The sequence below is a fragment of the Atractosteus spatula genome (assembly GCF_055471065.1).
Source record: "Atractosteus spatula isolate fAtrSpa1 chromosome 10 unlocalized genomic scaffold, fAtrSpa1.hap1 SUPER_10_unloc_1, whole genome shotgun sequence".
In the NCBI taxonomy this organism is placed as follows: domain Eukaryota; kingdom Metazoa; phylum Chordata; class Actinopteri; order Semionotiformes; family Lepisosteidae; genus Atractosteus; species Atractosteus spatula.
Window position 1 is genome coordinate 6,021,334 of NW_028296612.1, and position 117,311 is coordinate 6,138,644.

The following is a 117,311-nucleotide window of genomic DNA, read 5'->3' on the forward strand; positions in this document are numbered from 1 at the left end:
CTCCAGCTCCCCTGGTGACCCTGAACTGGACAAAGCTGAGAAGTCAGACGGATGTTTGAAAACACCACATATTCTGTACCAGGCCCATGCGCACAGATAACTCTCTTACTCCCTCAGAAACTCCGCTTCTCTAAAATCACAAATAATGACTTCAGGACTTGAAATAAGGACATCTTACTGGGCCTCAGAAGGCGCAGTAAGAAGAGAGACAGGGGGGTCACTGGACACACTGAGAGACGGGGGTTCATCCAGACACACTGAGAGAGAGACTGGGGGTCGCTGGACACACTGAGAGACCACACAGACCGCAGGGTGAGCGCCCCCTGCTGGCCCCACTCACACCTCTCCCAGGAGTCTCCCCTCCAGGCACTGGCCAGGCTTCTCTCCAGACACAGCTGGGTGAGCTCCTCCAGTCAGGACAGGAGGCTCTACTGTACACAGAGGGGGGTGGGGGTGGGGAACAGGCTGCCCAGCCCTGTGGTTGAAGCCGATACCCTGGCTTCTCTCCAGACACAGCTGGGTGAGCTCCTGGAGTAAACCAGGCTGTCAGGGAGCCTCAGTAAGAACTACTTCCGGGGTTAAAGAAGATGGATCTTTAAAATTCCCACCAATAAGGCCCCACGCAGCCGTTAACGACACAGCTCGAACCGCGAGCTGTGAACCGATCTCTGGCGCCCCCGGTGGCGCACAAGCGCGCAACACGGCCAGCGGGACACGCCACGGAGCGGCTGTGTCGGAGCGCCACCGTGCGGACATCACACCGCGCTGCAGCGGCTGCAGGGTGTTCACAGCGCCGTGTCTGGAGTCTCGACTTTCTACAACATGGGAGCCGAGAGACCCGGCCGTCGGCCGAGTTTACGGTAGATGTCAACATGTTATGAGAGGTCTCGGTCGGAAATGCCTGTAATATGTCTGTAGATTTTATTTTACTTTTGGTTTCGTGTTTGTTTCATTATTGTTATTTGCTTTGGCAACACTGACTGTACTGATTTCACGCCAGTAAAGCACCTTGAACCGAACTGGACTGAGCCGAGCGTCAGTGTTTACAGCAGATGTACATATGTTATGATCCGTAAATGCCTGTAATGTGTCTGTAGATTTTATTTTGTTTTGTTTCCGGTTAATTTTATTATTGTTATGTGCCGTGGCAGCCCGGTCGTGCCGATACCGCGCCTGCGGTTGAGAAACACCGGGGAGCTGCAGCAGCAGCAGCAGCAGCAGCACAGAGGAGTGTCGCCCAGACACGGGTCCCAACGCACGGTGCTCGGGCGCCACCGTGTGGCCAGACGACCTCCCTGCCAGGGGAATGAAAAGAACCGGATCGGTGACCCATTTCAGGGGAGGAAACGCCCGGTGTTCGGCTCTCGGAAAATAATAATTTCAAAAAAGAGAGAGAGATGACCCGCAGAGTCAGAGCCAGAGAGCTTCACGGTGCAGCCCCGCCTGCCCGGGCTCACAGCCTGAGTACCAGCCCGAGCGTCGCAGCCACGTCACTGCGGCGCGCCGGAAACAGCTGGGGGTGACGCAGAGGAAAACGGACGGAGATCCGGTCCTGTGAGCGCAGGAGGTCCTGGGAGCCCGGGCTGTGTCTGGGGGAAAAACTCACCCTGAAGAGTCCTTCCCCTGAAACTCTGGTTTGCGCCCAGGCTGCGGTTTGAACATGATTAAAGGACAAATACTCCTCAGTCCCACGGCCGGCGCCCCAGTGAGACCCCAGCACGGCCGAGACTGGGGGGGCCGGCGCCCCAGTGAGACCCCAGCACAGCTGGGACTCGGGGGGGTCGGCCCGCAGCAGGTACACAGACACGACAGCGCGGTGGCGCCACCTTGTGGGCTTATCGGCAGAGACAGGAGCAGAGAAGCCGACATGCTCACCCACAGGTGCTGAAATCATACCTGTGCAATCCTGGGGTGTCCTGGGGTTCTGGGGAGCCCCACTCCAGGAGGTCTCGCAAGTATCCCTGAAATCATACCTGTGCAATCCTGAGGTTCTGGGGAGCCACAGTCCAGCAGGTGTCGCTGGTCACCCTGAAATCATACCTGTGCAATCCTGGGGTTCTGGGGAGCCCCAGTCCTGTATATTTTACTGACTCCACAGGGTTCTCCTCCCTTGAAGACTCTGCACCCCACAGTAGCCATATCATTATCATGAGTCATCAGGCATGCAGGCACCAGTCAGCCCCTCCCCCTTAGCCACACCCACCCACTCAGCCACACCCCCAACCCCACCTACCTGACCAACCACGCCCACCCCTTCCCACCAGTCAGCCCCTCCCCCTTAACCACACCCACCCTCTCCTCCCCACACAATCAGCTCTGTCCCACCCCCCAGCCAACCACACCCAATCATCATCCGCCCCACCAGTCAGCCCCACCCCCATTAACCACACCCACCCACTCAACTCCACCACACCCCTAACCCCACCTACCTGACCAACCCCACCCTCCCAGCCCCTTAACCACACCCACCCACCAACCACCCCACCCAATCACCATACGCCCTCAGCCCCGCCCCCCCCTCAGCCCCGCCCCCCAGTGAAAGAAGACCACAGACGCCGTCTCTACAGAACAAGTCTCTTTATTTACAGGGGTCCCCCCGCCCCACACACACACACACACACACACACACACACGGGGCACGGCGCTGCAACACGGGCCTGACCCCCGACCCGACCTGCCCCCCCCCCCGCACGTGCACCCCGCCCTCTCCTCCCGAGGGGAATAGAAAAACACGCAGAGGACAGCGCAGGACAGGAAAGGAGAGCCGCGAGTGTAAAAAAACAAGGACATGGACAAGAAGACGGACTGTGAAGGGGGTCAGAAACATGCTGCCGGACTATTTACACCGATAAAACCTCTGTCTTTAAACTGTACATCTCCTATAAACACCAGCCCCGCCTGCCCCGGTCTGTACACTATCCACACCGCCGCGCCGCGCCCCCCGCTGGGGGAATAAATAAACCCGCCCGCCCGCCCCCGCCACAGGCAGCCAGCCCAGTCCAGGGACCAGAGGTCGGAGGTCAGGGGTCAGGAGGTCCCGGGATGGAGGGGGGGGGTGACTGAGACGCACCAAAACGACGACACCATTCCTCTCGCTGGGCAAGTCTGCTCTCCCGGCCTCAGTATCTCCTCCCTCTCCTCCTCCTCCACTCTCCCCCAGTGTCTGTGCCTCCTCTTCTGGCTCCGGGCCTCAGTATCTCCTCCCTCTCCTCCTCCTCCTCTCTCCCCCAGTGTCTGTGCCTCCTCCTCTGGCTCCGGGCCTCAGTATCTCCTCCCTCTCCTCCTCCTCCTCTCTCCCCCAGTGTCTGTGCCTCCTCCTCTGGCTCCGGGCCTCAGTATCTCCTCCTCCACTCTCCCCCAGTCTCTGTGCCTCCTCTTCTGTCTCCGGGCCTCAGTATCTCCTCCCTCTCCTCCTCCACTCTCCACCAGTGTCTGTGCCTCCTCCTGTCTCCGGGCCTCTGTGCCTCCTCTCTCTCCAGCTGCAGAGACGTGGCGCCTGTCCGTTCGAACGCCTCCTGTATGAACCAGCAGGTCTGCAGAGGGGCCCAGGAGAACAGGAGAAGAGGGAGGTGTGGGCGCAGAGGTACCCTCCCTCCCTCCCTCCTGCACCCTCAGAGTCCACGCAAGGCCCAGGGCTCGGTCCAGTCCGGTCCGCTCCACTCTGGAGCCCGAATCTCTCTCCCGCCTTTCCACCGGGGGGCGGAGACACTGCCCTCTGTGGGAGGAGTCACACAAGGGCCCCGCCCCCTATCCCATCATGCACGGGGAGAAGGACTGACACACGCAAACACCGCCCCCCGCCCCCCCCTCACTGGCGCCACCAGTCCCGGCGCCGAAGGTCCGACCGAACCAGCAGTCCACCCGTCTGTCTCTCCTCGTTGGGGGGGTGTGGGGACGGCTCTCCAGCCCCCCCCCGTCTCTAGCCGGATCACCCCGAGTCGGAGTCGCTGGTGTCGGAGGAGGAGGACGAGGAGGAGGAGGAGGAGGAGTCCGAGCTGGAGCTGCTGGCGCTGAGCCGGGACACGGCAGCGTGGGGCTGGACCGGGCCGGGCTTCTCCGCTGCGAGAGAGAGAGAGACGGGTCAGCGCGGCGCTCGGGCCCGACGGCAGGGGGCGCGCGGCCGCCGCCCGGTCACCCCCCAGCTCACCCTTGGTCTTGGGGGGCTTCTTGGCGGAGTTGAGCTGGCCGCTGACGTCCTGCAGCCTCTTCTCCAGCTCCCTCTTCTTCTCCAGCGCCAGCTCCTCGCGGGACTTCCCCGAGCCGGACTTCTTCACCACTGCGGGAGGGACAGGGCTTCAGAAATCACCACCACCACCACCCCCGTCTCCCAGTGTCTCCCAGTGTGTCCCAGTTTGCTCCCAGTGTGTCTCCCAGTGTGTCTGTGAGAACTTCCCCGAGCCGGACTTCTTCACCACTGCGAGAGGGACAGGGCTTCAGCACCCACCACCACCACCACCCCCGTCTCCCAGTGTCTCCCAGTGTGTCCCAGTTTGCTCCCAGTGTGTGTCCCAGTGTGTCTGTGAGAACTTCCCCGAGCCGGACTTCTTCACCACTGCGAGAGGGACAGGGGCTTCAGCACCCACCACCACCACCACCACCACCCCCGCCTCCCAGTGTCTCCCAGTGTGTCCCAGTGTGTCTGTGAGAACTTCCCTGAGCTGGACTTCTTCACCACTGCGGGAGGGACAGGGGCTTCAGCACCCACCACCACCCCCGTCTCCCAGTGTCTCCCAGTGTGTCTCCCCGTCTCCCAGTGTCTCCCAGTGTGTCTGTACGAACCCCCCATCTCCCAGTGTCTCTCAATGTGTCTGTACGAACTCCCCAGTCTCTCTCCCAGTGTGTCCAGTGATCCCCCCAGTCTCTCCCAGTGTGTCCAGCGGCCCCAGTCTCTCCCCCAGTGTGTCTGGATGAGTGTGTCTCTCCCCCAGTGTGTCCAGCGGCCCCAGTCTCCCAGTGTGTCCAGCGGCCCCAGTCTCTCCCCCAGTGTGTCCAGCGGCCCCAGTCTCTCTCTCAGTGTGTCTGGATGAGTGTGTCTCTCTCCCAGTGTGTCCAGTGACCCCAGTCTCCCAGTGTGTCCAGCGGCCCCAGTCTCTCTCCCAGTGTGTCTGGATGAGTGTGTCTCTCTCTCAGTGTGTCCAGTGACCCCCCCTGTCTCTCCCCCAGTGTGTCCAGCGGCCCCGGTCTCTCTCTCAGTGTGTCTGGATGAGTGTGTCTCTCCCCCAGTGTGTCCAGCGGCCCCGGTCTCTCTCCCAGTGTGTCTGGATGAGTGTGTCTCTCCCCCAGTGTGTCCCGCGGCCCCGGTCTCCCAGTGTGTCCAGCGGCCCCGGTCTCTCTCTCAGTGTGTCTGGATGAGTGTGTCTCTCCCCCAGTGTGTCCAGCGGCCCCAGTCTCCCAGTGTGTCCCGCGGCCCCAGTCTCTCTCTCAGTGTGTCTGGATGAGTGTGTCTCTCCCCCAGTCTCCCAGCGACCCCAGCGGCCCCGGTCTCTCTCTCAGTGTGTCTGGATGAGTGTGTCTCTCCCCCAGTCTCCCAGCGACCCCAGCGGCCCCGGTCTCTCGCTCACCGCAGGGCCGGCGGGGCTTCCTGCGCAGGCAGCTCATGACGTAGCGCTCCAGCTCGCGCAGCGTGGAGGGCTTGAGCGTCTCGAAGTCGATCTCGATCTCCTCGGGGTTGGAGTCGCGCAGCGCCGGCTCGCGCGCCTGGATGATGTGCACCACGCGGCCCAGCTTCTCGCCCGGCAGCTTGTTGATGTCCAGGCTGAGCTGGCGCTTCTCGTCGTAGCTCATGGGCCGGCCGCCCTCCTCCTCCTCCTCCGAGTCGTAGTGCGGCGGGGCGGGCGGGGCCAGGGGCGGGGCGGGCGGGGCCGCGGGCTTCTTCGAGGACCTGGGGGCGCGGGCAGAGAGAGAGGGGGGTCACTGGGGCGCGGGCAGAGAGAGAGAGAGAGAGGGGGGTCACTGGGGCGCGCAGAGGGAGAGAGAGAGAGGGGGGGGTCACTGGGGCGCGCAGAGAGAGAGAGAGAGAGAGGGGTCACTGGGGCGCGCAGAGGGAGAGAGAGAGAGAGAGAGAGGGGGGTCACTGTGGCGCGCAGAGGGAGAGAGAGAGAGAGAGGGGTCACTGGGGCGCGCAGAGGGAGAGAGAGAGAGAGAGAGAGGGGGGTCACTGTGGCGCGCAGAGGGAGAGAGAGAGAGAGGGGTCACTGGGGCGCGCAGAGGGAGAGAGAGAGAGAGAGAGAGGGGTCACTGGGGCGCGCAGAGGGAGAGAGAGAGAGAGAGGGGGGTCACTGTGGCGCGCAGAGGGAGAGAGAGAGAGAGAGAGAGGGGTCACTGGGGCGCGCAGAGGGAGAGAGAGAGAGAGAGAGGGGGGTCACTGTGGCGCGCAGAGGGAGAGAGAGAGAGAGAGGGGTCACTGGGGCGCGCAGAGGGAGAGAGAGAGAGAGAGAGAGGGGTCACTGGGGCGCGCAGAGGGAGAGAGAGAGAGAGAGAGGGGGGGGTCACTGGGGCGCGCAGAGGGAGAGAGAGAGAGAGAGAGAGGGGGGTCACTGTGGCGCGCAGAGGGAGAGAGAGAGAGAGAGGGGTCACTGGGGCGCGCAGAGGGAGAGAGAGAGAGCAGGGAGGGGGGGGGGTCACTGGGGCGCGGGCAGAGACAGAGGGGTCACTGGGGCGCAGGCAGAGAGGGGGGTCACTGAGGTGCCACACTGAGACACAGGCAGTCTGAGAGCCCAGAGAGACAGACGGGCGGTCTGAGAGCCCAGAGAGACAGACGGGCGGTCTGAGAGCCCAGAGAGAGGGAGACGGGCGGTCTGAGAGCCCAGAGAGACAGACAGGCAGTCTGAGAGCCCAGAGAGAGGGAGACGGGCGGTCTGAGAGCCCAGAGAGACAGACAGGCAGTCTGAGAGCCCAGAGAGAGGGAGACGGGCGGTCTGAGAGCTCAGAGAGAGACAGACAGGCAGTCTGAGAGCCCAGAGAGACAGACGGGCGGTCTGAGAGCCCAGAGAGAGGGAGACGGGCGGTCTGAGAGCCCAGAGAGACAGACGGGCGGTCTGAGAGCCCAGAGAGAGGGAGACGGGCGGTCTGAGAGCCCAGAGAGACAGACGGGTAGTCTGAGAGCCCAGAGAGAGGGAGACGGGCGGTCTGAGAGCCCAGAGAGAGACAGACGGGTGGTCTGAGAGCCCAGAGAGATACAGACAGGCAGTCTGAGAGCCCAGAGAGAGACAGACAGGCAGTCTGAGAGCCCAGAGAGACAGACAGGCAGTCTGAGAGCCCAGAGAGAGGGAGACGGGCGGTCTGAGAGCTCAGAGAGAGACAGACAGGCAGTCTGAGAGCTCAGAGAGAGACAGACGGGCGATCTGAGAGCCCAGAGAGAGGGAGACGGGCGGTCTGAGAGCCCAGAGAGACAGACAGGACTCACTTGCTGCTCTTACTGCTCTTCTACAGACAGGACTCACTTGCTGCTCTTACTGCTCTTCTTGCCCGCGCTGCTCTTCTTGCCCTGCGTGGAGGAGGGCGCCGCCCTGCTGGCCTTGGAGGTCTTGGGGGTCTTGGGGGGCCTGTCCCCGTCGTCGTCACCCCCCCGGCCCCCGCGGTGCTTCTCCGGCTTCTTCCTCTTCCTCTTCTCCTTCCTCTCCCTCTTCTTCTTGGGCTTGGAGATCGGACCCTGGGACAGAGCGGCGAGCTGCTCGTGCACCGCCCTCAGCTGAGAGAGAGAGAGGGGTTAATACACTGAGAGAGAGAGAGAGAGAGAGAGAGGGGGGGTTAATACACACTGAGAGAGAGGGGGGTTAATACACTGAGAGAGAGAGGGGGGGGGTTAATACACACTGAGAGAGAGGGGGGTTAATACACTGAGAGAGAGAGAGAGAGGGGGGGGTTAATACACTGAGAGAGAGGGGTTAATACACATGGGGGGGGGGTTAATACACACTGAGAGAGAGAGACGGGTTAATACACAGAGAGAGAGAGAGAGGGGGGGTTAATACACACTGAGAGAGAGGGGGGTTAATTCACACTGAGAGAGAGAGACAGAGTGGTTAATTCACACAGAGAGAGAGGGGGGCTAATACACTGAGAGAGAGAGGGGTTAATACACACGGAGAGAGAGAGGGGTTAATACACACGGAGAGAGAGAGAGGGGGGTTAATACACGGAGAGAGAGAGAGGGGGGTTAATACACGGAGAGAGAGAGACAGAGTGGTTAATTCACACAGAGAGAGAGGGGGGTTAATACACTGAGAGAGAGAGGGGTTAATACACACACACTGAGAGAGAGAGACAAAGGGGTTAATACACACTGAGAGGATTTAATACACAGAGAGAGAGAGGGGTGTTAATACACACAGAGAGAGGGGGGTGTTAATACACACAGAGAGAGAGAGGGGTGTTAATTCACACAGAGAGAGAGAGGGGTGTTAATACACACTGAGAGAGAGAGGGGTGTTAATTCACAGAGAGAGAGAGGGGTGTTAATTCACAGAGAGAGAGAGGGGGGTGTTAATACACACAGAGAGAGAGGGGTGTTAATTCACAGAGAGAGAGAGGGGTTAATACACACACACTGAGAGAGAGGGGGGGTTAATACACACTGAGAGAGAGAGGGGGGTTAATTCACACAGAGAGAGAGGGGTGTTAATTCACACAGAGAGAGAGGGGTGTTAATTCACAGAGAGAGAGGGGTTAATACACACACACTGAGAGAGAGGGGGGGTTAATACACACTGAGAGAGAGGGGGGTTAATTCACACAGAGAGAGAGGGGTGTTAATACACACTGAGAGAGAGAGGGGTGTTAATACACACTGAGAGAGAGAGGGGTGTTAATTCACAGAGAGAGAGACGGGTGTTAATTCACACAGAGAGAGAGGGGTGTTAATTCACAGAGAGAGAGAGGGGTGTTAATTCACACAGAGAGAGAGGGGTGTTAATTCACACAGAGAGAGAGGGGGGTGTTAATACACACTGAGAGAGAGAGGGGTGTTAATTCACAGAGAGAGAGAGGGGTTAATACACACACACTGAGAGAGAGGGGAGGTTAATACACACTGAGAGAGAGAGAGGGGGGTTAATTCACACAGAGAGAGAGGGGTGTTAATTCACACAGAGAGAGAGGGGTGTTAACCCTCTCTGCCCCGGCGGAGAAGCAGCACCTGCTCCTGCAGCTCGGCCAGCCTGTGCGCCCGCTCCTCCTCGCTGTCCGAGCTGGGGCTGCTCCCGCTCTCCGTCTCGCTGCTCGGCTCGCTCTCCGAGGACGAGGACGACCCGCCGGTCCCCGCGGGCACGCCCAGCGGCGTCGGGGGCAGCGCCTCCAGGGGCTCGTCCGGCATCTTGGCGAACCGGAACTCGAACACGTCCTGGGGGGGGCGAGGGGGGGGGGTTAATACAGCCGCTGAGAGAGGCCGCCGGACACAACCGGACAGCACCACGCTGCGGTCTGCCTGACTGGACAACCGGACTGCTGCTCTACACACACCTGCAGCAAAGTGCATTACAGACTCACACACCTGCAGCAAAGTCAATTACAGCCACACACATCTACAGTAAAGTCCAATACAGACCCACACACCTGCACTAAAGTCCATTACAGACTCACACACCTGCACTAAAGTCCATTACAGACTCACACATCTACAGCAGTCAATTACAGACTCACACACCTGCAGCAAAGTCAATTACAGACTCACACACCTGCAGCAGTCCATTGCTGCCACACACCTGCAGCAAAGTCAATTACAGCCACACACACCTGCAGCAAAGTGCATTACAGACTCACACACCTGCAGTAAAGTCAATTACAGCCACACACACCTGCAGCAGTCAATTACAGACTCACACACCCGCAGCAAAGTCAATTACAGCCACACACACCTACAGCAAAGTCAATTACAGCCACACACACCTACAGCAGTCAATTACAGCCACACACACCTGCAGCAAAGTCAATTACAGCCACACACACCTGCAGCAGTCCATTACAGCCACACACACCTGCAGCAAAGTCAATTACAGCCACACACACCTGCAGCAGTCCATTACAGCCACACACACCTGCAGCAAAGTCCATTACAGACCCACACACCTGGAGCAAAGTCAATTACAGCCACACACATCTACAGCAGTCAATTACAGCCACACACACCTGCAGCAAAGTGCATTACAGACTCACACCTGGAGCAAAGTCCATTACAGACCCACACACCTGCAGTAAAGTCCATTACAGCCACACACACCTACAGTAAAGTCCATTACAGACCCACACACCTGCAGTAAAGTCCATTACACACACATCTACAGCAAAGTCCATTACAGACACACACACCTGCAGCAAAGTCAATTACAGACCCACACACCTAAAGTCCATTACAAACGCACACCTACAGCAAAGTCAATTATCCACACACACCTACAGCAAAGTCAATTACAGCCACACACACACACCTGAAGTCCATTACAAATGCACACCTACAGGAAAGTCAATTATCCACACACTTACCTACAGTAAAGTCCATTACAGACACACACACCGACAGAAAAGTCCATTACAGATGCCCACACCTGCAGTAAAGTGCATTACAGACGCACACACCTACAGCATAGTCCATTAGACGCACACACCTACAGCAGTCAATTACAGCCACACACACCTAAAGTCCATTACAAACGCACACCTACAGCAAAGTCAATTATCCACACACACCTACAGCAAAGTCAATTACAGCCACACACACACACACCTGAAGTCCATTACAAATGCACACCTACAGGAAAGTCAATTATCCACACACTCACCTACAGTAAAGTCCATTACAGACACACACACCTACAGGGAAGTCCATTACAGCCACACACACCTACAGCAAAGTCCATTACAGATGCCCACACCTGCAGTAAAGTGCATTACAGACGCACACACCTACAGCATAGTCCATTAGACTCACACACCTACAGCAGTCAATTACAGCCACACACACCTAAAGTCCATTACAAACGCACACCTACAGCAAAGTCAATTATCCACACACTCACCTAAACCAAAGTCCATTATAACCACACACACCTACAGCAGTCAATTACAGCCACACACACCTGAAGTCCATTACAAACGCACACCTACAGCAAAGTCAATTATCCGCACACTCACCTACAGGGAAGTCCATTACAGACACACACACACCTACAGCAAAAGTCTTCAACACAATCTGCCCTTCATATCCCCCCCGACCACCACCTCCTGTGGGAGCGACCCACGTCGTACCCCTGCCAGCCCCTCCCATGCCCCCCCGTCTCTGCACACACCTGCAGTTTCCTCGCCATGGCGACAACGTCGTGGTCGGGGGGGTTGTACTTGTAGCAGTTGGAGAACATGAGCCTGACGTCGGCCGCAAACTGCTGAGAGTCCCGGTACTCCCGGCTGTCCATCTTCCTCTGGGGGACACAGGGGACAATCGGTCAGTGCGGGACACTGCGACTGTGTCAGTGTGTGACAGTGCGACTGTGTCAGTGCGGGACAGTGTGTGTGACAGTGCGACTGTGTCAGTGTGTGTGTCAGTGGGGGCTCTCCTGTGCGTCAGTGTGTGACAGTATGTGTGACTGTGTCAGTGTGCGACAGTGTGTGTGACAGTGGGACTCTCCTGTGCGTCAGTGTGCGACAGAGTATTTCTGTGTGTGTCAGTGTGCGACAGTATGTGTGACAGTCAGTATGTGTAACTGTGTCAGTGTGCGACAGGATGTGTGTCAGTGTGCGACTGAGCAGACTCTCTGGTCAGTGTGTGTGTGTGTCAGTGTGTGCGTCACCTTGATGGTGCTGAGGTCCATGGGGTGCTTGATGATGTCGTGGTGTCAGTGTGTGTGTGAGTGTGTGTGTGTGTGCGTCACCTTGATGGTGCTCAGGTCCATGGGGTGCTTGATGATGTCGTGGTAGTCGTGCAGGCTGAGCGCCGAGGCGTGTGTGTGTGTGTGTGTGTGTGTGTGTGTCAGTGCGTCACCTTGATGGTGCTCAGGTCCATGGGGTGCTTGATGATGTCGTGGTAGTCGTGCAGGCTGAGCGCCGAGGCGAGTGTGTGTGTGTGTGTGTGTCAGTGCGTCACCTTGATGGTGCTCAGGTCCATGGGGTGCTTGATGATGTCGTGGTAGTCGTGCAGGCTGAGCGCCGAGGCGTGTGTGTGTGTGTGTCTCAGTGTGTGTGTGTGTGTGTGTGTGTGTCAGTGCGTCACCTTGATGGTGCTCAGGTCCATGGGGTGCTTGATGATGTCGTGGTAGTCGTGCAGGCTGAGCGCCGAGGTGTGTGTGTGTGTGTCAGTGTGTGTGTGTGTGTGTGTGCGTCACCTTGATGGTGCTCAGGTCCATGGGGTGCTTGATGATGTCGTGGTAGTCGTGCAGGCTGAGCGCCGAGGCGAGTGTGTGTGTGTGTGTGTCAGTGCGTCACCTTGATGGTGCTCAGGTCCATGGGGTGCTTGATGATGTCGTGGTAGTCGTGCAGGCTGAGCGCCGAGGCGAGTGTGTGTGTGTGTGTGTGTGTGTGTCAGTGCGTCACCTTGATGGTGCTCAGGTCCATGGGGTGCTTGATGATGTCGTGGTAGTCGTGCAGGCTGAGCGCCGAGGTGTGTGTGTGTGTGTCAGTGTGTGTGTGTGTGTGTGTGCGTCACCTTGATGGTGCTCAGGTCCATGGGGTGCTTGATGATGTCGTGGTAGTCGTGCAGGCTGAGCGCCGAGGCGAGTGTGTGTGTGTGTGTGTCAGTGCGTCACCTTGATGGTGCTCAGGTCCATGGGGTGCTTGATGATGTCGTGGTAGTCGTGCAGGCTGAGCGCCGAGGCGAGTGTGTGTGTGTGTGTGCGTCACCTTGATGGTGCTCAGGTCCATGGGGTGCTTGATGATGTCGTGGTAGTCGTGCAGGCTGAGCGCCGAGGTGTGTGTGTGTGTGTGTGTCACCTTGATGGTGCTCAGGTCCATGGGGTGCTTGATGATGTCGTGGTGTCAGTGTGTGTGTGTGTGTGTGTGTGTGTGCGTCACCTTGATGGTGCTCAGGTCCATGGGGTGCTTGATGATGTCGTGGTAGTCGTGCAGGCTGAGCGCCGAGGCGAGTGTGTGTGTCAGTGCGTCACCTTGATGGTGCTCAGGTCCATGGGGTGCTTGATGATGTCGTGGTAGTCGTGCAGGCTGAGCGCCGAGGCGAGTGTGTGTGTGTGTGCGTCACCTTGATGGTGCTCAGGTCCATGGGGTGCTTGATGATGTCGTGGTAGTCGTGCAGGCTGAGCGCCGAGGCGAGTGTGTGTGTGTGTGTGTGTGTCACCTTGATGGTGCTCAGGTCCATGGGGTGCTTGATGATGTCGTGGTAGTCGTGCAGGCTGAGCGCCGAGGCAAGTGTGTGTGTGTGTGCGTCACCTTGATGGTGCTGGGGTGCTTGATGATGTCGTGGTAGTCGTGCAGGCTGAGCGCCGAGGCAAGTGTGTGTGTGTGTGTGTGCGTCACCTTGATGGTGCTCAGGTCCATGGGGTGCTTGATGATGTCGTGGTAGTCGTGCAGGCTGAGCGCCGAGGCGTGTGTGTGTGTGTGTCTCAGTGTGTGTGTGTGTGTGTGTGTGTGTGCGTCACCTTGATGGTGCTCAGGTCCATGGGGTGCTTGATGATGTCGTGGTAGTCGTGCAGGCTGAGCGCCGAGGCGAGTGTGTGTGTGTGTGTGTGTCAGTGTGTCACCTTGATGGTGCTCAGGTCCATGGGGTGCTTGATGATGTCGTGGTAGTCGTGCAGGCTGAGCGCCGAGGCGAGTGTGTGTGTGTGTGTGTGCGTCACCTTGATGGTGCTCAGGTCCATGGGGTGCTTGATGATGTCGTGGTAGTCGTGCAGGCTGAGCGCCGAGGCGTGTGTGTGTGTGTGTGTGTGTGTGTCAGTGCGTCACCTTGATGGTGCTCAGGTCCATGGGGTGCTTGATGATGTCGTGGTAGTCGTGCAGGCTGAGCGCCGAGGCGAGTGTGTGTGTGTGCGTCACCTTGATGGTGCTCAGGTCCATGGGGTGCTTGATGATGTCGTGGTAGTCGTGCAGGCTGAGCGCCGAGGCGAGTGTGTGTGTGTGTGTGCGTCACCTTGATGGTGCTCAGGTCCATGGGGTGCTTGATGATGTCGTGGTAGTCGTGCAGGCTGAGCGCCGAGGTGTGTGTGTGTGTGTGTGTGTCACCTTGATGGTGCTCAGGTCCATGGGGTGCTTGATGATGTCGTGGTGTCAGTGTGTGTGTGTGTGTGTGTGTGTGTGCGTCACCTTGATGGTGCTCAGGTCCATGGGGTGCTTGATGATGTCGTGGTAGTCGTGCAGGCTGAGCGCCGAGGCAAGTGTGTGTGTGTGTGTGTGTGTGTGTGTGTGCGTCACCTTGATGGTGCTCAGGTCCATGGGGTGCTTGATGATGTCGTGGTAGTCGTGCAGGCTGAGCGCCGAGGCGAGTGTGTGTGTGTGTCAGTGTGTCACCTTGATGGTGCTCAGGTCCATGGGGTGCTTGATGATGTCGTGGTAGTCGTGCAGGCTGAGCGCCGAGGCGAGTGTGTGTGTGTGTGTGCGTCACCTTGATGGTGCTCAGGTCCATGGGGTGCTTGATGATGTCGTGGTAGTCGTGCAGGCTGAGCGCCGAGGCGTGTGTGTGTGTGTGTGTGTGTGTGTGTGTGTCAGTGCGTCACCTTGATGGTGCTCAGGTCCATGGGGTGCTTGATGATGTCGTGGTAGTCGTGCAGGCTGAGCGCCGAGGCGAGTGTGTGTGTGTGTGTGCGTCACCTTGATGGTGCTCAGGTCCATGGGGTGCTTGATGATGTCGTGGTAGTCGTGCAGGCTGAGCGCCGAGGCGAGTGTGTGTGTGTGTGTGCGTCACCTTGATGGTGCTCAGGTCCATGGGGTGCTTGATGATGTCGTGGTAGTCGTGCAGGCTGAGCGCCGAGTGTGTGTGTGTGTGTGTGTGTGTGTCACCTTGATGGTGCTCAGGTCCATGGGGTGCTTGATGATGTCGTGGTGTCAGTGTGTGTGTGTGTGTGTGTGTGTGTGCGTCACCTTGATGGTGCTCAGGTCCATGGGGTGCTTGATGATGTCGTGGTAGTCGTGCAGGCTGAGCGCCGAGGCGAGTGTGTGTGTCAGTGCGTCACCTTGATGGTGCTCAGGTCCATGGGGTGCTTGATGATGTCGTGGTAGTCGTGCAGGCTGAGCGCCGAGGCGAGTGTGTGTGTGTGTGTGTCAGTGCGTCACCTTGATGGTGCTCAGGTCCATGGGGTGCTTGATGATGTCGTGGTAGTCGTGCAGGCTGAGCGCCGAGGCGAGTGTGTGTGTGTGTGTGTGTGTGTGCGCGTCACCTTGATGGTGCTCAGGTCCATGGGGTGCTTGATGATGTCGTGGTAGTCGTGCAGGCTGAGCGCCGAGGTGTGTGTGTGTGTGTGTCACCTTGATGGTGCTCAGGTCCATGGGGTGCTTGATGATGTCGTGGTGTCAGTGTGTGTGTGTGTGTGTGTGTGTGCGTCACCTTGATGGTGCTCAGGTCCATGGGGTGCTTGATGATGTCGTGGTAGTCGTGCAGGCTGAGCGCCGAGGCGAGTGTGTGTGTCAGTGCGTCACCTTGATGGTGCTCAGGTCCATGGGGTGCTTGATGATGTCGTGGTAGTCGTGCAGGCTGAGCGCCGAGGCGAGTGTGTGTGTGTGTGTGTCACCTTGATGGTGCTCAGGTCCATGGGGTGCTTGATGATGTCGTGGTGTCAGTGTGTGTGTGTGTGTGTGTGTGTGTGCGTCACCTTGATGGTGCTCAGGTCCATGGGGTGCTTGATGATGTCGTGGTAGTCGTGCAGGCTGAGCGCCGAGGCGAGTGTGTGTGTGTGTGTGTGCGTCACCTTGATGGTGCTCAGGTCCATGGGGTGCTTGATGATGTCGTGGTAGTCGTGCAGGCTGAGCGCCGAGGCGAGTGTGTGTGTGTGTGTGTGTGTGCGTCACCTTGATGGTGCTCAGGTCCATGGGGTGCTTGATGATGTCGTGGTAGTCGTGCAGGCTGAGCGCCGAGGCGAGTGTGTGTGTGTGTGTGTGTGTGTGTGTCACCTTGATGGTGCTCAGGTCCATGGGGTGCTTGATGATGTCGTGGTAGTCGTGCAGGCTGAGCGCCGAGGCGAGTGTGTGTGTGTGTGCGTCACCTTGATGGTGCTCAGGTCCATGGGGTGCTTGATGATGTCGTGGTAGTCGTGCAGGCTGAGCGCCGAGGCAAGTGTGTGTGTGTGTGCGTCACCTTGATGGTGCTCAGGTCCATGGGGTGCTTGATGATGTCGTGGTAGTCGTGCAGGCTGAGCGCCGAGGCAAGTGTGTGTGTGTGTGTGTGTGTGTGCGTCACCTTGATGGTGCTCAGGTCCATGGGGTGCTTGATGATGTCGTGGTAGTCGTGCAGGCTGAGCGCCGAGGCGAGTGTGTGTGTGTGTGCGTCACCTTGATGGTGCTCAGGTCCATGGGGTGCTTGATGATGTCGTGGTAGTCGTGCAGGCTGAGCGCCGAGGCAAGTGTGTGTGTGTGTGTGTGTGCGTCACCTTGATGGTGCTCAGGTCCATGGGGTGCTTGATGATGTCGTGGTAGTCGTGCAGGCTGAGCGCCGAGGCGAGTGTGTGTGTGTGCGTCACCTTGATGGTGCTCAGGTCCATGGGGTGCTTGATGATGTCGTGGTAGTCGTGCAGGCTGAGCGCCGAGGCGTCCACGGGCTTGTAGAAGGGCCAGGCGTAGGCGGCGTGCTTCTTGGACAGCAGCTCCTTGAGCAGGCCGCTGCAGCAGCGCAGCTGGGCGCTGAGCCGGCCGCGCCGCGAGGGCTGGTGCTGCTGCGGCGAGTCCGGCAGGTCCTTCCGCGGCGGCTTGATGGGCCGGCCGCTCTCGCGCCGCCGGGCCGGCACCTTGGCCGGCCCCCCGCCGGGCCCCGAGGGGCAGGGCGGCAGGGGCGTGGCCGGCGGGGAGTCCCCCCCGCTCGCGCCCGCGCCGGCCAGCGGCATGGCCACGGTGGTGGGCGTGGTGGTGTCCGCCTTGCGCTTCACGCCCTTCTTCTGCGGAGGGAGAGGGACCGGTCAGGGCTCGCACCCGGGCACCGGGGCACCGGGACACCGGGACACCAGGACACCGGGGCACCGGGACACCGGGACACCCGGGCACCGGGGCACCGGGACACCGGGACACCCGGGCACCAGGGCACCGGGGCACTAGGACACCCGGGCACCAGGGCACCGGGGCACTAGGACACCCGGGCACCGGGGCACCGGGACACCGGGACACCCGGGCACCAGGGCACCGGGGCACTAGGACACCCGGGCACCAGGGCACCGGGGCACTAGGACACCGGGGCACCGGGGCACCGGGGCACTAGGACACCCGGGCACCAGGGCACCGGGGCACTAGGACACCCGGGCACCGGGGCACTAGGACACCCGGGCACCAGGGCACCGGGGCACTAGGACACCAGGGCACCGGGGCACTAGGACACCAGGGCACCGGGGCACCGGGACACCGGGACATCCGGGCACCAGGGCACTAGGACACCCGGGCACCAGGGCACCGGGGCACTAGGACACCCGGGCACCGGGGCACCGGGACACCGGGGCACCGGGGCACTAGGACACCCGGGCACCGGGGCACCGGGACACCCGGACACCGGGGCACCGGGGCACCAGGACACCCGGGCACCAGGGCACCGGGGCACTAGGACACCCGGACACCGGGCACCGGGACACTAGGACACCCGGGCACCGGGGCACCGGGACACCCGGACACCCGGGCACCGGGGCACCGGGGCACCGGGGCACCAGGACGGCACCATTCCACCACCTCCTAGCCCACGACACCCCCACCCTCCTGCCCCAGTCCTGTCACACCCCCCTCCCTCCCTCCTGCCCCGGGCCGGTCCTGTCACACACCCACCCTCCTGCCCCGGTCCTGTCACACACCCTCCCTCCCTCCTGCCCCGGGCCGGTCCTGTCCCTCCCTCCCTCCCTCCTGCCCCGGGCCGGTCCTGCCACACCCACCCTCCTGTCCCAGTCCTGTCACACCCCCCTCCTCCCTCCTGCCCCGGGCCGGGCCGGTCCTGTCCCTCCCTCCCTCCCTCCTGCCCCGGGCCGGTCCTGTCACACACCCACCCTCCTGCCCCGGTCCTGTCACACCCCCCTCCTCCCTCCTGCCCCGGGCCGGGCCGGTCCTGTCCCTCCCTCCCTCCCTCCTGCCCCGGGCCGGTCCTGTCACACACCCACCCTCCTGCCCCGGTCCTGTCACACCCCCCTCCTCCCTCCTGCCCCGGGCCGGGCCGGGCCGGTCCTGTCCCTCCCTCCCTCCTGCCCCGGGCCGGTCCTGTCACACACCCACCCTCCTGCCCCGGTCCTGTCACACCCCCCTCCTCCCTCCTGCCCCGGGCCGGGCCGGTCCTGTCCCTCCCTCCCTCCTGCCCCGGGCCGGTCCTGTCACACACCCACCCTCCTGCCCCGGTCCTGTCACACCCCCCTCCTCCCTCCTGCCCCGGGCCGGGCCGGGCCGGTCCTGTCCCTCCCTCCCTCCTGCCCCGGGCCGGTCCTGTCACACACCCACCCTCCTGCCCCGGTCCTGTCACACCCCCCTCCTCCCTCCTGCCCCGGGCCGGGCCGGTCCTGTCCCTCCCTCCCTCCCTCCTGCCCCGGGCCGGTCCTGTCACACACCCACCCTCCTGCCCCGGGCCGGGCCGGTCCTGTCCCTCCCTCCCTCCCTCCTGCCCCGGGCCGGTCCTGTCACACACCCACCCTCCTGCCCCGGTCCTGTCACACCCCCCTCCTCCCTCCTGCCCCACCCACCCAGCCTCGTCGCTCCGACAACCCGATCAGGCGGAGCAGCGGTCCCACCAACACCACCCGGCCATTCGAGACCCCCCCCCAACTCTCCCGAGTGCCGTGCACCCCCAACTCTCCTCTGTACTGCCTGGCCGATTCCCCCCCCCCCCAAAAAAAAACTCAGAACCCCCCCAGTTCCAGACCCCCTTCCTAAGCGGCGGTCCGTTACCTTGGCGGTGGGCTGCGTGGGCGGCAGTCCCATCAGGCCCGGCGCGTGCGGGGGCCCCAGGCTCTTGGCGATGAGGGTCTGCGGGGGGCAGGAGAGGCCGGAGTCGGGGGTGTCGGGGGTCAGGGGCGAGTACAGGGAGTGGGACACCGAGGAGACAGCGGGGACCTGGTGAGCTGTGGTCACTCCCCCCGGCACTGGGGTACAGAGAGAGAGGGGGGGGTAAGTACTGACACACTGCTGCAGATACCCCCTGAGACTGGGGTACAGAGAGAGAGGGGGGGGTAAGTACTGAAACACTGCTGCAGATACCCCCTGAGACTGGGGTACAGAGAGAGAGGGGGAGGTAAGTACTGACACACTGCTGCAGATACCCCCTGAGACTGGGGTACAGAGAGAGAGGGGGGGTATTACTGACACACTGCTGCAGATACCCCCTGAGATTGGGGCACAGAGAGAGAGAGGGGGGGTATTACTGACACACTGCTGCAGATACCCCTTGAGATTGGGGTACAGAGAGAGAGAGGAGGGGTATTACTGACACACTGCTGCAGATACCCCCCGAGACTGGGGCACAGAGAGAGAGAGGAGGGGTATTACTGACACACTGCTGCAGATACCCCCTGAGACTGGGGCACAGAGAGAGAGGGGGGGTATTACTGACACACTGCTGCAGATACCCCCCGAGACTGGGGCACAGAGAGAGAGAGGAGGGGTATTACTGACACACTGCTGCAGATACCCCCTGAGACTGGGGTACAGAGAGAGAGAGGAGGGGTATTACTGACACACTGCTGCAGATACCCCCTGAGACTGGGGTACAGAGAGAGAGAGGAGGGGTATTACTGACACACTGCTGCAGATACCCCCTGAGACTGGGGTACAGAGAGAGAGGGGGGGTATTACTGACACACTGCTGCAGATACCCCTTGACATTGGGGTACAGAGAGAGAGAGGAGGGGTATTACTGACACACTGCTGCAGATACCCCCTGAGACTGGGGTACAGAGAGAGAGAGGAGGGGTATTACTGACACACTGCTGCAGATACCCCCTGAGACTGGGGTACAGAGAGAGAGAGGAGGGGTATTACTGACACACTGCTGCAGATACCCCCCAAGACTGGGGTACAGAGAGAGAGAGGAGGGATATTAATGACACACTGCTGCAGATACCCCCTGAGACTGGGGTACAGAGAGAGAGGGGGGGGTTATTACTGACACACTGCTGCAGATACCCCCTGAGACTGGGGCACAGAGAGGGGGGGGGTTAGTACTGACACACTGCTGCACAACAGACATCTGCCCCACAGAATACCCCCCTGAATCATCTGCCCCACTGGCCAGCAATCTGCCCCAAGAAAGACCCCCTGTGCCATCTGCCCTACAGAGCAATCAGTCCCAAAGAAGACCCTCTTAATCATCTGCCCCACAGAAACCCCCCCTGAGCCATCTGCCCCTCTGCTGTCCCAGCTCACCAGAAGGCTTGCGCCCCTTGCCCGTCTTGCCCGGTTTGCCCCTGGGGGCTGGAGGGGGCAGCTCTATCTCCTCCTGGGGCATCTGGGCAATTTTCTGGAGGAAGACCTTCTCCAGGGACTGAGCCATCAGCACGATGTCATCTGTGGGCTGAGAGGAAGAGCATTATTACTACCGATAACCCAGAGTAACACCACTCTACTGAGTCAATACTACGACACCCCAGAGTAACGCCACTATACTGAGTCAATACTACCGATACCCCAGAGTAACGCCACTCTACTGAGTCAATACCACTGATACCCCAGAGTAAAGCCACTATACTGAATCAATACTACCGATACCCCAGAGTAACGCCACTATACTGAATCAATACTACCGATACCCCAGAGTAACGCCACTCTACCGAGTCAGTACCACCGATACCCCAGAGTAACGCCACTCTACTGAGTCAATACCACTGATACCCCAGAGTAGACACCATACCGAGTCGATACTACCGATACCCCAGAGTAACACCACTCTACTGAGTCGATACTAATACCCCAGAGTAACGCCACTCTACTGAGTCAATACTACTGATACCCCAGAGTAATGTCACTATACTTAGTCAATACTACCAATATCCCAGAGTAACGAAACTATACTGAATTAATACTACTGATACCCAAGAGTAATGTCACTAAACTGATTCAATACTACCAATGAGTAACAAAACTATACTGAGTCAATACTACCGATACCCCAGGGTAACGCCACTCTACTGAGTCAATACTGACACCCCAGAGTAATGTCACTATACTTAATCAATACTACCAATAACCCAGAGTAACGAAACTATACTGAGTCAATACTACTGATACCCAAGAGTAATGTCACTAGACTGAGTCAATACTACCGATATGAGTAACGAAACTATACTGAGTCAATACTACCAATACCCCAGGGTAACGCCACTCTACTGAGTCAATACTACTGATACCCCAGAGTAATGTCACTATACTGAGTCGATACTACTGATACTCCAGAATAATGTCACTATACTAAGCCAATACTACTGATACCCCAAAGTAATATCACTATGCTGAGTAAATACTTCCGATAACCCAGAGTAACTAAACTATACTGAGTAAATACTTCCGATAACCCAGAGTAATGTCACTATACTGAGTCAATACTACCGATAACCCAGAGTAACGAAACTATACTGAGTCAATACTACTGATATCCCTGAGTAACGATAATCTGACGAGAGTCAGAGAGTCAGGGTGTCGGGATAGTGTCAGTACTTACCTTGTTGTAGATGTAGCAGTTGGTAAACATGGTGTTGAAGTCCTGCATACACTCACTGGCGCTGCGATAGTAGTTGTTCTCCAGCCTCTTCTTGATAGTGCCCATGTCCATCGGCTGCTTGATGATCTTGTGGTAGTCCTACAAGACACAGGTACTGTACTGTCAGTGTGTGTCCTGAGAGAGAAACACAGGTACTGTACTGTCAGTGTGTGTCCTGAGACACTGAGACACAGGTACTGTACTGTCAGTGTGTGTCCTGAGAGAGAAACACAGGTACTGTACTGTCAGTGTGTGTCCTGAGACACTGAGACACAGGTACTGTACTGTCAGTGTGTGTGCTGAGAGAGAAACACAGGTACTGTACTGTCAGTGTGTGTCCTGAGACACTGAGACACAGGTACTGTACTGTCAGTGTGTGTCCTGAGAGAGAAACACAGGTACTGTACTGTCAGTGTGTGTCCTGAGACACTGAGACACAGGTACTGTACTGTCAGTGTGTGTGCTGAGAGAGAAACACAGGTACTGTACTGTCAGTGTGTGTCCTGAGACACTGAGACACAGGTACTGTACTGTCAGTGTGTGTCCTGAGAGAGAAACACAGGTACTGTACTGTCAGTGTGTGTCCTGAGACACTGAGACACAGGTACTGTACTGTCAGTGTGTGTCCTGAGAGAGAAACACAGGTACTGTACTGTCAGTGTGTGTCCTGAGACACTGAGACACAGGTACTGTACTGTCAGTGTGTGTCCTGAGAGAGAAACACAGGTACTGTACTGTCAGTGTGTGTCCTGAGACACTGAGACACAGGTACTGTACTGTCAGTGTGTGTCCTGAGGGGTACAGGGAGGAACAGTGGGGTACAGATGTGGACAGAGGGTGATGGGGAGGACAGAGGGGTACAGAGGGGTACAGGGGGTGACAGAGGGGGTACAGGGGAGGACAGAGGAGGACAGGGGGGTACGGGGGCGCACTCACGGGCAGGTTGAGCTTGGCGGCGTCCACGGGCTCGTGGAAGGGCCAGGCGAAGTGGGGTACAGGGGGTGACAGAGGGGTACAGGGGAGGTACAGAGGGGTACAGGGGGGTACGGGGGGTGACAGAGGGGTACAGGGGGGCACACTCACGGGCAGGTTGAGCTTGGCGGCGTCCACGGGCTCGTGGAAGGGACAGGCGAAGTGGGGTACAGGGGAGGACAGAGGGGTACAGGAGAGGTACAGAGGGGTACAGGGGGGTACACTCACGGGCAGGTTGAGCTTGGCGGCGTCCACGGGCTCGTGGAAGGGCCAGGCGAAGTGGGGTACAGGGGGTGACAGAGGGGTACAGGGGAGGACAGAGGGGTACAGGGGTGTACGGGGGGGGTACAGGGGGGTGACAGAGGGGTACAGGGGGGCACACTCACGGGCAGGTTGAGCTTGGCGGCGTCCACAGGCTCGTGGAAGGGACAGGCGAAGTGGGGTACAGGGGAGGACAGAGGGGTACAGGAGAGGTACAGAGGGGTACACTCACGGGCAGGTTGAGCTTGGCGGCGTCCACGGGCTCGTGGAAGGGCCAGGCGAAGTGGTGGCGCCACAGCGCCTTCATCATGGCCTTCTGCAGGAACTGCAGCTGGTTGGTGACGCGGCCCGGCCTTCCGGGGTCCCGCACGGGGGGCTGCGGGGGCTGGGGGGCCGCGGGGGGCCCCGGCGGCGGCAGCGCGGCGCTCTCGAACCCCTCGAACAGCAGCGAGGGCTTGCGCACGCGCTTGCCCGGGCCGGACGCCCCCGGGTCTGGGCCGGAGACGCCGCCCTGCAGCACCAGCCTGGGGACACAGAGAGAGAGGGGGGGCGTTGGAACAGAGGGTCCCCAGAGCGCCCCGCTCGCATCTGGGGGACACACACAGAGAGGGGGGGCGTTGGAACATCACGGCACTGGAACAGGGGTCCCCAGAGCGCCCCGCTCGCATCTGGGGGACACACACAGAGAGGGGGGGCGTTGGAACATCACGGCACTGGAACAGGGGGTCCCCTGAGCGCCCCTCTGAGTTCTTCTTGTGTTCAGGCACCTGGAGGGCTGTGAGTGTGCTCAGGGACTGGACTGGGGGGACAGTGAACACGGCTCACACTGAGCTGAGCTCTTCTTGTGTTCAGGCACCTGGAGGAGGGCTGTGAGTGTGCTCAGGGACTGGACTGGGTAGACAGTGAACACGGCTCACACTGAGCTCTTCTTGTGTTCAGGCACCTGGAGGAGGGCTGTGAGTGTGCTCAGGGACTGGACTGGGTAGACGGTGAACACGGCTCACACTGAGCTCTTCTTGTGTTCAGGCACCTGGAGGAGGGCTGTGAGTGTACTCAGGGACTGGACTGGGTAGACAGTGAACACAGCTCACACTGAGCTCTTCTTGTGTTCAGGCACCTGGAGGAGGACTGTGAGTGTGCTCAGGGACTGGACTGGGGGAACACCTCATACTGAACTCTGACCTCTGACCTCTGACCCTTCAAGGAGTGAGGTCCCCCTCTGCAGGTTCCTGCCAGCCGGTGTATCAGACCCAGGGGGTCGGTGTACCCCTGTACCGAAGGGAGGTCCGGAGGTCAGCTCCCAGCGGCAGCGGTCTGGGCTCCGGAGGGCCGGTCAGTGTGTCTGCAGGACGGGCCCGGAGCGGGTCATCGGCCGGTCTGCTCGTAACGGGCCAGCAACGAGCTCGGGCTGGCCTGAACCCTGCGGGGACACTTACCGGCCTCTCCGGGACCCCACAACCGGACAGGGGGCTCCCCCAAACCAATACCGGACACCCCTGTACTAACTGGACTGGGGCTCTCCAGGACCGGACACCCCTGCAGGCCTGGACCGGAGCTCTCCCAAACCAATACCGGACACCCCTGTACTAACTGGACTGGGGCTCTCCGGGACCAGACACCCCTGTACTAACTGGACTGGGGCTCTCTCGGCCCAGTACTGGATACCCCTGTACTAACTGGACTGGGGCTCTCTTGGCCCAGTACTGGACACCCCTGTACTAACTGGACTGGGGCTCTCCAGGACCAGACACCCCTGTACTAACTGGACTGGGGCTCTCTCGGCCCAGTACTGGATACCCCTGTACTAACTGGACTGGGGCTCTCCAGGACCGGACACCCCTGTACTAACTGGACTGGGGCTCTCTTGGCCCAGTACTGGACACCCCTGTACTAACTGGACTGGGGCTCTCCAGGACCAGACACCCCTGTACTAACTGGACTGGGGCTCTCTCGGCCCAGTACTGGATACCCCTGTACTAACTGGACTGGGGCTCCCCAGGACCGGACACCCCTGCAGGCCTGGACCGGGGCTCTCCCAAACCAATACCGGACACCCCTGTACTAACTGGACTGGGGCTCTCTCGGCCCAGTACTGGATACCCCTGTACTAACTGGACTGGGGCTCTCCAGGACCGGACACCCCTGTACTAACTGGACTGGGGCTCTCTTGGCTCAGTACTGGACACCCCTGTACTAACTGGACTGGGGCTCTCCAGGACCGGACACCCCTGTACTAACTGGACTGGGGCTCTGTGGGACCCGACACCCCTGTACTCACTGGACGTGGGCTCTTGGGACCAGACACCCCTGTACTAGCTGGACTGGGGCTCTCTTGGTCCAGTACTGGACACCCCTGTACTAACTGGAATGGGGCTCTGGGGACCGGACACCCCTGTACTAGCTGGACTGGGGCTCTCTTGGCCCAGTACTGGACACCCCTGTACTAGCTGGACTGGGGCTCTGGGGACCAGTGTAGCCAGTCTTCATTCTGAGCAGTAGGGGTGGCTCGTGTGCACGCAGTCAGTGCGCAGTGTTTATATACAATGGGTGTGTACAGCGAGGACACACTGTCAACACAGCAAGCACGTGCAGGTTCCAGGACTCAAACGGTGCGTGTATCTACAGTGAGTGTTCACACAGCGCATGTTTATACAGTGCATGTTCACACAGTGTTTATACAGTGCGTGTATCTACAGTGAGTGTTCACACAGTGCGTGTATCTACAGTGCGTGTATCCACAGTGGGCACTATCCAGTGTTCACACAGTGCGTGTATCCACAGGGGGCACTATCCAGTGTTCACACAGTGCGTGTATCCACAGTGTTCACACAGTGCGTGTATCCACAGGGGGCACTATCCAGTGTTCACACAGGAAGGGGGGAGTTTCCTCTCAGACAAACCCTGACCGCTCGGCGCCCTGCAGTCCGAGCACCCCGCCCCCCCAGGAGGACGTCGGGACACCCCACACCAGCCCACCCAGCGCGAGAGGTCCCTGGTGACCGGGGGTGGGGGGTGGGGGGGGGGAGAGCAGCACAAACAGACACTGTAACGTTCAGGTTCACACACGGAGTCTTTATTGAGAAACACTTCAGTACAGCAGCCCAGCCCAGCCCAGGGACTGGATGGGAATCTCTCCCTCACGACGGAGGAGACTTCTCTCCAGATATTTACTCACACAGCACCCTGGACCTCTTACTGACTCCACACTAGCAGCCCTGGGAGTCTGTCTGCGGGTACCGACACAGAACCCCGTAAAATAGACTCAGAACACCGCGGGCCCTGGGAGAGGACGAAGAACCCGTCACAACTTCATCACCCTGCTCGGACTCCGGGGACACGCACAAGCCCCCCGAGAGGGGATCCACACTACAGACCCCCCCCCCCCCCCCGCCTCACACACACGTCAGACAGACAGGCGCTCCTGGGAGTCACAGAACACAGACAAGCCCTGGGACAGGAGCACTGCAAGACAAAACGGAGAGGAGAGGAGACTTCATCTGCAGGCGCTGCCCCCCCGAGACGCGGACACACGGCCCCCTGCTGCGCCGGTCTAGACCACGAGCCACAGCCTTGAGATAACGAGATTCATCTACAGGTGAGGGAGCCCCAGATCCTCGACACCCCAGAGCGGGACACATCCACACCTGCAGCACAGCCCACAGGAGACCCTCGAACCCCAACTCACCCCTCCACCCACACAGACACAACAACGACACTGACCCTCAGCCTGGCCAGACACACTACTGTCAGCTCACCACAGTCACACAACAACGACACAGACCCTCAGCCTGGCCAGACACACTACTGTCAGCACACCACAGTCACACAACAATGACACTGACCCTCAGCTTGGCCGGACACACTACTGTCAGCACACCACAGTCACACAACAATGACACTGACCCTCAGCCTGGCCAGACACACTACTGTCAGCTCACCACAGTCACACAACAACGACACAGACCCTCAGCCTGGCCAGACACTACTGTCAGCACACCACAGTCACACAACAATGACACTGACCCTCAGCTTGGCCGGACACACTACTGTCAGCACACCACAGTCACACAACAATGACACTGACCCTCAGCTTGGCCGGACACACTACTGTCAGCTCACCACAGTCACACAACAATGACACTGACCCTCAGCTTGGCCAGACACACTACTGTCAGCTCACCACAGTCACACAACAACGACACTGACCCTCAGCCTGGCCAGACACACTACTGTCAGCTCACCACAGTCACACAACAACGACACAGACCCTCAGCCTGGCCGGACACACTACTGTCAGCACACAACAGTCACACAACAATGACACTGACCCTCAGCCTGGCCAGACACACTACTGTCAGCTCACCACAGTCACACAACAACGACACTGACCCTCAGCTTGGCCAGACACACTACTGTCGGCACACCACAGTCACACAACAGCAAACTCACAGTGCCACCCCATCCTGTCCACAGTCACACAACGGCAAACTCACAGTGCCACCCCATCCTGTCCACAGTCACACAACGGCAAACTCACAGTGCCACCCCAACCTGTCCACAGTCACACAACGGCAAACTCACAGTGCCACCCCATCCTGTCCACAGTCACACAACGGCAAACTCACAGTGCCACCCCATCCTGTCCACAGTCACACAACGGCAAACTCACAGTGCCACCCCATCCTGTCCCTGTCCAGCCCACAATCACACAACAACAAACTCACATCGCCACCCCATCCTGTCCCTGTCCAGCCTACAGTCACACAACAACAAAATCACAGTGCCACCCCATCCTGTCCCTGTCCTGACCCGGATGACACAGTAACCCCAGAACACACAGTACTGCCCCCAGACCTGCCACCGTGTGGACACCAGTCACACAACTCACTGGGAAATGACCCACAGCCTGGGTCAGCAGAGGTCAGCCCCGAGGTGCCCCCTCTGGAAACTGCCCAGCCCGCCTCTCCAGCTTCCCCGACCCACAACACCCGCGCTGGAAACACGGCATCCACAGCACGACCCTGTCACGCCGCCCTGGCCCACGGAGGCCCCGCACGGCCTGCTCCGGTCACGACAGCCCCGTGTTGACACGCCCGAGGCGACCCTCCTCCTCCCACCTCCTCCCCCGGCACTCGCCCGCCAGGCCGCTCAGGAAACGCCGAGGCTGCGGCCTGCGGCCTAGCGCTCGACCAGCAGAGCCCGACTGCGCCATCAACACGCACAGCGACCAAGCCCCCCCCCCCCTTCCTCTCCCGACCACCACCACCACCCCACGGACACACTCCCCCGCCGCGGCCTCCCGCCGCGGGACACGCCAGGGGTGGCATCCCCACCCGCTCGCGCCCCGGGCCCACGGGCGTGACGTCACCCCCCCCCCCACGCCCCGAGCGCGGGGACACGCGAGGAGGAGGAGGAGGAGGTCGCTTCAAATAAATTAAAACGCAAAGCACCATCAACACCGACGACGACCAGACCCCCGACCGGACCCGGCGGCCCAGCACACCGGAACACGCCCGCCCCGCCGCCTGCCGTTGCCATGGCCACCCGGACCCACAACCCCCCCCGCCGCCAGGGGGAAACAGACACGCGCGCAGCGCCGCCACGAGACACCCGGAACCACAACAACCGGCACAGCACAGTGGGGCTCCTGCTGCTGCTGCTGCACCCCGAAACACCCCGGGCCCTCGGCCTCCTCCTGCTGCTGCTGCACCCCGAAACACCCCGGGCCCTCGGCCTCCTCCTGCTGCTGCTGCACCCCGAAACACCCCGGGCCCTAGGCCTCCTCCTGCTGCTGCTGCACCCCGAAACACCCCGGGCCCTCGGCCTCCTCCTGCTGCTGCTGCACCCCGAAACACCCCGGGCCCTCGGCCTCCTCCTGCTGCTCCTGCACCCCGAAACACCCCGGAGCCTCCTCCTCCTGCTGCTCCTTCCCCCGAACTCCCTCACACACAGGGGGTCCCCGCCCCCCCCCAGTCCTGTCAGCCAGCGGCTCCGTGACAGCGGCGACACCAGTCAACACCAGTCACACCAGCGCCCCCCCACCAGTAACACCGCCGGGACCCCAACTCCCGGGGACAGGGCGCCGCGGGCCCCCCCAGACCCCGCGCGAACCGGACCCCCGGACCCGACCCGACCCCGCGGCGGCTCGGACCCCGATCGGTACCTGGTGTCGGGGGGCGGGTTGGCGGCCGCGTCCATGGGGATGGGTCCGGCTTGGGCGAGCGGCGGTTCCGATCCGCGCAGGGGCGCCTGTCTGCGAGCGAGCGAGCGAGCGAGGAGGAGTGTGGGCGCCTCTCTCTCTCTCTCTCGACTGAGGCTCGGTCTGCGGGGCTCCTCTCTCACTCTCTCCTCCCTCTCTCTCTCTCCCGATCCTCCTCTCTTCCTCCAGTTCACCGCTTCAGCGAAATGGCGCCGCTCCGCCTCCGCCCGGCTCTTTATAAACCCACCTACGGCGCCCATTGGCCGCGCTGCCCCCGCCCCTCGCCGCCGCATTCGCCGGGCGGGCCGTCACTCAAGCGGGCCCCGCCCGCCGCGGGGGCCAGCCCGCCCACCGAGGCTGCCCGGCACGCCATTGGCCGGCGCCGGCGGCCCCGCGGCGGGATCCGCCGGGGCGATTGGCCCGCCGCGCCGCCGCTCAAGCGCGGCCCCACCTGACTGGCTGCCCCCGACGTCCCTCCGCGAAAAAGCGCACGCCCCCCGCCGCTCCCCGCCCACCGCCGGCCAGAAACGGTCGAGTTACGTCAGCCGGGGCCCAGGAGCGGCGCCGATTGGTCGGCGGGTCCCCCGCGCGCAGGCTGGAGCCCGGCCATTGGCTGGCTGAGCTGGTCACGCGTCTCAGACGGACGCCTTTCCACGCAGCTCCCCGGGTCTCGAGAAGCGTTTTTTTGTTCTCCGCAGTTTTTCGTCCTTTTTTCCTCCGGCAGCCGGAGAGGCGCCATTTTAAAACACTCCCCGGCCCCGCGAAAAACGCCGCAAAAAGCCACCAAAACGCCGCTGAAACACCCGTTTCCCACGACACAGAGCGACAAACCAACCCCTGGGTGTCGGGAAACGTGGCCAAAATCGCCTCTCAGGCTCCACTTGGCAGCCAAATGACACCAATGGTCCCTCTCCCGCCCTGACAGACGTTACGATTCAAAATAACTCGACCCCCCCCCCACACACACACCAAACATCCAGAAACCGACGGAAACCTCAGATAATAAAAGACAGAATCTCGAAATAATAATAACCTGCGCACAGTAAGACCCCCCTCAAACCCGGATTCACACGTATAAACCGCCACAGCCCGAGCACAGCCACTTCGGCCTCAAATAACGACACGTTAGCGGGAAATTAATTCGAAATACAAACGTACACCGGTTACATCTCGGCTTTAAAACCCGCTGTAACCTATTTTACTGCCATTTAGAGGAAAGCGGAGTGTCAAAACTCCTGCTACTGGCTAGGGTCGGCACACACCGCCGTATAAATCAATAAAACACGACTTGCAACCTTCTCTAGAAGCAAACAGGACCCGATGCTGCGCCCGGGGGGACTTTTTTTCCCCCGCACAGTTTGTTAAATTTCACCAAAAACAGATCAATTTGGAGACCTGAGGCCCTGCCAACCCCACACACGCACACACACCAGTGACACAACGAGACCCTTTCAATCACAAACCAGCTCAACACGACACCGGTCTTCAATCAGCCAACCTCGTCCAATCTTTTTTTTTTTGGTCAAACGTGCTGTTGTTGTTTTTTTTTTAAGAAAAAAACAAACAAAACATATCTCCCTCCTGACCCCGAAAATAAACTCTTCACCTCACCAGCACAGACACTTGAGAAGGCAGGAGCCACCATGACACAGCGCTTCTCACTCGGGCGACCCCCCAAAACCGGGGAAATACCACCCAGAAACCACGACAAACAAGGCCGGGCAAGGTCCGAAACGAAAAGTGAGAGCAGCTTTCGAGAAGAAAACTCCGCCATTTCCACGGGTGAGTCCCGAAATCCGTCCAAAACCCACGCCTGGGGTGGGTGGGGGGGGGGGGCGAGTCTGTGGCGTGACTAGGCCCCACGCCCTCGGCCAGGCCTGTATCGTGTCGAGATAAAGCAGAATTAATCCAAACTGCGAGTAACTTCTCACACTGTTTCAAAAACGCACTTTAAAAAAAAAAACCAATTTCACTCCCAAAGCTTAGCAAGCTGTGCAGAAAAAGCCCTTCATTTTAACACCCTCGATATCAGTTCCTTATTTCTAATTCAATAATTCAATGCTGCAACTCCCAACTTGACGACATCAACGCTACTTCACATGCCAGTTTAAAAAAAAAATAAAACAAATGGAAAAACATGTTTTTTTTTAAGTCAAAGGGTGAAGTCGGGCCCAAATCCCTAATAACCCATCCCCCTCCCCTCCACAAGGTTACACGCCGAGCCTGCAATGTCACCGCCCGCAAAACGCACAGAAAAACATTAAAATATAAGCTGTCAGATAATCCATGCACGTAAAAAAACGGGGTCCCATCTCCCCCCCCCATCCCACCCCAAATAAAAAAAAAGGCTTTTACAAAAATCCCATCCACTTCCTTGAAAAGAACAAAACTTTTTTTTAATCTTCTTTTGTGCCGTGAATATTAAAAAGAAAAAAAAACACGACGGAGTCTCTCCTCTTCCCCCCCCCGCTGGCGGAGATCCATCCAGATCTTTGTTTTCCCCTTCTTCAAAAGAAAATTAAAAAGTGGGGAAAAAAATCCGAGGTGGCGCTTCTTCCTCGTCGCCACGTTTTTCCTCAGCCATTTTTTCAGCCAACATGTCCGACTGCACCCTCCCCTCGCCAGCTCCGCGGGCCGGCGTGGGTGGGGTGGGGTGGGGGGAGCAGACACGGGCATCACATGGTCACGGCCCACGGTGGGGGAGAAGGAGAGGAGGGAAAAAAAACCACACCGGCCAGGAAGCCCTCCGCTTTGACTGTCCCAGCAACTGTTGGCCGCTCGCCACACGCTGCCAAACGTGGCAGATCCACGCGAGAAGATTCGGGCCAGACACGCGGCCGCGCCTCTCTAGATCGAGAAATGCACCTCGCTGCCACTGTGGTTTATTATTATTATTATTATTATTGTTTTGTTTTGTAATCCTCCGCTCTCTCCGGACATCTTGAATCCCGAACACGTCACACGCCTCGTCGGCCCTCCCCACGCCACGTGACGTGACGCTGCCCGGATTTGGCGAGGCGAAGGGAAATGGAGGAAAAAAAAAACACAACAAAAAAGTGCGCCACAGATGGAAGAGGAAAAAAAAAAACATAGATGTTTGGTTGTTTTGTGTTTTTTTTTTGTCCTGCGACCCCGCGTGTTAATTCCACGGAGCGGCCGGCGATCTCTCAACCCCACCCGTGTTCTTCCCCCGTCGGCCGTGTGCGAAGCAGCATGGCGGCCGCCCCGGCGCGCACGGCGCAGGCTGGCTGACACGGGACGGCACCCGTACCCACACCCACTCACGGACCGACACCCCCCTCTCCGGCAATACGCGCCTGAGCTGCAGTCAGTGCGCAGACAGCGTGTAAGGCTCTGAGAACTCCTCGCCCGCAGGGCTGGAACAGTGTTTACAAAATGTGAGCAGCAGGCTGTACTGTACACAGAGAGGGGTGGGGGCGGGGAACAAGCTGGATGAGCTCCTCCAGTCAGGACAGGAGGCTCTACTGTACACAGAGGGGGGTGGGGGTGGGGAACAAGCTGCCCAGCCCTGTGGTTGAAGCCGATACCCTGGCTTCTCTCCAGACACAGCTGGGTGAGCTCCTCCAGTCAGGACAGGAGGCTCTTCTGTACACAGAGGGGGGTGGGGGTGGGGAACACAGTCTAACACCAGAGATCACCGGTCCAGTCTGTCACGCTGTACCCCTACAGTCCAGAGATCGCCGGTCCAGTATGGGTCACGCTGTACCCCCACAGTCCAGAGATCGACGGTCCAGTGTGGGTCACACTGTACCCCTACAGTCCAGAGATCACTGGTCCAGTCTGGGTCACACTGTACCCCTACAGTCCAGTCTGGGTCACACTGTACCCCTCCAGTCCAGAGATCGGTGGTCCAGTCTGGGTCACACTGTACCCCTCCAGTCCAGTCTGGGTCACACTGTACCCCTCCAGTCCAGAGATCACTGGTCCAGTCTGGGTCACGCTGTACCCCTACAGTCCAGAGATCGCTGGTCCAGTCTGGGTCACACTGTACCCCTACAGTCCAGAGATCGACAGTCCAGTGTGGGTCACACTGTACCCCTACAGTCCAGAGATCGCCGGTCCAGTCTGGGTCACACTGTACCCCTACAGTCCAGAGATCGACGGTCCAGTGTGGGTCACACTGTACCCCTACAGTCCAGAGATCACTGGTCCAGTCTGTCACACTGTACCCCTCCAGTCCAGTCTGGGTCACACTGTACCCCTACAGTCCAGAGATCACTGGTCCAGTCTGGGTCACACTGTACCCCTACAGTCCAGTCTGGGTCACACTGTACCCCTACAGTCCAGAGATCGGTGGTCCAGTCTGGGTCACACTGTACCCCTCCAGTCCAGAGATCACTGGTCCAGTCTGGGTCACACTGTACCCCCACAGTCCAGAGATCGCTGGTCCAGTCTGGGTCACACTGTACCCCTCCAGTCCAGAGATCACTGGTCCAATCTGGGTCACACTGCACCCCTCCAGTCCAGTCTGGGTCACACTGTACCCCTCCAGTCCAGAGATCACTGGTCCAGTCTGGGTCACACTGTACCCCTGCAGTCCAGTCTGGGTCACACTGTACCCCTCCAGTCCACAGATCACTGGTCCAGTCTGGGTCACACTGTACCCCTCCAGTCCAGTGATCACTGGTCCAGTCTGGGTCACACTGTACCCCTACAGTCCAGAGATCCCTGGTCCAGTCTGTCACACTGTACCCCCACAGTCCAGAGATCACTGGTCCAGTCTGGGTCACACTGTACCCCTACAGTCCAGAGATCGCTGGTCCAGTCTGTCACACTGTACCCTTACAGTCCAGTCTGGGTCACACTGTACCCCCACAGTCCAGAGATCACTGGTCCAGTCTGGGTCACACTGTACCCCTACAGTCCAGAGATCACTGGTCCAGTCTGGGTCACACTGTACCCCTCCAGTCCAGTCTGGGTCACACTGTACCCCTACAGTCCAGAGATCACTGGTCCAGTCTGTCACACTGCACCCCTACAGTCCAGAGATCACTGGTCCAGTCTGGGTCACACTGTACCCCTCCAGTCCAGTCTGGGTCACACTGTACCCCTACAGTCCAGAGATCACTGGTCCAGTCTGTCACACTGCACCCCTACAGTCCAGAGATCACTGGTCCAGTCTCGGTCATATTGTAACCCTAGTGTGTTAATGGATTGTTGTACTATTGTATTAATGTACTAATGGATTGCTGTGTTAATTCTGGATTATTGTGTTAATGATTGTTGTGCTGCGGGATTATTGTGTTAATGGTTGTTGTGCTGTGGGATTGTTGTGCTGTTGGATTATTGTGTTAATGGTTGTTGTGCTGTGGGATTGTTGTGTTAATGGTTGTTGTGCTGTGGGATTGTTGTGCTGTGGGATTATTGTGTTAATGGTTGTTGTGCTGTGGGATTGTTGTGTTAATGGTTGTTGTGCTGTGGGATCATTGTGTTAATGGATTATTGTACTAATGGGTTGTTGTGCTGTGGGATTATTGTGTTAATGGTTGTTGTGCTGTGGGATTGTTGTGTTAATGGTTGTTGTGCTGTGGGATTGTTGTGCTGTGGGATTATTGTGTTAATGGTTGTTGTGCTGTGGGATCATTGTGTTAATGGATTATTGTACTAATGGATTGTTGTGCTGTGGGATTGTTGTGCTGTGGGATTGTTGTGTTAATGGTTGTTGTGCTGTGGGATCGTTGTGTTAATGGATTGTTGTGCTGTGGGATTGTTGTGTTAATGGTTGTTGTGCTGTGGGATTGTTGTGCTGTGGGATTGTTGTGTTAATGGTTGTTGTGCTGTGGGATCGTTGTGTTAATGGTTGTCGTGCTGTGGGATTGTTGTGCTGTGGGATTGTTGTGTTAATGGTTGTTGTGCTGTGGGATTATTGTGTTAATGGTTGTTGTGCTGTGGGATTGTTGTGCTGTGGGATCGTTGTGTTAATGGTTGTTGTGCTGTGGGATTGTTGTGTTAATGGTTGTTGTGCTGTGGGATTGTTGTGCTGTGGGATCGTTGTGTTAATGGTTGTTGTGCTGTGGGATCGTTGTGTTAATGGATTATTGTACTAATGGATTGTTGTGCTGTGGGATTATTGTGTTAATGGTTGTTGTGCTGTGGGATCGTTGTGTTAATGGTTGTTGTGCTGTGGGATCATTGTGTTAATGGATTATTGTACTAATGGATTGTTGTGCTGTGGGATTATTGTGTTAATGGTTGTTGTGCTGTGGGATTGTTGTGCTGTGGGATCGTTGTGTTAATGGTTGTCGTGCTGTGGGATCGTTGTGTTAATGGATTATTGTACTAATGGATTGTTGTGCTGTGGGATTATTGTGTTAATGGTTGTTGTGCTGTGGGATCGTTGTGTTAATGGATTGTGCTGTTTGTAGGGGCCGCTTCACGGAGCTGATCTCTCGGCCGAGCGAGGGCGCCTGCAGGGCCGCCGCCGCGCCGCTAGATGTCGCCCTCGGCCCGGCCTCGGCGAGGGCGCGCTGTCGATCACAAGGCTGATCGACTGATCGATGACGGAGCGCCTGCTCGGGGCTCTCTGGACCCGCCCGGACCCGCCCGGACCCGCCCGGACCGGAGTCCTGGATTACAGGCGAGGACATCCAGAAGGAGCTACAGGTACAGGTACAGGTGCTGCAGGTACAAGTACAGGCGCTCCTGGTGTTGCAGGTTCGACAGCAGTCAGGAAGATGGGGTGCCCTTGTGCTCTAGAAGAGGGGGTGCCCTTGCACTCAGAAGAGGGGGTGCCCTTGCACTCAGAAGAAGGGGTGTTCTTGTGCTCAGAAGAGGGGGTGTTCTTGCACTCAGAAGAGGGGGTGCCCTTGCACTCAGAAGAGGGGTGTTCTTGTGCTCAGAAGAGGGGGTGTTCTTGCACTCAGAAGAGGGGGTGCCCTTGTGCTCAGAAGAGGGGGTGTTCTTGCACTCAGAAGAGGGGGTGCCCTTGTGCTCAGAAGAGGGGGTGTTCTTGCCTGCAGCCGGAGGGGGTGCAGGTCCCGCCGGGCGCCACCAGGGGGCAGCCGAGCCACGCGGCTCCCAGCGGCGCCGAGCAGCGCGGGGGGGTGGGGTGGTTATTCCACACAGAGACTCGACACACGCGTGGAGCGGCTCAGTCTGGGGGCGAGGCGGCGGCCCCGGATCCAGGTTCGGCGACCTTGAGTCTCCCCGAAAGCACCAGGTACCAGGCGTGCGTGTGTCAGTCAGGACAGGAGGCTCTTCTGTACACAGAGGGGGGCGGGGGTGGGGAACAAGCTGCCCAGCCCTGTGGTTGAAGCCGATACCCCGGCTTCTCTCCAGACACAGCTGGGTGAGCTCCTCCAGTCAGGACAGGAGGCTCTTCTGTACACAGAGGGGGGTGGGGGTGGGGAACAAGCTGCCCAGCCCTGTGGTTGAAGCCGATACCCTGGCTTCTCTCCAGACACAGCTGGGTGAGCTCCTCCAGTCAGGACAGGAGGCTCTGCTGTACACAGAGGGGGGTGGGGGTGGGGAACAGGCTGCCCAGCCCTGCTGTTGAAGCCGATACCCTGGCTTCTCTCCAGACACAGCTGGGTGAGCTCCTCCAGTCAGGACAGGAGGCTCTACTGTACACAGAGAGGGGTGGGGGTGGGGAACAGGCTGGATGAGCTGCTCCAGTCAGGACAGGAGGCTCTTCTGTACACAGAGGGGGGTGGGGGTGGGGAACAAGCTGGCTGAGCTGCTCCAGTCAGGACAGGGCGGTTCAGTCTGACAGTGGGGCTGATGGGTGTCCTGGCTCAGGCTCAGACAGACCCAGGAGTCAGCTGGTTTCTCAGAAGCCTGACTCAGCCACAGCAGAACAGGACTGAAAACCAAAAGTAAAAAACGTCAGGGACTTCCCAGCACTGAGGCACGCAACTGTACACACACGCACAATACACATACACAATACACACGCTTGTAAATACAGACAACACACACGCTCATACACACACACAATACACACACACAATACACACACGCTCGTAAATACAGACAACACACACGCTCAAACACACAATACACACACACACAATACACACACACTCGTACACACACACAATACTCACACACTCATAAACACACACAATACACAGGCTTGAACAGCTCAACCCCCCCACTGACGCAGAGTGAGCCTGGCACACTGGCATGCAAACACACTCTCATACACACACACACACTCGTACACACACACAGTGACACACAGACGCACAGAGGGACGCTCTCTCAGTGGGTGTGTCCTGTCTGTTGTTTTCATGCTGGGGACTTTCACACACACACACAGAGGGACGCTGTCTCAGCGGCTGTGTCCTGTCTGTTGTTTTCATGCTGGGGACTTTCACAGAGCCGTTGGCAATGAGAGATGGGGAATCTCTGTGCGGGCCAGTCTCTGATTGTCAAAACCCCCGAACTGTTGGTGTGCTCCCCTGTATCGAACTGAAACCTGAAGCTTTCTTCACAGGAGCGTCACACTGGGCCAGAACCCCACTCTCTGACCCAGTTTACCCATGTCTCTGACCCAGAACCCCAGTCTCTGACCCAGAACCCCAGTCTCTGATCCAGTTTACCCATGTCTCTGACCCAGGACCCCAGCCTCTGACCCAGAACCCCAGTCTGATCCAGTTTACCCATGTCTCTGACCCAGAACCCCACTCTCTGACCCAGAACCCCAGTCTGACCCAGATTACCTGTGTGTCTGACCCAGGACCCCACTCTCTGACCCAGAACCCCAGTCTCTGACCCATATTACCCATGTCTCTGACCCAGGACCCCAGCCTCTGACCCAGGACCCCACTCTCTGACCCAGAACCCCAGTCTCTGACCCAGATTACCCATGTCTCTGACCCAGGACCCCACTCTCTGACCCAGAACCCCAGTCTCTGACCCAGTTTACCTGTGTGTCTGACCCAGATCCCCAGTCTCTGACCCAGAACCCCACTACCTGACCCAGAACCCCACTCTCTGACCCGGTTTACATTCGTCTCTGACTCAGAACGTGTGACCTGGTTTACCTGAGTCTCTGACCCAGAACCTGTGACCCAGTTTACCTGAGTCTCTGACCTGGTACCTGTGACTCTGGACCTGTACCTGTGTGTCTGACCCGGTACTTGTGACTCTGGACCTGTACCTGTGTGTCTGACCCGGTACCTGTGACTCTGACCCGGTAGCTGTGACTCTGACCCAGTTTACCTGTGACTCTGACCCGGTACATGTGACTCTGACCCAGTTTACCTGTGACTCTGGACCTGTACCTGTGACTCTGGATCTGTACCTGTGACTCTGACCCGGTACCTGTGACACTGGACCTGTACCAGTGACTCTGACCCGGTACCTGTGACACTGGACCTGTACCAGTGACTCTCGTGCCCGGACAGCGAGCTGGTCTCTGGGCGGGCCGCCATCTTGTGTGAGTCGTGTGCGAGCTGTCTGTGCGCGAGATGGCAGCCCGGAGAGAGAGAGAGGGAGAGAGAGAGAGAGGGAGAGAGAGAGGGGGAGAGAGAGAGAGAGAGAGCCCCGCTCCTCCTGCAGGGGGTGTGAGCGAGGCACGGCGCCAGGGGCTTTCTGCTGGGGCGGCCGGTAAACACCAGACTCCCAGCGCGTCACCCTTTGGTGACGACACCACGCCAGGAGACTCACGCGCTCCGGGATCTGTGTCCAGAGCAGAGGAGCTGGTGATCTCTCACAGCACACGCAGCACAGCACACCTCTGTATGGTGTTCCTGTGCTGTACTGTGTTTCTACCCTCATCTCACTGGGCTGTACTGTGTTTCTACCCTCACCTCACTGGGCTATACTGTACCGTACTGTGTTTCTACCCTCATCTCACTGGGCTCTACTGTACTGTACTGTGTTTCTACCCTGATCTCACTGGGCTCTACTGTACTGTACTGTGTTTTTACCCTCATCTCACTGGGCTCTACTGTGTTTTTACCCTGATCTCACTGGGCTCTACTGTACCATACTGTTTTTACCCTGATCTCACCGGGCTCTACTGTGCTTTTGCCCTGATCTCACTGGGCTCTACTGTGTTTTTACCCTCACCTCACTGGGCTCTACTGTACTGTACTGTGTTTTTACCCTCATCTCACTGGGCTATACTGTGTTTCTACCCTCATCTCACTGGGCTGTGCTGCGCTGTACTGTGTTTTTACCCTGGTCTCACTGGGTTGTACTGTGTTTTTACCCTCATCTCACTGGGCTATACTGTGTTTCTACCCTCATCTCACTGGGCTGTACTGCGCTGTACTGTGTTTTTACCCTGGTCTCACTGGGTTGTACTGTGTTTTTACCCTCATCTCACTGGGCTATACTGTGTTTCTACCCTCATCTCACTGGGCTGTACTGCGCTGTACTGTGTTTTTACCCTGGTCTCACTGGGTTGTACTGTGTTTTTACCCTCATCTCACTGGGCTATACTGTGTTTCTACCCTCATCTCACTGGGCTGTACTGCGCTGTACTGTGTTTTTACCCTGGTCTCACTGGGTTGTACTGTGTTTTTACCCTCATCTCACTGGGCTGTACTGCAAATTTGAAAATGAAGACTATGTGGGGACCTGATTTGAAATTCTCAAACGAGTTGACTGACAGTCAACCCAGCCTCCTTCTTCAGAACTGACAGTGAAATCTGAACAGGGGAATAGGAGTGGAAACTACAAGGAAGGGCATTTCAAACCTAAAACAAGATGCTCTTCTGTACACAGAGGGGGGGGTGGGGGTGGGGAACAGGCTGCCCAGCCCTGTGGTTGAAGCCGATACCCTGGCTTCTCTCCACACACAGCTGGGTGAGCTCCTCCAGTCAGGACAGGAGGCTCTTCTGTACACAGAGGGGGGTGGGGGTGGGGAACAGGCTGCCCAGCCCTGTGATTGAAGCCGATTCCCTGCTGATACCAAACAGGCCTCATTCTTATGCTCTTAACGTGATGTCCCTGTGTGTCCGACGATACACACAGGGACACAGCAGGAAGAGTTCCAGGTCTGCAGGAATCAACAGAGCCGGTGAAACTCCTGCCCCGTCTCTGTGTGTGTGGTGTGACTGAACAGGGTAGAGGTGTTCAGGCTGCGCTCTCTCACAGCGCCGCTGTCTCCCTGCCGCGTCACGGACCGAGGGGCCGCACGCGGAGCACGGTCCGGTCAGGCCCTGACCCTTCATCCGCCTGGTGGGCACCTGTGGTCCAGCTCAGGCCCCAGCGAGGGAAACGGGCTCAGTACCGGTTGTGTTCCACTCTGGGGGTGCTGGAGCTTTGAACAGGGCCCGGAAATCCCCCTGGGAGCAGGCTGGACGCCCCTGGCCTGCGGACAGGCTGCTGGGTTAATGGGCTCCTGGGAAAACTGGCCCTGGTGTGTGAGTGTGTGTGTCTGTGTGTCTGTGTGTCAGTGTGTGAGTCTGTGTGTCCAGTGGGGGCTGGTGTCCAGTGGTGAACCGGTGTCCAGTGAGGGGCTGGTGTCCAGTAAGGGGCTGGTGTTCTGTGTTGGACTGGGGTCCAGTGGGGGCTGGTGTCCTGTGTTGGACTGGTGTCCTGTGAGGGGCTGGTGTCCAGTGAGAGGCTGGTGTCCTGTGTTGGATTGGTGTCCAGTGAGGGGGCTGGTGTCCAGTGTTGGGCTGGTGTCCTGTGGGGGCTGGTGTCCAGTGTTGGACTGGTGTCCAGTGGGGGCTGGTGTCCAGTGTTGAACTCGTGTCCAGTAGAGGGGCTGGTGTCCAGTGTTGGACTGGTGTCCAGTAGAGGGTCTGGTGTCCTGTGGGGGCTGGTGTCCTGTGTTGGACTGGTGTCCAGTTTCTTCCATTGTCCTTGATGGTTAAGCTATAGGCAGTGTACAGTTGGACCTCAGGTGAACGCGGTGTTCAGTGAGACTGCATCAGGACGGTGTTTCTGCTGTCCCGTCACTTTCGGTTTCCGTTCCTAACCTGGGTCTCCGCCGTCTGCCCGGAGTCGCGCTGCGCCGCTCTCGATTGGCTGGGCGGCACCAATCACAATATTCACTCGTGTCCGCGGCCGTGAAATCTCCGAGCCGCGCCGGCAGTCCTTCAGTTGAGAAGATCCGAGTGCGTGGTCTCTACCCCTGCGAGCTTCCCGAGGACAAATCCGCCGAGATGTGGAGATATCTCGCTCTGGCCGTGGCGCTCTGCGTGGGCCAGCCCGGCTCTGCGGGTGAGATGAACATCGATGAATTGATTACTCGTGTTTTCTCCGTTACTGGTTGTTAATCGGCTGACAAAACGGTAAAATGCGCGCTATTAGAGCCAAGCAGTCAGTCAATGCGTTTGTGGTGCCCAGCTAGAAATGCACTTTTACTGAAACCGGGTTTATAACCGGAACATAATGGGAAGGAGGGATTCGGTTTGTTAAAAGATGGAATTGGTTGTGTTGTTGTTTTTTTTAAAATGTATTTTGACCGAAGAACACCCCGAGTTGAGTGTCGTGTTTAATCCCGACGGCAGCTCCTCTGGTCTCACTGGCGCAGTTTGAAAACCTCGGATCACAGGTCTTTCGGCTTCGGGAACGTCTCTCCTCGGAGAAGTCGTTTGTTTGTTTTTTTAGAAAAAAAAAAGATTTTGATATTATTTTATATTTTCTTAGATCCGATTTGGATGAAGGATGCGGTTTTTATCGTTCATCTGTTAATTATTGTGGCGAAATACTTCATCCCCAGAAGTGAATGCTCCAATACCGCTCCCTCCATTCGCGCTTTTAAGGGCGAATTACTCTTTTATTTAAATTCTCCTAGAAATGTAAGGAATCAAAACGCAAAACCTACAATGGCGATATATAAAAAAGTACCATTTTCAGCTTTTAGAATTGTCCAGCTGTTATAATTTTCCTGGCTGTGAAGTGTCTATTTTAATATTCTGTCTCCTTTTTTGTACACGTCTGGTTTTTACATAAAACCTTTTTTTTTAAGTTATTTTCCACGCAGCCGCTCCCGGTTCCCTGCGTCCTCTGGGCCAGTTTACCTGAATCTCTGATCCAGTTTACCTGTGACTCTGGGCCAGTTTATCTGTGACTCTGATCCAGTTCACCTGAGTCTCTGATCCAGTTTACCTGTGACTCTGAGCCAGTTCACCTGATGTTTACATACCCACTGTACCTGTACTGCACTGTACAGACCTCGCTGGACACAGCTGAGGCTCGGCCCTGTCTCTATACCCGCTGTATAGAACGGACAGCTGGAGGGGCCGGGCAGAGACTGTGTGAGCCGAGCCCCGTCCTCTTGACTCTAGCGCCCAGGTTATTCAGGTGGGGCAGACGGAGAGACACGGCTGCTACAGTATTTAACACAATCAGTGTTTTTTTTTTTGGAAGATAGTATTTTTTATTGCTGTTATCTCATCGCACACCGTACACGCTGGGAGGTCTCTCTCTGAGATCCGCCGATCACGCCCGGGTCAGAAGCCGGCAAGACTTTCGGTTTCGGTCCGCAGACGTGCGGGACCCAGTTTCACCCGGAGCCCCGTGACGCCGCGCGGGCGATTGGCCGGTACGCTCGCGGAAGCCTATCAGCTCATTTTGCAGGATTTGTTGTTTTTTTTGGGGGGGGGGGGGGGCGTGTAGCACGCGGGTCACCCCCTCGTCCCGCACCGCGGTTCTCGCGCACAGTCAGACCCTGGGATCGTCTCGAGCGGACGGGCGCCGTGACTGAGCGAGACGATCATTAAATAAGTATTAGTTATCGATACTTCCCACCCGCGGACATGCTGCCGCTGTTGCTGCTCGCCCTGTGCTGTGCGCACTCGTCCTGGGCTGGTAAGGGTCTGTTTTTATCGGTGTTTTTGCTTTCGCGAGTGGAAACGTTTCTCTTCGTGCTGCTCTTCGCTTTAATGGTTTCAGCCAAGTTTAAGGAAGAAACATTTCTCGGCAACATTTTTTTTCGCGTTTTCATCTCTCGTTGTTTTACGTGTATTTTATATTGTATATATATTGTATAGATGCTCTAAACTCCTTCAGATCCAGACTCAGAACCCTCTTCTTCAGAAGAGCCTTTACTGAACTGGCTCTGTTCCTCACCCCTCTGCTCTTCTTAATACCGCCTTCCACGGCCTCCTCTGTTGGTATTGTTGATTATTGTTGATTAATTAGATCATCAAACACCCCACTGACTACGTATGAAATTGCCGTGAATTTCTATTTGGTTACATATGTAAATAAGCAGACAAGAGCCTAATGTTTCCAGGGCTGTAAGTCTCTTAAAGACTACCTTACAATTTATTCCTTCACACCACGTGAATTTCAGCCCCTTTTCACATCTACATATTCCGCATCAGCTCGATGAAGCCTGGAACCATGCAGTGGGAATTCTGTATCCCAGCGAAACACCTGTTTTATCCTTTTATACAACTGGAAAAAAATGCATGTACATCGTAATCATTTTCTAAATACCTCACGTAGAAAAGTACATGTTAAAGCACATAATTCACATGGTAAGTCATTGTATCATTATAAGGGCTACTTAAGGAAGAGGAGATACAAATCACACCATCTCTTTCAGCAAGTTTGACTATCCGAGTCAAAATACTTCTTAGGGATCCATCTTTAGTGACTGTAGTATGCTGTCTTCAAAAACAGTTTTTCTGAACACCGATTTTCCAATAAAATTCAAAGAAAGCACCTATGCAACTTAAGAGATAAACACTCCAAGACTGGTTACTGTTGCGGACCTGCGCGTTGTGCTGGATGGGTGTGTGGTGTAGTACTGTTTGTGTCCGCCAGGAGGCGGCGTGGAGTCCGCGCCGCTCGCCAGCCGGGAGCATACTCATACTGTAGGGGCGCTGAAAACTGACCCGAGTGCGCAGGGCCGCAGGGCCAGAGGGCCGATAAAAACCGCCACCTCTCAGATCGGCTCTAAAGAGAGGCGCAGAGACCACACCGATGTCGCAAGACGCGTCCCAAAGACATGGAATAAGACGGGAGTGCTGTGCAGCTTTGAGGAGAAACACGTTGTCTCTGCAGTCCATGTTTACCTGCAGTGGAACGGAGAGAGGTTGAGGGTCTGTGCGCAGCGGGGAGAAACGCGCAGACCCGGACTCGGGGTGCTCTTTGTGACTGCTGTCTCTCTGTCTGTGTGTTTCCAGTCACCCACTCCCTGCGCAACTTTTTCACCGGGGTCGGTGGGGTCAGGGGGTTCCCCGAGTTCACCGCTGTGGGCTTGGTGGACAGGCAGGAGTTTATCCGCTATGACAGCGACAGCCAGAAGGCGGTTCCCAAGACGGAGTGGATAGAGAAGAAAGTGGACAAGGACTACTGGGACAGAGAGACTCAGATTGCTGTTGGTACTCAGCCGGTTTTCAAAGTAGCTGTAGTTGACCTGCCACAGCGTTTCAACCAGTCTGCAGGTGAGTACAAACAGCCCTTTTCTTTTCAGTCTCACGCTGACGACGGCCTCTCGGGTGCTGTAGATCGATGTTTTCCAGCACCTCTCGGTGGGTGTTATTCGACGTCAGCTGGGGAGTTCATCACTGGGCTCTGACTGAGGTGTACTGAGGGTGTTCGGTGTCGGCTCACTGTCAGGGGTGAGGAATCACTACGTCACATTGGGGGCGTTATCACAATAACACATCTCCTCCCCCTCTCTGTGGAGTTGATGTTCAGCAAGGGCTCGCTGTATCAGGTCAGAGCCCTTAACCTGGCTGTCTGACTGGCTGCGATTCAGCCTCTCGGAGTCCCTGAGGAGAGGGATACTCTCTGTGGGTCCTGTAACAGAAGGTATCGGCGCTCTGGGGTCCCTCTCTGGCAGTCAGGAGTGTATCTCAGGGCCTCGGATCAGACTTGGCTCTCGTTCCTGGGGCAGGCCAGTCTGAGAGCAACACAGCGCCTGAGACCAGGGGTGTCAGGGCACAGTGTCAGGGCACAGTGCCATCCTGTGGCTCCAGAGGCGTGTGTGTCGGCTCTGTGCTCGACACAGAGTCAGATCTCCTGCTCTCTCTTACCGAAACTCCATTAAGAACTGATCCGGGTTCCTCTCCCAGTTTCAGGATGCTGGTGTCCTGATCTGTCACTCCTGCAGTCCGTGAGGCTGTGTGGGTGTCTGTGGGGTCCCGTAACCCCTTGATTTCGATCAGGGGTCCCCCACACTGGCCCCTCCCTTGTCCCATGTCTTGGGCGAGCCTCTCCCGGCTGCTGGGTGTCACACCTCGAGGGTCACTGTCCTGGGTTATTCACAGCAGGGAGAGGGATGACCACACCGCGCCCCTCTGTCTCGTGGATTAACACCGGGAGGGGTGTGCGTTAAATCACAGTCAGCCCAGAGCACTCTACTCACTGCGCTGCAGCACTATACACGTGCTTTCTGCAGCCCTAGACTTCTATCTTCACAACAGCCATGGGCACGGCCGATGAGAACTGTTTCTGTCAGAAATATACCAGCTCCTAATGCCACCCACGAGTGGAAGACATGCTGGATTTAATTGGCTCAACCATACAGAACTCCAGCAGCACCATGGAGTTGAACCCGTGTGGCGATGCCTCGAGAGCCGGGGTGCAGTCGCTCGAATAGGGAGAGGGAGCTGGGGCTCGAGACCGATGGTGGGAAGTGAGTGAGAGAGGGAGCTGATGTGTGCTCTAGGGCGAAGGAAGGGAAGGGGTGAGAGGTGATGAGAGACGCGCACGGAGGAGGAGGAGGAAGGAGAGGGGGCTGTCTTGGCAGTGTTAGGGCCCTCTCGTGGTGAACAGGGCGTCGCAGTTCTTGCCTTGTTTAATCTGTGTATTTTCACATTCCTGGGGGGACTTTACAGATGAAATCCCCTGTAGGAGGAGTCTTCCTGCCCAGTAAATTAAACAGGTTTGTAAATGCTGTGCAGTTCATGACCCCACACTGTGCTGTTCAGTCAGTGATGAGAGTGATCACATGAATACAGACCAGGAGACTCTGTTCTCAGTGATCTCTGTGTGTGTGTGTGAGCTGGAACTCTTCTGACCTGCTTTCACACAAACTAGATACAGATAACACAGCAGTCTGTTCTCTTGAGCAGGGGTGAGTGCTCAGATCTCTCAGGACAGGAGTAAGGGCTGTCCCAGGCTCTGGGCTGTGATATCAGAGTAGATAGAGACACACACACACAGCAGGACAGCAGTCTGTTCTCTTGAGCAGGACTGTGAGCTCAGATCTCTCAGGACAGGAGTAAGGGCTGTCCCAGGCTCTGGGCTGTGATATCAGAGTAGATAGAGACACACACACACACACACACACAGCAGGACAGCAGTCTGTTCTCTTGAGCAGGGCTCAGTGCTCAGATCTCTCAGGACAGGAGTAAGGGCTGTCCCAGGCTCTGGGCTGTGATATCAGAGTAGATAGAGACACACACACACAGCAGGACAGCAGTCTGTTCTCTTGAGCAGGACTGTGAGCTCAGATCTCTCAGGACAGGAGTAAGGGCTGTCCCAGGCTCTGGGCTGTGATATCAGAGTAGATAGAGACACACACACACAGCAGGACAGCAGTCTGTTCTCTTGAGCAGGACTGTGAGCTCAGATCTCTCAGGACAGGAGTAAGGGCTGTCCCAGGCTCTGGGCTGTGATATCAGAGTAGATAGAGACACACACACACACACACACAGCAGGACAGCAGTCTGTTCTCTTGAGCAGGGCTGAGTGCTCAGATCTCTCAGGAGACACACACACACACAGCAGGACAGCAGTCTGTTCTCTTGAGCAGGGCTCAGTGCTCAGATCTCTCAGGACAGGAGTAAGGGCTGTCCCAGGCTCTGGGCTGTGATATCAGAGTAGATAGAGACACACACACACAGCAGGACAGCAGTCTGTTCTCTTGAGCAGGACTGTGAGCTCAGATCTCTCAGGACAGGAGTAAGGGCTGTCCCAGGCTCTGGGCTGTGATATCAGAGTAGATAGAGACACACACACACACACACAGCAGGACAGCAGTCTGTTCTCTTGAGCAGGGCTGAGTGCTCAGATCTCTCAGGACAGGAGTAAGGGCTGTCCCAGGCTCTGGGCTGTGATATCAGAGTAGATAGAGACACACACACACACACACAGCAGGACAGCAGTCTGTTCTCTTGAGCAGGGCTGAGTGCTCAGATCTCTCAGGAGACACACACACACACAGCAGGACAGCAGTCTGTTCTCTTGAGCAGGGCTCAGTGCTCAGATCTCTCAGGACAGGAGTAAGGGCTGTCCCAGGCTCTGGGCTGTGATATCAGAGTAGATAGAGACACACACACACAGCAGGACAGCAGTCTGTTCTCTTGAGCAGGGCTCAGTGCTCAGATCTCTCAGGACAGGAGTAAGGGCTGTCCCAGGCTCTGGGCTGTGATATCAGAGTAGATAGAGACACACACACACAGCAGGACAGCAGTCTGTTCTCTTGAGCAGGACTGTGAGCTCAGATCTCTCAGGACAGGAGTAAGGGCTGTCCCAGGCTCTGGGCTGTGATATCAGAGTAGATAGAGACACACACACACAGCAGGACAGCAGTCTGTTCTCTTGAGCAGGGCTGAGTGCTCAGATCTCTCAGGACAGGAGTAAGGGCTGTCCCAGGCTCTGGGCTGTGATATCAGAGTAGATAGAGACACACACACACACACACACAGCAGGACAGCAGTCTGTTCTCTTGAGCAGGGCTGAGTGCTCAGATCTCTCAGGAGACACACACACACACACACAGCAGGACAGCAGTCTGTTCTCTTGAGCAGGGCTCAGTGCTCAGATCTCTCAGGACAGGAGTAAGGGCTGTCCCAGGCTCTGGGCTGTGATATCAGAGTAGATAGAGACACACACACACAGCAGGACAGCAGTCTGTTCTCTTGAGCAGGACTGTGAGCTCAGATCTCTCAGGACAGGAGTAAGGGCTGTCCCAGGCTCTGGGCTGTGATATCAGAGTAGATAGAGACACACACACACACACAGCAGGACAGCAGTCTGTTCTCTTGAGCAGGGCTGAGTGCTCAGATCTCTCAGGACAGGAGTAAGGGCTGTCCCAGGCTCTGGGCTGTGATATCAGAGTAGATAGAGACACACACACACACACAGCAGGACAGCAGTCTGTTCTCTTGAGCAGGGCTGAGTGCTCAGATCTCTCAGGAGACACACACACACACACACAGCAGGACAGCAGTCTGTTCTCTTGAGCAGGGCTCAGTGCTCAGATCTCTCAGGACAGGAGTAAGGGCTGTCCCAGGCTCTGGGCTGTGATATCAGAGTAGATAGAGACACACACACACACACACACACAGCAGGACAGCAGTCTGTTCTCTTGAGCAGGGCTGAGTGCTCAGATCTCTCAGGACAGGAGTAAGGGCTGTCCCAGGCTCTGGGCTGTGATATCAGAGTAGATAGAGACACACACACACACACACACAGCAGGACAGCAGTCTGTTCTCTTGAGCAGGGCTCAGTGCTCAGATCTCTCAGGACAGGAGTAAGGGCTGTCCCAGGCTCTGGGCTGTGATATCAGAGTAGATAGAGACACACACACACAGCAGGACAGCAGTCTGTTCTCTTGAGCAGGACTGTGAGCTCAGATCTCTCAGGACAGGAGTAAGGGCTGTCCCAGGCTCTGGGCTGTGATATCAGAGTAGATAGAGACACACACACACAGCAGGACAGCAGTCTGTTCTCTTGAGCAGGGCTGAGTGCTCAGATCTCTCAGGACAGGAGTAAGGGCTGTCCCAGGCTCTGGGCTGTGATATCAGAGTAGATAGAGACACACACACACACACACAGCAGGACAGCAGTCTGTTCTCTTGAGCAGGGCTGAGTGCTCAGATCTCTCAGGAGACACACACACACACACACAGCAGGACAGCAGTCTGTTCTCTTGAGCAGGGCTCAGTGCTCAGATCTCTCAGGACAGGAGTAAGGGCTGTCCCAGGCTCTGGGCTGTGATATCAGAGTAGATAGAGACACACACACACAGCAGGACAGCAGTCTGTTCTCTTGAGCAGGACTGTGAGCTCAGATCTCTCAGGACAGGAGTAAGGGCTGTCCCAGGCTCTGGGCTGTGATATCAGAGTAGATAGAGACACACACACACACACACACAGCAGGACAGCAGTCTGTTCTCTTGAGCAGGGCTGAGTGCTCAGATCTCTCAGGACAGGAGTAAGAGCTGTCCCAGGCTCTGGGCTGTGATATCAGCAGTAGATAGAGACACACACACAGCAGGACACAAGTCTAGTCTCTGTGTGCTCGGATCTCTCCAGTGTGGGTGAGACTCGGCCCTCTCAGTGATCTGGTGTCATGCAGCAGCAGTGTCAGGAGAAGAGAGGTCGTACTCTGACTCCAGAGAGAGCACACAGCTCCGTGTCTCTGTGAGGCTGTGACCAGCTCTAGGGGGATCAGGAAGGACAGAGATCTGCTCTTCCAGGTGACTCGCTGGGACAGAGACTGTGGCAGGGACAGGAGGGACCTGAGAGACGCGTCCAGGGCTGCTGAAGAGTTACAGAGCAGAGCTGCACTGATCCAACACTGGGAGAGAATAACAGGAGTCCCTCTACACCTCTAAACACACATTGTCATCAAGTACCGTACACCATTACACACATTAAAACAATCTGTGGACATTTATATACTTGGAAAATAAAATAACTGCATTGACAGTCATTTAAATTCACACATATAAAATATTGACAGTTAAACGTCTTGTTCTGGTGATATTAGACTGAGTGGTTTGGAGATGTAGGAGATGGGATGGTGTGGGCTGGCCTCAGTGTTAATTGACTGGGTGTTGAAGCAGTAGGAGCAGGGAGCTGGGTCGGCGCGCGCAGGCTGTGAAGGGACAGGGAGAGGTTGTCCCGCTGGAGAGAGACAGCGTGTGGACTGTGAGGGGACAGGGAGAGGTTGTCCCGCTGGAGAGAGACAGCGTGTGGACTGTGAAGGGACAGGGAGAGGTTGTCCCGCTGGAGAGAGACAGCGTGTGGACTGTGAAGGGAGAGGGAGAGGTTGTCCCGCTGGAGAGAGACCGCGTGTGGACTGTGAAGGGACAGGGAGAGGTTGTCCCGCTGGAGAGAGACAGCGTGTGGACTGTGAAGGGACAGGGAGAGGTTTTCCCGCTGGAGAGAGACAGCGTGTGGACTGTGAAGGGACAGGGAGAGGTTGTCCCGCTGGAGAGAGACAGCGTGTGGACTGTGAAGGGACAGGGAGAGGTTGTCCCGCTGGAGAGAGACAGCGTGTGGACTGTGAAGGGACAGGGAGAGGTTGTCCCGCTGGAGAGAGACAGCGTGTGGACTGTGAAGGGACAGGGAGAGGTTGTCCCGCTGGAGAGAGACAGCGTGTGGACTGTGAAGGGACAGGGAGAGGTTGTCCCGCTGGAGAGAGACCGCGTGTGGACTGTGAAGGGACAGGGAGAGGTTGTCCCGCTGGAGAGAGACAGCCTGTGGACTGTGAAGGGACAGGGAGAGGTTGTCCCGCTGGAGAGAGACAGCCTGTGGACTGTGAGGGACAGGGAGAGGTTGTCCCGCTGGAGAGAGACAGCGTGTGGACTGTGAGGGACAGGGAGAGGTTGTCCCGCTGGAGAGAGACAGCGTGTGGACTGTGAGGGACAGGGAGAGGTTGTCCCGCTGGAGAGAGACAGCGTGTGGACTGTGAGGGACAGGGAGAGGTTGTCCCGCTGGAGAGAGACAGCGTGTGGACTGTGTGCAGGGTGTTGTGATATTGTAGTCCGCAGCGCAGCCCTGCCTGATCTGATGAGAGTCCCGGGTCGCTCAGGGAAGCTGTAGTGAGTGTGTGCTGGCGGCCCCGGGTTCGAGCAGCAGAAGCAGGCGGAGCTGCAGTGTGTCCTGAGGGTGTGCCGCTGTGTCCTGCAGGAGTCCACACGTGGCAGAACATGTACGGCTGTGAGCTGGACGACGACGGCACCACTCGGGGGTTCTGGCAGTACGGCTACGATGGGGCAGATTACATCAGCCTGGACATGAGCACCCTGACCTGGACTGCGGCCAACCAGAGGGGCATGACCACTAAGCTGAAGTGGGACCCTCTCACAGCTGAAAATCAGAGGCTGAAGGCCTACCTGGAGAACACCTGTATCGAGTGGCTGAGGAAGTACGTGGACTACGGGCGGGAGACCCTGCTGAGGACAGGTACAGTGTCTGCTCTTCCTCTTCCTCAGTGCTGACTGTCAGGGTGGGGGTCAGTGTTGGAGAGCTGCCTGCAGTCTCTGACCCCCCCCCCCCCCCCTCTCTCTCTCTCTCTCTCCAGAGCGCCCCCAGGTGTCTGTGTCTCACAAGGACTCCAGATTGGGGGGTACTGAGCTCACCTGCCTGGCCACCGGCTTCTTCCCCAAAGACGTGACGGTGTCCTGGCGGAGAGACGGACAGGACCTGCAGGAGGATGTGGACAGTGGGGAGGTGGTTCCCAATGGAGACGGGAGCTTCCAGGTCAGGAAGAGCCTGAGAGTGAGAGCAGGAGAGGAGGAAAAGTACTCCTGCCATGTGGATCACAAGAGCCTGGAAAAGACTATCGTCCAGCACTGGGGTGAGAGAGAGGGGGTGTTCAGGGGCGTGGGGTACAGAGGGAGGGAGGCGTGTTCAGGGGCGTGGAGTACAGAGGGAGGGAGGCGTGTTCAGGGGCGTGGGGTACAGAGGGAGGGAGGCGTGTTCAGGGGTGTGGGGTACAGTCCAGAGACACTGGGGACAGTGGGCTGTGTGGGGTACAGTCCAGAGACACTGGGGACGGCGGGCCGTGTGGGGTACAGTCCAGAGACACTGGGGACAGCGGGCTGTGTGCGGTGGGGGGTTAGTGGAGACACTGGGGACAGCGGGCTGTGTGAGGTACAGAGACACTGGGGACAGCGGGCTGTGTGCGGTGGGAGTACTGGTTAGACTCCTGGTCACCAGCAGCTCGGGTGGCCTCAGCGTGTGTCCTACACCTGTCAGAGTGACTCAAGCTGGCTGTGTCTCCATGGCAGAGCCCCCCAGTTCCAGCCTGGTGCCGATCATTGCCGCTGTCTGTGCTGTTGTGGCCCTGGCTGTGATCGCTGCTGTGGCTGTGGTCCTGGTGCGCAGGAGGAAGAGCTCAGGTGAGGATAACAGGAGTCAGCGCTGTCACTGTGTGTGTGATCTGTACTGTACTGATCTCAGCGTTCATAGTGTGTGTGATCTGTACTGATCTCAGTGTTCATCATGTGTGTGATCTGTACTGTACTGATCTCAGTGTTCATCATGTGTGTGTGTGATCTGTACTGTACTGATCTCAGCGTTCATCATGTGTGATCTGTACTGTACTGATCTCAGTGCTCATCATGTGTGTGATCTGTACTGTACTGATCTCAGTGTTCATCATGTGTGTGATCTGTACTGTACTGATCTCAGCGTTCATCATGTGTGATCTGTACTGTACTGATCTCGACGTTCATCATGTGTGATCTGTACTGTACTGATCTCAGTGCTCATCATGTGTGTGATCTGTACTGTACTGATCTCAGCGTTCATCATGTGTGTGATCTGTACTGATCTCAGCGTTCATAGTGTGTGTGATCTGTACTGTACTGATCTCAGTGTTCATCATGTGTGTGATCTGTACTGATCTCAGCGTTCATAGTGTGTGTGATCTGTACTGTACTGATCTCAGTGCTCATCATGTGTGTGATCTGTACTGTACTGATCTCAGTGTTCATCATGTGTGTGATCTGTACTGTACTGATCTCAGCGTTCATCATGTGTGATCTGTACTGTACTGATCTCGACGTTCATCATGTGTGATCTGTACTGTACTGATCTCAGTGCTCATCATGTGTGTGATCTGTACTGTACTGATCTCAGCGTTCATCATGTGTGTGATCTGTACTGATCTCAGCGTTCATAGTGTGTGTGATCTGTACTGTACTGATCTCAGTGTTCATCATGTGTGTGATCTGTACTGATCTCAGCGTTCATCATGTGTGTGATCTGTACTGTACTGATCTCAGTGTTCATCATGTGTGTGATCTGTACTGTACTGATCTCAGTGTTCATGTGTGTGATCTGTACTGTACTGATCTCAGCGTTCATCGTGTGTGATCTGTACTCTACTGATCTCAGTATTCATCGTGTGTGATCTGTACTGATCTCAGTGTTCATCGTGTGTGATCTGTACTGTACTGATCTCAGTGTTCATTATATGTGTGATCTACTGTACTGATCTCAGTGTTCATGATCTGTACCGATCAGTGATCATCACCTGTATTGACCACAGTGCTCACGATCTGTATTGATCACAGTGTTCATGAACTGTACTGATCTCAGTGATCATCACCTGTATTGATCACAGTGTTCATGAAGTGTGGTACTGTGGTGCTCACTCTACAGAACTACGCCTCTGTACAGAGAGGAGTCTGGGTTACTGTGTGTGAGATCTGTATTGTTCCCTGTACAGACAGAGGTGAGAATGTACTGATTCTGTGTCTTATTCACCCACAGGAGGTCAGAAGCCCATCTACAGACAGGCAGCAGGTGAGACAGTTACAGTGTGTAGTTTCTGCGACAGTGACAGGTATCCAGTACCTGTCTGCGGTAGTGAGGCTGGTGTGTCAGTTCTCTGTCAATCTCTGTGAGAATATACTGACTCAGGGGCTTAGACTGCAAGCCCAGGTATCGATCAGACGTGTTCTTGTGCTTTTCCAGGAAAGGAACCAGGTGATTCTGCTTCGAACTCCAGCGCCTGAGGTAAGAGCTGTCACTGTCTCACCCTCTCCTGTCTGTGATCTCCACTTGTGTCCCTGTCTGACTGGCCCCTCTCCTGTCTGTCTGACTGGCCCCTCTCCTGTCTGTGATCTCCACTTGTGTCCCTGTCTGACTGGCCCCTCTCCTGTCTGTGATCTCCACTTGTGTCCCTGTCTGACTGGCCCCTCTCCTGTCTGTGATCTCCACTTGTCTCCCTGCCTGACTGGCCCCTCTCCTGTCTGTGATCTCCACTTGTCTCCCTGTCTGACTGGCCCCTCACCTGTCTGTCTGACTGGCCCTTCTCCTGTCTGTGATCTCCACTTGTCTCCCTGCCTGACTGGCCCCTCTCCTGTCTGTGTGCACAGTACAGTTAGTTGTTCCTCTAACCCTGTGTCACAGCTGTGTTTCTGTGTTCCCAGGAGAGACCTCATGAGCTGACGTCCGCCTGCGCAGAGGGGTGCAGCAGTTCTGTCTGTCTCACACACAATCACTCAATCCGATACTTCGCCTGACTCTCTACCTGTTATTACACAACTCACAGCAGCAGACGAGGGAGCTGTCTCTCACACCCTGTCCCAGGAGGTCTTCTCCCCTCGCCAGTTCAGTTCAGACCATCGTTACTATCGATCAATCCAGTGACCACTGGTCGAACCGCCTGGTGTCTCCGTTCCCTTGACTGTAGCTGCTCCTGTAAATATCTCTTCCGGTTTCGCTTGATGAGCTGCTGAGAATCCCTGAGGGTTTATCTGTCGTGAGAGACTCTGTCCCCTGGCGCAGTGTCCGGTGGTCAGTGGAAGGAATATTAACCCTTTCAGGTATCACTGCCTCCCACAGGGGGGAGGTGAACACCTCCTGCAGGCCCTGGTCTGCACAGGAGTGTCTCAGTGAAGACCAGACCGCAGGGTTTGATCTCCCAGTGCTGACCGGTCCGCTGGGGGTCTGTCGTCTCCAGGCCGAGCTGCCTGGGCTGTTCTGGGGGTCAGCAGAGGGGACAGGGTCTCAGCCCGTATTCCTGTCTGTTCACTCACACACACACGCAAACTTTACAGTCTTCATCACACATCAGCCCTGAGACCGCGGCTCAGACGCAGAGTTGAGCAGCGAACTGGAGTCAAACCGAATCCACTCCAGGTTGTGTTCACATGCGTCCCTGCAGTGCGCTTCACTGTGGACACCAGAGAGGAAGACTGTTGTGACCCCTGAGACACCTGGAGGTGTGTCCTGTGTGAGAGATTGGCAGATGTTTTTTTAATGATCTTTTTAATGTTATGAATTCTGCATTTTACATGATACATTTTTAAGAATTTGCACTATTTTGTTTTAAGAAGCAAGGCTGCACTGAGAGACTGAGGGTCTGTGGAGGTAATTAGGATTGTAATTATAATTCATGGCTTTTCTGTCTTTCCTGCTCTGGGTGATCTGTATGGGGAGGGTGGGCTTGTGAGTTAAATGCTTTTAACGTGGTGTGGTTTAGCTCTGGGAGGGGGTGAAGGTGAGGAGCATGAGCTCCTGATGTAAATATTCACACCAATAAAAGGAGTTTGTCCTGAGCCTGTCTTTGTCAACTGTGTGTGCTGTATGTTCTTCCGTGTGATCATTCTACAAACAGTAACCCCACCTGGGAGATGCATGGTGATCACACTACGTTTAAAAGTAAGAGTTTTTCCTGTGGACACTAATAGTGTTCCGTAGCCGAGAATATTCCCAGTCACTTCAGTACTGAGCCCTGGAATATATCTGGGACAACAGTGGCAGTATCTGTATCCCAAGACTTTCCATTGTGGCCTGAAAACAACAGCAATAATAATAATATAAACTGCAGTCATTAATAATAATAAAGTGCAATAATAAAACTTGTATTTTGTTTTATACCTGCCGCTTACTTGAAGTTTTACATTTGAAGTTGGCAGAAACACATTTTCACGTTTTTAGTAGCGGTGTCGGCCTCTCCAGGCGGGCGGCGGGTGATGACGTCATCAGGGCGCTGCGGACTGTCATGGCGGCGCCCTGCAGGCTTGTATCCGGACGGGCCGCGATCGGAGATCAGTCCGGTTACTCCTCACTTCACAGGTCTCCTCGTTTTACACTTCTCTTCTAGGCGCTGTGGGTTCAAGTCCAGCAGAACACGTAGCCTTTTTCCTTTTAACTGAAGTCTTACCAGCAGTGTCAGGTTGATAAAGATACTGGTGTTGGGTGTATCTTTGTGTGAGGTCTTGTGAGTTCAGGGTTATGTGCTCCTCCGTTGAGTGCTGTGGGTTTAAATCCTTCTGAGCCCCTAAGCCTAGTTTTCAGTTTAATTCTTGCCCACAGTAAGAGGTTGATAAGTACAGAGATGGAGGCTGAGGTGGGTGTCCCTGTGGTCTGGAGGTCAAGGCTGTGGATGAGCTGAGTGCTCTCTGCTTGTGGGCTCAGATCCTCTTGAGAGCAGCTTGCTTGTAGTTTAATTCTTGCCCACAGTAACAGGTTGATCAGGAAAGGTACTGGCGTTGTGGCTGAGAGGCTCTATAGAGTCGAGGACTCAGGCTCTGAGCTCCTATCCCTGTAGTTAAAGGATGAAATCCCAGTTAATGCGGGAAGTTTCTTTTCACTGGTATTCTTGCTAAAGCTAACATATTGATAAACACGTATACTGGTATTTGGGGAGTCTGGGTCTATAGAGCAGAGGTCTGAGCCTCTATTCTTGTCTAGAGAGTCCTGGGTTCAAATCCTAGCTGAGGCAGTTGTACTGTTTTCAGTTTAATTCTTCCCAACAGTTAGAGGCTGATCAGTGAACAGATTGGTACTGTGTCTGTGCAGCTCTGTAGAGCAGGGGGTTAAGTTTCTATGCTCATTGCTATAGGGTTGTGGGTTCAATTTCTGCCAAAGTGTTTTCAATTTCTTACACCCATTAACAGGTTGATAAGTACAGAGAGTGGGGCTGTGTCTGTGTGGATCTATAGAGCAGAGGGCTAAGGCTCTAGACTCATAGACACCTGGCTGTGGGTTCAAGTCTGAGAGAGACCTGTTGCTTATTTAAGTTTAATTCTTCCCCACAGTAAGAGGTTGATAAGTACAGAGAGTGGGGCTGTGTCTGTGTGGATCTATAGAGCAGAGGGCTAGGGCTCTAGTCTCATAGACACCTGGCTGTGGGTTCAAGTCTGAGAGAGACCTGTTGCTTATTTAAGTTTAATTCTTCCCCACAGTAAGAGGTTGATAAGTACAGAGACTGGGGCTGTGAGGTGTGTGTCCCTGTGGTCTGGAGGCTAAAGCTGAGGACTCACAGTTCTCTGGTTGTGGGTTCAAATCCCAACAAGACCTCAGGTTTGTTTTCAGTCTCTTACCAACAGAAACAGGTTGATAAGTGAAGAGATTGATCCTGCAGTGTGTGTGGCTCTGTGGAGTGGAGCCTAAGGCTGTGGACTTACAGCTCTGTGGTTGCAGGTTCAAGTCCTGCTGAGACCTATAGCTTGTTTTGGGTTTAATTCTTCCCCACAGTAAGAGGCTGAAAAGTACAGAGACTGGGGCTGTGCGGTGTGTGTCCCTGTGGTCTGGAGGCTAAAGCTGAGGACTCACAATTCTCTGGTTGTGGGTTCAAATCCCAGTAAGACCTCAGGTTTGTTTTCAGTTTCTTACCCACAGTAAGAGGTTGATAAGTACAGACACTGGCAGTGGGAGGTGTGTGTCCCTGTGGTCTGGAGGATAAAGCTGAGGACTCACAGCTCTGTGGTTGTGGGTTCATATCCCAGTAAGACCTCAGGTTTGTTTTCAGTCTCTTACCCACAGAAACAGGTTGATAAGTGAAGAGATTGAGCCTGCAGTGTGTGTGGCTCTGTGGAGTGGAGCCTAAGGCTGTGGACTCACAGCTCTGTGGTTGCAGGTTCAAGTCCTGCTGAGACTGGCCTGCTTTGTCTTTAATTATTCTCGACAGAAACGTGTTGATAAGCTGGGGGAGTTGTAAGGGTGGGTGGGAGGCCCAATAGAGGAGAGGGTAAGACACTGGCCTCCCGACTGCAAGGTCCTGGGTTCAAGCCCAGGCAGGAAGGATGCAGGGGGTCAGTGGCAGGGACAAGTAACTAGATGAGAAAGAGAGAGGGGTCTGGGATTTACCTTTTACTGAAACGTTTGACACTGTTGGAATTTTTCAGTAAAAGGTAAATCCCAGACCCCTCTCTCTCTTCATCTAGTTACTTGTCCCTGCCACTGACCCCCTGCATCTCTCTCTCTCACACCTTCCTGCCTGGGCTTGAACCCAGGACCTTGCAGTCAGGAAGCCAGTGTCTTACCCTCTCCTCTATTGGTCCCACCACCCACCTTTACAACTCCCCCAGCTTATCAACACGTTTCTGTCGAGAAGAATTAAAGACAAAGCAGGCCAGTCTCAGCAGGACTTGAACCTGCAACCACAGAGCTGTGAGTCCACAGCCAAGCTCCACTCCACAGAGCCACCCACACTGCAGGATCAATCTCTTCACTTATCAACCTGTTTCTGTGGGTAAGAGACTGAAAACAAACCTGAGGTCTTACTGGGATCTGAACCCACAACCAGAGAGCTGTGAGTCCTCAGCTTTATCCTCCAGACCACAGGGACACACACCTCACAGCCCCAGTCTCTGTACTTATCACCCTCTTACTGTGGGGAAGAATTAAACTTAAATAAGCAACAGGTCTCCCTCAGACTTGAACCCACAGCCAGGTGTCCATGAGTCTAGAGCCTTAGCCCTCTGCTCTATAGATCCACACAGACACAGCCCCACTCTCTGTACTTATCAACCTGTTTCTGTGGGGAAGAATTAAACCCAAAACAAGCTGTAGGTCTCAGCAGGACTTGAACCCACAACCACAGAGCTGTGAGTCCTCAGCTTTAGCCTCCAGACCACAGGGACACCCACCTCACACCCCCAGTCTCTGTACTTATCAGCTTCTTACTGTGGGTAAGAATTAAACTTAAATAAGCAACAGGTCTCTCTCAGACTTGAACCCACAACCAGGTGTCCATGAGTCTAGAGCCTTAGCCCTCTGCTCTATAGATCCACACAGACACAGCCCCAGTCTCTGTACTTATCAATCTCTTACTGTGGGGAAGAATTAAACCCAAAATACACTGTAGGTCTCTGCAGGACTTGAACCCACAACCACAGAGCTGTGAATCCACAGCCTTAGGCTCCACTCCACAGAGCCACACACACTGCAGTCTTAATCTCTTCACTTATCAACCTGTTTCTGTGGGTAAGAGACTGAAAACAAACCTGAGGTCTTACTGGGATTTGAACCCACAACCAGAGAGCTGTGAGTCCTCAGCTTTAACCTCCAGACCACAGGGACACACACCTCACAGCCCCAGTCTCTGTACTTATCACCCTCTTGCTGTGGGTAAGAGACTGAAAACAAACCTGAGGTCTTACTGGGATCTGAACCCACAACCACACAGCCCTGACTTCTTCACTACAGACCCACACAAACACAGACCCCACCTCTACACTTATCACCCTGTTACTGTGGATGAGTGAAGCCAAATACATCTCCCTCTCCCTGCCATTCAAGTACAGTAAAAGTCTTACTCTCAGTGGGAACTGAACCCACAGCCACACAACTCAGAGTCCACAACATTAACCTTCACACTACAGGACACACAGCAACCAGCTCCCAGTTCTTCACTGATCAATCTATCACTGATACTAACACTGTCTTCAAAAACAAAACTCCTGATTCATGCAGATTTGAACCCACACCCACAGACATACAAGCCTGTGGCCAGATCCTCTGATCTACAGGACCACACAGCCCACAGCCACAATCTGTATTTATCAACCTGTTACTGTGGTTAAGACTTCAACAGAGAACAGACCACCTGTCTCAGCCAGTGTCTGACCACACACCCATGTGGCCCCGACAACAGGAACTCATGTTATTTACTCTGTAGGTCAAGACACACAGAAGCCCCATATCCTTTATTTATCATCCTGCAGGTGAAATTAAATAGCACACCTTCTGCCCCAAGATCTGAACCCACAGCCCTTGAACAAGGGGGCAGAGCGCGTCCCCCGAGCCACAGTGTCTCTGTGGGAGTGGGAGTGGGGCTCCTGTGTTTGCTTGGTCTCCAGGAGTCCTAAACCCTCCAGCTGCCTGATTCTGCTCCAGGGTGAGAAGGAGGCCTCGCTGGGAATCAGCCAGGAGACCGAGGGGCTGGGCTCCCCTCCGGCTCAGGGTTCGGAACTGAATAGACGGTCGACCGGCTCCCCTCTCTCCTGGGGTGGGGGAGTGGGTCAGGTGCGGAGGTCACGAGTGCAGCCCTGACTGCCGATCTCAGAGTGAAAACAGAGGTGAGAGCATCCCGGATGGGGAACAGAGTTTTCAGAGGTGGGGGAGAAAAGACATTTGAGACACAGACTAGACTTTACTGACAAGTACAGGTTTATTCCTGCTGGAAAGAGACACCGTTTCAGCAGCACAGCTTTCTTCAGGAGCGTCTGTGTGTTTAACTGTGAACCAATCAGGAGCATCTGTGTGTTTAACTGTGAACCAATCAGGAGCGTCTGTGTTCCACAGCAGAAATGTTCTTTTTTGTTCTCGGCAAATAATGTTACTGGTCAGTGTCCCAAAGGTCAGGAACTAACACTGCCACCAAAGCAGACGTTCCTGCTGTCGGAGCTCAGCTTACCGGCGCCCTCTTGTGGCGACTCCTGGGTACTGCAGGCAACCAGCAGGACAGCCTGCTGCAGGACAGACAGACTGACTGGAAGACCGAAACCCCGGGCTCTGCTGATCTCCTTCCGACACCAGCTTCCCTCAACAGGCGAATTAGAAGACTCCCTCCATCAGGCACCAGGCAACAAACACACAGCAGGGGACTCCAGTTTAACAGATGTGTGTGGGGAGGCGCCCTCTTGTGGCGACACCTGGGTACTGCCGGCGACCAGCAGGACACCCTGCCGCAGTTCAGACAGACTGTCGGTGTCGGCAGCTCCCTCCTGGGTCCTGATCCAGTCACAGGAGACTGATGGGGAAATAATCTGTGAATGGGTAAACTTCACCCCCACATGAGTCACTGTGGTTCTAATATGAGAGATACCTGGGGCTCTATTGAGAAAACACAGACCCGCCTGACTGGTTCACAGCTAAACACACAGACGCTCCTGACTGGTTCACAGCTAAACACACAGACCCTCCTGACTGGTTCACAGTTAAACACACAGACGCTCCTGATTGGTTCACAGTTAAACACACAGACGCTCCTGATTGGCTCACAGCTAAACACACAGACGCTCCTGATTGGCTCACAGTCCTGATTGACAGCTGCTCCCACACTGGGTGTGCTCATATCCCAGGACGCTCAGAACTCCCCCCTGTTCCCAGTTTCTGCTGGTGTGGACTGAGCAGAACGCAGACCGATAAAAATACAGTCCTGCATGAGTGGAAGCAGTACATCCCACTTCCATAAGACCACAGTGCACGGTAGGAAAACCACACTGAAAAGGGACGAAGGAAAGCATCATATATGGATATGGGCATATTTTAGCGCTGTGCTAGTTTGAGAGTTTTTAGATTCTGCTTCTTGAAAAATGGAATTCAAAGAAAAGGACGGAGCAAAAGTCAATCACAGCCTGACAACTCTGGGAATAAGTTAAGCTTTATTAAAAAATCTGCAGAAACTGCAAACATCAAAGCAAGCTCACACATGGGCAGGACGGAAGTAACTGTAACTGTGAGGAGTTAATGATCCGACTCGGAAACAGTGTCTGATTACACAAAGAACACGCATGTGAGCTGGGGATAGAGACCAGCGCTGCAGTTTCTACACACACAGTAAAATAAGAAGTAAAAATGACTTTCTCTGCGAGGTGACAGATTCTGGGCCAGAGAGACTGTGCCCTGTGGTGCTGTGCTGTTTCTCAGTCTGTGGAAACTCAGATCAGACAGAGTCACGGACCGCGAGGGTCACTGGTCACTGGTCACCGTTCTCCTCGGTGAAGAGCCGCTCCCTCAGCCTGTAGTAGCTCCCCCTGCTGGCCATCAGCTCCTGGTGCGTGCCCTGCTCCAGCACCCTCCCCCCGTCAATCACAATGATCTGATCGGCCCTCTCCACTGTCTTCAGCCTGTGAGCCACAACCAGCACTGTCCGAGAGCAGCCAGAGAGAGCCTGCTGGATCTGAGACACACACACAGTATTACTACATACACACAGTATCACTGCACTGACACTGAGACACACACACACACAGTATTACTACACACACAGTATCACTGCACTGACACTGAGACACACACACACACACAGTATCACTGACACTGAGCCACAACCAGCACCGTCCGAGAGCAGCCAGAGAGAGCCTGCTGGATCTGAGACACACACACACACACAATATTACTACACACACACAGTATTACTACATACACACAGTATCACTGCACTGACACTGAGACACACACACAGGATCACTGCACTGACACTGAGCCACAACCAGCACCGTCCGAGAGCAGCCAGAGAGAGCCTGCTGGATCTGAGACACACACACAGTATTACTACACACACAGTATCACTGCACTGACACTGAGACACACACACAGTATTACTACACACACACAGTATTACTACACACACACAGTATCACTGCACTGACACTGAGACACACAGAGACACTCGCTGTCACACAGTGGGGTCAGGACAGTCACACTGACCGCGTGCTCACTGTCAGCGTCCAGACAGCTGGTGGCCTCGTCCAGGATGAGGATCTGGGGGTCTCTGATCAGAGCTCTGGCGATGGCGATGCGCTGCTTCTCTCCCCCAGAGAGCTGGGCGCCCCGCTCCCCCACATCTGAAACACAGCGCAGTGGAGGTGAGTGACTCTACATCACTGTGTCAGTGTGTTACTGTATCTATATCAGTACAGTGTCACCTGTGTCGTAGCCCTGCTCCAGCGCAGTGAGGAGTGACTCTACATCACTGTGTCAGTGTGTTACTGTATCTATATCAGTACAGTGTCACCTGTGTCGTAGCTCTGCTCCAGCGCAGTGAGGAGTGACTCTACATCACTGTGTCAGTGTTACTGTATCTATATCAGTACAGTGTCACCTGTGTCGTAGCCCTGCTCCAGCGCAGTGAGGAGTGACTCTACATCACTGTGTCAGTGTTACTGTATCTATATCAGTACAGTGTCACCTGTGTCGTAGCCCTGCTCCAGCGCAGAGAGGAGTGACTCTACATCACTGTGTCAGTGTGTTACTGCATCTATATCAGTACAGTGTCACCTGTGTCGTAGCCCTGCTCCAGCGCAGTGAGGAGTGACTCTACATCACTGTGTCAGTGTGTTACTGTATCTATATCAGTAGTGTCACCTGTGTCGTAGCCCTGCTCCAGCGCAGTGAGGAGTGACTCTACATCACTGTGTCAGTGTGTTACTGTATCTATATCAGTACAGTGTCACCTGTGTCGTAGCCCTGCTCCAGCGCAGAGAGGAGTGACTCTACATCACTGTGTCAGTGTGTTACTGCATCTATATCAGTACAGTGTCACCTGTGTCGTAGCCCTGCTCCAGCGCAGTGAGGAGTGACTCTACATCACTGTGTCAGTGTGTTACTGTATCTATATCAGTACAGTGTCACCTGTGTCGTAGCCCTGCTCCAGCGCAGTGAGGAGTGACTCTACATCACTGTGTCAGTGTGTTACTGTATCTATATCAGTACAGTGTCACCTGTGTCGTAGCTCTGCTCCAGCGCAGTGAGGAGTGACTCTACATCACTGTGTCAGTGTGTTACTGTATCTATATCAGTACAGTGTCACCTGTGTCGTAGCTCTGCTCCAGCGCAGTGAGGAGTGACTCTACATCACTGTGTCAGTGTTACTGTATCTATATCAGTACAGTGTCACCTGTGTCGTAGCCCTGCTCCAGCGCAGTGAGGAGTGACTCTACATCACTGTGTCAGTGTGTTACTGTATCTATATCAGTACAGTGTCACCTGTGTCGTAGCCCTGCTCCAGCACAGTGAGGAGTGACTCTACATCACTGTCGGTGTGTTACTGTATCTATATCAGTACAGTGTCACCTGTGTCGTAGCCCTGCTCCAGCGCAGTGAGGAGTGACTCTACATCACTGTGTCAGTGTGTTACTGTATCTATATCAGTACAGTGTCACCTGTGTCGTAGCCCTGCTCCAGCGCAGTGAGGAGTGACTCTACATCACTGTGTCAGTGTGTTACTGTATCTATATCAGTACAGTGTCACCTGTGTCGTAGCCCTGCTCCAGCGCAGTGAGGAGTGACTCTACATCACTGTGTCAGTGTGTTACTGTATCTATACCAGTACAGTGTCACCTGTGTCGTAGCTCTGCTCCAGCGCAGTGAGGAGTGACTCTACATCACTGTGTCAGTGTGTTACTGTATCTATATCAGTACAGTGTCACCTGTGTCGTAGCCCTGCTCCAGCGCAGTGAGGAGTGACTCTACATCACTGTGTCAGTGTGTTACTGTATCTATATCAGTACAGTGTCACCTGTGTCGTAGCCCTGCTCCAGCGCAGTGAGGAGTGACTCTACATCACTGTGTCAGTGTGTTACTGTATCTATATCAGTACAGTGTCACCTGTGTCCTAGCTCTGCTCCAGTGCAGTGAGGAGTGACTATACATCACTGTGTCAGTGTGTTACTGTATCTATATCAGTACAGTGTCACCTGTGTCGTAGCTCTGCTCCAGCGCAGTGAGGAGTGACTCTACATCACTGTGTCAGTGTGTTACTGTATCTATATCAGTACAGTGTCACCTGTGTCGTAGCCCTGCTCCAGCGTAGTGAGGAGTGACTCTACATCACTGTGTCAGTGTGTCACTGTATCTATATCAGTACAGTGTCACCTGTGTCGTAGCCCTGCTCCAGCGCAGTGAGGAGTGACTCTACATCACTGTGTCAGTGTGTCACTGTATCTATATCAGTACAGTGTCACCTGTGTCGTAGCCCTGCTCCAGCGCAGTGAGGAGTGACTCTACATCACTGTGTCAGTGTGTTACTGTATCTATATCAGTACAGTGTCACCTGTGTCGTAGCCCTGCTCCAGCGCAGTGAGGAGTGACTCTACATCACTGTGTCAGTGTGTTACTGTATCTATATCAGTACAGTGTCACCTGTGTCGTAGCCCTGCTCCAGCGCAGTGAGGAGTGACTCTACATCACTGTGTCAGTGTGTTACTGTATCTATATCAGTACAGTGTCACCTGTGTCGTAGCCCTGCTCCAGCGCAGTGAGGAGTGACTTTACATCACTGTGTCAGTGTGTTACTGTATCTATATCAGTACAGTGTCACCTGTGTCGTAGCCCTGCTCCAGCGCAGTGAGGAGTGACTCTACATCACTGTGTCAGTGTGTTACTGTATCTATATCAGTACAGTGTCACCTGTGTCGTAGCCCTGCTCCAGCGCAGTGAGGAGTGACTCTACATCACTGTGTCAGTGTGTTACTGTATCTATATCAGTACAGTGTCACCTGTGTCATAGCCCTGCTCCAGCGCAGTGAGGAGTGACTCTACATCACTGTGTCAGTGTGTTACTGTATCTATATCAGTACAGTGTCACCTGTGTCGTAGCCCTGCTCCAGCGCAGTGAGGAGTGACTTTACATCACTGTGTCAGTGTGTTACTGTATCTATATCAGTACAGTGTCACCTGTGTCGTAGCCCTGCTCCAGCGCAGTGAGGAGTGACTCTACATCACTGTGTCAGTGTGTTACTGTATCTATATCAGTACAGTGTCACCTGTGTCGTAGCCCTGCTCCAGCGCAGTGAGGAGTGACTCTACATCACTGTGTCAGTGTGTTACTGTATCTATATCGGTACAGTGTCACCTGTGTCGTAGCTCTGCTCCAGCGCAGTGAGGAGTGACTCTACATCACTGTGTCAGTGTTACTGTATCTATATCAGTACAGTGTCACCTGTGTCGTAGCTCTGCTCCAGCGCAGTGAGGAGTGACTCTACATCACTGTGTCAGTGTTACTGTAATTATATCAGTACAGTGTCACCTGTGTCGTAGCCCTGCTCCAGCGCAGTGAGGAGTGACTCTACATCACTGTGTCAGTGTGTTACTGCATCTATATCAGTACAGTGTCACCTGTGTCGTAGCTCTGCTCCAGCGCAGTGAGGAGTGACTCTACATCACTGTGTCAGTGTGTTACTGTATCTATATCAGTACAGTGTCACCTGTGTCATAGCCCTGCTCCAGCGCAGTGAGGAGTGACTCTACATCACTGTGTCAGTGTGTTACTGTATCTATATCAGTACAGTGTCACCTGTGTCGTAGCCCTGCTCCAGCGCAGTGAGGAGTGACTCTACATCACTGTGTCAGTGTTACTGTATCTATATCAGTACAGTGTCACCTGTGTCGTAGCCCTGCTCCAGCGCAGTGAGGAGTACCTCTACATCACTGTGTCAGTGTGTTACTGCATCTATATCAGTACAGTGTCACCTGTGTCGTAGCCCTGCTCCAGCGCAGTGAGGAGTGACTCTACATCACTGTGTCAGTGTTACTGTATCTATATCAGTACAGTGTCACCTGTGTCGTAGCCCTGCTCCAGCGCAGTGAGGAGTGACTCTACATCACTGTGTCAGTGTGTTACTGTATCTATATCAGTACAGTGTCACCTGTGTCGTAGCCCTGCTCCAGCGCAGTGAGGAGTGACTCTACATCACTGTGTCAGTGTTACTGTATCTATATCAGTACAGTGTCACCTGTGTCGTAGCCCTGCTCCAGCGCAGTGAGGAGTGACTCTACATCACTGTGTCAGTGTGTTACTGTATCTATATCAGTACAGTGTCACCTGTGTCGTAGCCCTGCTCCAGCGCAGTGAGGAGTACCTCTACATCACTGTGTCAGTGTGTTACTGCATCTATATCAGTACAGTGTCACCTGCGTCGTAGCCCTGCTCCAGCGCAGTGAGGAGTGACTCTACATCACTGTGTCAGTGTTACTGTATCTATATCAGTACAGTGTCACCTGTGTCGTAGCCCTGCTCCAGCGCAGTGAGGAGTGACTCTACATCACTGTGTCAGTGTGTTACTGTATCTATATCAGTACAGTGTCACCTGTGTCGTAGCCCTGCTCCAGCGCAGTGAGGAGTGAATCTACGTCACTGTGTCAGTGTGTTAGTGTATCTATATCAGTACAGTGTCACCTGTGTTGTAGCTCTGCTCCAGCGCAGTGAGGAGTGACTCTACATCACTGTGTCAGTGTGTTACTGTATCTATATCAGTACAGTGTCACCTGTGTCGTAGCTCTGCTCCAGCGCAGTGAGGAGTGACTCTAAATCACTGTGTCAGTGTGTTACTGTATCTATATCGGTACAGTGTCACCTGTGTCGTAGCTCTGCTCCAGCGCAGTGAGGAGTGACTCTACATCACTGTGTCAGTGTTACTGTATCTATATCAGTACAGTGTCACCTGTCATAGCCCTGCTCCAGCGCAGTGAGGAGTGACTCTACATCACTGTGTCAGTGTGTTACTGTATCTATATCAGTACAGTGTCACCTGTGTCGTAGCTCTGCTCCAGCGCAGTGAGGAGTGACTCTACATCACTGTGTCAGTGTGTTACTGTATCTATATCAGTACAGTGTCACCTGTGTCGTAGCCCTGCTCCAGCGCAGTGAGGAGTGACTCTACATCACTGTGTCAGTGTGTTACTGTATCTATATCAGTACAGTGTCACCTGTGTCGTAGCCCTGCTCCAGCGCAGTGAGGAGTGACTCTACATCACTGTGTCAGTGTGTTACTGTATCTATATCAGTAGTGTCACCTGTGTCGTAGCTCTGCTCCAGCGCAGTGAGGAGTGACTCTACATCACTGTGTCAGTGTGTTACTGTATCTATATCAGTACAGTGTCACCTGTGTCGTAGCTCTGCTCCAGCGCAGTGAGGAGTGACTCTACATCACTGTGTCAGTGTGTTACTGTATCTATATCAGTACAGTGTCACCTGTGTCATAGCCCTGCTCCAGCGCAGTGAGGAGTGACTCTACATCACTGTGTCAGTGTTACTGTATCTATATCAGTACAGTGTCACCTGTGTCGTAGCCCTGCTCCAGCGCAGTGAGGAGTGACTCTACATCACTGCGTCAGTGTGTTACTGTATCTATATCAGTACAGTGTCACCTGTGTCGTAGCTCTGCTCCAGCAGTGAGGAGTGACTCTACATCACTGTGTCAGTGTTACTGTATCTTTATCAGTACAGTGTCACCTGTGTCGTAGCCCTGCTCCAGCGCAGTGAGGAGTGACTCTACATCACTGTGTCAGTGTGTTACTGTATCTATATCAGTACAGTGTCACCTGTGTCGTAGCCCTGCTCCAGCGCAGTGGAGGTGAGTGACTCTACATCACTGTGTCAGTGTGTTACTGTATCTATATCAGTACAGTGTCACCTGTGTCGTAGCTCTGCTCCAGCGCAGTGAGGAGTGACTCTACATCACTGTGTCAGTGTGTTACTGTATCTATATCAGTACAGTGTCACCTGTGTCGTAGCCCTTCTCCAGCGCAGTGAGGAGTGACTCTACATCACTGTGTCAGTGTGTTACTGTATCTATATCAGTCCAGTGTCACCTGTGTCGTAGCTCTGCTCCAGCGCAGTGAGGAGTGACTCTACATCACTGTGTCAGTGTGTTACTGTATCTATATCAGTACAGTGTCACCTGTGTCGTAGCCCTGCTCCAGCGCAGTGAGGAGTGACTCTACATCACTGTGTCAGTGTGTTACTGCATCTATATCAGTACAGTGTCACCTGTGTCGTAGCTCTGCTCCAGCGCAGTGAGGAGTGACTCTACATCACTGTGTCAGTGTTACTGTATCTATATCAGTACAGTGTCACCTGTGTCGTAGGTCTGCTCCAGCACAGTGAGGAGTGACTCTACATCACTGTGTCAGTGTGTTACTGCATCTATATCAGTACAGTGTCACCTGTGTCGTAGCCCTGCTCCAGCGCAGTGAGGAGTGACTCTACATCACTGTGTCAGTGTTACTGTATCTATATCAGTACAGTGTCACCTGTGTCGTAGCCCTGCTCCAGCGCAGTGAGGAGTGACTCTACATCACTGTGTCAGTGTTACTGTATCTATATCAGTACAGTGTCACCTGTGTCGTAGCCCTGCTCCAGCACAGTGAGGAGTGACTCTACATCACTGTGTCAGTGTGTTACTGTATCTATATCAGTACAGTGTCACCTGTGTCGTAGCCCTGCTCCAGCGCAGTGAGGAGTGACTCTACATCACTGTGTCAGTGTGTTACTGTATCTATATCAGTACAGTGTCACCTGTGTCGTAGCTCTGCTCCAGCGCAGTGAGGAGTGACTCTACATCACTGTGTCAGTGTTACTGTATCTATATCAGTACAGTGTCACCTGTGTCGTAGCCCTGCTCCAGCGCAGTGAGGAGTGACTCTACATCACTGTGTCAGTGTGTTACTGTATCTATATCAGTACAGTGTCACCTGTGTCGTAGCTCTGCTCCAGCGCAGTGAGGAGTGACTCTACATCACTGTGTCAGTGTGTTACTGTATCTATATCAGTACAGTGTCACCTGTGTCGTAGCCCTGCTCCAGCGCAGTGAGGAGTGACTCTACATCACTGTGTCAGTGTGTTACTGTATCTATATCAGTACAGTGTCACTTGTGTCGTAGCCCTGCTCCAGCGCAGTGAGGAGTGACTCTACATCACTGTGTCAGTGTGTTACTGTATCTATATCAGTACAGTGTCACCTGTGTCGTAGCTCTGCTCCAGCGCAGTGAGGAGTGACTCTACATCACTGTGTCAGTGTGTTACTGTATCTATATCAGTACAGTGTCACCTGTGTCGTAGCCCTGCTCCAGCGCAGTGAGGAGTGACTCTACATCACTGTGTCAGTGTGTTACTGTATCTATATCAGTACAGTGTCACCTGTGTCGTAGCCCTGCTCCAGCGCAGAGATGAATTTGTGTGCGTTTGCACTCTCAGCTGCTCTCTGTACTCTCTCCAGCGGACAGTCTGGGAGTCCGTAGGCAATGTTGTCCCGGATGGATCCAGAGAACAGAACCGGCTCCTGACCGACCATGGACACCTGAGAGAGAGAGAGCAGCCCTGAGTCACACTGAGGCGCAAGTGTAGGACAGTGGAGTATCATTACTGTGGAATAGCACAGTACTACTACTGTCACACAGTACAGTGCAGTACAGTGTTACTACTGTAGTACAGTACCAGTACCTCGCTGTGATGTAGTACAGTGCAGTACAGTGTTATTACTGTAGTACAGTATCGGTACCTCGCTGTGCTGTAGTACAGTGCAGTACAGTGTTATTACTGTAGTACAGTATCGGTACCTCGCTGTGCTGTAGTACAGTGTTATTACTGTAGTACAGTACAGTATCGGTACCTCACTGTGCTGTAGTGCAGTGCAGTACAGTGTTATTACTGTAGTACAGTATCGGTGCCTCGCTGTGCTGTAGTACAGTGCAGTACAGTGTTATTACTGCAGTACAGTATCGGTGCCTCGCTGTGCTGTAGTACAGTGCAGTACAGTGTTATTACTGTAGTACAGTATCGGTACCTTGCTGTGCTGTAGTACAGTGCAGTACAGTGTTATTACTGTAGTACAGTGCAGTATCAGCACCTCGCTGTGCTGTAGTACAGTGCAGTACAGTGTTATTACTGTAGTGCAGTATCAGTACCTCACTGTGCTGTAGTACAGTGCAGTACAGTGTTATTACTGTAGTACAGTATCAGTACCTCGCTGTGCTGTAGTACAGTGCAGTACAGTGTTATTACTGTAGTACAGTATCGGTACCTCGCTGTGCTGTAGTACAGTGCAGTACAGTGTTATTACTGTAGTACAGTATCAGTACCTCGCTGTGCTGTAGTACAGTGCAGTACAGTGTTATTACTGTAGTACAGTATCGGTGCCTCGCTGTGCTGTAGTACAGTGCAGTACAGTGTTATTACTGTAGAACAGTGCAGTATCAGCACCTCGCTGTGCTGTAGTACAGTGCAGTACAGTGTTATTACTGTAGTACAGTATCGGTACCTCGCTGTGCTGTAGTACAGTGCAGTACAGTGTTATTACTGTAGTACAGTGCAGTATCGGTACCTTGCTGTGCTGTAGTACAGTGCAGTACAGTGTTATTACTGCAGTACAGTATCGGTACCTCGCTGTGCTGTAGTACAGTGCAGTACAGTGTTATTACTGTAGTACAGTATCGGTACCTCGTTGTGCTGTAGTACAGTGCAGTACAGTGTTATTACTGCAGTACAGTATCGGTACCTCGCTGTGCTGTAGTACAGTGCAGTACAGTGTTATTACTGTAGTACAGTATCGGTACCTCACTGTGCTGTAGTACAGTGCAGTACAGTGTTATTACTGCAGTACAGTGCAGTATCGGTACCTTGCTGTGCAGGTAGCTGTGCTCGTAGTCCTGCAGCGGGTGTCCGTCCAGCAGGATCTCTCCCTCCTGGGGCTCGTAGAATCTCTCCAGCAGACTCACACAGGTGGTCTTTCCTCCTCCGGAGGGTCCGACCAGAGCTGTGATCTGGCCAGCCTTCAGCTCCATAGACAAGCCCTGTGAGAGCACAGAGGTCAGCGTGTCCACAGGGTGTCTGACTAGCAATGGAGTAACACTTCAGCACTGTTACACTGTTATTACACTGTTATAGACAGTATATAAAGGGTTCAGGGTTACTGGACTGATACAGACAGGAAACACTGTTCAGACACAGTGCTATCTCTGCAGGGCTCAGCTCCTCAGTCACTGTATTGCTGTGACAGTTTGAGAAGGAAGGAGATGTTATTACACATGTATTACACTGTTATGACTGTGTTATAGAGAGTATATAAAGGGTTCAGGGTTACTGGACTGATACAGACAGGAAACACTGTTCAGACACAGTGCTCTCTCTGCAGGGCTCAGCTCCTCAGTCACTGTATTGCTGTGACAGTCTGAGCAGGAAGGATGTGTTATTACATGTGTATTACACTGTTATGACTGTGTTATAGACAGTATATAAAGGGTTCAGGGTTACTGGCCTGATACAGACAGGAAACACTGTTCAGACACAGTGCTGTCTCTGCAGGGCTCAGCTCCTCAGTCACTGTATTGCCAGTTTGACAGTCTGAGCAGGAAGGAGGTGTTATTACACGCGTATTACACTGTTATTACACTCTTACAGACAGTACCTGGAGGGCCGGCCGGTCGGGCCTGCTGGGGTAGCAGAAGGTGACGTTCCTGAACTGGACGTGCCCCCTCAGAGAGGGGGGCTGCAGGCTGCCCTCTGCACACACCTGGGGCCTCCTGTCCAGGTACTCGAACACCTTGCCGGCCGCGCCCACCGAGTTCAGCATGTCCCCGAAGACGTAAATCAGAGTCTGAGATGAAATCCATAAACACAGACCGGAAGCAAACGTTTTAGCAAGAAATCTTATCAGGATTGTTTGCTTTTAGTTTGTATTTTTAAATGGTTTGAAGGCCATATCATCCAGTTGAGTGAAAGGATTCATTACTACGGAACACGTAAAGGTTTATCCCAGGCTGAAAAGAGAAGGAAACACAAACCTGTCTTGAGCAGGAATAAACCTGTACCTGTTCCTTTGCAGCCTAGCCATGCTGACGCAGCTCCCTACTCAAACTGATCAATGACTATTACAGCAACAGAAGTGAACTTCTCAAGTAAAACATTCCAGCTCTCAAGAATATCATGAAAGTATAACAAAACTGAAGTGAATTTGGAATCTGATAGTGATGCTGTGATGTGAAGTGAGGATAATGTAACGTGATTATAGTGCTGTAAATTTAAAATGAGAAAAATGTACAAGTACTGAAAAGACAATAGTCACTACTTATAATTCTTCAAGAATTATATTCAATTTATAAAATGATATTCACTAGATTTAAGTGAGTAGTATTTCATTTTGATACATGTTCTGCTTAAAAATTTAAATACATTTGTCCTTAAATCTATGCTGTTGAATACAAACCAAGGCAACTAGGAACACAGACACACCCTAATACTTCTCCCCAGGTCCATCTGGTAGAGGAGGAAGGAGACCAGGTTCCCTGTGCTCATCTGTCCTGTCTGGATGAAGAGTCTCCCGTAGTAGAGCATGATGACCTGCATCCCCAGAGAGACGAGCTGCAGCAGAGACACAGGGCTTATACACACTGACTGGACACTCCAGTACATGAACACTGCACTGAGAGAGTGAGGGGTTCATACACACACACTGACTGGACACTCCAGTACATGAACACTGCACTGAGAGAGAGAGGGGTTCATACACACACACTGACTGGACACTCCAGTACATGAACACTGCACTGAGAGAGAGAGGGGTTCATACACACACACTGACTGGACACTCCAGTACATGAACACTGCACTGAGAGAGAGGGGTTCATACAGACACCCTGACTGGACACTCCAGTACATGAACACTGCACTGAGAGAGAGAGGGGTTCATACACACACACTGACTGGACACTCCAGTACATGAACACTGCACTGAGAGAGAGAGGGGTTCATACAGACACACTGACTGGACACTCCAGTACACTAACACTGCACTGAGAGAGAGGGGTTCAGACAGACACCCTGACTGGACAGGATGTGAGGAGGACAGCGGTCTGGACTCTACCCTGCGGAGGAGCAGGTACACAGCCCTGACGGTGTCTCTCCTGGTCTTCAGGAGGTGAGTGTCCTCCAGCCTGCTGTCGTATCTCCTGGCCTCGCTCTCCTCCATGTTGAAGCTGCGCAGAGTCCTGATGCCCGACACGGACTCGCCCGCCGCCTCGTTCGCCCTGGCCACCGAGTCCTGCACCTCCTTCGACAGCCTCTGCAGGACACGCGACAGTGAGAGCACAGGTGAGACAGGTGGGATAGTGCCTGCCCTGGGCCGTACCTGGTAGGACAGGTGAGACAGGTGGGATAGTGCCTCTCCTGGGCCTTACCTGGTAGTACAGGTGAGACAGGTGGGATAGTGCCTGCCCTAGGCCGTACCTGGTAGGACAGGTGAGACAGGTGGGATAGTGCCTCTCCTGGGCCTTACCTGGCAGTACAGGTGGGACAGGTGGGATAGTGCCTGCCCTGGGCCGTACCTGGTAGGACAGGTGAGACAGGTGGGATAGTGCCTCTCCTGGGCCTTACCTGGCAGTACAGGTGGGACAGGTGGGATAGTGCCTCTCCTGGGCCGTACCTGGTAGGACAGGTGGGATAGTGCCTGCCCTGGGCCGTACCTGGTAGTACAGGTGAGACAGGTGGGATAGTGCCTCTCCTGGGCCGTACCTGGTAGTACAGGTGAGACAGGTGGGATAGCGCCTGCCCTGGGCCGTACCTGGTAGTACAGGTGAGACAGGTGGGATAGTGCCTGCCCTGGGCCGTACCTGGTAGTACAGGTGGGACAGGTGGGATAGTGCCTCTCCTGGGCCTTACCTGGTAGTACAGGTGAGACAGGTGGGATAGCGCCTGCCCTGGGCCGTACCTGGTAGTACAGGTGAGACAGGTGGGATAGTGCCTGCCCTGGGCCGTACCTGGTAGTAGGTGTCGTAGACGTTCTGCAGCATGCCCGTCACGGGCGTCTCCATCAGCATGAGCAGGGTGAGCTTCCAGGACAGGCTGACCATGAGGGCCAGCATGCCCACGGTCCTGACCAGCGTCCGGAGCAGCACGTTCACGTTCAGCGCCACCGTCATGCCCATCAGCCTGGTGTCCGTGGCCAGCCGGGAGGTCAGGTCCCCTGCAGGGCACAGCGGGGGGGGTCAGCGCGAGAGCAAGCCCCCGAGAGCCACGAGCCTCTGTGGCCCCGACACCCCACTGCCGCCAGCTCCTCACAGCCCTACAGGTGGGATTCAGGGTTTCCCACAACTGGCTTCTGTCCAGTTACCACCTGCTCGTGCCACAGGGCAGCTCGGCCCTCGGCCCTCGGGGCTCGGGGCTCAGAGTTCAGGGGGCTCAGGGTTCAGGGCAGCTCGGCCCTCATGGCTCAGGGGACTCATGGCTCAGGGGACTCATGGCTCAGGGGGCTCTGGGCTCTGGGCTCTGGGCTCTGGGCTCAGGGCTCAGGGGACTCAGGGGACTCAGGGGACTCAGGGGACTGGGGGCAGGGGGCAGGGGGCAGGGGGCAGGGGGCTCCTCTCTCACCTGTTTTGGTCGTTTCGAAGAAGCCGACCTCCTGTCGCACCAGAGCGCCGAAGAGCAGCACCTTGATCCTCCGCGAGAAACCGGCGATGCAGCACATGAACAGGCCCCCGCGACACCCCGCACACAGAGAGCTGTGGACACAGGGCACCCCCAGATCAGAGCACTGCTGATACACACAGACACACCCCGCACACAGAGAGCTGTGGACACAGGGCACCCCCAGATCAGAGCACTGCTGATACACACAGACACGCCCCGCACACAGAGAGCTGTGGACACAGGACACCCCCAGATCAGAGCACTGCTGATACACACAGACACGCCCCGCACACAGAGAGCTGTGGACACAGGACACCCCCAGATCAGAGCACTGCTGACACACACAGACACACCCCGCACACAGAGAGCTGTGGACACAGGGCACCCCCAGATCAGAGCACTGCTGATACACACAGACACACCCCGCACACAGAGAGCTGTGGAGACAGGGCACCCCCAGATCAGAGCACTGCTGATACACACAGACACACCCTGCACACAGAGAGCTGTGGACACAGGGCACCCCCAGATCAGAGCACTTCTGATACACACAGACACACCCCGCACACAGAGAGCTGTGGACACAGGACACCCCCAGATCAGAGCACTGCTGATACACACAGACACACCCTGCACACAGAGAGTTGTGGACACAGGGCACCCCCAGATCAGAGCACTGCTGATACACACAGACACACCCCGCACACAGAGAGCTGTGGACACAGGACACTGAGCACTGAAAGAGACAGACAGGTCTCACCTGCCCATGGAGAAGACACTGAGAGAGACAGACAGGTCTCACCTGCCAATGGAGAAGACACTGAGAGAGACAGACAGGTCTCACCTGACCATGTAGAAGACACTGAGAGAGACAGACAGGTCTCACCTGCCCATGGAGAAGACACTGAGAGAGACAGACAGGTCTCACCTGCCCATGGAGAAGACACAGAGAGACAGACAGGTCTCACCTGCCAATGGAGAAGAGGCCCATGAACAGGATGGCCGTCAGGAAATTGCTCTGCTGGTACTGGGAGCCCAGGATATCGATCACCTTCCCAGTGTAGAAGGGGATAAACATCTCACCTGCCCACAGACACACAGAGTCAACACACCGAGCTGCTGGACTGTCTCCTGTCCCAGTGTGCCCAGTGTGAGAGGAGTGGAATGGGCTGTGTGTTAATCAGAAGCTCGTCAGCAGCAGTGTACACACACTCTGTACACACACGAGCTGCTGGACTGTCTCCTGTCCCAGTGTGCCCAGTGTGAGAGGAGTGGAATGGGCTGTGTGTTAATCAGAAGCTCGTCAGCAGCAGTGTACACACACTCTGTATACACACGAGCTGCTGGACTGTCTCCTGTCCCAGTGTTCCCAGTGTGCCCAGTGTGAGAGGAGTGGAATGGGCTGTGTGTTAATCAGAAGCTCGTCAGCAGCAGTGTACACACACTCTGTACACACACGAGCTGCGGGACTGTCTCCTGTCCCAGTGTGCCCAGTGTGAGAGGAGTGGAATGGGCTGTGTGTTAATCAGAAGCTCGTCAGCAGCAGTGTACACACACTCTGTACACACACGAGCTGCTGGACTGTCTCCTGTCCCAGTGTGCCCAGTGTTCCCAGTGTGCCCAGTGTGAGAGGAGTGGAATGGGCTGTGTGTTAATCAGAAGCTCGTCAGCAGCAGTGTACACACACTCTGTACACACACGAGCTGCTGGACTGTCTCCTGTCCCAGTGTTCCCAGTGTGAGAGGAGTGGAATGGGCTGTGTGCTAATCAGAAGCTAGTCAGCAGCAGTGTACACACACGAGCTGCGGGACTGTCTCCTGTCCCAGTGTGCCCAGTGTGCCCAGTGTGAGAGGAGTGGAATGGGCTGTGTGCTAACCAGCAGCAGAGCCAGGACTCACAGAGCACGGCGAGGGCCAGGAAGACGAAGGCGGCGCCCATGGGCAGCAGGTCGGGCCTGTAGAGGCGCAGCACGCGCAGGAAGAGCCCCCGGGCCGCCCTCTCGCCGCCCCCCGGCGCCCCGCCCTCGGGGAAGCTGCCCTCCCAGAAGAGCGCGGCGGCGGCCGTGGCCCCCAGGCGCAGTGCGGCGAAGCCGGGGCCCCCGGCGCCCAGGGGCCGCCCGCCCAGCGCCAGGCGCCCACTCTCGTAGGCCGGGCCCAGCAGGCACAGGGCCGCCAGCCCGTGGCGCCGCGCCCCGCCCGCCAGCCGCCACAGCGCGGCCAGTCGCAGGCCCGCCAGCAGCCAGAGCCGCGCCAGGCGCTCGGGGGCGAAGGGGCCCCGCGGGGCCGGCAGCAGGAGGGAGGAGCCCCGCTCCAGCCCCGCCCACAGCGCCAGGTCGCAGGCCAGCAGCGCCGCCCACGCACACACACCGCGCAGGGCCTGAGGGGGGCCGGGCATCGCACCTGCGGGACAGAGAGAGAGAGAGTGAGAGTGAGCCTGCAGGGCCTGACGTCCACTGTCTGTCTGTGTGTGTGAGGACAGACACCCCACTGCAGGGCCTGACGTCTACTGTCTGTGTGTGTGTGTGTGTGTGAGGACAGACACCCCACTGCAGGGCCTGACGTCTACTGTCTGTGTGTGTGTGTGTGTGAGGACAGACACCCCACTGCAGGGCCTGACGTCTACTGTCTGTGTGTGTGTGTGTGTGAGGACAGGCACCCCACTGCAGGGCCTGACATCTACTGTCTGTGTGTGTGTGTGAGGACAGACACCCCACTGCAGGGCCTGACGTCTACTGTCTGTGTGTGTGTGAGGACAGACACCCCACTGCAGGGCCTCACGTCTACTGTCTGTGTGTGTGTGTGTGAGGACAGACACCCCACTGCAGGGCCTGACGTCTACTGTCTGTGTGTGTGTGAGGACAGACACCCCACTGCAGGGCCTGACGTCTACTGTCTGTGTGTGTGTGTGTGAGGACAGACACCCCACTGCAGGGCCTGACGTCTACTGTCTGTGTGTGTGTGTGAGGACAGACACCCCACTGCAGGGCCTGACGTCTACTGTCTGTGTGTGTGTGTGTGTGAGGACAGGCACCCCACTGCAGGGCCTGACGTCTACTGTCTGTGTGTGTGTGTGTGAGGACAGACACCCCACTGCAGGGCCTGACGTCTACTGTCTGTGTGTGTGTGAGGACAGACACCCCACTGCAGGGCCTGACGTCTACTGTCTGTGTGTGTGTGAGGACAGACACCAAACCTGCGGGACAGAGACAGAGACAGGTCCTGAGCCCAGTGTGTCTGTCTGTCAGTACCCATCGGTACCAGCGCCCCGGGCTGACCCGCTTTCCGCTTGGAACGACACCGACACCGAGCCGGAGCCGGCTTCCCAGCCCAGCCCACCCCACCCGCGCTCACGACACCGACACGAACACGAACACGAACACGACACACGGGGACACACACACCACCCCGGCCGCCGGGTCAGAACCGCCTCACCTGAGCTCATGTCCGCAGTCCGCTCCGGCACCAGCAGACGCTCACCCGGGTCTGACTCGGGCGCTTTCGCTTTCGCTCCGAGCCGGCGGCGGGACTTCCCCGGGCGGAGCTGGGCGGGGGGAGGGGAGGACAGGGGCCTGTTTCAGGGCATCTCCCGGGCACAGGCAAAAGGGCCCGAGCAGGACACCAGGGCCCAGGCACATCGCTGAGCTGGGGGGCTGGGAGCCGAGGTCGGGGGGCTGGGGTCAGGGGTCAGGGGTCCGGGGGGCTGGGAGCCGGGATCAGGGGGTCTCGCTGCAGCGAGCGGCCACAGCTGCAGTCCCTCATGCGGCCACACGGTGGAGCCCCCGCGCCGCAGGTCCGCTGTGGACGCGCTTCCCGTAAACCGGCCCGCCCTGCTCCTGTTATTTACAAGAAGCCCCCCCCTCCCTCTCTCCCCGCGGGGTTCACCGTGGGGATTTCCCGGGCGCCGCTGCGAGCCCGGCCGAGGCCCTGGCCTTGTCGGACACCACGGTCTCTTCTCTCACGGCTCTGCGAATTAAACACGATTTACTGCCCCGTACTCTGCTTTTACCCTGCACTCCCTGGGCTTGGCTGCTCTGTCCTGCGTTTCTGTACCTGAATTCACCGGCTTTCAGTACGTTTAACCGTCGCAGACCGCAAAGGGTTTGAAAAGGTTTAAAAACGCGTCCTTAGCGGCCGTGTTTGGATCCGAGCCGGAAGCTAGGACACCGTCGCCATGGCAGCCGATCGGGGGTCAGAGGTCAAGATCGCGCGCGCTTCCGTTTCCGGCGAGGCCAACCTGCCCGGCAACCAGAGACGAGCCGACGCTGATTGGCTGAAAACCGAGCTCTCGCGTAGCCAATAGGAATCCCCGAAATAGCTTTTTTTTAATTCAGTATTTTTTGTAGAGAAGCCAGGGTATCGGCTTCAACCACAGGGCTGGGCAGCCTGTTCCCCACCCCCACCCCTCTCTGTGTACAGTAGAGCCTCCTGTCCTGACTGGAGGAGCTCACCCAGCTGTGTCTGGAGAGGAGCCAGGGTATCGGCTTCAACCACAGGGCTGGGCAGCCTGTTCCCCACCCCCACCCCTCTCTGTGTACAGTAGAGCCTCCTGTCCTGACTGGAGGAGCTCACCCAGCTGTGTCTGGAGAGGAGCCAGGGTATCGGCTTCAACCACAGGGCTGGGCAGCCTGTTCCCCACCCCCACCCCACTCTGTGTACAGTAGAGCCTCCTGTCCTGACTGGAGGAGCTCACCCAGCTGTGTCTGGAGAGAAGCCAGGGTATCGGCCTCAACCACAGGGCTGGGCAGCTTGTTCCCCTCCTCCACCACTCTCTGTGTACAGAAGAGCCTCCTGTCCTGACTGGAGGAGCTCACCCAGCTGTGTCTGGAGAGGAGCCAGGGTATCGGCTTCAAATTCTGATTCTAACGTCTGCTGGATGTGATCGCCGCTTGATCAAAAATTAAAAAATAAATAAAAAGGAAGCCAAGTGAAAACACACAAAAATATTTTATTCTGAAACTGGAAGAAGACGCCAGAACGATTCTGCTACAGTGGGAAGCCGATCCCGGAGCTGGGGAGGCTCCGCTCGGATCGGCCTGGACCGGGATCACGTGGACAGACTGCAGGAGCAGGAAGACCATCTGACATAACTGAGCAATGAATGACGAGTCGTGAGCGGAGCTCTCCCGCACAGCACGCTGGCACCCTCCCGTGATAATAATAATAATAATAATGTCTTACACTTATATAGCGCTTTTCTGGACACGCCACTCAGAGCGCTTTACAGGTAATGGGGATCCCCTCCACCACCACCAGTGTGCAGCCCCACCTGGATGATGTGACGGCAGCCACAGTGCGCCAGAACGCTCACCACACACCAGCTCTCAGTGGAGGAGAGCAGAGGGATGAGGCCAGTTCAGAGAGGGGGGTTATTAGGAGGCCAGGACTGGTAAGGGCCAATGGGAAATGTGGCCAGGACACTGGGGTAACACCCCTACTCTTTTCAAGAAACACCCCGGGATTGTTAATGGCCACAGAGAGTCAAGATAATACAGGGAGAGTCTGCAGCTGGTACTGCTCACAGACCCGGGCCTGGTCCTGACCCACAGCACTGTGTCTGCAGCTGGTACTGCTCACAGACCCGGGCCCGGTCCTGACCCACAGCACTGTGTCTGCAGCTGTTACTGCTCACAGACCCGGGCCCGGTCCTGACCCACAGCACTGTGTCTGCAGCTGGTACTGCTCACAGACCCGGGCCCGGTCCTGACCCACAGCACTGTGTCTGCAGCTGGTACTGCTCACAGAACCAGTCCCGGTCCTGACCCACAGCACAGTGTCTGCAGCTGGTACTGCTCACAGAACCAGACCCGGTCCTGAGGCGGTCCGGTGGCTCAGAGTGAGTGGGTCTGACTGGGTCCGAGTCTGGGGAGAGAGAGGGGGCGCAGCAGGAGAGCAGGTTCTGGGGTTCTGGGGTTCTGGGGTCACAGAGGGCGCTGGAACCCCTGGTTCTGCTTCTGCACCAGCCCCCAGTACACCCCCCTGCTCTCCAGCAGCTGGGCGTGGCTCCCCTGCTCCACCACCGCGCCCCCCGACAGAACCACGATGTGGTCCGCCTGCTCCACCACCGCCAGCCGGTGAGCGATCAGCAGGACCGAGCAGCGCCGCGACCCGTCCAGCAGGGCCTGGTGCACCTGCAGAGAGAGGGAGAGGGGTTAGTATACACTGAGAGAGAGAGGGGTTAGTACACACTGAGACACTGCACAGAGAGAGAGAGAGAGAGAGAGAGAGAGAGAGAGAGGGTTAGTACACACTGAGAGAGAGAGGAGTTAATACACACTGAGACACTGCACAGAGAGAGAGAGAGAGAGAGAGGGGTTAGTACACACTGAGAGAGAGGGGGGGTTAATACACACTGCACACAGAGAGAGAGAGGGGTTAATACAGACAGAGACACTGCACAGAGAGAGAGGGGTTAGTACACTGAGAGAGAGGGGTTAATACAGACCGCAACACTGCACAGAGAGAGAGACAGGTTGTGTACCAGCCCTACCATGTGTTCGCTCTCAGTGTCCAGTGAGCTGGTGGCGTCATCAAGGACGAGGACCCGCGGGTGTCTGATCAGGGCCCGGGCGATGGCAATGCGCTGTTTCTGTCCCCCAGACAGCTGTCCCCCCTTCTCCCCCGCATCTGAGACACGGAGACACAGACCAGACTGAGCCCAGCCCAGCAGAGTACACTACAGCACAGTACAGCCCAGCAGAGTACACTACAGCACAGTACAGCCCAGCTCAGCAGAGTACACTACAGCACAGTACAGCCCAGTACAGCCCAGCCCAGCAGAGTACACTACAGCACAGTACAGCACAGCTCAGCAGAGTACACTACAGCACAGTACAGCCCAGCTCAGCAGAGTACACTACAGCACAGCTCAGCAGAGTACACTACAGCCCAGTACAGGCCAGTACAGCCCAGCTCAACAGAATACACTACAGCACAGCTCAGCAGAGTACAGTACAGCACAGTACAGCCCAGTACAGCCCAGCTGAGCAGAGTACACTACAGCACAGTACAGCCCAGTACAGCACAGCTCAGCAGAGTACACTACAGCCCAGTACAGCCCAGCAGAGTACACTACAGCACAGTACAGCCCAGCCCAGCAGAGTACACTACAGCACAGTACAGCCCAGCCCAGCAGAGTACACTACAGCACAGTACAGCACAGCTCAGCAGAGTACACTACAGCACAGTACAGCCCAGCTCAGCAGAGTACACTACAGCACAGCTCAGCAGAGTACACTACAGCACAGTACAGCCCAGTACAGCCCAGCTGAGCAGAGTACACTACAGCACAGTACAGCCCAGTACAGCCCAGCTCAGCAGAGTACACTACAGCCCAGTACAGCCCAGCTCAGCAGAGTACACTACAGCACAGCTCAGCAGAGTACACTACAGCCCAGTACAGGCCAGTACAGGCCAGTACAGCCCAGCTGAGCAGAGTACACTACAGCCCAGTACAGCCCAGCTCAGCAGAGTACACTACAGCACAGTACAGCCCAGTACAGTAGAGTACACTACAGCACAGCTCAGCAGAGTACACTCAGCACCCAGAGAAACAGAAATGCCTGAGGACAGACAGACGGACAGACGGACAGGCACTCTCAGACGGGACAGACGGACGGACAGGTGGACAGGCGCTCTCAGACTGGACAGACGGATGGACAGTCACTCTCACACATGACAGACGGACGGACAGGTGGACAGGCACTCTCAGACTGGACAGACAGGCGGACAGGCACTCTCAGACTGGACAGACAGGCGGACAGGTGGACAGGTGCCCTCAGACTGGACAGACGGACAGGTGGACAGGCCGGACCTGTGTTGTAGCCGCTCTGCAGCCCCTGGATGAAGTCGTGGGCATTGGCCTGCCGGGCAGCGCTGGTCACGTCCTCGTCCTCGGCCTCCTCTCGTCCATAGGCGATGTTCTCCCTGACCGGGCGAGCAAACAGCACTGGCTCCTGGCTGACCACTGCGATCTGGACAGAGAGAGAGGGGACACACTGACCACTGCGATCTGGACAGGGAGAGAGGGGACACACTGATCACCGCAATCCAGACACACACAGAGTCTGGACACACTGACCACTGTAGTACAGTGCAGTATCAGTACCTCGCTGTGCTGTAGTACAGTGCAGTACAGTGTTATTACTGCAGTACAGTATCGGTGCCTCACTGTGCTGTAGTACAGTGTAGTACAGTGTTATTACTGCAGTACAGTGCAGTATCAGTACCTCGCTGTGCTGTAGTACAGTGCAGTACAGTATTATTACTGTAGTACAGTACAGTATCAGTGCCTCGCTGTGCTGTAGTACAGTGCAGTACAGTGTTATTACTGTAGTACAGTATCGGTGCCTCGCTGTGCTGTAGTACAGTGCTGTACAGTGTTATTATTGTAGTACAGTATCGGTACCTCACTGTGCTGTAGTACAGTGCTGTACAGTGTTATTACTGTAGTACAGTATCGGTACCTCACTGTGCTGTAGTACAGTGCAGTACAGTGTTATTACTGTAGTACAGTATCGGTACCTCACTGTGCTGTAGTACAGTGCAGTACAGTGTTATTACTGTAGTACAGTATTGGTGCCTCGCTGTGCTGTAGTACAGTGCAGTACAGTGTTATTACTGTAGTACAGTATTGGTACCTCACTGTGCTGTAGTACAGTGCAATACAGTGTTATTACTGTACAGTATCGGTGCCTCGCTGTGCTGTAGTACAGTGCAGTACAGTGTTATTACTGTAGTACAGTATCGGTGCCTCGCTGTGCTGTAGTACAGTGCAATACAGTGTTATTACTGTAGAACAGTATTGGTACCTCACTGTGCTGTAGTACAGTGCAATACAGTGTTATTACTGTAGTACAGTACAGTATCGGTACCTCGCTGTGCTGTAGTACAGTGCAGTACAGTGTTATTACTGTAGTACAGTATTGGTACCTCACTGTGCTGTAGTACAGTGCAATACAGTGTTATTACTGTACAGTATCGGTGCCTCGCTGTGCTGTAGTACAGTGCAGTACAGTGTTATTACTGTAGTACAGTATTGGTACCTCACTGTGCTGTAGTACAGTGCAATACAGTGTTATTACTGTACAGTATCGGTGCCTCACTGTGCTGTAGTACAGTGCAGTACAGTGTTATTACTGTAGTACAGTGCACTATCGGTACCTCACTGTGCTGTAGTACAGTCCAGTACAGTGTTATTACTGTAGTACAGTATCGGTACCTCGCTGTGCTGTAGTTCAGTGCAGTACAGTGTTATTACTGTAGTGCAGTATCGGTGCCTCGCTGTGCTGTAGTACAGTGCAGTACAGTGTTATTATTGTAGTACAGTATCGGTACCTCGCTGTGCTGTAGTACAGAGCAGTACAGTGTTATTACTGTAGTACAGTATCGGTGCCTCGCTGTGCTGTAGTACAGTGCAGTACAGTATTATTACTGCAGTACAGTATCGGTACCTTGCTGTGCAGGTAGCTGTGCTCGTAGTCCTGCAGCGGGTGTCCGTCCAGCAGGATCTCTCCCTCCTGGGGCTCGTAGAACCTCTCCAGCAGACTCACACAGGTGGTCTTTCCTCCTCCGGAGGGTCCGACCAGAGCTGTGATCTGGCCAGGCCTCAGCTCCAGAGAAACATTCTGCAGTAACATAGATTGAAGAGTTATGATATCTTTATTACAGTGCTGTGACTAAGCCATCAGCCTCATGGTGGATGACAATGTAACAGCAGTGTCATTAATTAGAAATCACTCCCTGTGGTGCAGTGTGTGTGCAGGAGTGTTATAGAACTGCTATTACACTGCTCCTCCACTACTGCAGTATATCTCTATAATTCCTGCCTTCAACACCGCTGTCTAGTATGTTTGTGTTGCTAAAACACTGCTGTGCAGCTTGTACCGCGCATCCAGTCTTGTAACAAGGTTATTACATTATTATTACAAGCGTCCGCAGTGTTAATACCACCGTGTGGAAACAACGCTGTCATGCAGTGTGTCTCACACACTATTGTGGCAATTTTATTACACTGTTATTATTATATTAATAATAATAATATATTGTTATTTTATAGTGTTATTACCATCTTCAGTATCATTCTCGTGTATGTTTGTACTACAGTAATTGTGTCACGCAGTGTGTCCGTATGTGTGTGAGCCAGTGTGTTATTACAGTGTTACTGCATGTGTGTGCGGTGTTATTACACTGTTATCACTACCTTCAGCCCCAAGGTGTCCAGCAACAACGCCATCGTGCAGGATGTGTATGACAAGAGTATTGCAGAAATGTTATTACACTGTTATTACCTGTGTCTGCAGTGTTCATACTATGTTCAGTATCACCGTCTGGTAAGTTTGTGCTCAGTAACTGTCACTCAGTGTGTCAGTATATAGGGAGCCAGTATGTTATTACAATCTTATTGCATGCAGTTGTAGTATTATTATAGTGTTATTACTACCTTCAGCTTTAAGGTGTAAGGGAATAACGCTGTTGTGTAGTGTGTGTGACAGTATTATAGCAACGTTATTACACTTTTATTACATGTGTCTGCTGTTCTATTACCCATCTTCTGTACCACTGCCTGGTAAGTTTGTGCTCAGAAACTGCGTCACGCAGTGTGTCAGCATGTGTGTTTTTGAGCCCGTATGTTATTACAGTGTTATTGCCTGTGTCTGCAGTGTTATTACACTGTTATTACTACCTTCAGCACCAGGGTGTCGGGCCTGCTCTGGTAGGCGAAGCTGACGTTCCTGAACTCCACGTGGCCGTTCAGGGCGCGGGGCGCCAGGGTGCCACTGGGGGGCGTGAGAGGGGTCCTGTCCACGTACTCGAAGATCTTCTCCGATGCCCCGATGGCTTTCTTCACGTGGGGGTAGTAACTCAGCATCACCTGGGGCGAGACGGGCAGGCAGAGTGGGTGACAGCGCCCCCCCGGAAGGGTGACCCCACCACCGTCGTCACGGGAACCCTACCTCGACAGCGGAGGAGAACTGCAGCTCGTACAGCACGAAGGACACCAGATCCCCACTGCTCACATCACCCCGCGTCACCAGCCGACCGCCGTAGTACAGAATACTGACCTTCAGGGCCAGACTGGACAGCTGGGAGAGACAGAGAGACACACTGTCACACACACTGCTGTACAGACTGCAGGACAGGACACAGACTGGACAGCTGGGAGAGAGAGAGAGACACTGTCACACACACACTGCTGTACAGACTGCAGGACAGGACACAGACTGGACAGCTGGAAGAGAGAGAGAGACACTGTCACACACACACTGCTGTACAGACTGCAGGACAGGACACAGACTGGACAGCAGGGAGAGAGAGAGAGACACACTGTCTCACTCACACACACACAGACAGCCGGTCACTCACGCTGTTGGTCCAGGTGGACAGCGCGTACGCTGCAGCCTCAATGCGGTTGAGGCGGTAGGTGTCGTCCAGACGCTGGGCGTAGCGCCGGGCCTCGCCCTGCTCGTTGGCGAAGCTGCGCACGGTCTTCATGGAGGAGAAGGCCTGCAGGGCGATGTGGTTGGCCTTGGCCAGGGACTCCTGCACCCTCACCGACAGGGACTGCGGAGAGAGACGGGGGACAGGGGCTGGTGAGGACAGCAGGACAGACTGAGGACAGAGAGGGACATCTGCTGCGCACTGGGAGTCTGACTGACAGCACTGTCACACCTGGAGCGGATCAGACTGCTGCGCACTGGGAGTCTGACTGACAGCACTGTCACACCTGGAGCGGATCAGACTGCTGCGCACTGGGAGTCTGACAGCACTGTCACACCTGGAGCGGATCAGACTGCTGCGCACTGGGAGTCTGACAGCACTGTCACACCTGGAGCGGATCAGACTGCTGCGCACTGGGAGTCTGACTGACAGCACTGTCACACCTGGAGCGGATCAGACTGCTGCGCACTGGGAGTCTGACTGACAGCACTGTCACACCTGGAGCGGGTCAGACTGCTGCGCACTGGGAGTCTGACTGACAGCACTGTCACACCTGGAGCGGATCAGACTGCTGCACACTGGGAGTCTGACTGACAGCACTGTCACACCTGGAGCGGATCAGACTGCTGCGCACTGGGAGTCTGACTGACTGCACTGACACACCTGGAGCGGATCAGACCGCTGCACTGTCACACCTGCAGCAGATCAGACTGCTCTGGCTGTACCTGGTAGAACTTGCCGGAGATCTCGGGGACGACCCAGATGACGGGCAGCCCCAGCGCGGTGAAGGCGGACAGCCGCCAGGACAGCCCCAGCATGAAGGAGAAGAGGAAGACGACGCGCATGAAGTACCACATGAGCAGGCTGAGCTTCTCGCTCAGGGACTCCGTCATGGTGTTGGTGTCGGTGGTGATCCGGGACACGATGTCACCTGGGGCAGGGGCAGAGGGGGGATGAGCACCGCAGAGGACAGCAGTGGAGGACCGCTGTGTGTAGTGAGCGAGGAGGGCGTGCATACTCGTGTGAGTCCAATGTGTGTACAGTATCAGACAGAGTGAGCAGGGTTTGAGTACAGTATGAGAGAATGATCAGGGGGTGAGTACACTGTGTGTGTACAGTATGATCAGTGTGAGTACAGTATCAGACAGAGTGAGTAGGGAGTGAGTACAGTGTGAGTACACTGTGTGTACAGTATGATCAGTGTGAGACAGTATCAGACAGAGTGAGTAGGGGGTGAGTACAGTGTGAGTACACTGTGTGTACAGTATGATCAGTGTGAGACAGTATCAGACAGAGTGAGTAGGGGGTGAGTACAGTGTGAGTACACTGTGTGTACAGTATGATCAGTGTGAGACAGTATCAGACAGAGTGAGTAGGGGGTGAGTACAGTGTGAGTACACTGTGTGTACAGTATGATCAGTGTGAGACAGTATCAGACAGAGTGAGTAGGGGGTGAGTACAGTGTGAGTACACTGTGTGTACAGTATGATCAGTGTGAGACAGTATCAGACAGAGTGAGTAAGGGGTGAGTACAGTGCGAGTACCACTGTGTGTACAGTATGATCAGTGTGAGTAAGATGTGAGTACAGTATAATCACAGTGCGAGTACGGTGTGAGTACAGTGCGAGTACCAGTTTGCTCCTTGTCGAAGAACGCAATCTCCTGCTTCAGGACGGAGCGGAAAACCAGGCTCTGGATTCTGGTGTGGATCCGGCTCATGGTCACGTTGTAGATCAGGTCGCAGACGAACTCGCACGCCGCACTGAGAGGCACAGAGACACAGGGAGACAGAGAGACAGGGATCTGTAGTCCTGCGACAGCCCACTGGAACACACAGCATACACACTGGGCCCTCTGTGTGTCAGGAGTGTGCGAGTGTGTGTGGACAGATGTCAGGAGTGTGCGTGTGGACAGGTGTGTGCCTGTGTGTCAGGAGTGTGCATGTGGACAGGTGTGTGCCTGTGTGGACAGGTGTGTGCGTGTGGACAGGTGTGTGCGTGTGGACAGGTGTGTGCCTGTGTGTCAGGAGTGTGCCTGTGTGTCAGGAGTGTGCGTGTGGACAGGTGTGTGCGTGTGTGTCAGGAGTGTGCGTGTGGACAGGTGTGTCAGGAGTGTGCGTGTGGACAGGTGTGAGCCTGTGTGTCAGGAGTGTGCGTGTGGACAGGTCTGTGCCTGTGTGTCAGGAGTGTGCGTGTGGACAGGTGTGTCAGGAGTATGCGTGTGGACAGGTGTGAGCCTGTGTGTCAGGAGTGTGCGTGAGTGTCAGGAGTGTGCGTGAGTGTCAGGAGTGTGCGTGTGGACAGGTGTGTCAGGAGTGTGCGTGTGGACAGGTGTGAGCCTGTGTGTCAGGAGTGTGCGTGAGTGTCAGGAGTGTGCGTGTGGACAGGTCTGTACCTGTGTGTCAGGAGTGTGCGTGTGGACAGGTGTGTGCCTGTGTGTCAGGAGTGTGCATGTGGACAGGTGTGAGCCTGTGTGTCAGGAGTGTGCATGTGGACAGGTGTGAGCCTGTGTGTCAGGAGTGTGCGTGTGTATCAGGAGTGTGCGTGCGGACAGGTGTGTGCCTGTGTGTCAGGAGTGTGCGTGTGGACAGGTGTGTGCCTGTGTGTCAGGTGTGTGTCAGGATCACACTCACCTCATGGCGGTCAGCAGGGTCATGGCGGTGATGGCGTGGGTGAAGGCCTCAGGGGCGTCCTCGTTCATGATCCAGTCCGTCATGCGTCCAGTGTAGTAGGGCATGGCCATCTCACCTGAGCACACACACCCCAGACACTCCTCAATCCACTGACACACCTGGAGCGGATCAGACTGCTGCGCACTGGGAGTCTGACTGACAGCACTGTCACACCTGGAGCGGATCAGACTGCTGCGCACTGGGAGTCTGACTGACAGCACTGTCACACCTGGAGCGGATCTGACTGCTGCACTGTCACACCTGGAGCGGGTCAGACTGCTGCACTGTCACACCTGGAGCGGGTCAGACTGCTGCGCACTGGGAGTCTGACTGACAGCACTGTCACACCTGGAGCGGGTCAGACTGCTGCACTGTCACACCTGGAGCGGGTCAGACTGCTGCACTGTCACACCTGGAGCGGATCAGACTGCTGCGCACCGGGAGTCTGTAAAACCCGGGGCGGACCGGTACTCACCCAGAGAGGAGACGATGAGGAAGACCACCACGCACACGAACTGCTTGGCGTTGGGGCGCATGTACCCCAGCAGCCTGTGCAGAGAGGGGCCGGGTCTGGGGGGGCCCCTGGAGGGCCCCGGGGCCGAGGAGGGCCCGTAGCGGTGCCAGAGCAGCGAGCTCACGGCCAGCGCGGCGTAGCCCTGCGCCAGGCCGCCCCAGGAGTGCCAGCCCCAGAGCAGGTTCAGCGCGGGGTCGCCCGCCGCGCGGCGCAGGGTGGCGTGGGCGGGGGGCAGCAGGGCCAGGACCGCCACCCCAGCGCCCGCGCCCGCGCCCCGCGGCCCCGACAGCGCGGGCAGGGCCAGCAGCGCCCCCAGCAGGGCCGCGCGCAGCACGCCGGCCCCCCACACCGCCCCCAGCGGGCTCAGGCCCAGCCCGGGGCCCAGCTGGAGCCAGCGCAGAGTCCGGACCGCACACAGGTCAGCGCCGAGCAGCACACAGAGAGACACCAGCGCCGGCATGGCCCTGAACACACAGAGAGAGAGAGGGGTTAATCCACTCCAGGACCCTGAACACTGAGAGAGAGAGGGGTTATTCCACTCCAGGACACTGAACACACAGAGAGAGAGAGGGGGGTTAATCCACTCCAGGACACTGAACACTGAGAGAGAGAGGGGGGTTATTCCACTCCAGGACACTGAACACTGAGAGAGAGAGGGGTTATTCCACTCCAGGACACTGAACACTGAGAGAGAGAGGGGTTATTCCACTCCAGGACACTGAACACTGAGAGAGAGAGGGGATATTCCACTCCAGGACACTGAACACTGAGAGAGAGAGGGGATATTCCACTCCAGGACACTGAACACTGAGAGAGAGAGAGAAAGGGGTTATTCCACTCCAGGACACTGAACACTGAGAGAGAGAGGGGTTATTCCACTCCAGGACACTGAACACTGAGAGAGAGAGAGAGAGGGGTTATTCCACTCCAGGACACTGAACACTGAGAGAGAGAGAGAGAGAGAGAGAGGGGATAATCCACTCCAGGACCCTGAACACTGAGAGAGGGGATAATCCACTCCAGGACCCTGAACACTGAGAGAGGGGATTAATCCACTCCAGGACACTGAACACACAGAGAGAGGGGGGGGGTTATTCCACTCCAGGACACTGAACCCTGAGAGAGAGAGAGAGGGGGGTTATTCCACTCCAGGACACTGAACCCTGAGAGAGAGAGAGAGGGGGGTTATTCCACTCCAGGACACTGAACACTGAGAGAGAGAGGGGGGTTATTCCACTCCAGGACACTGAACACTGAGAGAGAGAGAGGTTATTCCACTCCAGGACACTGAACACTGAGAGAGAGAGGGGATAATACACTCCAAGACAGTGAACAGTGAGAGAGAGAGGGGATAACACACTCCAGGACACTGAACAGTGAGAGAGAGAGAGGGGATAACACACTCCTGGACACTGAACAGTGAGAGAGAGAGGGGATAATACACTCCAGGACACTGAACAGTGAGAGAGAGAGGGGATAATACACTCCAGGACACAGGACACTGAACACTGAGAGAGAGAGGGGTTATTCCACTCCAGGACACTGAACACTGAGAGAGAGAGGGGTTATTCCACTCCAGGACACTGAACACTGAGAGAGAGAGAGGGATTAATCCACTCCAGGACACTGAACACTGAGAGAGTACATTCGTGTTCAGCAGTAACGATGCGAGTCTCCTCACACGCTGTGAGAAACCCCCTCCTCTGCTGGTCTGACTTTCACTTTCCAGTCCGCGCTCAGCCGCCCTCACCCGCCCAGAACCGACAGCCGGGCCAGGGGCGGCGGCGAACGGGCCGCGGCGTGGAAAACCCCCACAGAACTCCCGGATTATTTCACGACGCGCGGTTTTAGTCGATGTTGATGTTGATGTTGTCGTTGTTGTCTCACCTGTCTCCTCGCTGGGCTCCTGGACTCGGCGGCGGGTTGGACGTCACGCAGCGCGCTGTGCTTGAGCCTGTGGGCCGTGCGGGTCGGGGTGCCGGTTCCGGTGTCGGTTCGGGGGAGAGAGAGACTCCTGGAGACGCCGTGTCGGGTGGACTGCGGGGTCGACCGGCTGCGCTGCTGCCTTTACAGCCTCCCGCGAAACCGAAAGTAGGTTTGAGAGGAAGTGGTAACCGAGACGGAATCACAGACACACCCCCCACGCACACACACACACACTCTCTCTCTGCACACGGACCCGGAAGCCCGCGGCGCGCTCTGCAGCTCCTCCAGCACCAGGACCAGAGAGACGGTGAACTGACCCCACTCCCCACTCCCACTCCCACTCGCGGACTCTCCACCTGCAGGGGCACGCGCCCAGGTTCCCGGCGGGGACCAGCGCCGCCTGGCGGCCAGAGCGGCGGCTCCGCGGACACCGGGGGAGAGACACCGGCAGGGCTGTCCACAGCGGGGGACTGGAGCCGGGCAGAGCCTCGTCCGTGGACAAGAAACACGCGACACGGTCGTGACCGGGCCGGGAGCAGGCCGGACGCACAGCCGGGTAAGACTCCCGGGCCCCCGCGCAGGCCGCGCCGGCCAGGGCGTCCACGCGTGTGGGGGCCGCGCCGTGTGACAGAACCAGGGCACAGGTCAGGCGTCAGGCCCTGCAGTGGGGTGTCTGTCCTCACACACACACACACAGACAGTAGACGTCAGGCCCTGCAGTGGGGTGTCAGTCACACACACACACACAGACAGTAGACGTCAGGCCCTGCAGTGGGGTGTCTGTCCTCACACACACAGACAGTAGACGTCAGGCCCTGCAGTGGGGTGTCTGTCCTCACACACACACACACAGACAGTAGACGTCAGGCCCTGCAGTGGGGTGTCTGTCCTCACACACAGACAGTAGACGTCAGGCCCTGCAGTGGGGTGTCTGTCCTCACACACAGACAGTAGACGTCAGGCCCTGCAGTGGGGTGTCTGTCCTCACACACACACAGACAGTAGACGTCAGGCCCTGCAGTGGGGTGTCTGTCCTCACACACACACAGACAGTAGACGTCAGGCCCTGCAGTGGGGTGTCTGTCCACACACACACACAGACAGTAGACGTCAGGCCCTGCAGTGGGGTGTCTGTCCTCACACACACACACACAGACAGTAGACGTCAGGCCCTGCAGTGGGGTGTCTGTCCTCACACACACACACAGACAGTAGACGTCAGGCCCTGCAGTGGGGTGTCTGTCCTCACACACACACACAGACAGTAGACGTCAGGCCCTGCAGTGGGGTGTCTGTCCTCACACACACACACAGACAGTAGACGTCAGGCCCTGCAGTGGGGTGTCTGTCCTCACACACACACACAGACAGTAGACGTCAGGCCCTGCAGTGGGGTGTCTGTCCTCACACACACACACAGACAGTAGACGTCAGGCCCTGCAGTGGGGTGTCTGTCCTCACACACACAGACAGTAGACGTCAGGCCCTGCAGTGGGGTGTCTGTCCTCACACACACACACAGACAGTAGACGTCAGGCCCTGCAGTGGGGTGTCTGTCCTCACACACAGACAGTAGACGTCAGGCCCTGCAGTGGGGTGTCTGTCCTCACACACAGACAGTAGACGTCAGGCCCTGCAGTGGGGTGTCTGTCCTCACACACAGACAGTAGACGTCAGGCCCTGCAGTGGGGTGTCTGTCCTCACACACACACAGACAGTAGACGTCAGGCCCTGCAGTGGGGTGTCTGTCCTCACACACACACAGACAGTAGACGTCAGGCCCTGCAGTGGGGTGTCTGTCCACACACACACACAGACAGTAGACGTCAGGCCCTGCAGTGGGGTGTCTGTCCTCACACACACACACACAGACAGTAGACGTCAGGCCCTGCAGTGGGGTGTCTGTCCTCACACACACACACAGACAGTAGACGTCAGGCCCTGCAGTGGGGTGTCTGTCCTCACACACACACACAGACAGTAGACGTCAGGCCCTGCAGTGGGGTGTCTGTCCTCACACACACACACAGACAGTAGACGTCAGGCCCTGCAGTGGGGTGTCTGTCCTCACACACACACACAGACAGTAGACGTCAGGCCCTGCAGTGGGGTGTCTGTCCTCACACACACACACAGACAGTAGACGTCAGGCCCTGCAGTGGGGTGTCTGTCCTCACACACACAGACAGTAGACGTCAGGCCCTGCAGTGGGGTGTCTGTCCTCACACACACACAGACAGACAGTGGACGTCAGGCCCTGCAGTGGGGTGTCTGTATTCACACACACACACAGACAGACAGTAGACGTCAGGCCCTGCAGTGGGGTGTCTGTCCTCACACACACACACACACACACAGACAGTAGACGTCAGGCCCTGCAGTGGGGTGTCTGTCCTCACAAACACACACACACAGACAGTAGACGTCAGGCCCTGCAGCGGGGTGTCTGTCCTCACAAACACACACACACACACAGACAGTAGACGTCAGGCCCTGCAGTGGGGTGTCTGTCCTCACACACAGACAGTAGACGTCAGGCCCTGCAGTGAGTTGTCTGTCCTCTCACACACACACACACACACACACACACAGACAGTGGACGTCAGGCCCTGCAGGCTCACTCTCTCTCTCTCTCTCTGTCCCGCAGGTGCGATGCCCGGCCCCCCTCAGGCCCTGCGCGGTGTGTGTGCGTGGGCGGCGCTGCTGGCCTGCGACCTGGCGCTGTGGGCGGGGCTGGAGCAGGGCTCCTCCCTCCTGCTGCCGGCCCCGCGGGGCCCCTTCGCCCCCGAGCGCCTGGCGCGGCTCTGGCTGCTGGCGGGCCTGCGGCTGGCCGCGCTGTGGCGGCTGGCGGGCGGGGCGCGGCGCCGCGGGCTGGCGGCCCTGTGCCTGCTGGGCCCGGCCTACGAGAGCGGGCGCCTGGCGCTGGGCGGGCGGCCCCTGGGCGCCGGGGGCCCCGGCTTCGCCGCACTGCGCCTGGGGGCCACGACCGCCGCCGCGCTCTTCTGGGAGGGCAGCTTCCCCGAGGGCGGGGCGCTGGGGGGCGGTGAGAGGGCGGCCCGGGGGCTCTTCCTGCGCGTGCTGCGCCTCTACAGGCCCGACCTGCTGCCCATGGGCGCCGCCTTCGTCTTCCTGGCCCTCGCCGTGCTCTGTGAGTCCTGGTTCTGCTGCTGGTTAACACAGCCCATTCCACTCCTCTCACACTGGGCACACTGGGAACACTGGGACAGGAGACAGTCCCGCAGCTCGTGTGTGTACACTGCTGCTGACGAGCTTCTGATTAACACACAGCCCATTCCACTCCTCTCACACTGGGAACACTGGGACAGGAGACAGTCCAGCAGCTCGGTGTGTGTACAGAGTGTGTGAACACTGCTGCTGACAAGTTTCTAATTAACACACAGCCCATTCCACTCCTCTCACACTGGGAACACTGGGAACACTGGGACAGGAGACAGTCCAGCAGCTCGTGTGTGTACAGAGTGTGTGTACACTGCTGCTGACGAGCTTCTGATTAACACACAGCCCATTCCACTCCTCTCACACTGGGCACACTGGGACAGGAGACAGTCCAGCAGCTCGTATGTGTACAGAGTGTGTGTACACTGCTGCTGACGAGTTTCTGATTAACACACAGCCCATTCCACTCCTCTCACACTGGGCACACTGGGGCAGGAGACAGTCCAGCAGCTCGTGTGTGTACAGAGTGTGTGTACACTGCTGCTGACGAGCTTCTGATTAACACACAGCCCATTCCACTCCTCTCACACTGGGAACACTGGGACAGGAGACAGTCCAGCAGCTCGTGTGTGTACAGAGTGTGTGTACACTGCTGCTGACGAGCTTCTGATTAACACACAGCCCATTCCACTCCTCTCACACTGGGAACACTGGGACAGGAGACAGTCCAGCAGCTCGGTGTGTGTACAGAGTGTGTGAACACTGCTGCTGACGAGTTTCTGATTAACACACAGCCCATTCCACTCCTCTCACACTGGGAACACTGGGAACACTGGGACAGGAGACAGTCCAGCAGCTCGTGTGTGTACAGAGTGTGTGTACACTGCTGCTGACGAGCTTCTGATTAACACACAGCCCATTCCACTCCTCTCACACTGGGAACACTGGGACAGGAGACAGTCCAGCAGCTCGTGTGTGTACAGAGTGTGTGTACACTGCTGCTGACGAGCTTCTGATTAACACACAGCCCATTCCACTCCTCTCACACTGGGCACACTGGGACAGGAGACAGTCCAGCAGCTCGTGTGTGTACAGAGTGTGTGTACACTGCTGCTGACGAGCTTCTGATTAACACACAGCCCATTCCACTCCTCTCACACTGGGCACACTGGGAACACTGGGCACACTGGGACAGGAGACAGTCCAGCAGCTCGTGTGTGTACAGAGTGTGTGTACACTGCTGCTGACGAGCTTCTGATTAACACACAGCCCATTCCACTCCTCTCACACTGGGCACACTGGGACAGGAGACAGTCCCGCAGCTCGTGTGTGTACAGAGTGTGTGTACACTGCTGCTGACGAGCTTCTGATTAACACACAGCCCATTCCACTCCTCTCACACTGGGCACACTGGGACAGGAGACAGTCCAGCAGCTCGTGTGTGTACAGAGTGTGTGTACACAGCTGCTGACGAGCTTCTGATTAACACACAGCCCATTCCACTCCTCTCACACTGGGCACACTGGGAACACTGGGCACACTGGGACAGGAGACAGTCCCGCAGCTCGTGTGTGTACAGAGTGTGTGTACACTGCTGCTGACGAACTTCTGATTAACACACAGCCCATTCCACTCCTCTCACACTGGGCACACTGGGACAGGAGACAGTCCCGCAGCTCGTGTGTGTACAGAGTGTGTGTACACTGCTGCTGACGAGCTTCTGATTAACACACAGCCCATTCCACTCCTCTCACACTGGGCACACTGGGACAGGAGACAGTCCAGCAGCTCGTGTGTGTACAGAGTGTGTGTACACTGCTGCTGACGAGCTTCTGATTAACACACAGCCCATTCCACTCCTCTCACACTGGGCACACTGGGCACACTGGGACAGGAGACAGTCCAGCAGCTCGTGTGTGTACAGAGTGTGTGTACACTGCTGCTGACAAGCTTCTGATTAACACACAGCCCATTCCACTCCTCTCACACTGGGCACACTGGGACAGGAGACAGTCCAGCAGCTCGTGTGTGTACAGAGTGTGTGTACACTGCTGCTGACGAGCTTCTGATTAACACACAGCCCATTCCACTCCTCTCACACTGGGAACACTGGGACAGGAGACAGTCCAGCAGCTCGTGTGTGTACAGAGTGTGTGTACACAGCTGCTGACGAGCTTCTGATTAACACACAGCCCATTCCACTCCTCTCACACTGGGAACACTGGGACAGGAGACAGTCCCGCAGCTCGTGTGTGTACAGAGTGTGTGTACACTGCTGCTGACGAGCTTCTGATCAACACACAGCCCATTCCACTCCTCTCACACTGGGCACACTGGGACAGGAGACAGTCCAGCAGCTCGGTGTGTGTACAGAGTGTGTGTACACTGCTGCTGACGAGCTTCTGATTAACACACAGCCCATTCCACTCCTCTCACACTGGGCACACTGGGAACACTGGGACAGGAGACAGTCCAGCAGCTCGTGTGTGTACAGAGTGTGTGTACACTGCTGCTGACGAGCTTCTGATTAACACACAGCCCATTCCACTCCTCTCACACTGGGCACACTGGGACAGGAGACAGTCCAGCAGCTCGTGTGTGTACAGAGTGTGTGTACACAGCTGCTGACGAGCTTCTGATTAACACACAGCCCATTCCACTCCTCTCACACTGGGCACACTGGGACAGGAGACAGTCCAGCAGCTCGTGTGTGTACAGAGTGTGTGTACACTGCTGCTGACGAGCTTCTGATTAACACACAGCCCATTCCACTCCTCTCACACTGGGCACACTGGGCACACTGGGACAGGAGACAGTCCAGCAGTTCGTGTGTGTACAGAGTGTGTGTACACTGCTGCTGACGAGCTTCTGATTAACACACAGCCCATTCCACTCCTCTCACACTGGGCACACTGGGACAGGAGACAGTCCAGCAGCTCGTGTGTGTACAGAGTGTGTGTACACTGCTGCTGACGAGCTTCTGATCAACACACAGCCCATTCCACTCCTCTCACACTGGGAACACTGGGACAGGAGACAGTCCAGCAGCTCGTGTGTGTACAGAGTGTGTGTACACTGCTGCTGACGAGCTTCTGATTAACACACAGCCCATTCCACTCCTCTCACACTGGGAACACTGGGACAGGAGACAGTCCCGCAGCTCGTGTGTGTACAGAGTGTGTGTACACTGCTGCTGACGAGCTTCTGATTAACACACAGCCCATTCCACTCCTCTCACACTGGGCACACTGGGACAGGAGACAGTCCCGCAGCTCGTGTGTGTACAGAGTGTGTGTACACTGCTGCTGACGAGCTTCTGATTAACACACAGCCCATTCCATTCCTCTCACACTGGGCACACTGGGACAGGAGATAGTCCAGCAGCTCGTGTGTGTACAGAGTGTGTGTACACAGCTGCTGACGAGCTTCTGATTAACACACAGCCCATTCCACTCCTCTCACACTGGGCACACTGGGAACACTGGGCACACTGGGACAGGAGACAGTCCCGCAGCTCGTGTGTGTACAGAGTGTGTGTACACTGCTGCTGACGAGCTTCTGATTAACACACAGCCCATTCCACTCCTCTCACACTGGGCACACTGGGAACACTGGGCACACTGGGACAGGAGACAGTCCCGCAGCTCGTGTGTGTACAGAGTGTGTGTACACTGCTGCTGACGAGCTTCTGATCAACACACAGCCCATTCCACTCCTCTCACACTGGGCACACTGGGCACACTGGGACAGGAGACAGTCCAGCAGCTCGTGTGTGTACAGAGTGTGTGTACACTGCTGCTGACAAGCTTCTGATTAACACACAGCCCATTCCACTCCTCTCACACTGGGCACACTGGGACAGGAGACAGTCCAGCAGCTCGTGTGTGTACAGAGTGTGTGTACACTGCTGCTGACGAGCTTCTGATTAACACACAGCCCATTCCACTCCTCTCACACTGGGAACACTGGGACAGGAGACAGTCCAGCAGCTCGTGTGTGTACAGAGTGTGTGTACACTGCTGCTGACGAGCTTCTGATCAACACACAGCCCATTCCACTCCTCTCACACTGGGCACACTGGGACAGGAGACAGTCCAGCAGCTCGGTGTGTGTACAGAGTGTGTGTACACTGCTGCTGACGAGCTTCTGATTAACACACAGCCCATTCCACTCCTCTCACACTGGGCACACTGGGAACACTGGGACAGGAGACAGTCCAGCAGCTCGTGTGTGTACAGAGTGTGTGTACACTGCTGCTGACGAGCTTCTGATTAACACACAGCCCATTCCACTCCTCTCACACTGGAACACTGGGACAGGAGACAGTCCAGCAGCTCGTGTGTGTACAGAGTGTGTGTACACAGCTGCTGACGAGCTTCTGATTAACACACAGCCCATTCCACTCCTCTCACACTGGGCACACTGGGACAGGAGACAGTCCAGCAGCTCGTGTGTGTACAGAGTGTGTGTACACTGCTGCTGACGAGCTTCTGATTAACACACAGCCCATTCCACTCCTCTCACACTGGGAACACTGGGACAGGAGACAGTCCCGCAGCTCGTGTGTGTACAGAGTGTGTGTACACTGCTGCTGACGAGCTTCTGATTAACACACAGCCCATTCCACTCCTCTCACACTGGGCACACTGGGACAGGAGACAGTCCCGCAGCTCGTGTGTGTACAGAGTGTGTGTACACTGCTGCTGACGAGCTTCTGATTAACACACAGCCCATTCCACTCCTCTCACACTGGGCACACTGGGACAGGAGATAGTCCAGCAGCTCGTGTGTGTACAGAGTGTGTGTACACAGCTGCTGACGAGCTTCTGATTAACACACAGCCCATTCCACTCCTCTCACACTGGGCACACTGGGAACACTGGGCACACTGGGACAGGAGACAGTCCCGCAGCTCGTGTGTGTACAGAGTGTGTGTACACTGCTGCTGACGAGCTTCTGATTAACACACAGCCCATTCCACTCCTCTCACACTGGGCACACTGGGAACACTGGGCACACTGGGACAGGAGACAGTCCCGCAGCTCGTGTGTGTACAGAGTGTGTGTACACTGCTGCTGACGAGCTTCTGATCAACACACAGCCCATTCCACTCCTCTCACACTGGGAACACTGGGACAGGAGACAGTCCAGCAGCTCGTGTGTGTACAGAGTGTGTGTACACTGCTGCTGACGAGCTTCTGATTAACACACAGCCCATTCCACTCCTCTCACACTGGGAACACTGGGACAGGAGACAGTCCAGCAGCTCGTGTGTGTACAGAGTGTGTGTACACTGCTGCTGACGAGCTTCTGATTAACACACAGCCCATTCCACTCCTCTCACACTGGGCACACTGGGACAGGAGACAGTCCAGCAGCTCGTGTGTGTACAGAGTGTGTGTACACAGCTGCTGAAGAGCTTCTGATTAACACACAGCCCATTCCACTCCTCTCACACTGGGCACACTGGGAACACTGGGCACACTGGGACAGGAGACAGTCCCGCAGCTCGTGTGTGTACAGAGTGTGTGTACACTGCTGCTGACGAGCTTCTGATTAACACACAGCCCATTCCACTCCTCTCACACTGGGCACACTGGGACAGGAGACAGTCCAGCAGCTCGTGTGTGTACAGAGTGTGTGTACACTGCTGCTGACGAGCTTCTGATTAACACACAGCCCATTCCACTCCTCTCACACTGGGCACACTGGGCACACTGGGACAGGAGACAGTCCAGCAGCTCGGTGTGTTGACTCTGTGTGTCTGTGGGCAGGTGAGATGTTTATCCCCTTCTACACTGGGAAGGTGATCGATATCCTGGGCTCCCAGTACCAGCAGAGCAGTTTCCTGATGGCCATCCTGTTCATGGGCCTCTTCTCCATTGGCAGGTGAGACCTGTCTGTCTCTCTCAGTGTCTTCTCCATGGGCAGGTGAGACCTGTCTGTCTCTCTCAGTGTCTTCTCCATGGGCAGGTGAGACCTGTCTGTCTCTCTCAGTGTCTTCTCCATGGGCAGGTGAGACCTGTCTGTCTCTCTCAGTGTCTTCTCCATGGGCAGGTGAGACCTGTCTGTCTCTCTCAGTGTCTTCTCCATGGGCAGGTGAGACCTGTCTGTCTCTCTCAGTGCTCAGTGTCCTGTGTCCACAGCTCTCTGTGTGCGGGGTGTGTCTGTGTGTATCAGCAGTGCTCTGATCTGGGGGTGTCCTGTGTCCACAGCTCTCTGTGTGCGGGGTGTGTCTGTGTGTATCAGCAGTGCTCTGATCTGGGGGTGCCCTGTGTCCACAGCTCTCTGTGTGCGGGGTGTGTCTGTGTGTATCAGCAGTGCTCTGATCTGGGGGTGCCCTGTGTCCACAGCTCTCTGTGTGCGGGGTGTGTCTGTGTGTATCAGCAGTGCTCTGATCTGGGGGTGCCCTGTGTCCACAGCTCTCTGTGTGCGGGGTGTGTCTGTGTGTATCAGCAGTGCTCTGATCTGGGGGTGTCCTGTGTCCACAGCTCTCTGTGTGCGGGGTGTGTCTGTGTGTATCAGCAGTGCTCTGATCTGGGGGTGCCCTGTGTCCACAGCTCTCTGTGTGCGGGGTGTGTCTGTGTGTATCAGCAGTGCTCTGATCTGGGGGTGCCCTGTGTCCACAGCTCTCTGTGTGCGGGGTGTGTCTGTGTGTATCAGCAGTGCTCTGATCTGGGGGTGCCCTGTGTCCACAGCTCTCTGTGTGCGGGGTGTGTCTGTGTGTATCAGCAGTGCTCTGATCTGGGGGTGCCCTGTGTCCACAGCTCTCTGTGTGCGGGGTGTGTCTGTGTGTATCAGCAGTGCTCTGATCTGGGGGTGCCCTGTGTCCACAGCTCTCTGTGTGCGGGGTGTGTCTGTGTGTATCAGCAGTGCTCTGATCTGGGGGTGTCCTGTGTCCACAGCTCTCTGTGTGCGGGGTGTGTCTGTGTGTATCAGCAGTGCTCTGATCTGGGGGTGTCCTGTGTCCACAGCTCTCTGTGTGCGGGATGTGTCTGTGTGTATCAGCAGTGCTCTGATCTGGGGGTGCCCTGTGTCCACAGCTCTCTGTGTGCGGAGTGTGTCTGTGTGTATCAGCAGTGCTCTGATCTGGGGGTGCCCTGTGTCCACAGCTCTCTGTGTGCGGGGTGTCGTGGGGGCCTGTTCATGTGCTGCATCGCTGGTTTCTCGCGGAGGATCAAGGTGCTGCTCTTCGGCGCTCTGGTGCGACAGGAGGTCGGCTTCTTCGAAACGACCAAAACAGGTGAGAGAGGAGCCCTGAGCCCCCTGCCCCCTGCCCCCTGCCCCCTGAGCTCTCTAAGCCCTGAGCCCTGAGTACCCTGAGCCCCCTGCCCCCTGCCCCCTGCCCCCTGCCCCCTGAGCTCTCTAAGCCCTGAGCCCTGAGTCCCCTGAGCTCCCTGAGCCATGAGGGCCGAGCTGCCCTGAACCCTGAGCCCCCTGAACTCTGAGCCCCGAGCCCCGAGGGCCGAGCTGCCCTGTGGCACGAGCAGGTGGTATCTGGACAGAAGCCGGTTGTGGGAAACCCTGAATCCCACCTGTAGGGCTGTGAGGAGCTGGCGGCAGTGGGGTGTCGGGGCCACAGAGGCTCGTGGCTCTCGGGGGCTTGCTCTCGCGCTGACCCCCCCCGCTGTGCCCTGCAGGGGACCTGACCTCCCGGCTGGCCACGGACACCAGGCTGATGGGCATGACGGTGGCGCTGAACGTGAACGTGCTGCTCCGGACGCTGGTCAGGACCGTGGGCATGCTGGCCCTCATGGTCAGCCTGTCCTGGAAGCTCACCCTGCTCATGCTGATGGAGACGCCCGTGACGGGCATGCTGCAGAACGTCCACGACACCTACTACCAGGTACGGCCCAGGGCAGGCACTATCCCACCTGTCCCACCTGTACTACCAGGTACGGCCCAGGGCAGGCGCTATCCCACCTGTCTCACCTGTACTACCAGGTAAGGCCCAGGAGAGGCACTATCCCACCTGTCCCACCTGTACTACCAGGTACGGCCCAGGGCAGGCACTATCCCACCTGTCTCACCTGTACTACCAGGTACGGCCCAGGGCAGGCGCTATCCCACCTGTCTCACCTGTACTACCAGGTACGGCCCAGGGCAGGCACTATCCCACCTGTCCTACCAGGTACGGCCCAGGAGAGGCACTATCCCACCTGTCCTACCAGGTACGGCCCAGGGCAGGCACTATCCCACCTGTCCCACCTGTACTACCAGGTACGGCCCAGGAGAAGCACTATCCCACCTGTCTCACCTGTACTACCAGGTACGGCCCAGGGCAGGCACTATCCCACCTGTCCCACCTGTACTACCAGGTACGGCCCAGGGCAGGCGCTATCCCACCTGTCTCACCTGTACTACCAGGTACGGCCCAGGGCAGGCACTATCCCACCTGTCCTACCAGGTACGGCCCAGGAGAGGCACTATCCCACCTGTCCCACCTGTACTGCCAGGTAAGGCCCAGGAGAGGCACTATCCCACCTGTCTCACCTGTCCTACCAGGTACGGCCTAGGGCAGGCACTATCCCACCTGTCTCACCTGTACTACCAGGTAAGGTCCAGGAGAGGCACTATCCCACCTGTCTCACCTGTCCTACCAGGTACGGCCCAGGGCAGGCACTATCCCACCTGTCTCACCTGTGCTCTCACTGTCGCGTGTCCTGCAGAGGCTGTCGAAGGAGGTGCAGGACTCGGTGGCCAGGGCGAACGAGGCGGCGGGCGAGTCCGTGTCGGGCATCAGGACTCTGCGCAGCTTCAACACGGAGGAGAGCGAGGCCAGGAGATACGACAGCAGGCTGGAGGACACTCACCTCCTGAAGACCAGGAGAGACACCGTCAGGGCTGTGTACCTGCTCCTCCGCAGGGTAGAGTCCAGACCGCTGTCCTCCTCACATCCTGTCCAGTCAGGGTGTCTGTCTGAACCCCTCTCTCTCAGTGCAGTGTTAGTGTACTGGAGTGTCCAGTCAGTGTGTCTGTATGAACCCCTCTCTTTCTCAGTGCAATGTTCATGTACTGGAGTGTCCAGTCAGTGTGTCTGTATGAACCCCTCTCTCAGTGCAGTGTTCATGTACTGGAGTGTCCAGTCAGTGTGTGTGTATGAACCCCTCTCTCTCTCAGTGCAGTGTTCATGTACTGGTGTGTCCAGTCAGTGTGTCTATATGAACCCCTCTCTCTCTCAGTGCAGTGTTCATGTACTGGAGTGTCCAGTCAGTGTGTGTGTACGAACCCCTCTCTCAGTGCAGTGTTCATGTCCTGGAGTGTCCAGTCAGTGTGTCTGTATGAACCCCTCTCTCTCTCAGTGCAGTGTTCATGTACTGGAGTGTCCAGTCAGTGTGTGTGTATGAACCCCTCTCTCTCTCAGTGCAGTGTTCATGTACTGGAGTGTCCAGTCAGTGTGTGTGTATGAACCCCTCTCTCTCTCAGTGCAGTGTTCATGTACTGGAGTGTCCAGTCAGTGTGTGTGTATGAACCCCTCTCTCTCTCAGTGCAGTGTTCATGTACTGGAGTGTCCAGTCAGTGTGTGTGTATGAACCCCTCTCTCTCTCAGTGCAGTGTTCATGTACTGGAGTGTCCAGTCAGTGTGTGTGTATGAACCCCTCTCTCTCTCAGTGCAGTGTTCATGTACTGGAGTGTCCAGTCAGTGTGTGTGTATGAACCCCTCTCTCTCTCAGTGCAGTGTTCATGTACTGGAGTGTCCAGTCAGTGTGTCTGTATGAACCCCTCTCTCTCTCAGTGCAGTGTTCATGTACTGGAGTGTCCAGTCAGTGTGTGTGTGAACCCCTCTCTCTCTCAGTGCAGTGTCAGTGTACTGGAGTGTCCAGTCAGTGTGTATGAGCCCTGTGTCTCTGCTGCAGCTCGTCTCTCTGGGGATGCAGGTCATCATGCTCTACTATGGGAGACTCTTCATCCAGACAGGACAGATGACCACAGGGAACCTGGTCTCCTTCCTCCTCTACCAGATGGACCTGGGGAGAAGTATTAGGGTGTGTCTGTGTTCCTAGTTGCCTTGGTTTGTATTCAACAGCATAGATTTAAGGACAAATGTATTTAAATTTTTAAGCAGAACATGTATCAAAATGAAATACTACTCACTTAAATCTAGTGAATATCATTTTATAAATTGAATATAATTCTTGAAGAATTATAAGTAGTGACTATTGTCTTTTCAGTACTTGTACATTTTTCTCATTTTAAATTTACAGCACTATAATCACGTTACGTTATCCTCACTTCACATCACAGCATCACTGTCAGATTCCACAATTCACTTCAGTTTTGTTATACTTTCATGATATTCAAGAGAGCCGGAAAGTTTTACTTGAGAAGTTCACTTCTGTTGCTGTAATAGTCATTGATCAGTTTGAGCAGGGAGCTGCGTCAGCATGGCTAGGCTGCAAAGGAACAGGTACAGGTTTATTCCTGCTCAAGACAGGTTTGTGTTTCCTTCTCTTTTCAGCCTGGGATAAACCTTTACGTGTTCCGTAGTAATGAATCCTTTCACTCAACTGGATGATATGGCCTTCAAACCATTTAAAAATACAAACTAAAAGCAAACAATCCTGATAAGATTTCTTGCTAAAACGTTTGCTTCCGGTCTGTGTTTATGGATATCATCTCAGACTCTGATTTACGTCTTCGGGGACATGCTGAACTCAGTGGGCGCGGCCGGCAAGGTGTTTGAGTACCTGGACAGGAGGCCCCAGGTGTGTGCGGAGGGCAGCCTGCAGCCCCCCTCTCTGAGGGGGCACGTCCAGTTCAGGAACGTCACCTTCTGCTACCCCAGCAGGCCCGACCGGCCGGCCCTCCAGGTACTGTCTGTAAGAGTGTAATAACAGTGTAATACGCGTGTAATAACACCTCCTTCCTGCTCAGACTGTCAAACTGGCAATACAGTGACTGAGGAGCTGAGCCCTGCAGAGACAGCACTGTGTCTGAACAGTGTTTCCTGTCTGTATCAGTCCAGTAACCCTGAACCCTTTATATACTCTCTATAACACGGTCATAACAGTGTAATACATGTGTAATAACACCTCCTTCCTTCTCAAACTGTCACAGCAATACAGTGACTGAGGAGCTGAGCCCAGCAGAGATAGCACTGTGTCTGAACAGTGTTTCCTGTCTGTATCAGTCCAGTAACCCTGAACCCTTTATATACTCTCTATAACAGTGTAATAACAGTGTAACAGTGCTGTAGTGTTACTCCATTGCTAGTCAGACACCCTGTGGACACGCTGACCTCTGTGCTCTCACAGGGCTTGTCTATGGACTTGAAGGCTGGCCAGATCACAGCTCTGGTCGGACTCTCAGGAGGAGGAAAGACCACCTGTGTGAGTCTGCTGGAGAGATTCTACGAGCCCCAGGAGGGAGAGATCCTGCTGGACGGACACCCGCTGCAGGACTACAAGCACAGCTACCTGCACAGCAAGGTACCGATACTGCACTGTTCTACAGTAATAACACTGTACTGCACTGTACTACAGCACAGCGAGGCACCAATACTGTACTACAGTAATAACACTGTACTGCACTGTACTACAGTACAGTGAGGCACCGATACTGTACTACAGTAATAACACTGTACTGCACTGTACTACAGCACAGCGAGGCACCGATACTGTACTACAGTAATAACACTGTACTGCACTGTACTACAGCACAGCGAGGTACTGATACTGCACTGTACTACAGTAATAACACTGTACTGCACTGTACTACAGCACAGCAAGGCACCGATACTGTACTACAGTAGTAACACTGTACTGCACTGTACTACAGCACAGCAAGGTACCGATACTGCACTGTACTACAGTAATAATACTGTACTGCACTGTACTACAGCACAGCGAGGCACCGATACTGTACTGTACTACAGTAGTAACACTGTACTGCACTGTACTACAGCACAGCAAGGTACCGATACTGCACTGTACTACAGTAATAATACTGTACTGCACTGTACTACAGCACAGCGAGGCACCGATACTGTACTGTACTACAGTAGTAACACTGTACTGCACTGTACTGTGTGACAGTAGTAGTACTGTGCTATTCCACAGTAATGATACTCCACTGTCCTACACTTGTGCCTCAGTGTGACTCAGGGCTGCTCTCTCTCTCAGGTGTCCATGGTCGGTCAGGAGCCGGTTCTGTTCTCTGGATCCATCCGGGACAACATTGCCTACGGACTCCCAGACTGTCCGCTGGAGAGAGTACAGAGAGCAGCTGAGAGTGCAAACGCACACAAATTCATCTCTGCGCTGGAGCAGGGCTACGACACAGGTGACACTGTACTGATATAGATACAGTAACACACTGACACAGTGATGTAGAGTCACTCCTCACTGCGCTGGAGCAGGGCTACAACACAGGTGACACTGTACTGATATAGATACAGTAACACACTGACACAGTGATGTAGAGTCACTCCTCACTGCGCTGGAGCAGGGCTACGACACAGGTGACACTGTACTGATATAGATACAGTAACACACTGACACAGTGATGTAGAGTCACTCCTCACTGCGCTGGAGCAGAGCTACGACACAGGTGACACTGTACTGATATAGATACAGTAACACACTGACACAGTGATGTAGAGTCACTCCTCACTGCGCTGGAGCAGAGCTACGACACAGGTGACACTGGACTGATATAGATACAGTAACACACTGACACAGTGATGTAGAGTCACTCCTCACTGCGCTGGAGCAGGGCTACGACACAGGTGACACTGTACTGATATAGATACAGTAACACACTGACACAGTGATGTAGAGTCACTCCTCACTGCGCTGGAGCAGAGCTACGACACAGGTGACACTGTACTGATATAGATACAGTAACACACTGACACAGTGATGTAGAGTCACTCCTCACTGCGCTGGAGCAGGGCTACGACACAGGTGACACTGTACTGATATAGATACAGTAACACTGACACAGTGATGTAGAGTCACTCCTCACTGCGCTGGAGCAGAGCTACGACACAGGTGACACTGGACTGATATAGATACAGTAACACACTGACACAGTGATGTAGAGTCACTCCTCACTGCGCTGGAGCAGAGCTACGACACAGGTGACACTGTACTGATATAGATACAGTAACACTGACACAGTGATGTAGAGTCACTCCTCACTGCGCTGGAGCAGGGCTACGACACAGGTGACACTGTACTGATATAGATACAGTAACACACTGACACAGTGATGTAGAGTCACTCCTCACTGCGCTGGAGCAGGGCTACGACACAGGTGACACTGTACTGATATAGATACAGTAACACACTGACACAGTGATGTAGAGTCACTCCTCACTGCGCTGGAGCAGGGCTACAACACAGGTGACACTGTACTGATATAGATACAGTAACACTGACACAGTGATGTAGAGTCACTCCTCACTGCGCTGGAGCAGGGCTACGACACAGGTGACACTGTACTGATATAGATACAGTAACACACTGACACAGTGATGTAGAGTCACTCCTCACTGCGCTGGAGCAGAGCTACGACACAGGTGACACTGTACTGATATAGATACAGTAACACACTGACACAGTGATGTAGAGTCACTCCTCACTGCGCTGGAGCAGAGCTACGACACAGGTGACACTGTACTGATATAGATACAGTAACACACTGACACAGTGATGTAGAGTCACTCCTCACTGCGCTGGAGCAGGGCTACGACACAGGTGACACTGTACTGATATAGATACAGTAACACACTGACACAGTGATGTAGAGTCACTCCTCACTGCGCTGGAGCAGAGCTACGACACAGGTGACACTGTACTGATATAGATACAGTGACACACTGACACAGTGATGTAGAGTCACTCCTCACTGCGCTGGAGCAGAGCTACGACACAGGTGACACTGTACTGATATAGATACAGTGACACACTGACACAGTGATGTAGAGTCACTCCTCACTGTGCTGGAGCAGAGCTACGACACAGGTGACACTGTACTGATATAGATACAGTAACACACTGACACAGTGATGTAGAGTCACTCCTCACTGCGCTGGAGCAGGGCTACGACACAGGTGACACTGTACTGATATAGATACAGTAACACACTGACACAGTGATGTAGAGTCACTCCTCACTGCGCTGGAGCAGAGCTACGACACAGGTGACACTGTACTGATATAGATACAGTAACACACTGACACAGTGATGTAGAGTCACTCCTCACTGCGCTGGAGCAGGGCTACGACACAGGTGACACTGTACTGATATAGATACAGTAACACACTGACACAGTGATGTAGAGTCACTCCTCACTGCGCTGGAGCAGGGCTACGACACAGGTGACACTGTACTGATATAGATACAGTAACACACTGACACAGTGATGTAGAGTCACTCCTCACTGCGCTGGAGCAGGGCTACGACACAGGTGACACTGTACTGATATAGATACAGTAACACTGACACAGTGATGTAGAGTCACTCCTCACTGCGCTGGAGCAGGGCTACGACACAGGTGACACTGTACTGATATAGATACAGTAACACACTGACACAGTGATGTAGAGTCACTCCTCACTGCGCTGGAGCAGGGCTACAACACAGGTGACACTGTACTGATATAGATACAGTAACACACTGACACAGTGATGTAGAGTCACTCCTCACTGCGCTGGAGCAGGGCTACGACACAGGTGACACTGTACTGATATAGATACAGTAACACACTGACACAGTGATGTAGAGTCACTCCTCACTGCGCTGGAGCAGGGCTACAACACAGGTGACACTGTACTGATATAGATACAGTAACACACTGACACAGTGATGTAGAGTCACTCCTCACTGCGCTGGAGCAGAGCTACGACACAGGTGACACTGTACTGATATAGATACAGTAACACACTGACACAGTGATGTAGAGTCACTCCTCACTGCGCTGGAGCAGGGCTACGACACAGGTGACACTGTACTGATATAGATACAGTAACACACTGACACAGTGATGTAGAGTCACTCCTCACTGCGCTGGAGCAGAGCTACGACACAGGTGACACTGTACTGATATAGATACAGTAACACTGACACAGTGATGTAGAGTCACTCCTCACTGCGCTGGAGCAGAGCTACAACACAGGTGACACTGTACTGATATAGATACAGTAACACTGACACAGTGATGTAGAGTCACTCCTCACTGCGCTGGAGCAGAGCTACAACACAGGTGACACTGTACTGATATAGATACAGTAACACACTGACACAGTGATGTAGAGTCACTCCTCACTGCGCTGGAGCAGGGCTACGACACAGGTGACACTGTACTGATATAGATACAGTAACACACTGACACAGTGATGTAGAGTCACTCACCTCCACTGCGCTGGAGCAGGGCTACGACACAGGTGACACTGTACTGATATAGATACAGTAACACTGACACAGTGATGTAGAGTCACTCCTCACTGCGCTGGAGCAGAGCTACAACACAGGTGACACTGTACTGATATAGATACAGTAACACACTGACACAGTGATGTAGAGTCACTCCTCACTGCGCTGGAGCAGGGCTACGACACAGGTGACACTGTACTGATATAGATACAGTAACACACTGACACAGTGATGTAGAGTCACTCACCTCCACTGCGCTGGAGCAGAGCTACGACACAGGTGACACTGTACTGATATAGATACAGTAACACTGACACAGTGATGTAGAGTCACTCCTCACTGCGCTGGAGCAGGGCTACGACACAGGTGACACTGTACTGATATAGATACAGTAACACACTGACACAGTGATGTAGAGTCACTCCTCACTGCGCTGGAGCAGAGCTACAACACAGGTGACACTGTACTGATATAGATACAGTAACACACTGACACAGTGATGTAGAGTCACTCCTCACTGCGCTGGAGCAGGGCTACGACACAGGTGACACTGTACTGATATAGATACAGTAACACACTGACACAGTGATGTAGAGTCACTCCTGACTGCGCTGGAGCAGGGCTACGACACAGGTGACACTGTACTGATATAGATACAGTAACACACTGACACAGTAATGTAGAGTCACTCCTCACTGCGCTGGAGCAGGGCTACAACACAGGTGACACTGTACTGATATAGATACAGTAACACACTGACACAGTGATGTAGAGTCACTCCTCACTGCGCTGGAGCAGGGCTACGACACAGGTGACACTGTACTGATATAGATACAGTAACACACTGACACAGTGATGTAGAGTCACTCCTCACTGCGCTGGAGCAGGGCTACAACACAGGTGACACTGTACTGATATAGATACAGTAACACACTGACACAGTGATGTAGAGTCACTCCTCACTGCGCTGGAGCAGAGCTACGACACAGGTGACACTGTACTGATATAGATACAGTAACACACTGACACAGTGATGTAGAGTCACTCCTCACTGCGCTGGAGCAGAGCTACGACACAGGTGACACTGTACTGATATAGATACAGTAACACTGACACAGTGATGCAGAGTCACTCCTCACTGCGCTGGAGCAGAGCTACGACACAGGTGACACTGTACTGATATAGATACAGTAACACTGACACAGTGATGTAGAGTCACTCCTCACTGTGCTGGAGCAGGGCTACGACACAGGTGACACTGTACTGATATAGATACAGTAACACACTGACACAGTGATGTAGAGTCACTCCTCACTGCGCTGGAGCAGAGCTACGACACAGGTGACACTGTACTGATATAGATACAGTAACACACTGACACAGTGATGTAGAGTCACTCCTCACTGCGCTGGAGCAGGGCTACGACACAGGTGACACTGTACTGATATAGATACAGTAACACTGACACAGTGATGTAGAGTCACTCCTCACTGCGCTGGAGCAGAGCTACGACACAGGTGACACTGTACTGATATAGATACAGTAACACTGACACAGTGATGTAGAGTCACTCCTCACTGCGCTGGAGCAGGGCTACGACACAGGTGACACTGTACTGATATAGATACAGTAACACACTGACACAGTGATGTAGAGTCACTCCTCACTGCGCTGGAGCAGGGCTACGACACAGGTGACACTGTACTGATATAGATACAGTAACACACTGACACAGTGATGTAGAGTCACTCCTCACTGCGCTGGAGCAGGGCTACGACACAGGTGACACTGTACTGATATAGATACAGTAACACACTGACACAGTGATGTAGAGTCACTCCTCACTGCGCTGGAGCAGGGCTACGACACAGGTGACACTGTACTGATATCGATACAGTAACACTGACACAGTGATGTAGAGTCACTCCTCACTGCGCTGGAGCAGGGCTACGACACAGGTGACACTGGACTGATATAGATACAGTAACACACTGACACAGTGATGTAGAGTCACTCCTCACTGCGCTGGAGCAGAGCTACGACACAGGTGACAGTGTACTGATATAGATACAGTAACACACTGACACAGTGATGTAGAGTCACTCCTCACTGCGCTGGAGCAGGGCTACGACACAGGTGACACTGTACTGATATAGATACAGTAACACACTGACACAGTGATGTAGAGTCACTCCTCACTGCGCTGGAGCAGAGCTACGACACAGGTGGCACTGTACTGATATAGATACAGTAACACACTGACACAGTGATGTAGAGTCACTCCTCACTGCGCTGGAGCAGGGCTACGACACAGGTGACACTGTACTGATATAGATACAGTAACACACTGACACAGTGATGTAGAGTCACTCCTCACTGCGCTGGAGCAGAGCTACGACACAGGTGGCACTGTACTGATATAGATACAGTAACACACTGACACAGTGATGTAGAGTCACTCCTCACTGCGCTGGAGCAGAGCTACAACACAGGTGACACTGTACTGATATAGATACAGTAACACACTGACACAGTGACGTAGAGTCACTCCTCACTGCGCTGGAGCAGGGCTACGACACAGGTGACACTGTACTGATATAGATACAGTAACACACTGACACAGTGATGTAGAGTCACTCCTCACTGCGCTGGAGCAGAGCTACGACACAGGTGACACTGTACTGATATAGATACAGTAACACACTGACACAGTGATGTAGAGTCACTCCTCACTGCGCTGGAGCAGGGCTACGACACAGGTGACACTGTACTGATATAGATACAGTAACACACTGACACAGTGATGTAGAGTCACTCCTCACTGCGCTGGAGCAGAGCTACGACACAGGTGACACTGTACTGATATAGATACAGTAACACACTGACACAGTGATGTAGAGTCACTCACCTCCACTGCGCTGTGTTTCAGATGTGGGGGAGCGGGGCGCCCAGCTCTCTGGGGGAGAGAAGCAGCGCATCGCCATCGCCAGAGCTCTAATCAGAGACCCCCAGATCCTCATCCTGGACGAGGCCACCAGCTGTCTGGACGCTGACAGTGAGCACGCGGTCAGTGTGACTGTCCTGACCCCACTGTGTGACAGCGAGTGTCTCTGTGTGTCTCAGTGTCAGTGCAGTGATACTGTGTGTGTGTGTCTCAGTGTCAGTGCAGTGATACTGTGTGTGTGTAGTAATAGTGTGTGTGTGTGTCTCAGATCCAGTAGGCTCTCTCTGGCTGCTCTCGGACGGTGCTGGTTGTGTCTCAGTGTCAGTGCAGTGATACTGTGTGTGTGTAGTAATACTGTGTGTGTGTCTCAGTGTCAGTGCAGTGATACTGTGTGTGTAGTAATACTGTGTGTGTGTCTCAGATCCAGCAGGCTCTCTCTGGCTGCTCTCGGACGGTGCTGGTTGTGGCTCAGTGTCAGTGCAGTGATACTGTGTGTGTGTAGTAATACTGTGTGTGTGTCTCAGTGTCAGTGTCAATGAGCCTGTGTGTGTGTGTCTCAGTGTCAGTGCAGTGATACTGTGTGTCTGTCTCAGTGTCAGTGCAGTGATACTGTGTGTGTGTGTCTCAGTGTCAGTGCAGTGATACTGTGTGTGTGTCTCAGATCCAGCAGGCTCTCTCTGGCTGCTCTCGGACGGTGCTGGTTGTGGCTCAGTGTCAGTGCAGTGATACTGTGTGTGTGTCTCAGTGTCAGTGCAGTGATCCTGTGTGTGTGCAGTGATACTGTGTGTGTGTCTCAGTGTCAGTGCAGTGATCCTGTGTGTGTGTAGTAATACTGTGTGTGTGTCTCAGTGTCAGTGCAGTGATACTGTGTGTATGTAGTAATACTGTGTGTGTGTCTCAGATCCAGCAGGCTCTCTCTGGCTGCTCTCGGACGGTGCTGGTTGTGGCTCACAGGCTGAAGACGGTGGAGAGGGCCGATCAGATCATTGTGATTGACGGGGGGAGGGTGCTGGAGCAGGGCACGCACCAGGAGCTGATGGCCAGCGGGGGGAGCTACTACAGGCTGAGGGAGCGGCTTTTCACCGAGGAGAATGGAGACCAGTGACCACATGGATGCAACAGCCTCCTGTCCAACACAATAGATTCATAACAGGACAAGAGTATCAATATAAATCGGCCCTGTTGTTGAAGCCGATACCCTGGCTTCTCTCCAGACACAGCTGGGTGAGCTCCTCCAGTCAGGACAGGAGGCTCTTCTGTACACAAAAGGTGGTGGGGGTGTGGAACAAGCTGCCCAGCCCTGTGGTTGAAGCCGAAACCCTGGCTTCTCTCCAGACACAGCTGGGTGAGCTCCTTCAGTCAGGACAGGAGGCTCTACTGTACACAGAGGGTGGTGGAGGTGTGGAACAAGCTGCCCAGCCATTATACCTTTAAGGAAACAGCTTGATGAGACCTTAGGGTTATTTACCTACTAATGAGCAAATTAATTATGTTCTTAAGGGAGACCACACTACGTTGGGGTGATGTGACGCCTAAAGAAACTGGAATTAAGCCTGTCTTGTTCCTTTACGGTAAAACTGCTGCAGGTAGGGGTGAAAGGATTGCGGTGTCATTAAAAACACTGAATTAAAGAAAAACAACCGATTTCGGGATTCCTATTGGCTACGCGAGAGCTCGTTTTTCAGCCAATCAGCGTCGCCGCGTCACTGGTCGCCGGGCAGCGAGCCGCCGGGCAGGTTGGCCTCGCCGGAAACGCCGAGTTTGATCTCTGACCCCGCCCGGCTGCCATGGCGACGGTGTCGTCCTTTCCGGCTCGGCTACACAACTTCCTAGACGCGGTAGATTAAGACGCTCTGCAGGTGTTAAATCTGGATCAATCAAATTCAAGCAGCAGGTGAAGCGCACGTTAGCGGAATTGTTGCCAAGTCACATAAACGGATACAGTTCAATTCCGCTTCCTGAGCTTTGTCAATGTTTACATAAGTTATCCGATTAACTTTGTGGGCTCGCTTTGTGAAGTTGCCACCACCACACTCTGCTAATAAATAATAATGTTCAATCGAACTTGCGTTTTGTATTTGGCGTTCACAGTTTTATTTCGCAGAAACCCGCGAACTTTAACTTTACATTTTATTGGTGATATTTGCGCTATCCAGGCGGGCGGTGAGTGATGACGTCAGCAGGGCGCTTCGGACTGTCATGGCGGCGCCCTGCAGGCTTGTATCCAGACGGGCCGCGATCGGAGAACTAGGGGGTTTGTCTTGTGGTTTCTGGAGTGTTGTGTGCTGCACTGTGAATAAAGAGCCCTGTGTTTCCTTACCTTGTGGCTGTGAGTGAGTCTGTCTTGAGAGCTGCAGAGGAGGGCTGGGGTTGTCAACTAGGCCCAGATCTGCTGGACATGGGGACAGGACAGGCCTGCTGTCCTCTCTGAGCTGAAACACTGCTGGGTTCAGCTTCTGGTCAGCCAGCGACTCTGCTGCCTGGGGCTCAGAACAGCTGATCCTCCTGACTGACTCCTCTCCCCCTGGCAGGAGTGTGGAGTGACAGAGCAGCAGCAGGTTCCTCCCACTCTGTTTCACTAGGGGTAAGAACTAGAGTGCAAACAAACTACTCCAGACTGTTGAAATGATGCCTAAAGCTAAACAAACAGCTCCTGCTGAACTGGGCTCAATTCTGAGGGAGGTGAAATGCTGGTCTTGCCTTGTGTGCAGGAGAGTGGTGGGCTTTGCTGTGAAACCAATTCAAACCCACAATCTTTCTTCTCCATCTGCTCCTTCTTCCACTGGCTCTCCCAGCTCCAGCAGGTCTCAGCCAGGATCTGAACCTGCAACCTCCTGGCCACAAGTACAGCCTCTTAACCCTCGGCAGGGACACACACCCACTGGCCCAGTATCTTTAACTAGCAATCTGTCACTGTGGGACTCTCCCTCCAGGCTGAAGAGACTCAGTTCCCCCAGCCTGCCAGTGTGGGACACTCCTTCCAGACTGAAGAGCCTCAGTTCCACCAGCCTGTCAGTGTGGGACACTGCCTTCAGACTGAAGAGACTCAGTTCCCTCAGCCTGTCAGTGTGGGACACTCCCTTCAGACTGAAGAGACTCAGTTCCCCCAGCCTGTCAGTGTGGGACACTCCCTTCAGACTGAAGAGACTCAGTTCCTCCAGCCTGTCAGTGTGGGACACTCCCTTCAGACTGAAGAGACTCAGTTCCCCCAGCCTGTCAGTGTGGGACACTCCCTTCAGACTGAAGAGACTCAGTTCCTCCAGCCTGTCAGTGTGGGACACTCCCTTCAGACTGAAGAGACTCAGTTCCTCCAGCCTGTCAGTGTGGGACACTCCCTTCAGACTGAAGAGACTCAGTTCCTCCAGCCTGTCAGTGTGGGTCACTCCCTTCAGACTGAAGAGACTCAGTTCCCTCAGCCTGTCAGCATGGGTCACTCCCTTCAGACTGAAGAGACTCAGTTCCTCCAGCCTGTCAGTGTGGGACACTCCCTTCAGACTGAAGAGACTCAGTTCCCCCAGCCTGTCAGTGTGGGACACTCCCTTCAGACTGAAGAGACTCAGTTCCCTCAGCCTGTCAGTGTGGGAGACTCCCTTCAGACTGAAGAGACTCAGTTCCCTCAGCCTGTCAGTATGGGAGACTCCCTTCAGACTGAAGAGACTCAGTTCCCCCAGCCTGTCAGTGTGGGACACTCCCTTCAGACTGAAGAGACTCAGTTCCTCCAGCCTGTCAGTGTGGGACACTCCCTTCAGACTGAAGAGACTCAGATTTGCACCGGAACAAGAGTTACCGTGTCAAAACTTAATGAGCGGTGATCATATATACTGTTTTAAGTATGTATATTAATGTAAAGCTGTCTATTTTGTGATTCCCTGTATTTATTTGTGAAAAGAAAATAAAGTTCTTAAAAATTCAAATCGGCTCTGTTCTTTACCCCTCTGCTCCTGCTGTACTACAGTCATCTACAGTCTCCTCTATCTGTGTATTCTCATTATGCGTATCTTGTGTATTTGTTATTGTTGTTGTCATTCTATAAAGCTCTGTGAGAAGCCACCTTTAAAGGTCCTATAGAAAATAAAGTTTTTATTATTGTTGTTGTTGTTGTTACTTCTGTACACAGAGGGGGGTGGGGGTGGGGAACAGGCTGCCCAGCCCTGCTGTTGAAGCCGATACCCTGGCTTCTCTCCAGACACAGCTGGGTGAGCTCCTCCAGTCAGGACAGGAGGCTCTTCTGTACACAGAGGGGGGTGGGGGTGGGGAACAAGCTGCCCAGCCCTGTGGTTGAAGCCGATATCCTGGCTTCTCTCCAGACACAGCTGGGTGAGCTCCTCCAGTCAGGA

The 117,311-nt window shown here is 55.2% G+C and overlaps 5 protein-coding genes across 9 annotated transcripts; 2 read left to right on the forward strand and 3 right to left on the reverse strand.

Moving 5' to 3' along the window:
* Positions 1–2,562: 2,562 nt before the first annotated feature.
* brd2a (bromodomain containing 2a) lies at positions 2,563–29,645 on the reverse strand. The gene is made up of 12 exons (XM_088908029.1): positions 29,184–29,645; positions 23,253–23,544; positions 21,749–21,886; positions 20,458–20,605; positions 18,985–19,178; positions 16,605–17,015; positions 11,283–11,411; positions 9,137–9,340; positions 7,443–7,690; positions 5,562–5,881; positions 4,148–4,276; positions 2,563–4,059 (listed from the first exon to the last, which is right to left on the reverse strand). The coding sequence occupies exons 1-12, from the start codon at positions 29,510–29,512 to the stop codon at positions 3,929–3,931; spliced, it is 2,673 nt and encodes an 890-aa protein (XP_088764155.1). The 5' UTR covers positions 29,513–29,645; the 3' UTR covers positions 2,563–3,928.
* An 11,506-nt stretch (positions 29,646–41,151) lies between these two features.
* LOC148813637 (patr class I histocompatibility antigen, B-1 alpha chain-like) lies at positions 41,152–55,353 on the forward strand. Of its 2 annotated transcripts, none has more exons than XM_088908031.1 (8): positions 41,152–41,363; positions 44,282–44,542; positions 50,969–51,244; positions 51,363–51,638; positions 52,072–52,182; positions 53,561–53,593; positions 53,765–53,806; positions 54,223–55,353. In XM_088908031.1, exons 1-7 carry the CDS (start codon positions 41,306–41,308, stop codon positions 53,803–53,805), a joined length of 1,056 nt encoding a protein of 351 aa, XP_088764157.1. In that variant the 5' UTR covers positions 41,152–41,305; the 3' UTR covers position 53,806; positions 54,223–55,353. The 2 variants fall into 2 exon arrangements, with proteins under 2 accessions (XP_088764157.1, XP_088764158.1); XM_088908032.1 differs by lacking the exon at positions 41,152–41,363 and adding an exon at positions 42,631–42,956.
* A 968-nt stretch (positions 55,354–56,321) lies between these two features.
* LOC148813638 (antigen peptide transporter 2-like) lies at positions 56,322–78,575 on the reverse strand. Of its 4 annotated transcripts, XM_088908034.1 has the most exons (13): positions 78,362–78,575; positions 76,829–77,329; positions 75,899–76,013; positions 74,892–75,022; positions 74,282–74,487; positions 73,390–73,587; positions 72,759–72,887; positions 71,935–72,123; positions 71,147–71,320; positions 69,669–69,828; positions 62,459–62,595; positions 60,441–60,776; positions 56,322–56,342 (listed from the first exon to the last, which is right to left on the reverse strand). In XM_088908034.1, exons 1-13 carry the CDS (start codon positions 78,369–78,371, stop codon positions 56,337–56,339), a joined length of 2,292 nt encoding a protein of 763 aa, XP_088764160.1. In that variant the 5' UTR covers positions 78,372–78,575; the 3' UTR covers positions 56,322–56,336. The 4 variants fall into 4 exon arrangements, with proteins under 4 accessions (XP_088764160.1, XP_088764159.1, XP_088764161.1 ...); XM_088908033.1 differs by lacking the exon at positions 56,322–56,342 and having other exon boundaries at positions 60,274–60,776; XM_088908035.1 differs by lacking the exons at positions 56,322–56,342; positions 60,441–60,776 and adding an exon at positions 61,394–61,928 and having other exon boundaries at positions 78,362–78,568.
* Positions 78,576–79,854: 1,279 nt separating this feature from the next.
* Positions 79,855–92,145, reverse strand: tap1 (transporter 1, ATP-binding cassette, sub-family B (MDR/TAP)). Its single transcript, XM_088908038.1, has 12 exons — positions 91,438–92,145; positions 89,512–90,014; positions 88,998–89,112; positions 87,997–88,127; positions 87,091–87,296; positions 86,291–86,488; positions 85,882–86,010; positions 85,611–85,799; positions 84,379–84,552; positions 82,740–82,899; positions 81,417–81,553; positions 79,855–81,057 (listed from the first exon to the last, which is right to left on the reverse strand). The coding sequence occupies exons 2-12, from the start codon at positions 90,008–90,010 to the stop codon at positions 80,848–80,850; spliced, it is 2,148 nt and encodes a 715-aa protein (XP_088764164.1). The 5' UTR covers positions 90,011–90,014; positions 91,438–92,145; the 3' UTR covers positions 79,855–80,847.
* LOC148813640 (antigen peptide transporter 2-like) lies at positions 91,989–115,290 on the forward strand. The gene is made up of 12 exons (XM_088908039.1): positions 91,989–92,032; positions 94,124–94,624; positions 100,428–100,542; positions 101,766–101,896; positions 102,294–102,499; positions 103,323–103,520; positions 104,511–104,639; positions 105,276–105,464; positions 105,909–106,082; positions 106,776–106,935; positions 112,960–113,096; positions 113,876–115,290. The coding sequence occupies exons 2-12, from the start codon at positions 94,129–94,131 to the stop codon at positions 114,077–114,079; spliced, it is 2,139 nt and encodes a 712-aa protein (XP_088764165.1). The 5' UTR covers positions 91,989–92,032; positions 94,124–94,128; the 3' UTR covers positions 114,080–115,290.
* The last annotated feature ends 2,021 nt before the right edge of the window (positions 115,291–117,311 follow it).

Bases quoted from the DNA above. Each gene is read 5' to 3' on its own strand.
- brd2a (XM_088908029.1), bottom strand. From the start codon at position 29,512: ATGCGGCGGCGAGGGGCGGGGGCAGCGCGGCCAATGGGCGCCGTAGGT. The intron at 19,179-20,457 runs GTGAGCTGGGAC...TCTGTACCCCAG, and splicing joins CAAGGGGCGCAAGCCTTCTG to TGCCGGGGGGAGTGACCACA. The intron at 9,341-11,282 runs GTGTGTGCAGAG...CGCCCCCCCCAG, and splicing joins CCATGGCGAGGAAACTGCAG to GACGTGTTCGAGTTCCGGTT.
- LOC148813638 (XM_088908033.1), bottom strand. The intron at 75,023-75,898 runs GTGAGACCTGTC...CTGTGTCCACAG, and splicing joins GGCCTCTTCTCCATTGGCAG to CTCTCTGTGTGCGGGGTGTC. The intron at 74,488-74,891 runs GTGAGAGAGGAG...TGTGCCCTGCAG, and splicing joins CTTCGAAACGACCAAAACAG to GGGACCTGACCTCCCGGCTG.
- LOC148813637 (XM_088908031.1), top strand. From the start codon at position 41,306: ATGTGGAGATATCTCGCTCTGGCCGTGGCGCTCTGCGTGGGCCAGCCC. The intron at 51,245-51,362 runs GTACAGTGTCTG...CTCTCTCTCCAG, and splicing joins GGAGACCCTGCTGAGGACAG to AGCGCCCCCAGGTGTCTGTG. The intron at 53,594-53,764 runs GTGAGACAGTTA...GTGCTTTTCCAG, and splicing joins CATCTACAGACAGGCAGCAG to GAAAGGAACCAGGTGATTCT.
- LOC148813640 (XM_088908039.1), top strand. From the start codon at position 94,129: ATGCCCGGCCCCCCTCAGGCCCTGCGCGGTGTGTGTGCGTGGGCGGCG. The intron at 100,543-101,765 runs GTGAGACCTGTC...CTGTGTCCACAG, and splicing joins GGCCTCTTCTCCATTGGCAG to CTCTCTGTGTGCGGGGTGTC. The intron at 113,097-113,875 runs GTCAGTGTGACT...TGTGTGTCTCAG, and splicing joins ACGCTGACAGTGAGCACGCG to ATCCAGCAGGCTCTCTCTGG.
- tap1 (XM_088908038.1), bottom strand. From the start codon at position 90,010: ATGCCGGCGCTGGTGTCTCTCTGTGTGCTGCTCGGCGCTGACCTGTGT. The intron at 86,489-87,090 runs GTACAGCCAGAG...CTCTCTCCGCAG, and splicing joins TCTCCGGCAAGTTCTACCAG to TCCCTGTCGGTGAGGGTGCA. The intron at 82,900-84,378 runs GTACCGATACTG...CTCTCTGTCCAG, and splicing joins ACAGCTACCTGCACAGCAAG to ATCGCAGTGGTCAGCCAGGA.